Source organism: Neurospora crassa, linkage group I (genome assembly GCF_000182925.2).
Source record: "Neurospora crassa OR74A linkage group I, whole genome shotgun sequence".
Lineage (NCBI taxonomy): Eukaryota > Fungi > Ascomycota > Sordariomycetes > Sordariales > Sordariaceae > Neurospora > Neurospora crassa.
This window is the reverse complement of record NC_026501.1, coordinates 4,076,262-4,178,626: the sequence shown is the minus strand read 5'-3', so window position 1 is coordinate 4,178,626 and position 102,365 is coordinate 4,076,262. Positions and strand designations below refer to the sequence as shown.

General features: G+C 43.5%; 22 protein-coding genes across 24 annotated transcripts; 13 read left to right on the top strand and 9 right to left on the bottom strand.

Annotated features, from left to right (window-relative positions):
* Positions 1-16,181: 16,181 nt before the first annotated feature.
* Positions 16,182-18,410, top strand: NCU09821 (oxidoreductase). The gene is made up of 2 exons (XM_958668.3): positions 16,182-16,564; positions 16,645-18,410. The coding sequence occupies exons 1-2, from the start codon at positions 16,537-16,539 to the stop codon at positions 17,517-17,519; spliced, it is 903 nt and encodes a 300-aa protein (XP_963761.1). The 5' UTR covers positions 16,182-16,536; the 3' UTR covers positions 17,520-18,410.
* A 327-nt stretch (positions 18,411-18,737) lies between these two features.
* NCU09820 (hypothetical protein) lies at positions 18,738-23,701 on the top strand (the record flags this gene model as incomplete). Its single annotated transcript, XM_958667.2, has 5 exons — positions 18,738-19,297; positions 19,373-21,141; positions 21,203-21,482; positions 21,562-22,365; positions 22,429-23,701. The coding sequence occupies 5 exons, from the start codon at positions 18,738-18,740 to the stop codon at positions 23,564-23,566; spliced, it is 4,551 nt and encodes a 1,516-aa protein (XP_963760.2). The 3' UTR covers positions 23,567-23,701.
* Positions 23,684-26,162, bottom strand: NCU09819 (cyclophilin-type peptidyl-prolyl cis-trans isomerase). Its single transcript, XM_958666.2, has 3 exons — positions 25,767-26,162; positions 24,010-25,676; positions 23,684-23,947 (listed from the first exon to the last, which is right to left on the bottom strand). Exons 1-3 carry the CDS (start codon positions 25,858-25,860, stop codon positions 23,810-23,812), a joined length of 1,899 nt encoding a protein of 632 aa, XP_963759.1. The 5' UTR covers positions 25,861-26,162; the 3' UTR covers positions 23,684-23,809.
* A 20-nt stretch (positions 26,163-26,182) lies between these two features.
* Positions 26,183-27,635, top strand: NCU09818 (integral membrane protein). The gene is made up of 3 exons (XM_958665.3): positions 26,183-26,819; positions 26,899-27,054; positions 27,151-27,635. Exons 1-3 carry the CDS (start codon positions 26,446-26,448, stop codon positions 27,320-27,322), a joined length of 702 nt encoding a protein of 233 aa, XP_963758.3. The 5' UTR covers positions 26,183-26,445; the 3' UTR covers positions 27,323-27,635.
* An 831-nt stretch (positions 27,636-28,466) lies between these two features.
* Positions 28,467-30,556, top strand: aro-7 (aromatic-7). The gene is made up of 4 exons (XM_958664.2): positions 28,467-28,867; positions 28,953-29,013; positions 29,102-30,004; positions 30,089-30,556. Exons 1-4 carry the CDS (start codon positions 28,862-28,864, stop codon positions 30,247-30,249), a joined length of 1,131 nt encoding a protein of 376 aa, XP_963757.2. The 5' UTR covers positions 28,467-28,861; the 3' UTR covers positions 30,250-30,556.
* A 508-nt stretch (positions 30,557-31,064) lies between these two features.
* Positions 31,065-33,359, top strand: cyt-26 (cytochrome-26). The gene is made up of 4 exons (XM_958663.3): positions 31,065-31,373; positions 31,617-31,771; positions 31,920-31,982; positions 32,075-33,359. Exons 1-4 carry the CDS (start codon positions 31,299-31,301, stop codon positions 32,745-32,747), a joined length of 966 nt encoding a protein of 321 aa, XP_963756.1. The 5' UTR covers positions 31,065-31,298; the 3' UTR covers positions 32,748-33,359.
* A 49-nt stretch (positions 33,360-33,408) lies between these two features.
* mbp3 (methylated-DNA-binding protein3) lies at positions 33,409-35,701 on the top strand. The gene is made up of 2 exons (XM_958662.2): positions 33,409-35,280; positions 35,365-35,701. The coding sequence occupies exons 1-2, from the start codon at positions 33,515-33,517 to the stop codon at positions 35,492-35,494; spliced, it is 1,896 nt and encodes a 631-aa protein (XP_963755.2). The 5' UTR covers positions 33,409-33,514; the 3' UTR covers positions 35,495-35,701.
* A 174-nt stretch (positions 35,702-35,875) lies between these two features.
* NCU16379 (hypothetical protein) lies at positions 35,876-36,484 on the top strand (the record flags this gene model as incomplete). Its single annotated transcript, XM_011395070.1, has 3 exons — positions 35,876-36,093; positions 36,178-36,234; positions 36,316-36,484. The coding sequence occupies 3 exons, from the start codon at positions 35,876-35,878 to the stop codon at positions 36,482-36,484; spliced, it is 444 nt and encodes a 147-aa protein (XP_011393372.1).
* Positions 36,485-36,617: 133 nt separating this feature from the next.
* Positions 36,618-40,476, bottom strand: NCU09814 (hypothetical protein). The gene is made up of 6 exons (XM_958981.2): positions 40,106-40,476; positions 39,967-40,030; positions 37,878-39,899; positions 37,532-37,817; positions 37,367-37,476; positions 36,618-37,303 (listed from the first exon to the last, which is right to left on the bottom strand). The coding sequence occupies exons 1-6, from the start codon at positions 40,118-40,120 to the stop codon at positions 36,975-36,977; spliced, it is 2,826 nt and encodes a 941-aa protein (XP_964074.2). The 5' UTR covers positions 40,121-40,476; the 3' UTR covers positions 36,618-36,974.
* Positions 40,477-40,632: 156 nt separating this feature from the next.
* Positions 40,633-41,513, bottom strand: NCU16378 (DUF1903 domain-containing protein). The gene is made up of 4 exons (XM_011395069.1): positions 41,421-41,513; positions 41,278-41,325; positions 41,185-41,197; positions 40,633-41,114 (listed from the first exon to the last, which is right to left on the bottom strand). The coding sequence occupies exons 1-4, from the start codon at positions 41,421-41,423 to the stop codon at positions 40,942-40,944; spliced, it is 237 nt and encodes a 78-aa protein (XP_011393371.1). The 5' UTR covers positions 41,424-41,513; the 3' UTR covers positions 40,633-40,941.
* Positions 41,514-42,191: 678 nt separating this feature from the next.
* On the top strand, positions 42,192-43,608 carry NCU09813 (SMT3). 3 transcript variants are annotated; one of them, XM_011394983.1, is made up of 3 exons: positions 42,192-42,378; positions 42,597-42,873; positions 43,006-43,608. In XM_011394983.1, the coding sequence occupies exons 2-3, from the start codon at positions 42,634-42,636 to the stop codon at positions 43,063-43,065; spliced, it is 300 nt and encodes a 99-aa protein (XP_011393285.1). In that variant the 5' UTR covers positions 42,192-42,378; positions 42,597-42,633; the 3' UTR covers positions 43,066-43,608. The 3 variants fall into 3 exon arrangements, with proteins under 3 accessions (XP_011393285.1, XP_011393283.1, XP_011393284.1); XM_011394981.1 differs by having other exon boundaries at positions 42,515-42,873; XM_011394982.1 differs by having other exon boundaries at positions 42,250-42,873; positions 43,006-43,570.
* Positions 43,609-43,939: 331 nt separating this feature from the next.
* Positions 43,940-47,834, bottom strand: NCU09812 (LIM domain-containing protein). The gene is made up of 2 exons (XM_958979.2): positions 47,040-47,834; positions 43,940-46,947 (listed from the first exon to the last, which is right to left on the bottom strand). Exons 1-2 carry the CDS (start codon positions 47,125-47,127, stop codon positions 44,201-44,203), a joined length of 2,835 nt encoding a protein of 944 aa, XP_964072.1. The 5' UTR covers positions 47,128-47,834; the 3' UTR covers positions 43,940-44,200.
* Positions 47,835-50,151: 2,317 nt separating this feature from the next.
* Positions 50,152-52,530, top strand: NCU09811 (MFS transporter). Its single transcript, XM_958978.2, has 9 exons — positions 50,152-50,393; positions 50,463-50,517; positions 50,589-50,688; positions 50,778-50,862; positions 50,950-51,449; positions 51,540-51,779; positions 51,855-51,897; positions 51,968-52,074; positions 52,151-52,530. The coding sequence occupies exons 1-9, from the start codon at positions 50,200-50,202 to the stop codon at positions 52,345-52,347; spliced, it is 1,521 nt and encodes a 506-aa protein (XP_964071.2). The 5' UTR covers positions 50,152-50,199; the 3' UTR covers positions 52,348-52,530.
* Positions 52,334-55,557, bottom strand: NCU09810 (succinyl-CoA synthetase subunit alpha). Its single transcript, XM_958977.2, has 7 exons — positions 55,012-55,557; positions 54,825-54,938; positions 54,589-54,732; positions 54,430-54,520; positions 54,255-54,329; positions 53,948-54,164; positions 52,334-53,870 (listed from the first exon to the last, which is right to left on the bottom strand). The coding sequence occupies exons 1-7, from the start codon at positions 55,213-55,215 to the stop codon at positions 52,583-52,585; spliced, it is 2,133 nt and encodes a 710-aa protein (XP_964070.2). The 5' UTR covers positions 55,216-55,557; the 3' UTR covers positions 52,334-52,582.
* A 194-nt stretch (positions 55,558-55,751) lies between these two features.
* Positions 55,752-56,813, bottom strand: NCU09809 (mitochondrial copper ion transporter). The gene is made up of 4 exons (XM_958976.3): positions 56,439-56,813; positions 56,334-56,368; positions 56,155-56,269; positions 55,752-56,089 (listed from the first exon to the last, which is right to left on the bottom strand). The coding sequence occupies exons 1-4, from the start codon at positions 56,486-56,488 to the stop codon at positions 55,972-55,974; spliced, it is 318 nt and encodes a 105-aa protein (XP_964069.3). The 5' UTR covers positions 56,489-56,813; the 3' UTR covers positions 55,752-55,971.
* A 462-nt stretch (positions 56,814-57,275) lies between these two features.
* On the top strand, positions 57,276-61,281 carry NCU09808 (dynamin-1). The gene is made up of 4 exons (XM_958975.2): positions 57,276-58,407; positions 58,536-58,922; positions 58,987-60,594; positions 60,705-61,281. Exons 1-4 carry the CDS (start codon positions 58,309-58,311, stop codon positions 61,014-61,016), a joined length of 2,406 nt encoding a protein of 801 aa, XP_964068.1. The 5' UTR covers positions 57,276-58,308; the 3' UTR covers positions 61,017-61,281.
* A 687-nt stretch (positions 61,282-61,968) lies between these two features.
* Positions 61,969-67,478, top strand: NCU09807 (hypothetical protein). Its single transcript, XM_958974.3, has 3 exons — positions 61,969-63,328; positions 63,384-63,612; positions 63,700-67,478. The coding sequence occupies exons 1-3, from the start codon at positions 62,546-62,548 to the stop codon at positions 67,044-67,046; spliced, it is 4,359 nt and encodes a 1,452-aa protein (XP_964067.2). The 5' UTR covers positions 61,969-62,545; the 3' UTR covers positions 67,047-67,478.
* A 791-nt stretch (positions 67,479-68,269) lies between these two features.
* On the top strand, positions 68,270-69,850 carry NCU09806 (hypothetical protein). The gene is made up of 3 exons (XM_958973.3): positions 68,270-68,365; positions 68,420-69,186; positions 69,281-69,850. Exons 2-3 carry the CDS (start codon positions 68,854-68,856, stop codon positions 69,554-69,556), a joined length of 609 nt encoding a protein of 202 aa, XP_964066.1. The 5' UTR covers positions 68,270-68,365; positions 68,420-68,853; the 3' UTR covers positions 69,557-69,850.
* Positions 69,851-70,017: 167 nt separating this feature from the next.
* Positions 70,018-73,754, bottom strand: gh13-2 (glycosylhydrolase family 13-2). The gene is made up of 16 exons (XM_958972.2): positions 73,206-73,754; positions 72,875-73,084; positions 72,685-72,793; positions 72,509-72,598; positions 72,394-72,452; positions 72,281-72,307; positions 72,143-72,166; positions 72,022-72,081; positions 71,775-71,936; positions 71,620-71,705; positions 71,489-71,565; positions 71,402-71,416; positions 71,269-71,296; positions 70,661-71,191; positions 70,482-70,563; positions 70,018-70,379 (listed from the first exon to the last, which is right to left on the bottom strand). The coding sequence occupies exons 1-16, from the start codon at positions 73,289-73,291 to the stop codon at positions 70,136-70,138; spliced, it is 1,890 nt and encodes a 629-aa protein (XP_964065.2). The 5' UTR covers positions 73,292-73,754; the 3' UTR covers positions 70,018-70,135.
* A 697-nt stretch (positions 73,755-74,451) lies between these two features.
* Positions 74,452-77,856, bottom strand: NCU09804 (C6 transcription factor). The gene is made up of 5 exons (XM_958971.3): positions 77,272-77,856; positions 77,197-77,199; positions 76,022-77,108; positions 74,688-75,908; positions 74,452-74,623 (listed from the first exon to the last, which is right to left on the bottom strand). The coding sequence occupies exons 1-5, from the start codon at positions 77,388-77,390 to the stop codon at positions 74,522-74,524; spliced, it is 2,532 nt and encodes an 843-aa protein (XP_964064.3). The 5' UTR covers positions 77,391-77,856; the 3' UTR covers positions 74,452-74,521.
* A 219-nt stretch (positions 77,857-78,075) lies between these two features.
* NCU09803 (thioredoxin) lies at positions 78,076-79,819 on the bottom strand. Its single transcript, XM_958970.3, has 2 exons — positions 78,828-79,819; positions 78,076-78,771 (listed from the first exon to the last, which is right to left on the bottom strand). The coding sequence occupies exons 1-2, from the start codon at positions 79,539-79,541 to the stop codon at positions 78,685-78,687; spliced, it is 801 nt and encodes a 266-aa protein (XP_964063.1). The 5' UTR covers positions 79,542-79,819; the 3' UTR covers positions 78,076-78,684.
* Positions 79,820-81,686: 1,867 nt separating this feature from the next.
* On the top strand, positions 81,687-82,932 carry NCU09802 (hypothetical protein). Its single transcript, XM_958969.3, has 2 exons — positions 81,687-82,119; positions 82,213-82,932. Exons 1-2 carry the CDS (start codon positions 82,073-82,075, stop codon positions 82,460-82,462), a joined length of 297 nt encoding a protein of 98 aa, XP_964062.2. The 5' UTR covers positions 81,687-82,072; the 3' UTR covers positions 82,463-82,932.
* Positions 82,933-102,365: the final 19,433 nt, after the last annotated feature.

Sequence of the window (102,365 nt, the reverse complement as noted above, 5' to 3'; positions counted from 1 at the left end):
GACCCTTACTACTTTTAAAGGGAAGATTAGATACTATAGATATACTAAGGAATAAAGGAAGATCCCGATCTAAATACGATATAGTAAAATATCCGCCCCCCCCTCTATTTTTTCTATTTAAGAACCTTTCCCCCTTATACTATAAGAATTTAATTAATTGATAGAAGGGATATTAAAAATAACCTTACTATTTAATTCTATTAAATCCCCTCTTAGGACTATTAGATTATTAATACTAATAAAGGTAGTAACGGTATTTCCTTTAACGTTAAAGAATTTCTTAATATTAAGAAAATCGCTAAAATTACTATTACTTTCCTTAAATAAAAAGATTACTATAGGATTACCCTTTCCTCCTAAATTATAAATATTAATAATAGAAATAAAGCGACGAAATAGAATCTTTAATTCACTACTAATAATAATAGGCTATAGATCCGTACTACCCTTTTTATCAATCTCCTAATTATAAACCTTAGTAATAGTAGCTATAAGAGGAAAAGTTTCTTCATTTATATAAATAAGAAAATCTACACCCATAAGCGTAATAGGAGAAAGATATTTTAGAATATTAGGAAGCGGTATTTTAAAACCTATACTACTACTTTTAATTATAATATTAATCTCTATTTTATTACTATTTCCTTTATTTAATTACTTACTATAATAAATTAGCTTAGGGGTTTTAGGAATCGTTGGAAGAGGAATAACGCCTTCTTTAACTTTAAACGAATTAATAACGAACGAATTTATATTATTAACCTTTATTTTATTATTGTAGTAGTCCGGTTTAGAACCCTTAGGAATTAACGAAAAAGGAATTACCTAATCCCTAATTTTAAATTTATTAATATCTTACAAATCTATACCCTAACCCTTATTATTAATTTCTATATCGTTACTAAATAAATCTTCATTATTAGAAACTTTATTAACCTTAAAAGAATTAAAATTAACTTCTAGATTTTTAGCCCTCTTCTAAAAATTATTACTATTATTAAGAGAATATTATTAAGTTAGATAATTCCCTCTAATAGTATTACCCTAACTTCTAATTTAGAATTAAAAATATTTAAATTTTGCATACTCTTCCTAAAATTTCTTATTAAAAGTAATTTATTTATTAGTACGGATTTAAATACTTTAAATAATTCTATTAATTACCAAAAAATCCCCGCCTATACCTCTATTTTTATTTAAATATTTAGTAAGATCCTTATAAGAAGGGGATAATTTATATTTAATAATAATTTAAAGACCCTTGAAATTAGTAGTTGAGTAAGTATACTTATTAGTTCGTTTAATATTCTAAGTACAATTACTATAAATCCCTCCTTTAATGTTACTAAGTATAGAAATATATTTAATAAAAAGTAACTAAATATTAATTATCTCCTATTAATTTCTTATGGAAAAAATAGAAATAAAAATCTTTTAGGCTTTAATTAAGTAATAAGAATAAAGGAAGCAATTCTTACGGAAAAAAGGTTAGTAAAGAAAAATAAGAAGGTGAAATAAGGAAGGGATTTGTACGGAATATTAAATATTTAAATAAAAAGGCCTAAAATCCTCTCTTTTTTAACTTATAAATAGGTACTATAGTAGCCTTAAGGCTAAGCTCCCTTTTTTTTAATAAATAAGCGCTAAGGAGATTAATTATTAAAGTTTCGGGTTATAAAATAAATTACTAGGACTATATAATATTAATCAATAGGATAAAAAATATTAAAGAATTTAGTAAGGTTAGTAAAGGATTGAAGTAAAACTTATTCTATATATAACTTCTTAGCGAAAATAAGTTCGGAGATAGTATAAACCCGAATTAAATTAATAAAAGCCTTATTAAACTTATTTAAAGTCGTACCCTAGAAGGAATTTATAGCGATAGGGCTAGAAAATAAATGGATATATACTTTAAATAGTAATTACTATTTACTATTAGAACGCTTATTTATATACTAAGGGTTATTCTTTATTATTAGAAGATAAGAAGAGAATAAACCTTTATTAAAGTTCGTATTATACCTTCTTTTAATAATAGTAGTTAATAAAGGAATATTAGAAGCCGGTTAGAAATTTGTACTCCAATACTTAAATAGAAGGTTAGATTACTATATAGATTTTTAAATAGGATTATTAGAAGAAATATCCGGATTCGATATAATAAAGGTAGTGAAGTTAAATATTAATATTTAAAGATAAGAGGGCGCTAGGAGAAGAGAAAAAGAAATAAACGGATTTACTACGAAGGGAAGAAGGTAGTATACCTACTAGTAAAAGGTAAAGGTAAATAGTAAAATATATATTACTTAGGTAATAATAGTAGGAAAATTCTAAATAGGGGTAGGAAGTAGATAAATATACTACAATACACCCCTCTAACGAATTAATACTAAAGTAGTCCTTAGAAGATTAAAGAAGGTTATAGAATTATACCGAACTACTATTATAATACTAATAGAATAAATACGTTTGGAGATTTCTAATTCCCTACTATTTTTAAAGGTAAATTAGTAAAGAAAAGCCTCTTACCTTCTAAGGATAGTAGTACAATAAGTAAATTATCTCCCTTTTATTCCTAAACAATATCCTTCTACCCTTTAAATAAAGAATATACTTTCTTAATAATACTAAACACTCTAAAGATCGCCCCGTAGGTACTCTCCTTCAAGAGACCCTTTAAGAAGTTTAAAAAGAAAGAGATTACAATAATTTTAATTTTAAAGAGTATAATTATATAGAGAGTAAAAATAAATTACTTTAAAAGGTATAAGGCGAAATTAACTACAAGGACCCTAGAGAGTAGTAATAAAGAATAAATTACTATTTAGTAATCGTTTATCTCTTTTAAACTAAAGAAGAAAAAATAGTTAGAGGTAAGTATTATTATTAAATTTATTATAATTTCTAATAGTTTAAATACATTTAGAGAAGTAATAAGGTTTTAGAAGAGTGAAAATAAAGGTATAAAAATTGAATTTCACTAAATCCTTATAATTTGGCTTACTATTAAGAATAATAAGGATAAGAAAAATTCTAAAGGTTTTAAGAAGAATAAGAAAACCCTAAAGAAGGATAAAAAGTCGTTAAAGAATGTATTACTACTTATAGTAGATCTATTTAAAATTCTATAGAAAGAGAATATACCCTTAATAAATTAAACTCCTAATAAAGTAAGTAAAGAAGAAATTAATAAGCTTATAATAATTATACCAATTAAAGTAATCCCTTTAAATTAGGAGTTATTAAATAATAATAAAAAAATATTAAGAAATATATTTCTAATTATAATATACTTAATTAGTACCTCGTAAATATCTTTAATAAATCCGACCCCTATTAAGAAGGGAAAAGAGAAAGCTAATAAATTTATATTAAATACGCCTATTAGAGAAGAGATTTTACTAAGTAAGAAAGTTAACAATAAACTTTTAATACTATAAATCCTAATTAACAATTTACTATTAAAAAGGGAATTCCTAATTATAACAGATCTTCTCCCTTATACACTAAAGGAACTAATACCTCTACTAGCCTAAACTCCTACTAAAAGTATTCGTAAAGCCGATCTTATTAAAAGTCCTATTATAAACGAATAGTATTTTACCCTAAAAGGAGAAAGTAATAATAAAGAACCTATATTACTAATTTTTACCTTACCCTCTATTATTTTTAAATCGTCCTACTCTACAGTAATAATATTAGAAGAAGAGTAAGGGGAAATTACGGAAGATTATAGAGTTTAGTAGATATAAGAGGCTATTAATTAGCAAAATATTATTTTAGGACCTAGGGAGGTCTACCCCCCTTAAAGAGAGGCGCCGAGGAACTTTAATTTAGAATTTAATTAGAAACTACTTAAATATCTAAATAATAGATTAATAAATAAAAATCGGATAGCACTATTTAAATTAATATTCAATACTCTAAATATCGATTTATATAATATAGTACTTAGAATAGATCTCCTTCCCCCGAAGGATTAGTTAATAATAGTTTAATTAGACTAAATAACTTAGTATAAGTACACACTAAAAATAGCAAACCTATAGTATACTACTTATATTAAAGGTTGGATAAATAGAGTAATTATAAGCGTAGGCCTAATTTAGCTATTTAGAATATACGGAAATTGGATCTATATCCCTTCCTCTACTCAAACTATAACCGAAGACGAATTAGGGAATCCGTACTTAATAAGTACTAGACTAGCAGAAGAAGCCTTCTTATTATTAATAAGGTAGTAGTATATTTTGATTTATAAGGATAAGTATTTTTCTTTAACTATCTTTGACTAATTAGAATATATATAGTATTATTTTTATACGATAAAGTATAAATTTAGGATACGGGAAATATTAAAAGCCTATAGCGTATTCGCATTAATAAATTATAGATATTTTACCGATAGAAGAAGACGAATTTGTATTGAAATGTACTTTGGCGGCTGTAAATTCCTTTAATAGGCAACTATATAGTTATACGGCTTCTAAGTATTAGAAGTAGTTAGGACTTTCTTTCTAGATACGAAGAGAGTAGATTGGTACCTAGATAGATAGATAGTTCCTTATATTAAACTATATATTTAAGAGTAGTTTAACTATTGGAAACCTTGGACGTAGCTATTAGATTTCGAATAGTTAGAAGAAGCTATAATTTACTAATAGATAAGAATAGCCTACGATTATTTAAGGATACTATAAATTAAATTATTAATAATTTTTATAAATTAAGAATAAAGAGTAAATTTATAGTATAAGGTAAAATATAGGACAATATAGTACCGAAGGATTAAAGTAAAAAAAGATCTTTAGGAATTTAAATTTATAGAAAACAATAACGTTATATAGGAATACCTAAGAGACCCGCTCGCCCTTTACAATTTACTAATTTATATTTAAAACATCTAGTAGTTAAAGAAGTTCTTTGTATTCGAAGGGCTAGGAATAGAGAATATTAGGGATATATTAATTAATAATTATAAGGATAATAAAAACGAGAGTAAGGAGGATAAATATATAAATAGGCTTACTATACTATAGTATTAAATCTCTTCCCCTTCAAAGGATAAAGTACTTTTAAAGCCCCTACGGAAATTAAAGGCGACTAAATAAGCGAAAGGCTACAAAATTAATAAGTAAGTAGAATTATTTAACCTATATAATAAATTTATTATTAACTACTTCGTTTTACTTAAAAAGAGGAAGGCAGATTTATATTTATTAAGAAGAAAAGTTAAAGGAAAAGAGAAGGGGAGGTTAATTATAGAATACTAATATATATTAATATTAAGTAAATAGGTAATATAGAATATTCCCGCTATTAATAATATTAGTATAGAAGAAGCGTAAAAAGTATTAAGGATTTATAAAATATTAATCCGGAATATTAAAAAGGAAGTAGAGGAAAAGAAGAAGACTAAAGTAAAGGAGGAAAGAACAAAAATTCGGAAGGCTATATAGGACAAAAAGAAGCGGCGTTAACGGATTTACTTCCAACCCTTTACTTATATTATTTATTATATATACCTTTATTAATAGTAATTAATATTCTTACTTATATATATATCTATATTCAAAGTTTTATTTAATAGTAGGGATTATTAATATACGAGTATTCTTATAAAGGATTATAAAAGAATACTCGAAGGGAAATTTAATATAGGGTAGTTGGTTCTTTTTTCTGTTTTTTCCTTTCTTACTTTAAAACTCTTACTTTTATATAATAAGTAGAAATATTAAGGCTTTAGTTTATTATATATTAGGGAGTAGATTTACTATACTAGTTAGTTAGGACTTTAGGAATATACTAAGTAAGGAAGAGAATATAAAGAGGAGATCCTGAGTTGAGAATAGGCGAAAGGATAGGTACTCCTAATTAGACAATACTTTTTCCTCGTAAATAGATTAAGAGGTTCCGCTCCCAAACTATAGAATTACTATTGAACGCTCTTATAATAGTAAGCCTAACAACCCTCTTATAAAAGAAATTAACTTCTAGAATCGCCCGTTAATCTAAGGCTAATAAGAAGGGTCTTATCCTTCTCATTAGTCTTTAACGGTAGTTAATAAATTGTAACTTTGTTACTCTATCTCAATTCCTAAGGACGAAGGCTATATTCAACTCCAGATCTGCTCCCCGCTATATTTAGGTGTGGTAGGGTGCTTTTCGTGTTGGTATGGTTTTTGCTCCATTTCACTATAATAAATAATAGTATCTTTTAAATTATTAATAGGGAAGGTATTGTTATACTATTTATTTATAGTTTTTAAGGATAGGGAGAAAGTTGAAAAAAGTTATTTTTACGGGGGGGAAGAATAATATTTTTAAGCGGTTTAAGACTTTTTACTATATCTACTATAATTCTAGCTAAATAGCCTTATATTGTAAGTGTAAAACTATTTAATTGTATATTCTGAGTTTAGGAGGCTGGGCTTATCGAAGAAGAAAATAAATATCGAAGGGAATAGTAATTTAGTAGTTAGGTTAGTAGTAGAATTAGTATATAATACGCTATTATTTTATTTATTTTTTCTATTACCGAATTAAGTGTAGTATTTATACCCTACTCTATAGTGTCGATTCTTGCTCCTATAGTTTAATACTTTTAATTACTAATTTTATTAAAGTTTTCGAGGGTATTCTCGATATTCTTTATACAGCCGGTAATTTCATTTATTTTAGCCTACAGCCTATTAGTATTACGATTAATTCTTCGAAATTAAATATTTTAATCGAAGGTATTATAATTAATCTTATTTAGTACGTACGTTATTGTCTTTACGTTATTTCCGATTCTCTTTAGTACAACTAGTATAAATAGCTAAATAAGATCGAACTTCTCTTTACCCTAAGTTTAAGGGTATTAATTAGGAGGTAAGCTTATAGTTTTAGATTCGCGGCCGACCTATTTGCTAGTTAATTTTAGAGTATATATTTTTTACTAAAGTTTAAAGATTGCAGGATATTATAAATTACTTAGAGGGTAGTATTGTACTAACGTTGGATTTAGTTCAGTTGGGCGGAGTACCCTCGTTGGGTAATTTATTTAACTATTGTAATACTATATTGGTTAATAATTTATTAATATTTCGACTTTTAGTTATTAGCGTTTAAATAAAAGTAAGAAATAAAATTAAGTAGATATAAAAGATTAGGATAATTACTTTCTACCTAAATTCGAAAGTAAGGGAAACTTATTGCGTTGAGGGTATTTCGCGTACGCTTATTATAATTCGGCGATTTAAGAGCCTCGGATCTAAGTAGTAAATTGTGTAAGAGTTTTAGAAGTTCGTTAGGTAGGGTAATTTATTGTTCGGCCTACTATAATTCGGCCGTTTAATAAGGTGAAGGGTATTATATAGTTTATTATAATTCGATTGTTTGATAGGGAAGCGTGTATCGCTATAGTTTACTATAATTCAATTAAGTAAGGGAAGGATTGTTTATAGGGGAGTGATACAACCTATTTAAATTGGTTATTGCGATACTATTTAGCCTACTACAATTCGATTGGATTGTGGGTTTCTGCGCGATCTACTATAATTCAATCGGCAAAGAATAATTAAAAAGGTAATTGGATTAAAGTTGTTATAATTATTATATAATATAGTTTATTTGTGCCTTAAAGAATAATCCTACTTTAATACAAAAGTATTAATATTATTCCTATATAAAGCGTAATATAGGAGGAAGAATTAGGAAGAGTAGGAGCCGGTCGTAGATGGATTAATATAATCTATCTAGGCGGACCCACCTCCTTATTTTATTATTCAAATCCACCTTGCAACCCGGCAGGTGGGCTAGTTAAGGCGGGCTCTAGCGACCTGTATGTACTGTAATCTACAGAGCTAATCTACATACATGAAATGATCCGTATTATAAAGTGACCTATTATTTCTATATCAGATTATTAGTTACTTAAATTTTATTAGAAATAAGAATACCTTCCTAATTTCGTAGCAACGGCCGCCGTTGCTTTATTTTTTGATACTAATTAATTCTTTCTTTTTTATTAGTATTAATCCTTCTTATTTTTCTTCTTCTTACTTTTCTCTTAAAATTAAATAAATAAAGTACCTTTCTCAACGCTTTATTTCCGGTAGAAAGTAAAGGGGGGAAAATAAGAGGGAGGTTACTCTAGGAGATAAAATAGCAATTCTAATTTAATTTCAATTATTCTCTTAGGGCGTTTTTTTGAGGGGTTTGGAGAAGGCCTTTTCTTGGTTTTCTCTTCTGAGGGGTAAGGGGTCTAATGTAGGTTTTTTAGATTTAATAGAAAGTAAAGCCGGTTTCTATAGAAATTTCGAAGTAGGATAAATTGGTGTAAGTTCGGAGGGAGTAAATAGAAACCCGGTTATCCTTTGTTAATTGGGCGTTTCTCTTCTTAGGGGTAGAAGGAGGTTCCAACTCCATTGTTATTGTGGTTTCTGTTATTGCAAAGAAAGAAGGAAATGAAGGATGTGGTTGCTCATACTTAAAGCCGGCCACTAGAAGTCCTTCATTTTAATAAGGAAGTATTTTGCTATAGAAATTGGTAGAAAAAGTACTTCTACTCTACCATTGGTTACCCGGATAAGCCGGTCGCCACCATTGGTCGCCACCCCTGCAAATTCATTGCGCTAACCTTTTAAATGCCTGCAGAGGTGTATGCTAGATGCCTTGGGGGATTTCCCGCTATGGTACGTATATTGTCAAATGCACGTGCCGCAAAGACTTGAGCCCTACGTTTCCAGCTGACAGAACTTAGTCGCATCATCAGTACATTCGAGGCACCTCTAAGCATTGCAGACTGCTCCAATTTCTTCCCAAACACAAACCCTGACGCACCTAATACGTAGAGGTAGATTCTGTCAGTTAGGCCCTGTTAGCCGATACCATAGGGCTTGAGTCTTTTCGGTACGTTCACCACCAACAAGCCGCTTGCAGAGTTCTGAGGGCGTGCATATTTAGAGGCATTGACGATAAAGAGTCTAAGGAACTGGAAACTTCCAGATACACATTCTGGTTACCTAAATTCAGCCCCATAGTTCCTTATCAATCCGGTAAGGCTTGGATCTCGTCAACTGGAGATCGTGGTCTAGCACTTTTGTGTTTGAATATCCGTGTCCTTGATTGAGACTGTTGGGCATTACATGAGAAATAGACGTCTTACACACGGTGGCAACGGTAGGGGACAGCACGGGGTTCGTTATCGGTTGACGTTACAGGACATCGACTACATGTATATGAACCTATTGTGGTTATCCCAACGAACCACTTACTTGTTCTTGGCTTTAGACTACGACGAAGTGAATCAAACGACGCATCAAACGACTGATCCAACTCTCAGGCAGCTATATTCTTCGACGGGCAGGTGGATTTGTTCATCACCTGACTCTGGAAGCGAAGAAAGGCACTGATCAAATGGGGGTGGAGAACGTACCTACATTGTGAACCGTGGACATTGGCGAAACTGGGTGTACCAATGCTTCCGTCTAGGTCTGCTCTTTATTTTGCTTCGTCTCCGCCTAGAATGACAAGAGAAAGCTTCCAGATCTCGAGTTGTAATCCAGTCGGCATTGCACCGGATGTCAGCATTTGGGGGCCATCCCGCCTGAACCCTTGAATATGGAGCTTATACGGCCCTTTACATGCCTGTTGAACTCCTCAACCGGCAGCATTTGTAGTGCTTCACCGTACAGCCCGTAGGAGCCTGAGCACTTGACGCTCCTGCGCCTAATTTGTTGTTTGCTTTCGGGCTTTGTTTGGTCTTTACTACCTACGCTGCTTCTGCTCTAGGACAGTCCAGCCGTAACTCTTGGTTGTCAATATAGCCTTTCTCCGGGCCACATTCTCTAACATGCAGCCGCGCATCTGGCAGACCATGTATCGACCGTGTCTGACGCTGTGAAGGATATCATACGGCTTCTTCCAGTGGGAGGAGATTAAAAACCAGGCGCCATTTTGGCTCACCAGGTTCACGCCTTCGGCGGCTTTTTTATATTTAGGTGCTTTGTGTTGAGACCAGGGGAAAAACCAAGTCCAACCTGCTAGTGATTTCTGGACAGGTTTGTCTTTTACGGCCTTGGTGAGTTTCATTCTCGCCCAAACGTTCGTAGGCAAAGTAGAAGGAGACGAGCTTAAGGTGATGTGGGATGACTGAATGAATGGGCGCTATGGAAGGACCTAGATCATGGATTACATCAAGAATAGCAACTTTGCTGACGAAGAGAGTTGTTTGTTTCACAACTGCCCTTGAACATCTGTCAACAGCTACCGATCAATAGAAATATGTCCAGGTCAAAGACCCGTGCCGCTCTAAGACGACGGACATTTTTATAAGTGAACAACTTTTTGTCGTCATTACGATTTCTTGTAAAACAAAATTGCGATTCTATACTCCGAATCTACGTTTTTTTCCATTGTTCGATTTGCTTTTCCGTAGATTAGACATCTGATGTTTAAAAGAGGTTCCAAGTCAGCCTCTACCTAGGTTCTTATGACACTTCACCACCATTGTTCTCCCTCAAACGTACGCCCCCCTAACAGGTACGAGGACATTTTGACGCTACTAATAGGACAGAGGATATGCGCAAGATAAATGTACCTAATCCTGATCGACCAAGATAAGTACCTTCGCATAAAAACACATCCGCCAGACATTGGCATACAATATTTCTTAGCCCTCAACCACTTGAACTCGAATGCTCGTGAATCCATAAAAGAATGATTCGGCACGTCATAGAGTGAATGCGGAAATACTAGTTGCAGGTTAACAGCCATTCAAAGATATGGTATGAGGGGCACGGCGTTACCCAAGTTCCGCCACGTTGGGTATGTTACTGGGAAGAGACGCCCATAGTAACCTGAAGCAAGTGGAAAGAAATACACAAGCAAGCCAGCGAATTATCTTATCACCGCTTCCCACCACATCTGACGTTTTTCGTGATTGCAATATTAGGTTTCCTCCACTCGGATCGCATCCTTTCGCTCGGTCGAGCGTACTACTCGAAGAACCGAAGGACTTCACACAGAGTTTCGACATTTTTGAAACCGAACAAGCAACGTACGAGGCATACTCGGCCGCCTTTTACACCAGTTCCGATGTCGAAAGGCAGACAAGGAAAGCAGATCACGCAAACGACTCATCAGATTTCCAGAGCTTCTAGCCCTCTTCATCTTCCTCCCCATCCTCTGCTCACTTGCCATCCTCCTCATCTTTCTCCTCCTCCATCATTTCCTCCCCACCCTCCACAGTTCACCCTCACTACGTCTCCCCAACCGGCCTCTCCACCCTAAACCGTATTCGCACCCATCTCTGTCTCCCGCATGATTTGGCACCGTCGCATTTGATCGTCCATCTTCTCAGGCGATGGGAAGGAACTCGAACCACTGTAGCCGAGAAACATGCGAAACTGGCCGCACAAGTTAACGCACTGGACTGGAGTGGAGTAGCATAGGAAGAACCGGTAGAGTTTCTCCCCTGTGAGGAAGAGGATGTGCTGAAGCCGTGGGCGCAAGCTCAGAGGGATATGGAAAACAAGAGAATGGGTCCCCTATTGGGGGGTTAAGGATCTCGGAGAATATGGGGTAGGTAGGAGTTGCCCAAGTCAAGGACTTGCATGGGGTGAAGGTGACGTGGGATCAAAGAAAGACGGAGGAGGAAGAAGGTCGTAGGTACATAGGTACCTACCTCGTACACATACGAACAATCGTCTGGGTCATCCAGAGTGGGGCCGGAGTACCCCACTATCTCCCGTATCCCGTCATTCCCACACTCAATCGCCTGTGCAGTCTTGGCAAGAGGTGTGTGCACACACACACACACACCGCACTTCTATATTATACAACTTCGTCAAAATTCATCATTTCACAATAATTTCTATATTAATTTAAAGCCATTTTAACGTACAAAGTAATTATAATACTAGTAATTAATCAAATCCATCGCGACAATACCTCCTAAGACAATCCTTAATTTAAAACCCGCCGGCGTAAAGCGATCCTATATTCGAAACGGCGCGCTAATAATCTACTTCGATAAGGATTAAAATTAGGAAAATCCCAGCCCAATAATTCTATAACGCGCCTCATCCTGCCCTAGAAAGAAGAGCCGTAAAGCCGAGCAATTTATTAAAGTTATTCCTAAAACTATTCTACTTAAGAAGAAGGCTATTCTTATTAAAACCGCCGTTAAAAAAACCGCCATTAAGAAGGGGAAGGTTACTACGCTAAAGCTAATCCTAATTCTAATTTTAGAATTATTATTATCCCCCCTTAAGTCCGTAATACCTATTAAAATTTCTAATAGCGAAGAAGATTCTAATAACGATAACGAAATCGAATAATAGTTCTTCGTCCGCCTTATTCCTAAGAAGTAGGCTCTCGATACTTTGTTTTATTTATTGGGTAATAATGATAGTGAGGTAATTTCCTTAATTAAATTAATTACCTTAGCGCTATTAGTTTAGCCTTACGCTATCCGTAAGCCGGTTGCTATAGTACTATTACTATTGTATTTTAAATATTCTAATTCGATATAGGTTTAATTTAATATAATTAGTTTATATATTACTATTAGCCGTATTAAATTATCCGCTATTGAAAAATATAATTTATTTAGAGAGGTTAAAGTTGAATAAAACGATAGCGAATTCTATAAGTAGCGGTTTAGGACGATATTATTTAGTAAAATTCTATATATATAGTAAAGTTATATAGAAGATATTATTAGTAATAATATAATTGTAAGAATAAAGTAATTAGTCTCTTTATACAACGTTATATATATTATTGCTATTTATAATAACCGTTGCGCCCGGATTATTATATATAATAAGACTATTCCCGGGAAGGATTTTTATAATAGGTATAATAATATTAAGTATAAGATTGTTATAAAGTTGTACTTCTACTATATTAATTAGTACTATTATTTTATTATATTATTTAAATTTCGGTTAACCGACTTGCCCGCTAGTGAAATCCCTATTACTTTATCCTCCTATAGTAATATACCCTTTACTCCTACCCCCTCTTATAATTTAGTTAATCCTTTCGTTATTTTAATTCTATAAACAGTCGATATACTATTGTTACAAGGGTTATAGATTCTAATTGGTACTAAAAAATTTAAGTATATTATAATAAATACTATATTAGTAGAAGTTGAGAAGAATTTAGAGGAGGACCGGTAGCGAGAGGAGTATATAGGGGTAAAGTTATATAGTATTATATATTAGGAGTTAGTATAGGTATAGGCGTATAATTTTAGTTATAAGTATAAGAATTATAATAAGGCTATTAAGTACTAGATATACTACGTTATAAATAGAAGTATAACTTATTATAACCTTAATATTAAAAATATAAGTAAGTAGGTACGCATTATATTGTTAGGGAAGGTTATAGTAATTAATTTGCTATTTAAATTAGTACGAGATATATTAGGTAATAAGGTAGTAACCGCCTTTAGTATTAATAATAATAATAGTAAATATAAGGGAGGAGGTAATAATTTACTAATTAATATTAATATTGTTAATAATATTAATAGTAGTAATAGTAATATTAATATAGAGACTATAAATAGTCTATTGTAAGTTATATTAAGGAGGGATAATTTTAGAAGTCTATATTAATTATACCCTCCTCCCTTATACTTGCTATACCTATTATTATACTAATACTTCCCTCCTTACTTTCAATATCCCTAAATTTAATTACTTTATACTGCTGGCGGTTCTATTGCTAATTCGGTAATTGCTAGTAGTTATAATTATAATATAACGGGCGCTTTCCCCCTATTGGGTAAAGTAGTAATTATTAATTTGTATACGCTATTAAAGTATTTTACTATTATATTCTATAAGTACCCGACCGATTGCGAAATTCTTACTACTAGGTATACTAATATTAACCCTCTTTTTATTTCTATAGCGATTATAATATTTATTTAGCTACCGGTACCGTTATTAATTATATTACTATTAGTAGCGAACAAGGAGGACGAAGGCGAAGAGATTAGAGATTCCCTAATAGAAATTAGAGAGTTATTTATACTATATCCGCCTATACCCTCGACTTTCGGTCTTCGTTCGTTATTGCTACCCTCCGCTCCGTTTAGTTGGCCGGCTAAAGAAATTATTACCGAGTTCTTTAAAGCGTTTTATAAGTATTACTATATTAGGTCGTTAATTAAAGTAGTATTAGTATATAGAGCTTTAATTGCTTTGAGGAATGAATTCTAGAATAAGGAGGCGCCGCCCGATATATTTATACTTAGAGAGTAGTTAGTAGAGTAATTTATAAGGCTAGGGTTTAATTATAATTTCTATACGGTATTTAGGGATAGTATTAAAGATTTTTTTAAGATTGAGTATATAGTATTGGCAATATAATTAAACTATAATAAATATACTTTCTAACCCCTATTACTATAATTTAACTAATTAATATATATTCTAAACCCATAATTTAATATTATATTCGAGTATAGTATTACTAGAATTCTTATTTCTATAGCGGGTAATATTACTACTAATAGTCCTAGCGAATAATAACGATATTATAAATCGATTTATAGCAAAAGAGGGAGGTTTCTAATATTTTAGTATTATTATATAAATAAATACAATTTCTAGCACTTCTAATACTTCTAGTATTTTTAGTATTTTTAATATTTTTAATATACAATTTAATTTAATATATATAAATCTATCTCTCCCTTCTATACTCTCTACCGCCGCCCAAATACAATACCTGTCTCTTTATACTTAACTAATTCGTTAATATATAATTCGCTATACTCTTTATTAATATTATTAAATTAATTTATTACTAATTTTATATTCTTAAAATAATTACGGATCTATTATATTCTATACCCTACATCCTATATTAGTCACTTAAGAAACGTAGTAAAGTCGTTGTCCAATATCTTATTACCGCCCTCGTTATAATATACCCTTTTAAACTACCGTTTAAAGTCGCTAAAATATACTTCGATAGGGTTAAATTCGGGAGAATATAATAGTAAATACTATAATAAAACCCCCTTCTAATTGTACGCGTACTAAAATTCGGTATAAGGGTGCTAATTAACGTTATTTATTATTAAAATACTATTATAATTAAGAAATAGATTTATTTTAGGGAGTAAGTATTTTACTATTTAATTTTAAACCCCGGCTAAATCCGTTGTACCTCTAAATATTAATATATTAAGTAGCCTATTTACTATAATAATTGGGAGGAGGTAATACTACGTACTACGTACGAATTTATTTAATACTATTATAATAGCGCTACGGGGTGCCTAACTAGTATAACGAGTATTATCCCTTCGGTTTATACTAAACTCATTATAGAATACGAATATTTTTATAATAAATAAAAAAATCTAATATATCTACTTAACTACTAATATAAGGGATTATTATAATACCTTTATATAGAGTCGCTTCTTCTTCTACTTCTCCTATCGAAAGTACCGCTATATAGTTTCGGTCGAAACGTATACGTTATACTCGTTAGCTAGAAAAGTACAAATCTTATTAAAGTATAAATTGGGTTTTAATATAAGGAAGTTTATAATTTCCTTTATAATATTAATTATAATTAATAAAGTATAAGGAGTAATATAGTATATACTATACCTTAAGCGCCTATATAGGAAGCTTTTTAGTATTCTAGGAAGTTCGCGACGGTAAAAATACCTTACCAATATCCGATAGAGTACGCTTATATTTCTATATACTCCTTATACTTACACCAATAATCTCAATAACGTTATTAGGATGCTCGTTATTTACTAGTATTATTGTTATTAATACCTTCTGGCGGGTATTGGGGTAGTGTACTATATCGATAATAGTTTAAAAGATAATATAAATATTAAAATAGATAATTGTACGACGTAGAGCATTAAAATATTGACTTTTTGTACTAGTTTTGGCTAGATTTCGATATTAAACGATTGAGTTGAGTTGTATAAAACGATGTCAAATGGCCAGATTTGTCAAATGCGGTGTGTGTGTGTGCACGCACACACACCTCTTGCCAAGACTGCACAGGCGATTGAGTGTGGGAACATAATACATTATTCACCTGTGGGTCTGTTCAACTCGCACCTGCTTCTTGAATTCAAGTCTTGCGCTCTCTTGGCTCTCTTTCTCATCGAGATGCCACACGAACTGGAAGTTACGCCTTACCGTACACCTACATATTTGAGGACTGCCGAAGACGGTAAAACGGCAGGCGCGGTGCAGCACTTTGAACTCACCAATGTGGCGGCGGCCTATTGGCCACAATGACCGGACCGTTGTCGTCATCGATACTGACTTCTGCCTCTTCCAGCAACAGGCCCATACGTCATAGGCACAGGTACAGTAAACAAAAGAAGCTGAAGCTCCCGAAATGATTCATGAACACACATTTTCAATTATCTGAATCACTTCAACTCTCTGCAATCACCTAATCACAGGCAAATAATCAAAGAACCCAAGCCGGAAGTCTTAGCTGAATCACCAATATCTGGAAAAGAAAAATTCCAAAATGACAGACAAGGGACAATTCGAGAAGGGTGAGTTTCTTCCATGAGCATTGACTTGATGCGTCGCTGCAACGAACATGCTCTGACACACTCGGGTTTTTCGACAACAGGCCACAACATCCCGGTCACTCATCAGAGCTTCCCCGGCATGGAGACCGAGATGCCGAACCCGCAGCCCCTGTGGGATGAGATTCCTACCGCTGACGGGAAGAGCCAGAAGTACCGCGCTGCCGGAAAACTCAAGGGCAAGAAGGCCATCATCACCGGAGGGGACTCTGGCATTGGGCGCGCGAGCGCCATCCTCTTTGCCATGGAGGGAGCCGACTCAGTCATCGCATATCTTCCCGAGGAGGAGGAGGATGCGCAGGAAACCAAGAGAAGGGTTGAGGCATACGGTCAGAAGTGCCACTTGGTGTCTACAGATCTCCGCGACAGGGAAAACTGCAAGAAACTGGTTGATGAGGCTGTCAAGATCTTCAATGGCCAAATCGACATCCTTTTCAACAACGCTGCCTACCAGATGGTAGTCGATGACATTAAGGATCTGTCAGAAGACCAGTGGATCAACACCTTCAACACCAACATTCACCCCTACTTCTACCTGGCCAAGTATTCTTTGCCATACATGAAGCGCGGAAGCACTATTATCAACAACGCCAGCATCAACGCCTACATCGGTCGTCCCGACCTTCTCGATTACACATCCACCAAGGGCGCAATCGTGGCCTTCACTCGCGGCCTGAGCAATCAGCAGGCTGGAAAAGGCATCCGCGTCAATGCTGTTGCCCCCGGACCCGTTTGGACACCTCTCATCCCATCAACCATGAAGAGAGAGAACCAGGAGCAGTTCGGATCCACACCCTTGGGTCGTCCTGCTCAGCCTAGTGAGGTTGCTACTGCAGTTGTCTTCTTGGCCAGCGAGGATAGCAGCGCTTTCAGTGGGCAAACGTTGCACCCCAACATGGGAACTGTCGTCAGCGGTTAAGTCAATAACGGCGGTTAGTCACGAAGAGAGGCTTCGGATGAGTCGACGTTGCATTATCACAGGCTGTGGTTCATGATGAAGGGTGGATAAGACAACTGAACCACACGGAAGTCAACTGTTTGAGGGAGAGCAGACGGAATGAGAAAGGTATCAGCATTCACAGCGATACCTCTTGATGGTTTCGGTCTAGCTCAACTCCCATCGGAGATCCATATCGATGCATACTCAAAACATCCACTTGGTATTGCCCTCGGATAGTGAAGAGTACCAACAATTTTCATTCACTACGATCTTAGAAGACCATGGGCTGGCCCAATCGATAGAAGGTTTATTTAATACCACTGCTGTTTTGACTCTGTTTTTACTAGGATATGACAGCCAATATGACCACTGAGCAATCCCACCAACACATGTCATATGTTTTCAGCATGCTGATTTACACACCTTTCCCAGCCGTGATCAATATAGGAATACCCGTATTGGTTGCACTTCTTACAGTTCCGACATTTAAATACCTGCTTGCCAGGAAGATGAGTCTTACGAGAGGATATGCGCCTTTGAGTGGAGGTGTGGCCGATACAGCACACTATCGAGACCGGAATGGTGACGCAACAGAGGCATCGACAAGGGCCTTTGTGGATTTCCGCTCTATGCTCACACTTTGGTTAGGAGTGCTGACAAATTTGGGAGCATCCATGACGGTCAAACTGATACCTACCTTGAACTCTCAAGACTCCAGGGCGATCTTTATTGACATATCCAAGCTCTCGTCATGGGAAGAGATTCTGTTAGCTGTATGTACCATCATATCAAAACCAGCACTTCCAAGTTCGGGCAAGGATCAATGAGCTTAACTCAGTTGTCCAGGGACTCTTATGTTTACAGTGCGCCTTTCTCCCTCCCAAGAATGACTACCAAACAAGGTTTCGTATGACTATTCTCGGCTTGGTCTCTTCATTGCTGCTGATAAGCTTGCTGTCCTTCAACCATGGCTTCCAAGTGATTGGGTTGCTCATCGGAAGGGAAATCAGCAGCAAGATCTCGGCATTTCTACATGGGATCCAACTTTTGTCAGTCTTCGTGGTGGCGGTGGCCTTCGCTTCGTTTCCTCGACGCCCAGATATCTACCATAAGCAACAGGTTGTTGACCAGCAAAAGGCGGTGTCACTCCTATCTCTACTGTCATTCTCCTGGAACCTTAACATTTTCAATGTCGCCATGGAAAGGCAACTGGAACCCGCCGATCTGCCCAGGTTGGAGTTCATCACGCGTTCGCAAAACATACAGAAGAATTTTACCGAGAACATGAAGCCGGGTCATTTCTGGCAACAATTGTTCAGATTTTATGTGCACGACCTGGCACGTCAATGGGCCTTGGCCTTGTTGATTGCCATCTTGTCGATATTTCCCCAGCTTGTACTCTACGGCTTCCTTTCCAAGATCGAAAAGGGAACCCAACATTCGCCCAAAGATCCCATGTTGTTGGTCTGGGCACTTGCTTTGTTTCTCACACAAACACTGCAAGTTGGTGCCACGAATTGGCTGAAATGGATTACCGAAAGCCGAATGGATATTCCCCTTGAGTCGTTGGTGCAGACTCTGGTGTTCGCCAAAGCTCTCAGGCAATACGCAGGACAAGACAGTGATAGATCCTCGAAGTTATCCGGGCAGAATGGGAGCGCAAATGGTAACGGTCAGCCGGGCACTATGCTTAAAACAAAAGAGAGGAGGGATGGGGAGATGGGACAATCGGCCTACAATCTATTGAAGGTTGACAGGTGAGTGACATGCGCCTTCCAGTTATCCATCGATCTACCCCGAGTTCTTCAGTTCTGACGCTTCAGTCAATGTAGTTCCCGCGTCACCAATTTTTGTCAGTGCAACAGCGACTTGCCCATGGCCGCTTTCAAGCTAGCTCTGGCAAGCGCCTTCCTTATCCGTTTGATGGGATGGCTCCCTGTCCTTTCCGGGCTTACTGCCGCGAGTCTGACCATCCCTCTCAATCTACACCTGTCACGAAAGCAACGAGACCAGAACTTTGGTTTGATGCGAGTCCGAGATTACAAAGCGCATTTGCTGGCCGAGGCGCTATTGGGAATGCGCCAGATCCGGTACTCGGCCCTTGAGGACTTCTGGGAGGACAAGATCCTGGCAAGCAGAGACGACGAGCTCAAGCAGTATTGGAGAGTGGCACTCGGGAAATGCCTAATCTTCTTGACTGTTAATTTTGCCCCATTGTTATTAGCCAGCGTTGCCTTCACGGTGTATGTATGGCAGCAAGGATTCCATATCAAAGCTTCAGTCATCTTCACCGCCCTCGGCTTGTTTGACCAGCTGGACGACGCAGTGTCACTTCTACGAAAGGTACAGGTCAACCTACTTGAAGCGTGGGCAAGTGTCTCGAGACTGGACAAGTACTTTGGCCGTCTGGACAAGCAAGTGGTCACTAAGCCAGGGAGTCTGATTGCTTTCGAGGACGCTACTGTAGCTTGGCCCCGACCTGAAGATACTGACAAAGTCGGCGATGCTCAAGCACCACCTCGAGGAGCACATACCATGCTCAAAGATATCAACGTGAAGTTCCCGCCCGGTGAGCTCAGTGTCATTGCGGGCAAAACTGGTTCGGGCAAAAGTCTATTGCTCGCTGCAATTTTAGGCGAAGTTAAGCTCATAGCGGGTGACATCTACGTTCCTTCTGCCCCGGAGCCTAGCGAAGACGAGAATATTTCGGACCAAGACTGGATTATACCCTCCCTGACGTGCTTTGTATCCCAGACTCCATGGATTGAAAGCGGCACAGTCAGGGACAACGTTCTCTTTGGCCTCAAGTTCGACCGCCTCCGCTACCGCAAGGTTCTCTGCGCTTGCGCCCTTGAGAAGGATCTGCAGCTTTTGGCTGACGGTGACCAAACAGAAGTTGGACCCAGAGGCGTTTCACTGTCCGGCGGACAAAGATGGAGAACAGCCCTCGCCCGCGCCCTATATTCGCGAGCCGGCATCATCGTGATGGATGATATCCTGAGCGCTGTGGATACGCATGTGAGCAGGCTCATCGTGGGTGAGGCATTGGCGGGAGAGTTAGCCGTCGGAAGGACAAGAATTCTTGCGACTCATCATGTCGATCTTGTTCGCCCGTACGCGAGGTGTTTGGTGCGTCTGAGTAGCGGACGCCTCAAGTCTGTCGTGTACAAGGCTCCCGAAAGCCAGAACATAAGACCTGCCACATCAATGCTCGAACCTGGGAGCCTAACGTGGACTCGGCCTGATGGTAACGGAGCAGCCTCGTCCTCCAGTTCGACCGCGAGGGCTACAGAAAGCAGACAAACCGGCGAAGAGAAGAGAGCTGTTGGATGGGTCAAATGGGACGTGTACAAGGCATATTATGAGGCCAGTGGTGGTACCCTGAACTGGGCTCTAGGCATGGCCGTGCTCTTTCTCGGTCACGTTCTGGGCATCATTCGTACATGGAGTCTCAAGGAACTTGCTCAAAGGGCGTCTTCCGTTGAAGCAAGTTCACAGACATCGTCTACAACCCAGTATCATCAAACATACTGGCAAATGACTTTTGGATACGTTGCTGACCAGCATATGCCTTGGAGTTCTAAGCTCTATATTCGCTTTTGTAAGTTCAGGGACAAGGATACAAACCATACTAAAGAAGTGTAACTAACTCGATGTCATAGGGATCTCGACATATGTTCTAGTTTGTTTCCTCGTCGGTGCGTCCCAACTCATCCGCGATATTGCCTTCACTCTCATCGGAATGCGAGCTTCCAAGAAGCTATTTGAACAGCTCACACATACGATCCTCCGTGCGCCTATCCGATGGATTGAAACTGTACCAGCGGGCCGTGTATTAAACCGCTTCAGTTCGGACATGTCAGTCGTCGACAAACCGCTGGCCACCCCGACGTTTACGTTCCTACAAGCAGCCCTACTACTGATGATCATCGTCGTGACATGGTATGTAGTACCCGTCGCCTTTTGTTGCATGATGTAATGTTACACACAAGAATGGATTCAGCTAACCTGCCCTACACAGTTCCTCCGTCTCGCTATACGTCCTCTTCTTTGTCATACTCCTTTTTGCCCTCTACGTTTATATTGCAAACTACTTCATATATGTCGCCAGAGAGGTCAAGCGCCTTAAGTCCGTCTCCAACTCCCCAATCTACGACCAGTTCAGCTCCGTGCTGTCCGGATTAACGACCATTCGCGCCTTTCAATGCACTCAATCGTACACCAACAACTTGTACCGATTGATTGACGCCAACAGCTCCGCAAACTGGGCACAGCAACTCTTGAAGAGATGGATGGGTTTTCGCATGGGCATGCTCGGCGCCGTCTTCGTCACCATCGTGGCCAGTGTCGTAGCACTGGGTGGTGTAGGCGCTGCGCTCGCGGGATTCAGCTTGTCTTTTGCCTTCCGTTACACGTCCGCACTAACATCTTTACTAGAGTCCGTGGCAGCGCTGGAATTGGGGTTTAGCTCCTGCGAGAGGGTGTTGGAGTACATCGAGGTTGAGCGTGAAAGCGAACAGGGTCTGGACGCCCCTGCAGCCTGGCCAGCGGATGGGAACATCGAAGTCGAAAACCTCACGGCCTCGTATGCCTGCGATCTTCCTCCTGTCTTGTCCGATCTCAGCTTGACCGTTGGAGCCGGCGAGAGGGTTGGGATTGTTGGCCGGTCGGGCGCTGGCAAGTCGACGCTTGCCTCTGTTCTTTTCCGTCTTCTTGAACCCAGCAGAGGCTCGGTCCGCATTGACGGCCTCGATATTTCGACATTGAAGCTAACGCAGCTGCGAAAAAGTCTCGTCATTATCCCCCAAGATCCATTCCTCTTCTCGTACGCATATGAAATTGACTTGTTACACCTTTTGATGTGGATACTGATGCATTCCGTCAATAGAGGCACCCTACGTTCCAATCTAGACATCGAAGGCCGTCTAGATGATACAGAGATATACGACGCCCTTCGAAGTGTCAACCTAATCGGTTCAACCTACAACAACCAGAGTTACCCACCATCTTTTTACACTCCGGTCATGGGACCCAGCACGGCCGTCTCTACCCACCCGAACACGGCTTCCACCACACCGCTCCTGGCACCGATTGTTTTCCCCCAAACCGTCGACTTCGCCGTCGAGCCCGCGGCCGAAGAAGTCGACATGTTCGACGACATCCACACATTGGGTGACAACCGCGTCCAAATCACCCCTTTCGTTCTCGACACCAGCGACATTGACCCCCTCAACCTCCTCACTTTTGATTCACATCCCGAAAATCCAACACTCCTCACCTCCATCCTCGAAGTCGAACAAACTCCCACATCCGAGCCCGCACACATACTCGAACCCTCACCAACAGAAGAAGAGCCCATATCCCCACCTCCCGTAACCCTTCCAGCCCCTCTGCTCCCTCTTCCCCCCTCCCCAGCCATCTCCGCCACAACCACAGCTACCAACTACACCGCCCCCGATCGCCACCGCATCAACCCTTTCACCGACCTCTCCCACCCCATCATCACAGGCGGGTCCAACCTCTCGCAGGGCCAGCGACAGCTCGTCTGCCTCGCGCGCGCTTTGCTTACCCGCCCCAAGATCATGATTCTGGATGAGGCCACGTCGGCCATTGATAAAGCGACCGACGCAGCCATCCAGCGTTCGCTGCGCAAGTGCGTTGAGAGTACCGGCACCACGGTGCTGGTGATTGCCCATCGGCTGTCGACGGTGGCCGACTTTGATAAAATCCTAGTGTTGGACAAGGGGCAGGTGGTGGAGTTTGGGGCGCCGCGAGAGCTGGTGAGGAGGGGGGTCGAGAGGGAGAGGGAGAGGCATAGACAGGATGATGGTGGTCATGATGGTGGCGCTAGTGATCACGGTGAGAGGCTAGCGGAAAGAAGTGTTGGTAGTAATGACTATTTTGGTGATGACGAATGTTCGGAGGAGGACATGGAAGATGCAGATACGAGTACGTTTTGGGGGCTGGTGAAGAAGAGTACGGAACGGGATAGGTTGGTGGAGATGATTCTGGGGGAAGGTCACTAAAGCCAGCAAGAAGCCTCATACAAAGGCACCCGCGCAGTTGGGCAAAGTAGAGGTTGGGAAGGAACAAAACACGAAAAGGAAACTAAGCGAAAGTCAGATTAAATGATATCCGATGAGGCTGGGCGGAAAGTACCATGGAATTAGCGATGCTATTAAAGCCTTGCAAGGTTGAATGCAATAGAATTTTCGCAACTAATGAATGATTGAATGTCATAATGGCAATGTAGGGTATTACGCTAGACATTACATGATGTCTATGTTAAGAATCTTGATATCCTCCACTGGCTTGTCCTTGTGTGTCTTGACGTTCTCGATGCGATGAATGACATCCAAACCTTGGACACCGCGACCAAAGATTGTGTGCTTGTTGTCAAGCCATGGCTGTTCTCCAAGTTAGTATTGAGTCCTACCGGTATGGGAGCATCTGAGCTTGGTTGGCTTACCGTTTTTTCTGTCGTAATGAAGAACTGACTCCCGTTAGTATTGGGACCAGCATTCGCCATGCTGACTGTATAAGGTTTGTCGTGCTTCAAGCTGCTAAATTCGTCCTCAAACTCCTTGCCCCATATACTCTCGCCGCCTGTTCCGTCGCCGAGAGGGTCGCCACCTTGAATCATGAACTTCCGTATCACACGGTGAAAGATGGTGTTGTTGTAATAACCACGTTTGGCATGCGTAACAAAGTTTTCCACAGCCTTGGGAGCGGCATCCGGGAAAAGCCTGATGTGAATGTCGCCGTAGGTGGTATGAATAACGGCTGACGTCCCTGTCTCGGCCGCCTTCTTCTGTTCTACCTTCTTTGGCCCTCCCAACACGGTTGGTTTCTCGTTCTGGACGTCTCTGGTCGACTTGGAGATTTCTTCATCATTCGTAAACATGTAGAAGCGTACCTTGCCCACGCCGGTCGCTATCAGCATTGGGTCTCTTGTTTCCGATTCCTGTAGAAGTGGATTGGCAGATGCGGCCATGGCGACTGTTGTCACGCCCTTTTTCTGAGGCTGACCTTGGTAAATGGCCAGAGAAAGGGGCCTGAATCCTTCCTCCTTGCCATATACCTTAGCGACCTGATTGGTGTAGGTATTGAGAACTTTGATACCCAGGTAGGAGCCGTAAAGGATGAAGTGTCCTGATTCGTCAAAGACTACATTGAACTTATTCCGTAGTGCCGGCGACTCAATTTCCCTTTCTTGCGCGATGCGGCGGCCGAATTCTACGGCGTCGAGCTTCTGTAGTGCAGTACCAGCCTGCTGCATTTCCTCCACGACCTTGAGAGATTCGTCGTATGTGCGTTGTAGTTTCCCGGAAGCAAAGTCGAAGATGCGGATCTTCCGATCTGGGAAAGAGACAGTGACAAATCGGCTGCCGTCAGGAGACAGTGCGAGGGAGGTTGGTACAGCCTTTGCCTTCTTGAACTCGAACAGATTTGTGGCGCTCTTGAACCTGAAAACCGATTCGGGTTTTCCGTAGGAGCCACTCGGCTGCCAATATTCCACCATGCCGCCGTCATCCGCCGATACCACGCAGTCAAATCTGTCGTTGAAAGCCATGATTCCTACTGGACTCCGGTGTAATCCACTGATGGTATGGAAAGGCTCTTCTTGCTGACCACGTCCGTCATAAAGATGAATGACGGGCTTTTCCTCCTCGGAAACTGCTAGGATGGGCAAAGGGGCACCCTTTCGGTGCACCCAGCAGACACATGCTGGTACGTAGTCGAGTTGAAGAACGGCGAGAAGATCGAAGGCATTGACGTCGAACAGCTTGATGGTCTTGTCGGCACCGGCTGTAGCAAAGCTGCGGCCATCTTGACTCACAGAAACAGACTTGACTTCGCCGAGATGAGCCTTGTATTCCTTGACGAACTCGAGTTCTCCGGTGACCTTCTTCCAAAACTTGACAACGCCGTCTATCGAAGTGGTGATCAAGAAGTCGGTGATGGGTGTCATGGTGAGGAACGTCAATTGTTCCTTGTGCATCAAGGACTTGGAATATCGGGCGGACTTGGGCATGGCCTTTAAGTACAGCTTCTCGTAGGGAAGAACGCGGCGCTTCTTCTTGGGCGCCTCGGCCGAGGGCAGCTGGGGGCCCATATCATCGTCGGAGGAGCTATCTGCATGGCAATGTGCCGTTGTCAGCTCCTGGGATCCAGGATGGTTGCGAGGGGCAATTCGGGTGACGGAAAAAGGTGAACATCACTTACCATCTCCAGAAACGTCCTGTGCAACGCCCTCTGTGAATTCTTCATGCGTGCGCTTGCTCGACTTGACGTCATTTTCCAGTTTATTCGATTCCATCTTGACTCTTGGGCGACAGAGTTCTTGTGGGAAGACTTCGATCGAATACCGGAGCGGTTTGAGTTTGGGTGCGGAATATCATGAAGAGACTCGGTAGATTATTGCGCCTGAATATGATGGTGGATGTGGTCGTTGTGCGAAGAGGCGTGAAGATTAGATGGGACGGGATGCTGTCGCGACATGGACCACACCATACTGCGGTACACTATCTGGGCGCAGATCGGCGGTTCCTGCGTGTCCTGCGACGGCTCCCGGTGGGAGGTCCAAAGTGGAGAGACTGATTGAAATCTCCAGGGTAGGTGAGCCAAATACAATTGAAAACGTCGAAAGCTAGTAGTGAGTGCATGAGACCGGCACGATCGGTCATCGATCGCCTTACCTAGCACGTGAAAGCAGGTTTTCTGCGTTTTCGTTCCCATTCGTTTTTCCGAATCTGAGGCCTGTCTTCTATCTCTTTTCTTGAACAGTTACACTTTGTTTTTCGCTCAAGACGTCCTTCAAACATCGATCGCAAATTACACTCGCTCTTTACTAATTCTTCGTTTTACCACCACCCATATTCTGTTCGCCATTGCGCCCGCAACCATGACAATGCATCCCTTGCAGCGTGTCGCTTCTCCATCGCGGGGCCTTTCCGCCCTGATACATATGCTGGGCATGGTGTCTTTCATGGCGAGCTTCAGCTACCTGCACTTGTTTCCGCGGGAACTTCATCTGGGATTCGGAGGAGCTTTCAAGTTCCTAACCATTATTGGCCTGGGTTTAGCACTTGCCACGTTTGCAGTTGCCTTGCTTGCGGATCTGATCTTGAGCCCGAGCCTGTTCAGAATCAAGAATGTCCTCTCGGTCTGTTCTGCGCCCTTGGCCGTGCTCATAAGCACCCTTTACTGGGGCATTTGTGCAATTAATAAGAACCTGGTTGTGCCGCCCGATATGGCCATTCCCGTTCTCCCAGATGTGTACGAAAAACTTACTGTAGCCTATCTGCTGTATGTCTGACTGGTGCAAGTGGTGCTGTGGCTAACAAAACCCCAACAGAGGATTCCATGCCATGCCGGCTATCATGCTGACGCTGGACTTGATGTTCCTGAGCCCCCCTTGGACGGTCAAGGGATATGGTGCTATGACTATCAGTACGACCATAGCATTTATTTACTGGGGCTGGGTGGAACTCTGCTTTTCTAAGAACGGATGGTAAGAACGACGGACACAAAGCAAAGACCAGGCGGTAAAACCGCACACAATTCCGACACCCTCGAGATTTACCAAAATGTCTAACTGTTTTGTCAGGTATCCGTACCCGATTTTCGATATCCTCAACACCTGGCAACGAGTCTTGCTGTTCACCTTTTCGGCGCTGTTGATGACAGGTAGCACAATGGCTTTGAAGTGGGTTTATGGCAAGATCAACGGCATCGAGAAGTTCAAGAAAGATGCTCTGCGCCCTCTCAAAGACGAGTGATGATCCGGGTATTCAACAGTCTTACCAATGCAAATCTAGAGTTGGCTATTGACCGTTTGCCATCCATCCATCGTCATGTTCCTGACTGTTGTTACAAGTATTGGGTTCTAATTGAACTCCGGTTGCGTTTCGTTTGTCAAGGAAGTCGACATTTTGAGACCTGGGAATTCAATAAGCCAGTCAAGATATAAATGTTGATACCCTGCATTCGTTGTGCACAGTCAGTTATGGGGTTGAGGCACAAACATGTACTTACCTTGCAAGAGCGCGCACCCCGGTGCCCAAGCTCCGAAACCCGGGCCGAGTGGGTCCCCCGCCAAGTGTCGAAGGCCACCTGCATTTGGCTTCGTCACCCGAGCTTGCCCGGGGCATACACTACTATGTAGGTACCTCTATGGTCCATCCTACGGTTGACGATATCACAGGCATAGCTGTGTTCCCTTTACTTCGGAGGCTGAGAACGATCAAGGCCAACCACATGCATGCGAACCGCCGGTTGCTCTTGCATGGAACTTTTTTTGCCGCCCAGAATCCTTCCATATTCCTTCCACAACTGTTCCATGATGACGGACCATCCACTGCATGGGCCCGGCCAATTGTCTCTCTGCAAGAGGATGGAGGATCACCATTTCGTGAGCATAAGCCATTGTAAGGAATATTGTGAACATGGTCTCTCTATGTCACTCGCCCTTGAACGAGAGCTCACCGTTCGGGGGTTTGCCGCTGGTTCACAGAAGAGGAAGCGGTTGGATATGGATTGCTCCGTGTCTGACTCTTGCATCGTCTTTGCCCTGTTGGAGCTACTACACTACTTCCAGTAGTGTACCAATGCCCATGTCTGTGCTTTGATTTATTGCATACGGATACTCGGGTGTCTCTCTTTACCACGTACTCACACCTTGATGCCCTCATCCTCCATTTCTCTCGTCGTTTCTCTTTTCCTTTTTTTTAAAAAAAAATTTAAAAAGGAGACTCTGTTGACGTAGCACACGACTTCCATGACGGAATTACCTCCAGACTTTTTGTGTCGATAGCTTGAACTTTTTTTGGTTCCTCAATCGGCCTTTCTCTTGCTTTGACCCCATCACGGAGCTGGCCCACAATGGATAGGGCGTTCCAAGGTACGGCGACCCTTAGCGCTGCCAACAGTCTTGGGTACCGCTACTTGCGCCCCGCCTCACCAGCACCGCATTTGCATTAGGATCCTCTCCAACCACGAGTATCAGATACCTCTTGAGAGGAGTGTGGTGTCATTGCAGGCTCCTGGTTGCCCCTCCTACAAATTTTAAGGTTCCGTACCCAACATGCACTGGACTGGACGGGAGCTGTCAAGTCCCTTTGCCGCCACCACGGCAGCGCCGAGAAAGGAAAATAAGTTCTTCCCCCACAAACCTGGCTTGTTCCGTCCTTTGACTCATAACGAATATTTGTTTCAAAATCATTTAGTTAAAAGTCGAAGGGTCCTCTTTAGTTCCCGCTCTCATCTACTGTTTTGCACATAGCTTGTTCCACGGCACATAGAAGTCACAAGTCCTCAACATGTCGGTACGTCATGTCCACTTAGACAGAGCCCCACGCCTACCAATGTTGTGTTTAGAGGTTGGATTGACTCACATGTCGAATCTTTAAGCAACATTTCTACATTGAGAACCGCAACGTCGGCAATCAGGCCGAAAGCGAGGATTGGCGCAGTAAGTTTCAATCTCTTTGATTCAGATGTGGAATATCTGCAATTCATTACGCTCGGAGCTCCCTGCTTACTGTTAATCCTTAATCCAGTTCGCGGCTACAACCCGCTGACCCCTCCCGACCTGCTCCAACATGAGATCCCCCAGACCGCTGAATCGAAACAAACCGTCATCAATGGCCGCAAGGAGGTGGTCGCCGTTGTCAATGGCACCGACGAGAAGGAAAGGTTACTAGTAGTCATCGGTCCCTGCTCCATCCACGATCCCAATGCCGCCCTCGAATACTGCGATCTACTACTCAAGGAGAAGGAGAAGCACAAGGATGAGCTGTTGATTGTCATGCGATCCTACCTCGAAAAGCCCCGGACGACCGTTGGCTGGAAGGGCCTGATCAACGACCCCGATATCGACAACAGCTTCCAGATCAACAAGGGCTTGCGCCTGAGCAGACAGTTGTTCGTTGACCTCACCTCCAAGGGCATGCCCCTCGCCAGCGAGATGTTGGATACCATCAGCCCGCAATTCCTTGCCGATCTGTTGAGTGTCGGCGCTGTCGGTGCTCGCACCACCGAAAGCCAGCTCCACCGCGAGTTGGCCAGTGGCCTCAGTTTCCCCGTAGGCTTCAAGAACGGCACTGACGGTACCCTGGGTGTTGCCATTGATGCTATTGGCGCTGTCAGACATCCCCATCACTTTTTGTCCGTCACCAAGCCCGGTGTCGTTGCCATCGTCGGAACTGTTGGCAACGAGGACTGCTTCGTCATCCTCCGTGGCGGTACCAAGGGCACCAACTACGATGCGAAGAGCATCGCTGAGGCCAAGGCTGCGCTGGAGAAGAGCGGCTTGCGCCAGCGCCTGATGATTGACTGCAGCCACGGCAACTCGAATAAGAACCACAAGAACCAGCCCAAGGTCGCTGCCGAAATTGCGCAACAACTTGAGAACGGCGAAACTGGTATCATGGGCGTCATGATTGAGAGCAACATCAACGAGGGCAAGTCTTTTTATTTTGTTTATTTTTTTTATTGGGGGCATATGACCGTCTAAATTTGAAGCTGTTCGCTAACACAACGTACAGGTAACCAGAAGGTGCCCGAGGAAGGCAAGTGCGGCCTCAAGTACGGTGTCAGTATCACTGATGCTTGTATTGGCTGGGAGGACACTGTCGCCACTCTCGACACGCTTGCGCAGGCCGTCAAAAAGAGGAGAGAAGTCCTGAGCAAGAACGCCGCTGCCTAAGTCATGCCAATTCCTGGTCTTGTTTGCTTTATGGTTTATGGGTCATTTGATAGGGGTTCACGAACCCTAAGTGAGGGATGCCGAATATATGCTGGCGCGGGGATGGGAACACAAAAGCTGACATTTCTGCATGTGGTGTGTTTTGATAAAGAGCGTGTATTAATGCATCTTGGGAAATGGCCGTCGAGACAATAGAAGATGGTAAAAGATGGAGCGGGTCTGGATCTCAAAACGAAACAATTACCTTGGATTTCTTTCGATGATAATCTCTAGGATCGTCCATGTTCGACTACAGTTTTGCGTTGCCTTTTTTTTTGGGGATGCAATTGTGGTGATGTGTTGGTGTGAAGCGTGATAGCCGTGGTGACCAAATCTGAGCTTCACCTGCGATTACGGGGCCACGGCATAGGTATGTATGTGTGGTGTATAGCTTCAAACCTGGCTTTCCTTGGCAGCTTTTCCTCGGCTAGGTCCGGTCACGCTGGGTCGCCGTGTGAGCTGAAAAGACAGAAGGGGCGGACCGCGGGCAGCGAGAGCTTGGACATTTATGATTTCCATGGGGCGATGCTGGCTGATGCTGATGCTGATACTGATGCTGATCCTGATCCTGATGCCCAGCTCCCAGCTGTGCCCAGTTGGATTAGTCGCTTGTGAAACTTCCACTTGCAGGTCGGGATTGGGCTCGCTGAGGTGTCTACCTTACTGAGCAAGGTAGTCTCAAAAAGCGCTGAGGCCCGCGGGCAGAATGAGGTAAATTAGTGCGGAAAATCCATCGGCCGGGGCCGAGGGGAAGTGTAAAAGCTCGAAAGGCTGCACGGTGATTGGCCCAGCCAATCAGATGGCGAGTGTTCCTAAGATTCCCGAAATTCAAGAAACCTACGGTCCTACCTACGACGCTACGTGAAGGGAATCGACCGACCTTGCACCTGGACGGACCTGCTCGACCTCCCGCCCGCCAGACCTGATACTGTCACCGACATTGCCAACCCAATTGGCCTTGTCCCCCGAACCCGCGATACTTTCCTAAAGCTTCGCTCAGCTTGCCCACCATGCTGGCGAGGACCTGCCTGCGCTCGACGCGCACCTTTGCCAGCGCGAAAAATGGCGCCTTCAAATTTGCCAAGGTTCGTCTCGATTGCTTCGACAACTCTTTCGTCCTCGTCTCTCTGCCCCTCCAAACAACAGATCTCGGCCGCATCGCCACTCGAATGGCTGGGTCTGGGCCGGCTTGAGCTACCGTCAACCTACTGCGAGCTCCCGGTCCGGGGCCCAGTTGCCCGACCATCCCCGCCCCGGCCGAGCCATCCTGTCTTGTCTCCTTCACACTCTCGCGCTCCTCGAGGAAAGCTAACGGACGTGCCCGGCAGCGTTCGGCTTCCACCCAGAGCTCCGGCGCCGCTGCCGAGTCTCCCCTCCGCCTGAACATTGCTGCCGCCGCTGCCACCGCCGTCGCCGCCGGCTCGATCGCCTGGTACTACCATCTCTATGGATTCGCTTCCGCCATGACTCCGGCTGAGGAAGGGTGAGTCCCCTACGATCGATCCGACCATCCGCCCCGCTCTAGCCGCTGGACCGAGGTCTGCCTCATGGGTTCTGAGGCATATACGACCGAGCTCGACTATAGGCATGAATCTGGGCATGGAGTGACTCGAAGCTTACCGTTGACGCAGTCTCCATGCTACCAAGTACCCCTGGGTCCACGAACAGTGGCTCAAGACCTTTGATCACCAAGCGTAAGCAACCACTCCTATCCAGCCCATTCGAGGCCGCGCCTCCAATCCAAAATGACTATCTGGCTCACGACTTTGTTTTTGCCCGACTGCAGTCTTCGCAGAGGTTTCCAGGTGTACCGTGAGGTCTGCGCCTCGTGCCACTCTCTCAGCAGAGTCCCCTACCGCGCTCTTGTCGGCACCATCTTGACCGTCGATGAGGCCAAGGCTCTTGCCGAAGAGAACGAGTACGACACCGAGCCCAACGACCAGGGCGAGATCGAGAAGCGCCCCGGCAAGCTTTCCGACTACCTCCCCGATCCCTACAAGAACGATGAGGCCGCCCGTTTCGCCAACAACGGTGCCCTTCCTCCCGATCTCAGCTTGATCGTCAAGGCCCGCCACGGTGGCTGCGACTACATCTTCTCCCTCCTTACCGGCTATCCCGATGAGCCTCCCGCTGGCGCTTCCGTTGGCGCCGGCCTTAACTTCAACCCCTACTTCCCCGGTACCGGTATCGCCATGGCCCGTGTCCTCTACGACGGCCTCGTCGACTACGAGGATGGCACCCCCGCCTCCACCTCCCAGATGGCCAAGGATGTTGTTGAGTTCCTCAACTGGGCTGCTGAGCCCGAGATGGACGACCGCAAGCGCATGGGTATGAAGGTTCTGGTTGTCACCTCTGTGCTCTTCGCCTTGAGCGTCTATGTTAAGCGTTACAAGTGGGCTTGGCTCAAGTCGAGGAAGATCGTCTACGATCCCCCCAAGGAGTCCACCACCCGCCACTAATTTAGCATTGCCACAACAAAGGGCAAAGTCATGACATTCACACAATAACCGTTGTGAGACGTGCGTGATTTTCCTTGTCTTTTTCTGTGTATGTATCATATACTATTGCTGCCCAAATTTTGCTCCCCCATGTTCCTCTTGCGCATCGGTCAGAAAGAGCAAAACGAAAAGGAATGGGCAGGGGCGGGATCGGTAACTCTGGGCAATGCGGAGATGTGCGGGCGTGTGGGTTGAACATGAAGATGGTCGTAGAGTGTATAAATCAAATTTTCTGGTCTCAAATACAACATAGACGTTATTGCCTGTGTCTGACAGGGTATGATGGTATGGGTATGACGGTCAAGCTGAACTTGCATGTGAGTGGATCAGGATACGGATATTACGACATGGGCATTTGAACGGATGCCAAAGAGTAAAGGCCATTTCCCTGTCAGCTACATCATCATGTACGCCTTTAACTTCGAGAGTAGTTGAGATATAGTATGAGCTTCGAAAGCCTTGACATTTCTCGATTGGCAATCTCTCTTTCACCGAATCACGGTAAATGTCAGCACGAAGTGCCACAGAGGATGCCCCTGGCTTGGCATTTGATTTGCCTTCCAAACAAAGTCTTGGCCCCCTCCCCTCCCTTTTCGATTCACTCACTGACAAGCAACAACATCTTGACCCCAAACTCATCGTGAAGTTTTCAATCACATTTTGATTCTACGATTGCTGGACACCACATATGTAAATCCAAAACTCTCCATCCACTGACAACCAGCAAAATGTCATCATCAAAACTATCACCACCCCAATCACAGGCCTCTCGCCTCCCATATAACGATGTCATGTCACCAGACCTCGCCAATGACATCCTCAATGACTTCAACGTCGACTTCTCCTCTTCCTCTCAAGACCGAGACTACCTCGCCTCGCTGCTTACCTCGGGTTTCGCCCCACCAGTTGAAGTCCGCAAACTTTGGGAACCGAGTCTCATGCGTGGAATGGAAGAATGGGAAATGATGATGGATTGTGCCCATTCCTTGAGGGATCAAGCTTATCGGGTTCTGCGGCTGGAGCGAGAACAAGATCATGGTCAAAATCGCGTGATGGGTGATCCTGAGCTGTGTTTGTTGCCGTTTCTGGGGATGATCATGGCGGGGAGGAAGGAAGGGTGTTTGTTTGACGGGGATACTTGTGCTGGGAGTCTCTTGGGGAAGAGCACGGAAGGTGGGGGAGGAGAAAACTCATCGGCGCAAGTGGGAAGAGGTGGAGGCAAGAGGGTGAAGAAGACGACGGGTGTGATGGGGAGAGGTGTCTCGCGTTTTTGGGCGCAAGACGACCCGGCGAAAACGAGCAGACAAGTGACGAGGGGTCGGGGGGAGACCGGTGTTTCTGGCGCTGTCAGAAAAGCGATGAACGGCCACGAACCGATTAGTGAGCAAGGAAAGATGGCATTGCCGACTCGGGTGATGTCGGTTGTCCACCGCTCAGCTGGGCCTAGTCAGGGCGAAGGAGAATCGAAAGCGAAGAAATCCAGGTTGACCGATAAAACGAAGCTCAAACACTCGAAGTTTCCAGATGAACCAAGCTACGCCGACACCTGGAGTCCCCAACGTAGCCTTGCTTCACACTCGTCCCCTAACGAAAACCTCGATGTCGCCCTTGGCGATGTATCGGTAGCAGGCACATCGAGTTTTGACGAATGTGTTTTAGCAGCTAACGTGAGGATCACCGGAGAGCGCACTTACAAATCGCCCTTTTTCAGTGAACCACCGCCCTGGCCGATATCAACAAGCAAAGCCTCTCCTCCCAAGAGCAAGACCTCCACATCCAAGAGCAGATCCCCAACCAAGAAGTCCCGAAATCCACACCCACCCGGTATCTCTTGCCTCCCCATTGCTCCCATCTCAGCCTCGAGATTCGGATTAATTCAAGAAGAAGTAGCAGCCGACCCCTTCCGTCTGCTCATAGCCGTGACATTCCTGATTAAAGTCCGAGGTACAATGGCCATCCCTCTATTCCGCCAACTAATGGATCTTTTCCCTACTCCCGAGGCGCTCGCCAGTGCCGATCCCTCTGAGATCATCAATCTCATTCGCCCACTGGGGCTATCCGTCAACCGTTGCTCTGTCATACAGAAATATGCGCGGATGTTCATCGAGTGTCCACCGTGTAAAGAAAAGAGGTACGGAGTGAAGAATTATCCGAGACCTGGGGATGCGAGGGGTGTCAAGGTGGGACAGGAATTTACGGGCGAGCCGGATGACTTCCATATCGGAAAAGCGTCACAGGCAGAATTTGACGATGATGATGACAGGATCAACGCCATCAAATTCGCCAAAGAACATGCCATTGGATGCGCCTGGGAAATCGGCCATCTCACGCAGGGTCCATACGCTCTGGACTCGTGGCGGATATTTTGTCGGGATAAGCTACTCGGTCGGGCGGACGACTGGAAGGGGAAGGGTCGTCATCCGGAGTTTCAGCCGGAATGGATGCGGGTTCTGCCGCAAGATAAGGAGTTGAGAGCGTACTTGCGGTGGATGTGGTACGTGTTTTTGAATGCGTTCTCTTTTGCTCTGATCTTCTTTCCCAGGAAATCATTCATTGCTGACGAAATTTGGACAAACAGGATGCGTGAAGGATGGGAATGGGATCCTATAACCGGGGAGAGAGAGCCCCTCCGTGAGGAGATGCGGAAGGCAGTGGATGAGGGACGGGTTGTCTATGATGAGTGTGGTAGTTGGGTGATCTTTGGATGAAAAGAGCTGAGGGGATAGAAAGATGATGTTCCCTGAAACACTCTGTTTGTTCTGAGTTGCAGTGGTTGGCAAGCATTGGTGGACACAAAGTCCAAGCACGCCGCGAAATAGGTTCCATTCACTGTTGAGCCGGTTGTACCTTCCTCAGAATCACCTCTTGTCTGACGTGGGCCAGATGATGCGCACTTTTTCCAACATCCGGAAAGCACCTGCCCTGTCAGGGTCTGACTGACGATAGTGAAGCGACCCTCTTCCTCGCCTTTGGTTGAGTATAGTAGGTAGGTATCTACTACTCCCGCATCAAAGTTCCACATTTCAAGAGACATGATACGATTTTCGCAGACCACTACCGTTCCCAGAAACATCCAACGGTAACCCCTCATGGCTCGCATCACACACCTCGCCTCCTCGGCCGTTCGCGGCATTACCACCCTCACGTTGCTTACAAGAGGCTTCTTTTATGTCTTTGCGCAAAAGCAACCGAATGGAGGTTATGCCAAAGATTGCATCTTTACGGGCGCAAGTTTACGAGAGGGTCACTGGCTAGGGTGCAACTGTCTGAACGACGACGTTGCCATTTTCGGCTACAACTATACTTGGTGAGTCTTGTGACGTGTCAAAGTCATCAAGGTGCATGTGTGGTGTGTGGTTTTCGAAGATGCTCATAGCTTATTTTACCATAGGCTGGATCTGAACTTTTGCTTGGGAAACAGAAATGGCACCTTGGAGAGTTATGATACGTAAGACACCATCCAGTGATCTGATTAGGTACGCAGCTTTCCATCCAGACGATGATAACTGACTCGCTCTTGCCCTTTCAGCGGAAACTACACTACAACCTGCCGTGACTGCAGAATTCTCAACAACTACCGTACAATCTTCCTGAACTGTCTATGCCCGGACATGGCGCATGTGCTACACAACACCACGCTTGATCTGAGTAAGTTCAGGCCCCGCGGTAACGTATATCTGCTTGAAGTGTTTGTCTAGCTTCTAACCATATCACATTAGACACTACCCTGTACAATGTGGATGGATGTGCGGGTTGCTATAACCACATGGGAAACAAGTCATGGGATGGTCCCCCCCCCCCCCCCCCCCCCCCTTCATCTTCAAACCACACTCTGTCGTCAATCTCATCCTTTTGACTGCATGAAAACCTGGAAAAGTCCGTCCCATTGAAAGCGCGGCTCGTATGTCCCAAGGCTGTCGCTTAACTAATGCATCTTAAAAATTGATCCGTCGTCATGCCCAGTGTGTTCTTCGCAGGCGTATTCCTCACCACGACACATACATGCTATGTTTGAATCCACTGCTTCCTCTGTCCTATTATTCCATCTGCAGTCCAGACTTGACCTTTCTAATCCATCATGATTCGTACATCGAATTATTCAAGTGTCTCTCAGGCATGTCCAACTCGCTAGCTCCACCAGCAAAGGGCACTGGATCATCTCGAAACTCTTCGTAACACAAAGGCACCCTATTGTGGCTTGACAGACCAAAGCTCCCGAGACCAACCATGCTCCCTTATCTTCTTCGTCTCCTTAGAGATGGCCTTCTTTTCGCTCGCGAAGATAGCGAGCGCTTTACTACAAGAGGCATATGCTTCCACAAGCTCCTTTATCCTGCCAGATTTGACGAATTCCTGAGATACGGCTGAGGCTTTCTCAGCGACAACTGCAGCTAGCTCCATGCACTCGAGGAAGTAGTCGCGCGACAGGGTAGCGCCGGCAAAATGTAAAGAGCTAACGAGGGCCAGAACGGTTTCTGGGATGTAGGCCTCACGAAGAGCTTGGAAGTCGGGGTCGGCTAATACGAACACATGTTAGACGAAATTCCACCCAAGGATGGGAAATACGCTAGTGAGCTTACGCTGAATGGTTTCCAGCAACCACCCCTTAAGGACTGGTTGCATGTATGCTTTGGCCGCGCGGACTTCCTTGTTCGTATGCTGCCACAGTTCGCGGGAATTGGTGCTGTCCCTAATGCGATTCAGTTAGTCGTGAACGTCGACTCGTTGTGTCTGGAATTACTCACTCCCTGGCGAGACCTGCCAAAGAGGACAAAGTCTCCATCGAGTCCAAAGCCTTAACAAGGCACTCGAGCTCCCACATGTTTCGTACTTGTGTGATCACTGCCTCCTTGTCACCGGCGTACAACGCAAGCAACTCCTCTGGAAGCTCACTCGCGGCGAAATCGGCAAACCATTCAACACCACCATCGTCCCCCTCTCCCCCGACCAGGATCCCGGTCTTCCGCCGGATGATCTCCCGGCCTGGCACCCTCTGAGAAAGAGCACGGGCGGCGCGCAAGCGTGTGCGTTCTTGAGAAAGTTAGCAGGCTGCTGCAAGACAGAGAATAGTAATATTGTAAGAATGCTCACTTAAGAAATACTTGTAGGCCCTGATGACATATGTGCATGTTTCCACGAACAAATCATCGATCAGCATGAGCCATTCCAGAGAGCAGAGGATATGTCCCTCTTCTTGATCGAATTCTTCTGCCTCGTCGTCACCAAAGAAATCTGGCTTCACTATGCGGCCGTATTTCAGTGTCGCCGGGCCGTCCTCCAGGACCTTAAACTTCCTCTTTGCCTCACAGGGCTGTAGAAGGTCGTGAACATCGCTGAGGAAAATCTCGGGTTGCCTCTTGACAAACTCCGAGACACTGATGCCTAGTCTATTCATAATGGAAATCTGCACCCTCCGTGTACCGTTGTCGAGAATGTGGATAAGATTTCGGCTGAGCGCCTCGTATACGCGCTGCCCATGTAGCTTGGAGCAATAAAGTGGTATCATCTCCTCCAGATTGGCGAGGCGGAGGAAGCTGATATAGGCTGCGATAATGTTCTCCATGGCCTCTTGATGGGCATCGGAAATGGTACGGGTCTCGCTGAGCCTATTGAGAGTAGTGAAGATGATGAGAACGTGACTGAGCACACGAAGGCTGCTGTGGTCCGACAGATTGAAGTATTTAGGGTGAGTAAGGTCATCTGGGACTTGCAGATCAACTGGAGGTATCAAGTTGGACTTCGATCGTTGATTTGCGTGCTTCGCCAGGACGAGTCCCTGATTAGTCAAATAACGGCCAAGTTCATGCGCAATAATGGCACCCTGTAGTGCCTTGGACGGCCTTGTAGCTTCGTTGCTCGTCCTCAAATCTGTCTCGAGTAAGGTGACGAGCCTCTTGCCGACTGAATGCGGATCCCCGTGATGCAAAACAGCGTTGAAAGCAGGGAACTGTTGGGCGATCCTAGCGGCCTCATCTCCACCGTGCTTGACCAGATACGAGTCGAACCGTGTTCGAAGTAGAGCGTTGTAGTGAGCAAATAGCAGGTCATCCCACGTCTCGCACACCTTCTCTACACTCGCGATATCACCGGCCAGCAGGCCATAGACCGCCCGGTCGTAGTCACTGGTTCCGCCATCCCGAGCGGTAGAGAAGCACATCCGCCTCCATAGAACGAGCGAACGCGGGTCAAAGTCCGGCTGGTCCTCATCTTCTGGGTTCGCAAGCGGTAGGGGCGTAAGAGACGCAGCTCTCCATAGCTCCGTCCTCATGGAGCACCAATCTCGAATCTCAGCCATTGAAAAGCCACGACGTAGCATCTCAAAGCAGCCCAACCAAATGGCGCGCTCGAAAAAGTCGTCCTGGGTTTCCAATTTACGAGCCTGCCGTGTGATAGCATCGGGATCGAGCTGGGTGACAAGCGTGTTGGAGCTGAGATGTGATTCGGCAAAGCCAGATGCCCTTGGGTCAAGGGATCCTTGGTACCCGTTCACGCTCTTCTGCAGCTTGATCTTGGTGCGAGTATGAAGCCAGCCATGGGCAAGAATGTCACCCCTCTCTGCGCTTTCCTGAAGGTGGCTCACAACGTCGTCTACTGGCGGTCCCTGGCTTGCACTGCTCTGAAGCCACTCTAGCACGACCTTTTGTTCCCTTGCCAAAGAGTCAGACAGCATGAAATCGTTCCACCATTGGTTGCGTGACTGTAAGGATGGTTTTGTGTGTTGTTTCAACTGAGATGTTTCGTCCTGGCCATATTCCAGGGGCAGCATGCGCCGAAGAAGATCCCAAGTTTGCGCCTCCTCTTCTGCCTTCCGATATTCTTCGTCAAAGTTTACGGCGAGGTCATCAATTTCATTATCGTCGATGTCCATCTCATTTTCGCGAAGGGTGAGTTTGCGTGGCTGACGCTCGCGGAGTCGATCCGCCCTTTTCCTCGAGTATGCATGGTAAGAGTCGATAAGCTGGAAGACCTGGGCGCGCTTCTCTTCTGTGGTTCCATTGAGGTCGGTGAGGTGGCGGTCTAGCTCTCCCGAAAAAAACTCGACTTCATCGCCGGCTCGGATGACGGTTTGCCGGTATGATGACGGCTGTTGGGCCATGGGGGGAGGTATAAGTCCTGGATGCGCATGTAGTGTTAGCAGCTAGCTGTTGTTAGGGCATTCGAAGCTCCACGATAATCGAACCTAGATCTGGGCTTTCGCTTTTCGAGGCAAATGAAAAGCTCGCGTCTGAGGTAACAGAAGGGTCCTGCCGCAACTGCGTATTAGAAGAAATGAACACTGCCGTGCGGCGTCGGCGTATCGGAGGATTGATGTTGCTCACAACTGTGGGTGCCATGTTCGCCCTTGGTCGTTACCGTATACGCGAGGTTCAAATGGGGGTAGATCGATTGGCGTGATGTTGTGATGACTGTTTGGTAGGCGCGTCGCGGGTTCTTGGTAGGGCACGGCAGACGCTTCTGTCTTTCAATCGCATTCCATGCTGTGCTTTGTCCACTTGTTCGTTGAAAGCTCCTTCCAGAAAGACAGACCGGTTGCTGGGCAAGATGACGTCCCACTCTCGGGGACTGAGATCGAGATCAATGTTGGAGTTGTGTCTACAAGGCGTAGTGGGAGCACAAGGTAGCTTTCGTGTTGTGTAGCGAAAAGGTCCAAGTGTAGTTCTACACACGCCCAAGTATGGAAAGGTAATCCATGTTGTAATAATTCACATTGACGAATTTCCAATCACACGTCGAAGCTCCAGCTGCCGCTAGCAACTCGCTTGCCGTCCGCACGACGCGTTCCATGCGGCTCAAAAAGCCGGACTGGGATCTGCGGCCGGCAGAATATGGGTCCCTGGGCGAAGACCTATGAACCCCACCCGAATTTCAAGCCCCTCCACCTGTGTGAGAAATTGATACAAAAAGCGACGGACCCCAAAAACTTCTTTGGTATTTTCTTCTTCTTCTTTTTTTTTTCCTTACAATGTCCACGGCATTCCTATTAGAGTCTCGGAACAAGACCATCATTTCTTGTTCAGGCCCATGAGGTCTCTCGCGTGCTCAAGGATCGCCCAGAGGAATACCGCACTTTCCGTTTAAGTTACCTAACACCTTCACGGGCGTTTAGGTGGACATATCTGGACAAGTGATACATTTCGACTCCTCTTGTTTTCCTTCATGTAGCCTTCTTTCTCTGTTCCATCTTGAGCCGTAGCAGGCTCGCTTTGGGGCAGCTAACTGTTGACGCGCTTTCGCTGTTCTTTTCGTAAAACGCGTTGCAACACTCGTAGAGTGCGTCTATCTGTTTCTGGCATTTGCTCTCATCAAATCCGTTTCTGGTCAGGCAATCTGCGGCGTGAAGTGAGGTCAGCAAACTGCGAGTTCTGAACGACACAGGAGTCAAGCTGGTCATCCTCACTTTGTATCGCGCACTGCAGGCACGAAAGAACCGCATGTCAGCACACCACGCGTGCAAGCCGTAACAAAAGAACAAGGGAAACATGGAACAAACCGCGCGTGGATGGCATGGCGGACTGGCTGCGAGGTCGTCTTGCAATGTCTAACAAAGCAACATGAACGGTCAGCAGTGCCTCAGGGGAGAGCCGAGACATTCTGTAAGGGGAGACCTGAAGCTGGTACTGCGCCTAAACCCACCATGGTATCGAAATTTGAACGGTCGAGAACTCCGTCTGGTTGGAAGCTGGATCGCGAAGAAGTCAAGAACTGGCAGTTAGACGTACCCTTTGCTCAGGTGTTCATTAAATGGAAGGTAAAAGCCAGAGCTTCGAGTGGGACTCTACGCTCGAGGATCTCCCTCCTGCAAGTTTGGAATCCCCACAACCTAAACAATCCCGGTGCTTCGGTACCCCATTCTCCAGTCCAGTTGCCGCGCCTATCAGTAAAGGAAAACGGGTGGATGATGTCAGGAACTCTCCGGATCGAAAACACTTATCGGTGACCACCACTGCGTCAACCTATCTGTACCATTCTTCTACCAGCCTCACTACAACCTAACGCTGGAACAGGCAGTTAACCGCGGACTAGGACTACAAGGAACTGTTCATTACTATAGGGCTTGTGCGACGCAAGGTCGGGTGGTCTGCAAAGATGAGCGAAAGATTGGTATTCGAATGGTTGACCTAGAAGTAGTGCCAAGTGGCGGACAGTGAAATACTTGGGCACCTAGTTCTGTGGGCTTGCAATTCGGTGTATGAACACCTTCACGAATTGGCCTTCCTCGGCCCTTTCGTCTCATGTTCACCTTTTGGACCAGGTACGGGTATTATACGCATGTGTCGCATTTCAGTAGAGCCTTAAGGAGCGCAACTTACCACAAAAGTTGGCCAGGTTGAGAGGAGGCATCAAGGTTTCGTACAAATATTGGTGTTTCAAGGCTGGCCCCACCTGAACTTTGCGTCTGCTGCAGTCTTACAAACCGCCCTCCAGCCGTCGTTTACTGCATTCGCCGCAACCACGCTTCCACCTCAAAAGCACGACTTGACCCGGTGCACCTCGCCTTCCACTTCTCTAAATTCTCACGGACCTACTTGACTCGACGCTTCCCAAGACCAGAAGTCTGCCACAGCGTCTTTCAATACGCCTATCTACTGCAGTAAGACAATCCGCTTCTCCTCTCGAATTTTGCTGTTCCTCCACCAATTTCTGCTCCATCTCGTTGTGCGACAACACAGGCAGGACGAGACTCTCCGGCGCGTTGACACGCGCGCAATTTCTGACTTCCATCGCAGCCTGGAACTCTAGCATTTCCGAACATCGACACTTCAAACTCGGCCCTTCCAGTTTTCATTGACGAAATTTCTTTGCGACTAGACTTCTGCCTAGCATCTCCAACTCCCAAGTCATCAACATGGCGGACAACGCTGAGAACGGAAGTGGAAACGCTGGCTCCGATGCCGCCGCCCCCGCCGTCGAGCACCTTAATATCAAGGTGACGGATAACAACAACGAGGTCTTTTTCAAGATCAAGCGCAGCACCAAGCTCGAGAAGCTCATGACGGCGTTCTGCGAGCGTCAGGGCAAGACGCTGGCTTCGGTTAGGTTCCTCTTCGAGGGTCAGCGCGTACAGCCCACGGACACCCCGGACACTGTAAGTGAAGTCTGGCATGCACCTAACATCTGTGTTGATGTTGCTGCTAGCCCGGGAACACCATGGTAGACGAAGCACCCGAGCACGCCAGAAATATGTTTGCTAACCAGGTCCATTGCTACCATAATATAGCTCGAGATGCAGGACGGTGATTGCCTGGAAGTTCACCAAGAGCAGGTCGGCGGCTGGTAGATAAAAGGCGATCCTATACTACAACTACAAGGAGATGGGAGAAAGAAAAAGGCAACAAAAAAAAATACAAAAAAGACAAAATTACAACCGGCCATATGCATAGTAGCAAGCGGAACGACAACCGGCGACTTGATCACCAGAAGATAGCTCGCGAGTGGTATCCGATTCTATAACAGGACAGGGACTGGGTGGGAGTTTCGGAATGTGACAGCAGGATTGGACACGGGGTTACGGAGAACATCACAGCTTTTGCCATTGTCACTGGACGCACGCACTTTTTCTACTTTTGTTCCTATTCGCCGCATAGGTGATGCCTAGGAGAACCGGAGTTCGGAGGGTGCTATCATTGGGGTCATAGGGCGGAGGGGTATCGAGGAACATTGATTTGATTCTATTTATACCATACTTTGACGGGACGCCAACTGGCTTTGCCGGCATCTTATCTTCTGTTTGAAGCGTAAACACGGCATCTTTCCAAATGGCCTTCTGCCCCCTTTCTTCCCCCCTTTTTTCCAGTCCCAGATGTTGTAACAATACTGCGAGTGCTCGTTTATGATGCCATGCACATTCTCGAGCGCTGTCGAGTGTTTATTATCCTAGGAATTCAAGGACTCACATTGTTGTATCTGTCCCCGCTCAGCCAGTGAACCCGTTGCAGTGACATATTCGTAGACAGAGCCTTTACTCTCCTCTACCATCATCTCCAATTTGCCCAGCTTCGATCGTCGTTCCCGAGCGCTGTGGGATATCGTCAACTCCTTGCTTATCTTCCAAGGCTGATTTAACCATGACGTCCATAATGCCTATCAGGTAGGCTACGCTGACAAGTCCAAGGCAACCCCGAATAACCACACCATGACATCCTAGTTTCGTGTGTTGATGTGTTATTATTATAATATTGTTTGTATCTCGATACTCGTACATATGAACCCCTAAACACTATTGAGTAAAAGAAAATGTAGAGCAACTTGAACATCCTGATTCCAATGCTATGCAGAAGAAAAAAAAAAGGAAGAAAAAAAAAAACACCCTTACAATGCTTTGACCTTTGCCCCTATATCCCTATACTCTGTCCTGGACTCTTCTTTGTGTCCGTCATTGGGAAAAGTGGAAGAACCCATCCACTTCCGTATGCCTATGCTTTTAACTCCCTCTCCATGCATCCAGTACAAAGAACAACCATCTCACCCGGCACCGTGCCGGCCCTCCCTTCCCTAGGGAATATCTGTCCATCATCGAACCCGCCGCCGCAGTCGGCACAGCGGAAACACTCATCGTGCCACTCGCCGCCAAGCGCCCGAATGTACTGCCCGATGACGGCCTTCCGGCACTTGCGACATTTGGGCGCCCTGCGCTCGGTGCGCTTTGTCTGGCACGACACGCACCACGCATAACCGTCCTTTTCGATATGCGTCATGCCGCGCTCAAATGGGTCCCCGCACTCGGCGCAGAAGAAGTGGCCAAAGTGCCAGTGGTGGCCCAGCGCCACCACGTGCTCGCCCATAATGGGCGTCGTGCAGTGCTTGCACCGCGGCGCGAACAGTTCGTGCCAGTCCAAGTGGCAGTAGAACCGGAGACGCGCATCACCGTCCTCGGCCATGGTCTGGCCCGGCGTTTCGGGGAGATGTTCGCCTGCGGTCCGCCGGGCGATGCGCTCGAGCCGCGCCGCCCGGTGCTCATCCGGTTCTGGAGATATCTCGAGCGCCTCGAGCGACGTGCCGCATGAGTAGCATGTGAAGCACTGCGGATGGAAGCGCTCCGTCATCCCGGCCAGTGAGACGAAGCGGCCTTCAATGAAGTCGCCGCACTCGTGGCAGCGAGCCGTGGCGCGGCTGCCTGCTGGTTTGGGCGCCGGTGACCAGTGGCTGCGTGGCCGAGCTGGCATATGTCGACCTACGGCTCCCGGGGTGGGGAGCGGGCGTCGGGAGCTGCTGCTATTGGAGGTGCTGGATTTATCGTCTGGCGTCACGATTACTGGAATGCTAGGTCCATCATCGTGAGATCCGCCTGGGAGGACAATCTGAGGGATGTTAGATCGTGATGATGAAGCTGACTCCGAGACAGCGATGGAGGGAACAGATATTGAGGGGATAGAAGATGAAGGCGGCGGTGCATTTATTTGAACACTGGGTGGGGTTGGGACTGGGAGTGGGCGTCTTGTTGGCGACGAAGACGACGGTGGGGTTGAAAAACCATTCGAAACAGGGATAACAGGGACGTTCGGCGTCGAGCCCGGCTGCTGTCGTGGTCGCTGGGGTTGCTGTGGGAGTGCTCGCTGCTGCTGTTGTTGTTGGTGGTGTTGCGATTGCCGCGGCTCTTCTTGGGGTTGCTGCGACTGCTGGCTGCGGAAACGTCCAGGGACGAGCGGCGTCGAGCGGTCGTCACTCTTGCCGAATCTCGACGGTCCTTCTGGCGTGTCATCAGCAGCCTCATCAGGAGCTTTCCATTGTCTGTCAAAGCTTACGATGGGTCGACCGGGATTGTCACTGACGGCAGACGGCGTAGGTAGCTTGACGCTGCGGTCTTTCAGCTTCATGCTTGTGGCTTGCCGTATCTCATCGCTGCGGATTTCCATGCCGTGCTTTCGAGGAACCTCTTCCTGCACCGGTTTCTTTCTTTCCCAAGGCAAAGCGGGGCGTACGTTGGTGGTGTACTGAGGGTTGCGGGATTGGGTGACAGGATTACGGTGAATCTCATACTTTTCGTACCTAGATCCGTCTTTGGGAGGGGACGAGGCAACGCCATCCGCTGCCGGGGACGTTTCAGGGGCAAACTGTACGCGATTCAGGGGGTTCTTGGGTTTCGCTCCCAGTTGCTCAGGAGTTCTGATTTGTGCAAAGTTATCCAGGCTAGAAGAAGATGACCGCGCTTCTGATTCCTCCGAAATCTTGTCACCTGGGAACGGCTTCTGGGGCTCACCAAATATGTCCTTCTTCGAACCACTCCGTAGGTAACCGCTACTACCTGGTAAGGTGCTGTACGACTTGGAGTTACCCGATTCTGGGGAGCCATCTCGCACACGCTCATGGCTCGCCCTAGGTGTCTCCGGCAGCCTGAAAGACAGCGGGCGAGCTGAAGCTGGCGATACTGGGCTTCGACTTGACCCTTGTCCTTCTTCGCCATCCGTCGAACTTCCCGACATTGAGTACGTGCTAGTATCTCTGGCTAGACCAGTGGGGGCCACATCGCTGCCGTATTTGACGCTGGCTGTGCGGGCATGGGCGTAGCTGTCTTTGCGCAAGTGAGGCTTATACCGATATGGGGTGCCTGGCTCGGGCGGTCTCTCTTTCCCGGGGTTTTCGTGTTGCCATACTAACTCAGCTGCCTCGGCCAGCGCGGCTTCGTAGAGACGCCTTTCCTCCTCGGTTTGCTCCGGAGCCTCATCGTTCCCAGAGCCGGGGCCGACATCCGGCCTAATCAGCGGGCCACCACTGGCGTTCTTGCTGTGTCCCTTTAGATCCATCTCCTCCATAGCCTTGCGCAAAGAAACAGCCTCCTCCTTTTCCATCCATCTCTGACCGCGTTCGATATAGGTAGCAGAAGGTACCACCTCTGATGGCTTCAAGAGCCGGGCTGGACGGTCTGGGTAGTAATCTCTACCTCGGGTCACGTTTGAGTACTTGGAGCCAACGCTGGCGGTCACGGAGCTGCGGCCAGGGGACAGCTCGGTTGGGCTGGATGCATTGTTCGCTTCTGAAGTGCCATTTTGGATGGGAGAGGAGGCGGTCTCGGAGAGGCGAGGGGCTTGTGTGAAAGATGACCGGCTGCTAGGCGAGGGACTGGCAGCAGTAGTACAAGAAGTATCGCGTTTCGAAGCGGGCAGTGGACGTGCACCACCAGGCCTGTTAAGTCGACTGGCGCGTAGATCTTTAAGATATGCGGCTGGATGGTGTTTGTGTTAGTGCGAGACAGGCCATCAAACACGTCCACACCCCCACCTAGCACCTAGGAGATAGTCGGGAAGAACGGCGTACCAAATTGCTCGCTGCTCATATAAGAAGGCGACGGCGGAGTGGCCTTTTTGGGCGAAGCACGCTCGCTCGAGTTACTCCGGGCAAACATGGCGGGCGAGAGGTGACCCCCTTCACGAAGGTGTTTTGCAGCCCTATCTCTTCTTATTTATTGGAATGGCGGGATGTTGATCGTCAATGATGGTTAAGAGTGGAGAAATAGAGACGGTGAAGGAAAGGGTTGGTGGTCGACGGCTGTCAGAAGCGGAGTGAGCCTTGGGAAGTCCCTGGCTGGGAAGGTGGAGCGCCGGACAAGTCGGTTAAAAAGGAGTCAAGGACTCTACACAGTAGGCGGAATTGGTCTCTGCTGCTTATAGGTTGTATGTAGAAGTACCGAAATCACGGTTATCAAAGACGACGCCTGCTGTGTCTGTTGTGATGTATGATGCTGTTCCTGTTTGTAGTAGTAGTAGTAGTAGTAGTTGTTGTTGTTGTTCCTGTTTGTAGTTGTTGGTGTTGTTGTTGTCTCTCGTTGATTGTGCCTACCCACCTCGTCCCAGCCCCGTCTCAATGCAAAGAAACAAGTGGAAGGCAAGGAAGGGAACAATGACTTTTCGATTCGTAGACCTCAAGCCTGTTTCGTGACGAGACGATGTTGACAACGAAGGAGACACCCAAAGAATTGACTGCCTGGGCGATGCTGGAAATAAGAACAACAAAAGAAATAATCTAGGTCAATCTAATGTGATGTGTCCAGACATCTAGTGTAGGAGGTGGACGACCGTGAATAGGTAGTGTACAGGTAAGGAGCTGACGGAGTTGGTCACAGTTAAACGGTATCCGTTCCAAGCGATTCGCTGCCGTGCAATTGGATATCCAGGATGGCTTGATCGTCAAAACAAGATGGAAAGACGAAGGGGGCACTCCCTAGCGACGGGCCCGGACCGCGTAGCTGGATACATGGAAAGTGCCTGCCTCTATTTCAGCTGTTGCCCGGTTGGGAGCGAAGGACATTTGAGGCTCCAAGCTCGAGCACCGGGCTAACTAACACTGCACGCTCGACACCGACGCTGGCGTGGTTTCTGGCCGCCTCCATGGAGGTAATATTACTACTGTATTGTGTACCCTTCAAGAGCTGAGGCTGGCACGTACAGTGCTCATGCTGTATGCAGTACGTACCCCGCTACAATACCCCGGGGCCGTGCCCAAAGAGGTACCTCGAGAAAAGTGAGTGTGCTTGGGCGCGGCGTGAATCTCGTGTGAATCCGTAGCTTCCAATGAGCTGAAATGTCAGAAGGACTTGGCATTCCGCCTTCACGCACAGCTTCACGATTTCACAGGTTTACGGGATACCTAATTTGCGTACGTTTGCGGGAAGATCGCAAAACTTCACTTGTTAAGTAACGACTGGTTTTTCATTCATGTGAAGACCCAGCGGTGTTCCAATAGACTATACAGTTATCAAACACACGAGGAACGCGATGATACGCCGAATCGTAATCTCTTGTAGTGTATGTACACATGCATTAGTGTGTAAGACGGTAAACGACGATCTTGATGGTCAATGCAAAAAGTTTCTAAGCTCGCTGCGATGGCTCCCGAGATACCAAGTACAAGCCATCCATCCCTCTCGATTCATTTTCGTTTCATCGCATGCCCTTCTCCCCCGCATGAGCTCGAGGTACACACTTCTCAGTTACAAGACGCAAATGTCATATTCTGTCTCACTTCCATAGTCCTCCTCTACATCTGTCAGCACCACATCCCACTCGCAACTCCAGTGCCCCCTCGACGCGATGCACTATCATACCCAATCCCGCCCTCAAACTGTCCATCCGATGCAAGTTCTGGTAGGAGCACAAGCAGCATTCTGCTGTATACTCTTTATTCCAACGAGTGCCGCATCCTGCAAGCCTCGCCTTCTGGAAGGAGAAAATGACCATCCTCTTGTCCCCCCCCCCCCCCTCCCCGCGTGCCGCCCTGCGAATGTTGGGTGTCAAACCCTATGAGGGGGTGGGTAGTGAGCCGGAACAACCCTCCTGGCTCCTTGACCGTGAAGAGAAGGGCAATGGAAGGATGGCATACACACTACGCAGTATACGTATTGCATGCCTGTCATGTTGTGCGTTCTCTTTCACTTGGCTTTCCATTTGGGGAGGGGGGGGGGGGGGGGGGGGGGGTGCTGCTTGCAGCAGGATCGTTAGTTTGGCCATGGCGGACAAGGGGGCTAGGGCTCAAGCTAGGGGGGCAGTGGACGAACTCATTCATCCTGGCTCACCTTCAGGGTCATGGTCAACATCTTCGACCTGTCTTGTGACAACAAGGCACTTTCACCCATTTCCGAGATCCGCACGAGATCCGAAAAGTTGGAGAGAGAGGTTTCGGAATGTCCTTGCCGGTTCGGCTAACTTTCGGTGTTTGAAAATCTCGAACGGTCGGGACAGGCATCATAATCGAAAAAGGGTGTGTTTTCCGGACCATTGGGCACTGGTAATGGAGTATATCATGTCGCTAGCACCTGCTCAATGAGTTTCTCCGTCGGCGGTGGCCACCGATTTCGCTCTTTTCGAGGCTCCCCCGAACTGAAAGCAGGGGATTCGGCTGCTTTAGTATGCAGAATACCTATCTTCCACTTACTTAAAAGCTTTCTCTCCCGGAAACCGATTCCCCGAGCGAGCGCGAGCAGGATGGACAGTAGACCTAACCACCAGTTCCATCGTTCTCTCATTTTCACCGTACCGTTGACATCTGGTAGTATGCTTGTTGGGTCGCTGTCTCTTAGATAGGTCCTTGGCGGTTGTTGTCCTCCTGCGTGGACGCCAGACTTTGTCTTGTCGCTGTTGTTGTTGTTGTTGTTGTTGTTGTTGTTGTTGTTGTTGTTAGACTAACAGATAAGAAATAACATATTAAAACTTTTTTTTCGTCTACCAGGGGTATCATGCCCATTCTCTTGATGCCGTGATATCAAGCCTTTTGTTTCTGCCCTCTTGTATTATTAAATTCTCTTCCATTCTAGGCTCCACCTCCCTGCTAGTCTGCCTTCTTCTTTTCTTCGTTCTTTTTTTTCTTTTTTTTCTTTTTTTTTTTTGTGTTTTTTTTTAATTCTTTTCTAGATTTCGTCGATAATCTGATGTCTCTCCTCTGCCGACTACACACACTTGCGAGCACAGTCAAGGAGGCCGGAATGACTTTGAGCCCTGACCCTTCAACGGCTCCGGCGCCGTCCCGTCAAAATGCTTCCTTCCCGCCATCCAATCAAGCTCCCATGGCCAATGCCAGGGCCGCAGCTGAACCCGAGTCCAAGTCTCTATTCGATGAAAGCCCGGAAGATAGTGATGCTGTCAAAGAGGATGAGTTCAAAGAAGGAGGATATGGCTGGTTCGTCTCGTCTCGCTATACCCATAACATTTTCATACCCTTCTTATTACTGATGTTCATTGTATATAGGGTGGTTGTCTTCGGCGTATGGCTTGTGAATATGCATACGTGGGGGCTCATCTCGGTAGGCCTTTCTCCCTGCGCTTTCCCACCACAAGTGAAGGAAAATTGCTGACTCAGTCATACACCATATAGTCCTATGCCATCTTCTTAGCCTACTACTTGCGATCCGGCTCAATCATAGGGGCTTCCCCTCTTTTCTTCGCCTTTATTGGAGGTCTTTCTACGTCGATGGGTGCGCTACTCTATGTCACCAAAATCCTTCCTTCAAGCAAGGTGATGTGTCTAGTCTCCGCTAACACTCGCTTATGTTCTCTTCTGTAGCTCTTCTCGTGTCGCCCCTTGCCACTTACAGTATCAAGACTCTGGGGACTAGGATCACGCTCTTCATAGGTGCTGTCTTCGAAGCGTAAGTCAACCTTAACTAACTCGTGTTTCCCTTTGTTCCACAACGTACCCTAGTAGTTGAGCTTTGCACTAATCGTGTCTTGTACAGCGGCTCATTCATCGGCGCCTCCTTTTCTACCCATGCGTGGCAGCTTCTTCTGAGCCAGGGCGTCTGCTTTGGCCTTGGTATGGGTTTCTGCTTCACAGCTACCGTCGGTATTGTCCCGCAATGGTTCACCAAGCGGCGATCTTTCGCCAATGCCCTGGCAACAGGCGGTTCCGGATTCGGTGGTCTCACCTACGCTCTGGGAGCGAACGCCATGATCGCAAATCTCGGGTTGGAATGGGCATTCCGCATCCTGGCCATCACCTGCTTCACCGTGAACGGCTGCGTCAGTCTGATCATCAAAGATCGTAACAAGGCCGTCGGGGCCAAGCATATAGCTTTCCACAAGGATCTCTTCTTCCAGCCAGAGTATTGGCTCTTCGTCGGCTGGGGATTCTTTGGTATCATTGGCTACATCATCGTCGTCTTCTCCATTGCAGACTTTGCCCTACAGGCTGGCTTCACTAGCAATCAAGCATCGTTGGCATCGGCCATGTTCAATTGTAAGCGTCGCCCATTCTCCTCGCGCTGAAAGTATGGCAAGCAGCGTCTTGGTCTTGTTCATCCACGCTAACCATTTCCTCTCAATTCAGTATCCCAAGCGCTTGGCAGACCTGCAATTGGCCTCCTCAGCGATAGGCTAGGAAAGATGAACGTCGCTGGAATAGGGACTCTTATTGCCAGTGTAGTCGCCTTCTTTTTGTGGATCTTCGCCGGCAAATACTTCGCCGGGCTCATCATCTACGCGCTCTTTGGCGCGGTAGCCGGCATCATTTGGCCATGCGTGGGGCCTGTAGGAGCGGAGGTTGTTGGTATACAGCTATTGCCCGCAGGTAAGTGACCCCATTCATCCTTGCCCGTACGAGCAATACCCATCTCCTTTGAAAGACTAACGTTGTGGACTACAGCTCTTTCTCTGTACTGGATTGGCCTTGTTTTTCCTGCGACTTTGTATGTATTACCCTTGATCGTTGTGTTGTCCAAAAGAGGTTTGTCGGCTAACGGACCTTGTACACTGCAGTGCCGAGGTGATCGGACTGAGTCTCAAGCGGGAGATGATTGGAGCAGGCGTATATTTGAATGTGCAGGTGTTCACTGGTTTCATGTTCTTTGCATCCTTCTTGTCCAGTAAGTATACGTATCAACTCTTCCGTCTACCTCACCGAATACCCATGGATTTACTAATCATGCCTTCCCAATGCAGTGTGGCTCCTAAGAAGCTGGAAACTCCGTCAAATGGAATATCTCGGCTTGTACGAAAAGGGGCAGGAGGCGGCCATTCATAATGTCGCTGTCATCCACCCCAGCGAAGAAAGCAAGCATGAGGTGAGTTCTACCAGGAGACAACAAAACATTGTTGTCTCATACATAACGAACATGTTTGTCATGAAGCGTCTATAACTTCATATGCGGTTCGTCCGACAAAGAATCGTGTATAGATGCCCCCCTTTAATACAACAACCTTCCATGTCATTACGATCATGATAATGAAATATATAGCCCACCATGTCGCAACTTGAATTTAGGTTGGAAAAGAAAAAGGGTTTTTTTTTTTTGGTTTTTTTTTTTTTTTCGCCTCATTATGCTTGACAACATCGGGCAACGTTTTGAACAATCACCCGCAAAAACTGTCAATCTACTTGCGAGACAACTCGATCGCCTTGGCCGCCGCCACCTCAAAATCATCGAACGCATAAAGCGGCAGCTGACTATCCGCAATGATCTTCTGTCCCTCCGTCTCGTTCGTACCCCTGATTCTCACCACAACCGGAACCGTAAGCGACAGCTCCTTAAAGGCCACAATGATGCCGTGGGCAATCACATCACCCCGTGTCAGTCCTCCAAAGATATTCACAAATATTACACGCACGCGCGGGTCCTGCAATATGATCATAAAGCTTTCTTTCACCGTCTGGCTCGTAGCTTTGCCACCTGTGTCCAAGAAGTTGGCCGCCTTCCCGCCCGCGTCCGCAAGAGCGTCGACCGTGTTCATGGCCAGCCCGGCCCCGTTCACCAGCGTCCCGATGGTCGCGTCCTCCCCGGGCAGCTTGATGTACACGATGCCGCTCCGTTCCGCCTTGGCCTCGGCCGGCTCATCGGTAGCGCAGACATACATAGCCTTGATCTTGTCCGGAGGCGTGCCGTTGCGGAAGGTGGCTTGATCGAAGGCAAAGCGGGCGTGAACGACTTTTATTCCTCTGAGTCGCTCGACGATGTGCGTCGTCAGGAGGAGTCCCTCCTTTTCATAGAACAGAGTGGCCAAGGTCTCGATGAGCCGCCGGAGTGAGTCGACCGCGCTGTCTCCCTTGTTGCTCAGCTGGAGGTAGCTCGCGAGCCGTTCGATGGCCAATTCGTCGGGTCCCCGGCGGTAGTCGAACGGAAAGCTCTTGACCGGCGCGGAGGTGCGCTGGGCCCCTTCCATCCAGTCTTCGATAGAAGGGGCGACCAGGATGGCAGGAGATCGTGCTGAGCGATCGATGCCGACGGCTAGAAGGCGGCGGGTGCCATGGCCGGAATAGAGGCCGCAGTTGATTCCGCCGCGGGCGCGGAGCTCATCAAAGCATTGGTTTACATCGAGATATATACTCCGTCGTTGTTGATACTGCTGCTTGTTATGGACAGATAGACTGGCCGCGGGAGAACGCCGTCCGGGCCCTCTCATAAAGTGAAGCTGACGCCTTTGCATGCCAGTCGCGAAAGGTTGGAATCTGCTTGTCGTGCCGGACCCAGTTGTGCCTTCTCGCAACTTTGTCTTTAGAGTATCGCCTATTTTGGCTGGGTGATTAACCAGAATCACACCAGCTTCCTCGAGTGCTGCGATCTTTGCCTTTGCAGTAGGTTCTCCAAGGAACGTAAAGGCACCGGCATGCCCCAATATGCGGCCCGGTGCCTCATTTACGCCGGCTATAAGACCAATAATCGGCCTGTCAAGTACCATATTAGCCATTTCACAACAGACCCAGTACATGGCGGCGAAGATTTAGTAGGCTGTATGACATACTTGGGAGATTTACTACGAGAGTAGTATTCTTTGATCCAAGCTGCAGCCTCGAGCTCTCCCATACCGCCGATCTCACCAATCAAAGCGATGGCTTCAGTGTCTGGATCTTTCTCAAGGACACTCAACGCTTCTACCATGTCCGTTCCAGGTACCATGTCGCCGCCCACGCCTATGCACAGACTCTGTCCAAGCCCGGCCCTGGTGGTTGATGCAACAGCTGCAAAGTAAGCAGTGATTAGTATGAGATGAGCACCCATATTGGGGGATGACTTCAGAGACACCTTGGGAAGGGGAGAGTACTGCCTACTTTCGTAACTCAAAGTGCCTGATTTGGCTACAATACCCACCCGCCCTGGCGAAAAGCACGGCAATGGTTGGAACCCTATCAAGGAAGATATTGAAATGTTAGTCTTTACCTTTACCAGGGACACAAATTCCACCCACGATATGCTGTATGTGGGCGGTCGAGACAACTTGCTTACCTACTCGACACTTCCCTACAGCTGAAATGATGCCGGGAGAGTTAGGACCGACAAGTCTAGACTTGGACTGAGTCTTGAGCATGGAGTGGATCTAGACATACAAGTGTCAGTATATGAGGGCCGAGCGTAATTGGGCCTCCTCTTGTGCGAGGAGCTTACTCTGAGCATGTCGTGAACTGGAATATGCTCGGCGACAGCGACTATAAGTGGTACTTCGGCTTCGATGGCCTCTTCGATAGCCCCGGGGGCCTGATGGGCGGCAACATAGATGCCTGTTGCGTCCGGCTTGAGATACTCCATGGCCTATAAGCCCAATGTCAGCTCTTTCGGGGTTCTAGAATTGGATGAAAGGCTTGACCAGGACGTAGAGAGCTAGCTGTCGGTTCATTTCTAACCTGGCGTACGGAAGGTAGCACGGGAAGGCCGAGATGCTCTCCGGTGCGGCCCGGGATCACACCACCGACTATCTTGGTCCCCCATGCTAAAGAGTCCTTAGCATTTGCTGTGGCCTGAAAGTCCCGCTCCACGTTAGCTTGGGTGTACATAGGAGATATTCATGAAGGAATGACAGGGTGATCGAACCTGTTTTCCTGTAAAGCCCTGAAAAATCACGCGCGTGCTGCTGTTGATCCGAAGAAACGGCAGAGTGTCTGCATATGAGCCATGTAGTGGTTGGCAGGTGGTGAAGAAACGTCGGCTGCTTGTAGGCATTTGTAGCCTACAAGCCCATTGGCTTCGAAGGCTGTGTACGGGCGAGTAATGCCTAGCATGTTGATACATAGCCATGTTGATTTGGTTGATCACCTCTGGCGGCCGTGATGCAGGGGATTCTGGGAATATATGTGCAAGTTGCAGAAACCCACCAGGCACAATGGGTTAGTACTGTAGTACTTTCGACTCAGTAGGCGACTACCTCTAGGTATGTTGGACGGTTGCCGTGATGTAAGGGTGTGGTCTGATAAAGATGTCACAAGTGGGATGATAGAGTAGCCAAGGTTCGCACTTGATGACATTAAGTAGTAGGTAGGCATCATGATTGAACTCCAAAGAACGGCAAGACCGTTTCGAAGATTTTGCTATCCAAACGCCATGTTAGGAAGATGGAGAAGTAGGAAAGACCATCTTTACTTGCACGCGCAGTGCCTCTAAATCATGTGAATCCAGCTTTCCAGGGGACATCTATGGAGTTTCAACCTGCACCTTGTCTTGCTATTCCTCTCTTTCAGTAGGGTGAATGAATACGGCCAACTCGGTAGCGGATTTGTGAAACGGTAAACTCCCGTCGGCGCCGTAACGGTGATGGTCCCCGCGCCTAGGGATGGGATCGACAAGAAGGTATGCCTCCGCACAAAGGGTTGGCGCTAGCTGGTGGCAGGGGTAACAGGTGTTTGTGGCGCAACTTGCAAGCTTTTGACAAGACAGACGATTCGCGAAATGGAAGGAGACGTCGGCAAAGGCCAAAAATGTTTTTTTTTTTTTTTTTTTTTTTTTCCTTTTCCCCCATACATGTCATCAAGCAACGCTGGTTACAACTCAAGCCTCTCACCACCGTAACTCTCCCTTCACGCCCTTTTCAGCCTCAGCGGCCGGCTTGGGCGTACTTGATGGTTCGTCTTCCTTGAAGCCTAGGTTTTTGAAATCATCTTTGGCCATCAAGTTGCTGAATATCGCATGGTTAGCGCGGGACCAGACAGAGACATTCAGGGAGTTGTAGCTGCCACCCACCGTTCCATGCGGCATGCGAGATAGGCCTTTGCCAGCGATCGACACTCATCTTCGTTGACTCCCTTGACCCTCTTGATGCAGGCAAGGTAGGTTGTCATGACGTGTTTGCATTCTCCTGGAGGGCAAAGTATGCGTGAGAGCTGAGACCAGTGTATACATGCATTGGTGCTGAGCCTTACCGTCATGATCCAGGGGAAAGCTGCCTCTCTGGGGCCTTGAGGTGTTGTTGGTCAGTTGGACAAGCCTTCAGGGTAGAACATTGCATTCTGGGCTCGTGGACTTACGGCGTGGGTTTTGTTGTTGGCAAGGCACCGGGACTTCCAAAGGTACTCATATTGCAAAGCCGGTGACGGTGATGAACTGCCGCAAAGTTGGTAGAGGTAGTCAAACGAAACCAGGGCAGGGCAGGGTATTTTGGTTTTTGTTTAGCTTAGGTAGAGGTACCTCTAGCTTTTACCAAGTTTTGGGTTCCCCCCTCTGTGGTTTTCCTCCTCTTGCAGGGCGTTCGCAGCTGGGGATTCGAGGTGTGCAACTGCCCGCTGGAGTCTTGAATGCGGATGAAGTGCTCCTGGAAATCGGCATTCCAGCACGGTCTCAGCTACCTGGACCCTAACGTAGCAGGCTCATGAAATGCCTGCCCACGGGGTAAGCTTTGTTAGTGCAGTTGAGCAAGCGCTGAATGGGAAGGCCAAGGGCATTATGAGGTCCCCGGGTTCGGTTTTACCGGAAGGTGGCAGCACGGGAGGTTACAGATTACTAGGTACTGCGTAGGTAGGTACCTAGGGTGGATAGTGGATCGTGGACAGAGATACGCTCGGGACCATGGAGCTACGGTACGAACGAAGTCGGCTTGATGTCCATGGGGAACTACCGGTATAAACCTCAAGGACTTTCTGCATGCATCCCGGAAACAGACTCCGATGTTCAGATCGGCAGGCCAGCGACATGTGCTGAGTGGACGACCTCCGAAGGTCCCGTCTCTCCCTCCGCCCTCCGTCCACCGTTGTCTGAGCCCGCGGTCCGCAGCCCGGCCGGGAGCCAAGAACTTCGGATCAACGGACAAGCCAGATGACGCACCGTGTAATGCCTGCTCATCCCCGCCATCCCGCCTTCCGCCGTCCCCGCTGTCGAATTTCAACCTCTATACCTATAGTGTAGTGGTGTAGTGGACAATGTACATAAGAGGTGCTTGTCTGTGGAGCCGTGGCAGTTGAGCTTCAAATTCTGAACTCTTCTTTGAGCCGCCGAGAGCCAGTCACAGACCCCGGTGTGTTGTCGGGTACACAGGTCAACGTGCCGGTTGCATGAAGGCCTGGAAACCTGTTCATCAGGCCGGGTCGGGTTCGATTTGCCCGGGTGCAGGCGCGACGACAACGCATCAAGGGAACTGCCCCCTTTGAGCGAGGTTTTAAACTTTTGACGACCAAGTGAAAGTGGGGACGTGGAATTTGACCCGAGGGGACCATGGACCGACCCCTCCCTCTCCCTCACTGTGTCGAGTGAATGGGTGTTTGCAACGCTTTGGATTCTGGAAGCGCGCCCCCCCTCCCCGGGTTATAGATTTTTGGCATCCACATCGACGTCCGCATCCACATCCACACTCACCATCGAGGCGCCGCGACAACTACTGAGGGCATCCCTCATCGCTTCAGGTTTCGAGCTGTCTGTGTGCTGCCTTGAACTCGTTGTACGTATTGGCTGCACTTGGATAGATCATTGATCGCCTCGTGCCTTGTCCCGCCAGTCAGCCAGCAACAGGCAACACAAGTTTCGGTTGTAAACTCTTTTCCTGTCCTGAAGCCGATCCGATTGATCCAAACCACCTGCCCGACTCGGTTTCTGTCGCCAGCCTCTTCTCCTGCCACCCGCCCGCACAGCCGCCAACCACCACCTAGCACTCGTCTTGTATTTACCCATTTTGTGAATCGACGAGACCATCGACCCTCAGATAAACCCGGGAGCCCACTTGCCCCCATACACCCACCCGGTCCCGTGCGACCGCCCGAATCGTGACCTCGTCCTGCCCGACCTCGGGCCCGTTTTCACACTTCCGTCTTGCGCTCAACTCCCGCTTCCGCCCACCTTACCGCTTGCGTTTGCGCTTTCTAAACGCGACTGATTTTCTCGGCTTTTTCCCCCCGCTCAACCGTCATCATGGCTGCCCTCGGTGACGATCTGCTGGGCGTTGTCAACAAGTTGCAAGACTTGGTCTTCAACACCATCGGCAACGATTCCCTGGATCTGCCCCAAATCGTACGCAATACCCGCCCACCACCTTCACCTGTCCGCTCCATGCCCGCAACCGCTCCTTGCCCCATCGTCCTTCTTTCCCCTTCCTTTTCCGCCACCAGACTGCTGACGACCCCTGCTCTCCATCACAGGTTGTCGTTGGATCCCAGTCCGCTGGAAAGTCGTCCGTCCTCGAGAACATTGTCGGTCGCGACTTTCTTCCCCGCGGCAGTGGAATCGTTACTCGGAGACCCCTCATTCTTCAGCTAATAAACGTCCCCGCCGACGACGACGCCGAAGATGCAACCCATCCCAGCTACAGGAACCCCAATGCTGCTGGCCGCAACGAGTGGGCAGAGTTTCACCACATTCCCAATCGGAGGTTCACCGATTTTGGCGACGTCAAGCGCGAAATCGAGAATGAGACCGCGCGAGTTGCGGGTACCAACAAGGGAATTAACCGCCAGCCCATCAACCTAAAGATTTTCTCTCCCCACGTTTTGAACCTAACGCTCGTTGATTTGCCTGGTCTCACAAAGGTACGCCGCTTTGAAGCTCTGGTGAACATGCCGTCATAACTTGGTCTAACGTATATCCGTGCAGGTTCCCATTGGAGACCAGCCTACAGACATAGAGAAGCAGACGCGCAACCTCATCTCCGAGTACATTGCAAAGCCCAACAGTATTGTCTTGGCTGTCTCGCCTGCTAACGTCGACATTGTGAACTCGGAGGCCTTGAAGCTTGCCAGGCATGTCGATCCCATGGGTAGGAGGACCATTGGTGTTCTCACAAAAGTCGATCTCATGGATCACGGAACAAATGCCCTGGACATACTGTCTGGTCGGGTCTACCCGCTCAAGCTTGGTTGGATTGGCGTGGTAAACAGATCGCAGCAGGATATTCAGGGCAACAAGCCCATGGAAGAGGCCTTGAAGTCCGAGTCCGAGTTCTTCAGGCATCATCCCGCGTATCGAAACATCTCCACCCGTTGCGGAACTCAGTTCCTCGCCAGGACCCTCAACACCACCTTGATGGCTCACATTCGCGAACGCTTGCCAGACATCAAGGCTCGTCTTAATACCTTGATGGGTCAAACCCAGCAGGAACTGGCAAGCTACGGGGACATGCACTTCAGTGGCAAGGAGCACCGAGGTTCTCTTATTCTGCAGCTCATGACCAGGTTTGCGTCATCTTTCATCGCGTCCATTGACGGTACCTCAACGGAAATCTCGACAAAAGAGCTCTGCGGCGGTGCTCGCATCTACTACATTTTCAACTCGGTCTTTGGAAGCTCTCTGGAATCGATCGACCCCACTTCCAATTTAACCGCGCTCGATATCCGGACCGCGATTCGCAACTCGACTGGTCCCCGGCCTAGTTTGTTTGTGCCTGAGATGGCCTTCGATCTCCTTGTCAAGCCCCAGATCAAGCTTCTTGAGCCACCCAGTCAGCGCTGCGTAGAGTTGGTATATGAGGAGCTCATCAAGATCTGCCACACTTGTGGCTCGACTGAGCTATCGAGGTTTCCCAGGCTGCAAGCCAAGCTCATCGAAGTTGTTTCTGACTTGCTTAGGGAACGGTTGGGTCCCGCGTCCAACTATGTCGAGTCGCTAATTTCCATCCAGAGGGCTTACATCAACACTAACCACCCCAACTTCCTCGGTGCGGCTGCAGCAATGAGCCACGTTGTGAGCAATAAGCAGGAGAGAGAGAGGAAACGTCTGATTCAAGAGGAGCGCGAAAGACGTGAACGGAGACGGCTGAAGGAGCTTGGCACGAATGCCACCGAGACCCCTATTGAAGGGGAAGAAGAAAGTACTACCCTGGAGAAGACGGACAACGTCCACGTGCGCAAAACCGCTGGAAAGGGTGCCCGCAGCATGTCTCCGGCTGTCCGGGAGAACGGCCCCGGCAGCATTGCAAGCGCTTTGAACGGAGCCAGATCGAATTCTCCTTCTCGCTTCAACGGAGGGCAAGGCGTGGGTAATGCCAAGGAGTCCTTTCTGAACTATTTTTTTGGCAAAGACGGAGCCATTGTTCCCGGTCCTTCAAACAGCGGCAACATTGGACGCCATGTCAACCAGGCCATGGAGCCTACATTTAGCCAAAGCATGAGACGCCCAGACGACAGACAGGTGCGAGCGCCTGCTCAGTCGATGAAAGTGGATGATGACATGGACTATGTCGGCAATGCGAAGGGCACTGAGCTTGTGAGTTGGCCATATTCGCTTTAAGTCTCTTGCAAATGTTTTTTTTTTTTTTTTTTTTTTTTTTTTTTTTCTCTTTTTGCGCGGCCTATGCTAACAACTTTCTGATGCAGAGCAATGACGGCGAGCCGGCCATGACAGATCGCGAGGCGATGGAAGCCGAGCTGATCCGGGCTTTGATTAGCTCCTACTTCAACATTGTGCGCGAAAGCATCGCAGATCAGGTGCCCAAGGCGATCATGCATTTACTAGTCAACCACTGCAAGGATGTTGTTCAAAACCGCCTTGTTAGCGAACTCTACAAGGAGACGCTGTTTGAGGAGCTGCTTTATGAGGATGATGCAGTGAAAAAGGAGCGGGAGAAGTGCGAAAAGTTGCTCCAGACATATCGGGAGGCGGCTAAGATCATTGGTGAGGTTGTATAAGGCTGGGCTCTACCTTTCCTCAGGCTACACCTACAGATCTTGCGAGGCCGACTCTGGTAGCAGCAGTACGACTGATGTATGTATTATGAACCGATCAGACTTAGAAAGGGGTTATGGCAGTTTCTCAATGGAGGCACTTGTGGCTTGTGTGTTTTTTTGTTTCACGACTTTTGATAAGAGTAGCCACCTGCTGGCTAGCTGCAGGAATAGAAAATACGTGTCTCTGGAAGAAATGTGCACTACTTAGATAATGGTGCTCACCGCTTAAATGTCAATTTCTCGTCTGGAAAAAAGAGTGATACTATGCCATAATTTAAAGCTTGACCGAGTTGTCACTCGGACAGATATTATTCGCGTGTACACTGTACATATAAGCGTCAGGTACAAGTACTTAGCTAAGGTAAGTATTTAGACTAGTGCCAGTATAGTACACTCGTTACTAACACGCGCCACACAAGCTAACGAAACATCCCAAACTCGCCAAAGCACAGAAGTCAGGCAGGCTGCAAGCGCGAGGAGCCTCGGGGCACGGACCATCGCCGCAACTTTTTGCTGGGAGGAAGGTAGAGGTATCACTGCATTACAAGTCGAATATGGAAGACGGGATTCGGTAACGGTTGCAAAGTTCGTTCCTCTGTGCAGACGAATAGGCAGGAGCGAGGCCCTACCCCGGATTCCTTGACCACGATTTTTCCACACTCCAGGTCATTTTCTGGTCGTCAAGACATCTCTCTTCTCCCACAAGGTGTACGTAAATAGGCCGCGGCCACGAGCACCACCACAACGAACACGGTCATCAGTTTCAACAGTCGCGGCTGCGCTTGGCTGTCTGGTGCGGCTGTCTGGTGCGGCTGTCTGGTGCGGCTGTCTGGTGCGGCTGTCTGGTGCGATTGCCGCCCACGCGCCCTCTGCCATTCACCATTCATTCATCTTCTACCTTTCACGTCAGCAGCTCACCCTTCACGTTCAGCTAATCCTATGCACTATACCAACCTTCAACCACGCTCACCACCACCTTAGCAGTCATATCGCACAACAAAGTTGACGCAGACGGCAAGGAAGCTACTATACCTTTACCGATCTCGGCCGACTTCGCCCATATACCAACAAGACTTCCAAGGTGTATGTGGGTAGTCGAAGATATCACAGAACCCGCGGACCTTCATCTGATTTAGCGCTGAACTGGACTTGGCTCATTTCTGTGCTGTGGATTGGCAGCCTCCGACCGGGAAAGGGAGCTCTCTGCTCGGCTGGGTTTTCACCACTTTCTTCGGCCTTTCAAGGAAAGAAGTTTTCTTTGGTGTGCAAGGTCCAGGTCTAGCCGATCGTTGTCAACCTTACAGAGCTGTCGAGGTTGTCCTCCTTGCCATTGACAAGTGTTACCCCTAGAACGGCTACCTTACCTCCGTCCTTCTCCTCTTTCTTCTTGATATCACCTCTACATACTTTCATTTCCACTGTCCCTGCCGCCATCATCATTTTCCATCCATCCCACTGCGTCAGCCAAGGTTCTCTTCTGCGTTGTCACGATGACTGGGGATGGAGAAGACGTTCATCCGGGTCCGGTGCCGAAACGAAGTGGCTCAGTTCCAACGTTAAGGGATGATCAAGATCGCAATAGCTCCATGGAGGTGTTCGACTCATCATCAGCGGCGAGCACTGTGCTTGCCGTACCGACCCAGACAGAGCCGGACGTCGGCATGCCAGAAGCTCCCAAAATGTCGTTGCTAGGGAAGCGCCAGAGTCGCGAGCATGCTGTCGATTCCGAGCACTCTTCCGAGTCTGGTGCAAACGTCAAAAAGGTGAAGCTGGCGCAGGACCGGGCCAGACAAGCTGTCGCATCAAACAAGCTGCCGAAGGATAAGTCTCGGTTGTCTGCTGAGGTTTGGCATCATATCTTCAGTTTCTGCCCCCCACGATCACTGGGCAATTTGCTACGCGTTAACAAATTGTTCAACCATTATCTTGATCCTTCTTCGTCACTGGTCAACAGAGAAGTTCCTCTTCCAACCGCCAAGGGAGTATTGGGTTTCCTCAAGCCAAATGTCATCTGGCAGCTATCCAGGCGGCTTTTTTGGCCACAGATGCCTGCCCCTCTTCGGTCAATGGCCGAGATCGATATGTGGCGGCTCGCTTGCTCACTAAAGTGCCAAAAATGCAACAAGCAACCGGCACAAAGCCATGCTGCTTTGTCTGAAACATGCTCTACAGCAGCTGCTCCTTGTCTAGGCCCGGGCCTGAATGGTGTTGCTGTCATCTGGCCGTTCGCTAGTCGCCTCTGCGGCCGCTGCTTGGTAATGACCTCGACCAAGGTATGTCTGCGTCAAAAGCTGGAGAGAGAATCTCACAGCTGGCTAATACGTCCAGGAAATCGACTTCATGGTCACTCAATCTACCCCCTCCGCAGTTCTTCAAGGAATTGCGTTCGCCTACGTAACGCCAGACCTCCGCATTCAGCCATCCAATACGTCTAACACAGATAAACTAAAATTGTTTTCCGCCACCGACGTCGCCGAAGTGAACAAGGAGTTCCATGACGTCCAAGCCCTCGGTCCTGGAGCCATGGACGAATGGATGAAGGGCCTCAATAACCGTGGTAAGAATATGCAGAATCAGGCATTAAGGTGGGAGAAATGGTATATGTCAGGTGGCGTTACAAGGATGCGTACCGAACTTTATCCAGGCTATGTTAACACCAAAGTCTCGTCGATCCCGAATTCAAACTCCGCAACGCCTGCCGCATCGCCAACCTCTTATCCAATTGCTCTACCCGCAACCCGAGCACAAGTGCCCTCATCGCAGGCTTTGTCTCAACCACGACAAGAAAGGACCGCCGAGGAGGTTGCTAAACTCAAGGCCATCAGAAAGGCTGAAATTGAGCGACGGGCTCTACTCTTGGATCCTCCCCTTACACCCGATGTCCTTCGGCATCTTCCTGCGTTCGAAGCGGCCATGCAGATTGTCCTCCCGTTCCAGGACAAGGATTGGGATTTTCTTAAGCCTAGACTCCTTACCCAACGAGGTGAGGCAGAACACCGACACCCTGGACTGCTTGTGGTCAAAGAAGAGGCTCAGCAGAATCGCACCGAGCGTCGTCAACTCGAGGCGACACTGGCAACAACGAAGGAGGCGCGGGAACTCATAGATAAGCAATGGGAGGAGACGCAAGCGCCATTGCGTGTGAGAATAGCCGGTCTTGCTGACGAGGCAATTCGTGAGACTTGGGGAAAGGGCAAGAAAGTGACAAGGGATAACTGCGCCAAGTTTGCCGTTGATGTTCTTTGCTACATACGAAAACGTTTCTATGCTGAGGTCGCCGAGAAGGCCGCTGCTGCTCACTCCGTCGGCCGAGAAGTCCCGGTCGATCCTCCAGAGGGCCCCTTCACCCAAAAGCTTACCTTGGAGAACATGAAGTGGATTTTTGATACCAAGATCAAGCCTCATACGGAGTCATACCGCAAAGAGCTTTTCTATTGCAATGGGTGTGACTCAAATGCGAAAACATTTGGCTTTGAGGGAGTAATCCAACACTACGCAGCCAAACACACGACTGCTCTCAGCTTAGGCACCATCGTTGTTCATTGGAGGGCAGAGTGGCCGCAATACCCTCCTTTTCGTTATGAGCATCGACTCTCCAAACAACCACCTCACAACCACGGCTTCCGACCATCTTTTGTTGGTAGCTTGGGAGTGCCTGTGTTGCCACAGGGACACGACTACCCGTCCACGAATGGACACGCCGGGCTTCCTTCCTTTCAAACCTATCCAGCACCTGGATATCATACTGCGCTATATCCAGAACAGTATCAGGCAATCCTTCCGCCAGTTTACCCTCAAGGCCACTATAATCCCGCTCCACAGCAGCCCCTTTACGGACAGCCGCCGCTCCCACCACCACCACAGCAGCAGCAGCAGCAGCAGCAGCAGCAGCAGCAGCAGCCTTATGTAGCTCAGCCGCCCTTGTATCCGCCTTACCAACATCCGGCTACAACGTACCCCCCCCTCGCTACCAGCGAGCCGCCACAAGGATATGGGCCACCGCCACCTGCGGTACAAGCCTACAACTACAACTCTTTTCAGGCAAATGCTCACAGTTCGTACCCTGAAATACAACCTCCTGGATACCCCGACGGCTACCAGATCAGGCTCGAGATAGTTGCTCGGTCATCGCGCGAAACCTGGAACAGTCTTGGGGTTATCAGAGACCTGCCAGGCAGCATTAGGGTCTTCGTCACGATCCATCATCTCGTCAAACGGTTTCATGCAATGTTTGGCGAGGTTCCTCCATTTTCCATGTTCATCGATGGTCTTTCCAACAATAAGGACATGCGGCCTGTGCGGAACGTGAACGGACTGGTCTGCAAAGCCTGCCATCTCAAACTTGGAAATGCTCCGCACGTGGTGGAAGAACGAAAAGCGTTTTCCATGCCGCAGCTGGTTAATCACTTCCAATCCAAACATATCGAGCCTATGCAGGCTCAGGGAATTTACCCACTGCTTGACTGGATCATGGATATGGTTTTGCTCCCTAATCTCGAAGCACTTTCAAAATTGAGAACCTGTGGCGAGCCCCAGAGGGGTATGCTTGCAGATGCTCTGCCATATCTCTTCCAACCCCATTTGACGTCTGCTCAACAATACCCTTCACCGTACCCGGTGCTGTCTAAGGGTAGGCACTTCGAGTTCTCGGGACTGGAGCTGAACGGTCTCGCCGGTCGTGAACAACCATACAATGGGTCCCCCGCCCCAAGGCAATATTTATCGGCCGGTCATCCATCTGGTAGAGACTCCGGCAACATGGTCCTACCTACCCTCACCAACTATGTTTCAGAGCAACAACCAAGCTTGAATCTATCCGTCCCGGATATCTCTGACTTTGGAAGAGACGTGCAAGAGGAAAGCACAATGGCTGAAGCACGAAACCTTCTTGATGACATCAGTGACATGGATAATCAGGACAGGCATGTGAATCTTCACCCAGCCATGGAGAGTGCCCGCTTGTCCTTTGAGGAAGCCAAAAAGGTTGAGGCCGGAACTGAGGAGCAGAACAAGGGATGGAATACAAGCAGGACTGAGTCCGGCAAGTCATATTCCTCGTACCATAACTCTGGCGCTGGCGAACATGCCAATCGGCCGCGTGAAGCTTCATTAGTTTTTCATCCAGCAACCCACACGCCTCCACGACCCTCGATGGCGGTTAGTCGGGCAATGCAACCCCTGTCGATTACTGGACACGAAGAAATGTCAAGTTTACAGCACCAAGGACACCCTTCGGCGGTTGACCATCGACATAGAAATTTGAATGATCGCTCTTACACCATCGAGCACGGAATGGCCGCAGTCTCGGGCGCCGCACCCCCGTCGAGAATCTATGATCGCTACGACGAGGATTCCAGACGTTCGAGGTCCCCGGTGTACGGTACCAGTTACCAGTCGGTCCCGGCGGGAAGAGATCGAAGTCTGTTGATGCAGCAGGTAGCACCAGCCTATCTCTCTGGGGCTAGGGTACCTCCTCTGAACGACGAGGTGGAGTACAGCCGCTATCGTTTACAAACAGTTGTGTCGGGATATGTCCCAAGGCGAGCTGACACTGAGGTATATGGCCGACCTCCTCCCCGGCCGGAGTATCATGATCAAGACCAAATCCCTAGACCGGAGTACTACCGCAATTTGGTAGACGCCCGGTCTCAGTCACGGCCACTGGCACCAGCACTGCCTGCCGACACATATGAGATCGTGCAAGTTAGGGACGAGCGAGGAGAGTATCTCATCCGGCGCCCCGTACGACGGGACTCGGCAGCCCAATCTTTCCAAGATGCGGGACGTAGGGCCCATCGGGACGCGAATCCTGACGGTGCGGCTTCATATGCTGACAGCGAGCAGCCTGTCTGTACCGCGGATTCGCGCGAGGCTCCATCCGCAGCATGTACTAGACATGGTACTTTGGTGAGAGAGGACACAGAGCGAGTAGCCCGTGGAAGGGATCCTTACTATGACGAATATGACCCTCGATTCCCGGGTGCCTCGTGAGCCTGGTTTGGCGCAAAATGTGTGCGTTTTGGCTTCGTTTGCCCTGAGCTTATAATACGAGGGGTAAAAGGGGGTTATCTTCGGTCCATCTTACGAGCATTTTTTAAATGGGTTTCTCAAATTATCTTGTTTTAAAAGATTGCGTTGCGCGGCTATGTCGGTCTGGAGGAATTTGACTGGGAAAGGGAAGATATCAAGATCGACAAGCAACGAAAGATAGAATGGGCGTTGTCAGTGTGACACGTATCCAGAAGCGGTCTAATAGAGAAGCTCCAACGGAGTGATATTCAGGTACCAGAAAAATGCAAGGTACCAATTACCGAGACGATCATTCCTACGGTACCCGTCCGTGTAGAGGCGTGTTTGTCGCTCTAAACGATTGGGCATCATGCAGACCAGAGTCACACATAGTCGATTCGGTTTCATTGTTCCATATTCCTATACGTTCAAGAACTGAACGGGACAATAAGCTGCATCGTACCGCGAATTTGTTTCATCAGGTTTGGTGATTCCTTTTTAGTAGGACAAGTGGCCTTCAACGGTCGAAGTGTTTAAGCAGTACCTCATCGCAGTCGGTTCGTAGCCAATGCCAGATCTTCTTCCAAGGTGGTATCCACATTCGCCTGAGCCATTCTGCGGTCACCCTCTGTGTTCCCTCTCAAACACAAGCAAAGACAAAAAAAAAGTGTGACGGTTTGCAATGGCTCATGGGCCCTTTTAGTCGGACTGGTCAAAGCTGGGTTCGTTTGTTGGCTCGGGGATCATCCTTTCGATTCTATCCTTTCGTCCCAACCAGTACGGCGTCTTCTGATGCTACCGTGACAAAGTGCGATGTTTCTGGGGTCCGCGGTTTCCAAGCCTCCCAGGAAGAGGTGAGACACGATGCTGATTGGCAGGCATGTCATCACGACCCATGCAGGGGCAAACCGCCCCTAACGTCTTTGGCCTTTGCCATAGGTGCATGGTTGGCAACAATGGGTGCACATTGTAGGACATTGTAGTGTACGCCGCTGTGGGATTGTGGACGTAAACGGAAAATCAGCCGTCAGACTCAACAAGTCAGGCGTCATGTGTCGTGGTACGCCACATTACCTACTCTTCTGGGCGGACGTGTTGGTGATGCGAGATCCAGTTGTGTGCGCATTGACGACAACGGCCGGGAATCAAAGAGGAAACAAGCGCCAGCTGTTCGGGTGCCAAGTCTGAAGTTCGAGTGATAGAGAGCCTTCGTGGGCCTACCAAAATCCATTGTATGAAGGGTTTGTCCGTCATGGCGGCTTGGACAGGTTGAAGTCTACATAGTAGACGTAGCGCTGTAGGTACGTACTGGTCTCGATTCATGGATGAGGCTATACAATTAACTAGTACACTAGTAGTGTAAGTGATCCCAGCCCCCACTGGCACCAGTCCCCATCTTACAAGGCCTTCACATTCGTCCAAACTTCTGCGACAACTTGATAGGCCCATGGCCCCGAATCCTTCGTCTACTCCCTGTTTGCTCCTTTTCGACTGATCCTTCACTCAATTGGGCGTCAACACATTGAAGAAAGGCCGCCATATTTGGTTGTGTCTTTTTTTAATCCATTTTTTATGCTTATAACACGTCGACCGCCACTTTTGCCGGACAAAGGCCCTCGTCCTTCGCAACTTCCTCCCCCTCCCCTTCAGCATTCCTTCTCGATACCCCCGTGCAGTTCTCACTCACTGCTTTCAACTCATCAAAATCACCTCTTACGAACGGTTCGGTCAGAGCGCCCACTATTACAAACAACCATCAACAACTTCTCGCCTATCTATATCACGTAAAATGCATACCCAGCTCGTTTACTTTGCCCTGTTTGCTGGGCTTGCCGGTGCTGCCGGCTTGGAAAGCAAGTCCATCTATGCTGTGGAGGCTATCAAATCCATCATGCCTGGGGCCTTGACCGATTGCTCGCAGTTCGAATTCTCTAAGGAGTGCAGGACACCGGAGGAGGCTGCTCCCCATCTGATCAACTCCCTCAAGGGCCGCACCACAGGCGAGATTGCTATGATCCTGTCGCTCATCGGCGTCGAGAGCGGTGATTTGAAGTTCAGGATCAACCATTTCCCAAGCCCAGGCCACCCCGACCAAGGCACTGCGAATATGATGTCGCCCATGGTTAGTTTTGCTCTACCGAAACTTTGACTACGTTTGATCAAGCTTACTTTGTATACGTGTATCTGGGACTGACCTTAACAAAACAACTGTCTAGTATGTCAGCGAGTATGCAAAAGACCTCAACTTGCCCATCGAAGGCAAGTCAGGGCCGGAGATTTTGCAGCTTGTCATAGCGGACGACTTTCGCAATTTTGACTCTGCCCGTTGGTTCGTCGACAAGCATTGCTCGGACGAGGTGAAGGCTAAAATGAAGATGGGCACCGACGAGGGGTACAGCGATTATATCACAAAGTGCGTTGGCACCACCATGGCGGATGATCGGCAACGGTATTGGGACCGGGCCAAGAAGGCATTTGACCTCAGTGGTTAGGTCGAGGCTAGAGACAGCGATATGGGGCTCATAAATGAGCATGAACGGTAGTCTGGGGCAAGCGGTGTCTTATTCTGTTCCTTATATGTTACATCTGGTGTTCGGGAAGCAGCAAAGCTGCCTTCGCTTCCCCGGGCAATGAAAGGCTGGTTCTGGCTTCGGGTTGTGGCCTGTGTAGATGCTAGATAATGCGTTGTACCGTAACTGAAAGATGGAACGAATTCTTTGCTGAAGAATCAAGGTGTAAAAATGTGAATAAAGGTATGACTAGAATCGAACGACGTTAAAGGCGTAAGAAACTTATGAATGTACAGATGAATGTGCAATTGGAAGTGTAGATGAAAGTGCAGATGGCAGGAAGAGCTATGAGTTTACCAGTAAAAGAACAGGTCAATATAGAAATAGGTACTGTAATCGAACGGCTTCTTCTTTTGCAATCATGGCCCTGGCAAAGTATTTTTATACTGAGACTTCCTCAGCTGCCCATGCCCCCCTTTCCCATTTTTACTAAACTGTTTGATACCTACCGCGAATGACAGTTATCAATCTCACTCCGCCGGCCTCACCAAAATTATTATGTCATTTCCTCCAAGTTGAAGATACCGTGGCGGCTGCGCAAGGCACCGTATATTTGTGATTGGGATCACTCTCCCAAGAAACAGTCCCTGAACTGTTTACCTTGATAAATTTGTATAGTATGACATTTCCCGGCGCAAGGTCGAAGGATACGTACCACAGCGGGTTGCTGCTGGTGTACTTTGACGCGCTTAGCGTCACAGCGTTGGCGGTGTTCCAGCTACCGAGGGTAGTCGTGTTGCCCAATCTATACGTTGTTGTATTCTCGAATTAGCTGTTATACGGCCGATCAAGCATCGGTTAAGTGACTTTGTACGTTGCGGGCGGCGAGGATGTTGTTAGGACCTACAGCTTAACTGTCTCACCATAGGACGTGCTAACCAGCGCTTCGAAGGTGATGGGTACTGCAGTGGCAGTGCAAGATGTCGATGCTATATCAGAGGTGATGATGGTCGGTTCTCGTCAGTCCTCCTGCGCATGGTTGTGGTTATATTCGGTTGCAAAACATCCTACGGATATGAAACTTACCCGCCGACGAAATCGATGTAGGAACTCCGGAATTTGTGCTGGTGGTCGAAGTGGGAGCTGACCGTGAGGAACAAATATCGCTGCCGTTGAGAAGCGTTGTGGAGTATAAGATCCTTGGGAGCCCCCCAAAAAGTGTGATGGTTATGCTGCCTCCAGAGTCGGTGATGAAGCTATCGCAACTCACGACGTCGGTGACAGGTTCATCTGCACTGAATCCTGACGCCAACGAAGACAGAGTGACGGCGGTGGAGGACGACGCTCCGACATTGGTGAAGACGCCCACAACTTGTTTGTTGGATGAACCTTTGCGCATGGCAATAGTGTGGCTATCGGAGTAGATGGGCCATGCACGGTATGTCAGGTAGCCGTCGTCTTTTTTGATAGCATGGGTACGAAGCTGATTCAGCCGTTTAATCCACGTGTACAACTCTGAGTTAGTTGAAAAGCCGGAAAGCCAGAGGGCCTCTCGGTTGTAGGGAGTATCACTGCCCGCATAATGCTGTTCCTGTCCCTGATAAATGATCGGGATGCCTATAGGAGATGAAGGTGATCAGCCCAAATTCGAGCAGATACCACAGGTTATACATTTAGCAATGGCATGTACAGACCGTCCTTGAGCATCGTAAAGGCAATTGCCTATTGCAGATGTCAGTTGCTGTACGTTGAGTACGGAAGTGTTCCCGAGATGAAGCAACAGGTGCTACGAAGGACAAACATCCCTGGAGGGAAGGGGCAACACACGTTCTTTGCTAAGACCTGCAGTGGAGGAAGTCCTTGGATCAGCGAGGAACCACATCGACTAACATGTATAAGAGAGCAGAAACTTACCATATCACTAGTTTTGTGCGCAAAGCGAGCCTGGTCATGGTTTTCGAGGAACGACCCGTAGAGACTGAGGTCAATCGCTTCATCATATTGTCAGTATCATTGGTTGAAACCGGCCAGGACATTGGACATACCAGCAGCTTTAAGTATGTTCATACCGTTAGCCAGCGCAGTGATGTTGCCGCTTGTTGACTGGAACGCATTTACTATCCAATAATAGCTGCATAGAAAGTTGACCTGGTAAGCGAGAGCCGACATGCAAAAGGCTCAGGTTTAGTTCACCCATTACCTTGCATAATCCAAGACGCCGCTGATGTAGCTCTGGTACGGTGCCAGATACGCCGGGTCTCCTTGGAACACCTCTCCAATGGCGAACACGCCGGCAGCGGACTCGAATCCTGGCCAGAAGGACTTTTCAACGTGCTTAACACTATCGATACGAAGGCCATCGCTGTAACAGTTTAGGTTAGTTCTCTACAGGAAGACAGTGCCCTGTTCATCACTGATATGATAGTAATGGGGAGCAGTGTACATACATACTGTACGTTGACACGATCTTGGACACCCAGTCGTGCCATATCTTACGGACGTCGTCGCTGTTGCGTTCGCCGTATCAGTCATCTTTCAGAATAGGAGCCTGGGACAGTCTTGACCTACGTTTCGGTTTTGAGGTCCGGTAAACTGTGTGCACATGTGAGGTGTCAGTCAGGCTAAGGGACATTGCTCGTGGAGTCAAGAGTCCGAATGTATGACTTCATAGCACTTGACGTTGCTGTTTGACGACGACAGACGTACCTGACAACATCACTTCCTTGCCAGCATCTGAGTTCCATTTGTCAGTGTCTGCCTTGTACCAACTCCTGTTGACGGTCTAATTACATGCCAGGGGATGGGACCGATTCACTCACGTTTCGATGGAGGTTTGGTTATCGTAGTTGATGGTGCACGGAGAGTGATAGTAAGATTGCTAAATAGTCTTCAGAAACTCCTCTACCTTGTCTTTATACATTTGGTATCACTTACGGAAGAGAAGGGATTGAGACCTTGGTAGTTGATGCACGAACGGCAGCCCAAATACGCCATGTGGTTGGTGACAACATCCACCATGAGGTACTAATCAACATGTCAGTGCTTTGGTCAGTCACATGTCAACCATTTGACTGTGTTTCTTGGCCAGGCGAGGGAGAGTGGAATCTTACCATGCCGCGGTCATGAAGCGCTTTGGAGAGCCCCTTGAGGTTGTCTGCGGTGCCAAATGAAGGATTCAAGGACCAAATATCTGACGCCCAGTACCCATGATAAGAAGACCTAAGTTTGATAATTGTCCAGTTAATGTCCATAACGAGCGTTTGGTAGGTAGTCTCTGCATTCCATGGCGGCCAAACATACCCATCTTTGGTAACTCCGTCAATCTGCTTCACGATTGGGGATATCCAGACAGCAGTGAATCCCATTCCCTGAATATAGTCCAGCTTCGAGATCAGTCCCTGCCATGACCCGCCGCAGTATACCTGCTGGGATGTGTCACATGGCGCACTGGTTGACAGATCGCTTCGAGCAAAACGATCCGTCACGACCTGATATATGGACTGCTTGCGCCTACAGGAATATCTAGTCAGTTCAGGGTACTTTCTCATGTATTTCGTGTGGTCCGTACCGTTCCCGAAACCCCTGGAGGTCTAGTACGGGCGAGGGGTGAAGAGACGGAAGACAATCTTACCATTCTGAAGACGTAAGAGCTCCCACTTGGACCGCCGCTGAGAGTAGCAGTCCGAGGACAACGCTTAGTTGTCTTTCGGGCCTCATTTTGGTGAACGGTAAAAGTTAAAGCGTCGAGAATCAGGAACCGATGGCCAATATTATCCGATTGCCAGTGGGCAGGACATACCGTCATTGTCTCGGAGCGGCGCTCCGAACCTTTATAGGCCATCTTGAACTTGAAAATGATACTTTACCAGCCATTACTGGCCAGCAAGATGACGGGCTTGGGTTCTGTAAACCTCGGATGATGAGGAAGCACGGGTTTCAGGACATTTCATGCCCGCTGCTTCACGACCAGGTTCAATTCGGGCCGTCAAATTGCGTGAGGGTGTATCAGAAAGGTCTCTCAAGGTCTTCATCTTGAAGCTTGGAACTGTCCACGGAATTTGAGGCACTTTCTGTGAGGTCCCCAATCTATCTTGCTACACAAGACGGAGGTAGTATTCGGTGCTGATGGAGATGCCACTGGATCTACGGATCTCTGGCTCAGCGCGGTAACCCCAGACGCTACACCCCGGATTCTTTATGAGCCAGACTATAGCGACGGGATTGTACGTGTGGGGGGGCCAATGAGGCAGAAGGCCCGAATACCACAGTGTTAGTGACCATCCGGCCGACAACAGGCCGGCTGTAGCGATGTTTAGTAATTCGCGGAAAGGAATTCAATGCCAATTATGTACCAAATCTTATGCTTGTAGCCATTTCTCATCCTCCCATCTGATATGTATCGAGTATAACTTCCAGTCGATACGATATTCGGCCCTCCTCATGGCTATAGTTGGCTACGAGTGAGAACGAGATGAGGCATTCTGCATTTTGTTATGTTCATGTGGTCATACGGCCAGTCTATCTCATGGCAATCCCTCACTCATACCGGGTCCCACAGTCATTTTCCCCCGCTCTCTCAAGCAAAATCAACGCGGCACAGCTCAGTGTCGGTTTGTCAGTGAAATAGTTTGACCTTTTCATGCCTCCCTCCCGGCATTTCCCGTCGAAAGAACGCGTAAGCTCGATACAAATAACCAGAACAACTTGACATTCGGTCACATGTTGAGTGGGAATCTAGGGCTCATTGTATAACAAGTCTTGTTGCTGGGCAAACGCAGAACGACACGAAACAAAACACCAAAAGAAGGGGAAAAAGAGAGAGAAAAGAAAGAAAAAAAAAAAAAAAAAAAAAAAAAAAAAAAAAAAAAAGAAAAAAGAAGAAAAGAAAGAAAGAAAAAAGGGCACCGAATTACGAACTAACCATCACCATGCCCTTGCCTCTCCCCACTATTGTGAAAAATAGGACTGTTCCGGCCCAGTCCCGGAAAAAAACTGAAAAGGTTGATCAGTTCCCCAATGCGCAGTCTGAGTGTAGTTCTCGAAGGAATTCTATTTGTAATCCATCGTCAGCAAAAAGTGAAATCCTCGATGTCCCTAATGTAGATGGTCTTACCCAGTCAAAGTTCGTGGTAAAGTCCAGTGTACTGTTCCCTACGCCGTCACCAAACAGTGAGGCGAACGGAGATGTGTCGCCGATTCCAGCCATCGTGTTGCCCAGGTAATCTGGCGTCGGGCCCATACTCAAAGGACCTGTGCCAGAAGTCGCTGGGTCGGCACTGACGTTCATGTTCAGTGAAGGATGATTGGGCCCATCAAGACCTTGTGCCGCATGTGTTGGTGAGGTTGTGCTTGCATCTATACTTCCTGAGAGCATACCCAGCGTTATGGCAGCCGAGTGCTCTGACCGCATCTCTTGTACTGGGTCTGAGAACTCGGTCGCTGTTGCCGTTGTAGGAATTTCGATCGCGCTGCCAGAGTGTTGAGAGGACTGTGTGCCATTGATCTTGTCCAGCATAATCTCTAGGACATTGAACGCCTTGAGGGCGTCCATAGACTCATCTGCCAATCCCTTCCAAATGTCTCGGGTGACTTCAAGGCTCTTGATCATCTCGGCACGTTGCTCCGAAGTCCAAGGAGGACTGGCTGGTGCCGTCTTTGTTCGGCGTAACGTGTTGTCATAGTGCAGATCCAACACAATCAGCATAGCGGGAAGGAGGAAGTCCTTGGTTGCGATAGAAGTCACGTACCACTTGATGGAGCGAAATCGACCTCTGGGTTGTGATTCACGGTGGAGCGTTGCCAGATGACCCAAAGACTCAAGGGAAGATGAGATTGCCCTAAGCCGAGAGCTGTTATATTTGATGTTTTGTGTCGCCTTCGACATGTACCTTCTGTGAAGAAGACAAATGATTTTCTGGAAGAGAATATCGATATTGAACCGCGCAATGATCAGCGTTAACGGATCATGACAGCCCGAGAGGGGTTGGAACCGTAGGTGCGGAGGTAGATTCGCCTTGATCTCACGCAGTTTTGCGTCAAAGCGAAGAACTTCATCATAATGGACCGGATTTCGGATACGACCTGTTGCTTGTAGTATGTTGCCCAGCTCCAGTGCGAGCTTGACCTTGGCAATCATATAGCTGATGTTGGTAGGCTCTGTATCTGGTTTCGGTGGGGGTAGCACCTTGGTGTCTGGATGGAAATCCTCATCGGCCAGGTTGTGCGGAAGGTCGGTGTCGCAGTCGTGTTCGTAGATCATAGTAGGTAGATAGAGCTGGTGTGAAAAAAATACGTCGCACATCCTGATTAAAGCCCACGTTCTTCTTCTCATTTCCTAGATAATCAAGCCAAAAGTGTCAGCTGAGCGACTCATGTGATAATTCTCTATCAAGCGGCCTTTACCCGTCCTTTTGTAAGTGAATGAAACATTGAAAGAAAGGGCCTTACAGCTTGGAAAGGAGTGAGAGAAGGAAACCACTTCGCATCTCTGTGATAGCCCATACGGAAGGCAACCCTCGTGACCTGAGACATTATCAACCACAGGCCGACATCGGCATCCCACCGGGATGAATGTTCGGCAAAGAGGTAGAGAATCATAGTCTCCACGGTATACTCGGTCGGCTTCGTATAATCGCCTACCCGGAGACACTGAACTGTTCGGAGTCGGTACTCGGCTGCCTTTTCCAGTGTGCGGCCCTTCCATTCGGGCGGCTCGTCACCAACCTTGTGGTAACTCAACATGGCCAGGCACATGACTGAATAAAGTAGGCCTAACCACATGATTGGTGTCCGAGACGGGTCCAGCCAGTGATTGCGAAGCTGCTGGTGGAAGGTGGGTGGATGAATGATATTAACAGCATTATCCATTGAGTTGAAGTACCTTCCACAAAGGGTCAGGACTGTTGACTTGGAAGGCAACTCGGCCCTCAGCTCGATTTCGGCAGCAGGTGTTGACTCGAAAAGAAACGTGAGGCCTTCACAAGCTGTAGGCGGCTTGCTGAGCATCACTTTTTCATAGCTCTTCTCCAGGTCCTTCTTGTGAAGTGCAAAGTAGTTCTTGACCTCGGCGATGTCCGCCAAAACGGTGTGCCAGTGGCCTTGTCCGACATACATGGACTTTCCCCTATCGGGATCCACCTTCAGAACGCCGAGTGAGGTTGCCAGTCCATCGTCGATGTCACTTTCTCCCTCGCCATCTTGCATAGGGCCATCATCGTCGTCGAGGTGTAGGAAGGCCGAAGAGCTGCTAGTCGTCGTCGTCGAGCTAGCACCTTGTCCTTTAGCATGTCCACCAGCAGAAGCCGCAGCATTTGTAGCAGTAGCGGCCGGAGGAAGATCAATATTAGCACCGCCATGCACAAGTGACAAGACCAAGCCTTCCAGCCTGTCAATACGGTTCTGCATGTCGTCGGGAGAGGCACCTGGTTGGCATTGACTTTTTTTCCGGGCCGGCGGCGTGGCATAGAAACACGAAGAGGCATCTGTCCCTCCTCGTTTAGTGCAGTTTCCGCACGGGTGATTTCTGTCACACTTTCTATAATTTCTGGTTTTAGCAACTAGGCATCATTAACGACGATCTTGCGCCGAAGGCCGTTCAGGATGTTATTGGTCATAATGCTTACAGCCTATATTAGGTTATGTTAGTCGAGGGATAACCCGAGCGAGGCGGCTGTCCACGGGTGGATGGAGTGGCTCACTTTCTTGACCGGCAAGGATAACAACTGAGCGGTACTCTGTTTCGCTTTCGGACAACACGAAACTGCTCCTGGGGGGAACGGCCGCCGGAAGAGGTGGTCGACGGTGGTGTGGGCGTCATGCTCTGCCGCGCTGGATTAGATGAGTAAAAAGATTCTGGCGCTGAAAGGTCGTGGTACAAGGGCAAGTATGTAAGGGGCTGCGTTGAGCTGGCAATCACATAGAAGTCCCCAGTGGAAAGCAGGCTGAGTGGTGTTGATTGTGTTCAAGTTGGCTTTTCGAAAGAGAACAAGCTGAGCGAACGTTATGGGCAGCTGCCTGAATTTGGTCACAGCTTCATCATCATATTTGCAGGAGCTTACCGTGCTAAAACAGGGTCTCATAGGCACATACCAGTCCTGAAAATGCTGCCCGGAAGGTGCAGGCATGCCTTCACAGCCTCGAATGCAAACAAGTGAGCACTTATCTTTGAATGGAGGACGGGGAGAGGAGGAGGCAGGGTCATAAGCCAAATGAAAGCTAGGTTGGTTGGTAAGGTAGTAGTGGTTGTCGAGTAAGCAAAATGACGGGCCTCACGTCGAGAACACTCTCCGTCGACCTGTAAGCAATCATGCCGCAACAGAAGACTGAACGTGTTGGGTACGACACACCCCTACGGCAGTATCAATGTGAAACTGTGCTTTTCTCTTACCCCCCGTATACTCGTTAGCGCTTCATCCTGTCTTCATCCATTGTGTAGGTGCTGCTCTGTACGTGGTACGCTTAAATCTCAACAGCATGTTCGGGCCACCATGCCTTGAGAAAAGCTTGGCATTTCGGTCTTCACCACACACAGTCAAAAATTGCATCACCAAAAAGGTTACTGGTATCTAGTACTTAAATACCATTTTCCCAGCGAATCAACGCCCACACAAAAAAAGAGTACCCATGGCCAGTGGGCAGTTTTTCCTGCAATTGCGACCACCCAGGAGTACAGCCAGGAGAAAATGTGTTGCATTACTCGACCCGTCGATAAGCGCAATACCTTGCGCGTTAAACGTGCGCCGTCATTGTACGCCTAGCACTCAGTTGGCCGTTGACAAGCCATGACTGTCGCTTAGCGGCTTAGTGTCATGAGTACTGTCTCTTATCTTAGCAGTGCGCCTGATACGTCTTCAGCCTGTGAGTCTTGTAGTTTTAGGCTGTCTCATGCAATTAGTGTTGCGACCATCTATTTATCGCCATGATTCCACTGCATCATCTTGAGCCGCAGGTACCAAGGAGACTGATCAAAGCCAAGTCAGATGTGATATAGGGGACACTCGACAAGAACGTGATCTGCCTATTTGCCTCCATTTTCAAGACTGACAGTCGCTCAAGAGCATATATACAGCGGTTCCCGTTCCGACCAAGGAAGGTTCGGTGCGTGCTGAAACCTATGATTGCCCGGCGGACGCATCGCCGTTCGCCTTGACACTATATGGTTTGAAGAAGTCGGCGTCGTTCGCCAACTCCTCCTTGACCTGCATTCTTAGTCAGTCCGCTGTCAGTAGGATGACATAGAATAGGCTTCACGTACGATATCGAGTCCCCCCACTAGCTCACCGTCGACCCAAAGTTGTGGATAAGTAGGCCAATCAGCAAACTCCTTAAGGCCCTGTCGTACTTCGTCGTCCGCTAGAATGTTAAAGAAACCGTATTTAACGGCATTTTCTCGGAGAATAGCAACCAGCTGTCGCGAGAAGCCGCACTTGGGCTCACTGGGAGTACCCTTCATGAACAGCATGACCGGGGCGGCCTTGACCAGGTCACCCAGACGTCTGAACAACTCCTCCTTTTGCTTCTTGGGGTCCTGAGGTACAACGTCGCCGGCCTGGCCCTCAGCAGTTGCGGCGCCATTTGCGATCGCCGGTGTCTTCTCACTAGCTTCAGTGCCGAACTGGGCCGATTTTTTGGCGTGGGTCTCAATCGCGTTTCGAACCTTGACGGCACTGCTTCCGCTAACCGTCTCCAAAACCTGGTTATTCCGGGCGAGCACGAGAAAGGGAACGGCCGTCACGTTGTACGTTTCGCTGATTTCCGACAGTTCTTCGGCGTCGATCGAGACCCAGGACGTGGAAAGCGGTTCAGTAACGGGATATTCGCTCGCCAATGTCTTGAGCACTGTCGCCATCTGGGCGCAGGGCGCAGCCCAGGGCGCGTGGAAGGAGACGATCAGGAGGGTGGACGCCGGCAATGACGACACATGATTGTTCCAAGCCTCGATACTGGTAATGTCCTTGATGGTCGACATAATGCTGGTCGCGCGGTTCGGGTTGATGATGGCTTGGCCGAGCGAGTTTTGAACGGGTATCGATGTCGCGCCCGTGATCCAAGTGTGTAGAGGACGATGAACAAAAGAAATGGATTTCGTTACGAGGTCAAAACGAAACTGAAGGTTCCCCGAGGCCTAATGTGGATCGCTTGTTGGATATGGTACCGAGTTGGCGGCGAGTTTAGTTGTCCTGGCACCGCCGATACTGGTTTTCCCCGATATCATCCATCATCCATGGTCTGAAAAACGTCAGCGAGTTCGGCCTTGCCCCTCGTGGTTCTTCAGGCGTGCCCCGCGGCGCCAATGCGCTTCACTAGTCTCAAATTCAGACCCACTTGACCTCCAAGACCCACCCCGCGCCCCGGAGTAACACTCAGTATTAATATATATAAGGAAAAATATATAACAGGCAGCACGGTTAATATGGATACTGGTAGTATTGCTTGATTGAAGTTTTATAAAAAAGGAAAAGTTTACTTAAAATATAGATCTACTAGGTAGTGTTAGAAGGTTTCTTTTAAGACTATATCCTGTATACTACTATAACTTATAATGAACTTAGTTTTAAGAATTAAAACTTATAATCTGGACACTAGCTTAATAATATTGCTCTTCTTCTTTTACCCTCTTTTATCTAATTATATAAAGGTATACTATTTAAGTAGGTAATAATAATAGAAAATAATAAAGTGAGCGAAAATGTCTAGCACCTTCCTTATTTTGACTGTATAATATGTTAAGTATATTATTAGAACAATTTTTTTTACTTGTAGAAACTTAGCTAATAGTGTTATATGTAAGAAGAACTCAGTTGAAAAACCTTTTACTAATATTATACTATTCAGATAAACATAACATAGTATTAATTATCTACTATAAATAATAGATGTTGCTAGAGCTAGGTGTCTGTAATCTCTAATAACAAACGTTCAACCTTAGTTAGCCTCCATCCACTTCCCCACCACGCCGTAGCGCGGTCGTTTTGGACCCACAGGCCTAAATAGTGTAACATTAGGATCACGTTTGTACCCAGCTTGAACGAAAGTACCCAATATACATAGAATTTCCCAAAATTCTCAAATTCACTCAATTTTTATACATCCAATAATAAAGATATAGAAAAATTAAAATAACGATGAGGATAGCCTTGAAGAGATAATTCTAATGGTATTTTTCTTTTTTTTATCCGATAATTCTTTTTTAGAGAAATAACCTCAAAGGGGTGAATTGGAAGTGTGCATTAGCTTTTTTCCTATACCTTTCCTTTAATATCAACCCTTATATATAGCAGTACAAACCAAAAAAAACATATCATTAGCATGGCCTTGATGAGACGATCCTCATAGTACTCTTTGTTTTTCTATACGATGAAAGATGGCTGAGATGCAACCAAAAAGGTGATAATTTCTATAGAAAATGAAAAAAAGTAGGACGTTTTTAGTTGCATCTTGACTAGTTTTTATCGTATAAGAAAACTAAGAATACTATAAGGATCGTCTCATTGAGACGATTCTCATGGTATCTATAAGTAATACAAATCATTAGTTTGGAAGGTTTTTATTAAAGAAAAGGTAAGAGGATAAAAGGAAAAAGTACCTAGTTACGGTGGTTGCGCACAATCCCCACTTTTCTCCAAGTTAGGCTCAGACTGCCTTCGGCAGAAGTAAGCAGGCTGAGTGAATGAGACTAGGTGTCTGATTAGATCAGCACGTTATTTCCGCACCGCCCCATTCTTGTTGTAAAGGACATCAGGGCGCTTCGCTACGGTAGAGGTACCCACTAGCCCACTAACTCTGGCTTGGATGCTCTTGGCGGGCTTGGATCGCTGTCACGCCGACTGACTCAGCCCAAGCAAGCTCAGGGCTCCCATTCCCAGTCGCTGCAGTTCAGTGTCAGGTTGACCTACACCTCCTCCGGCATGTAAAACGTTAGCGCGGTGAATTGAGGTGGTGGCAATAACTTTATTCTCCTTACAAAAGATGTCCGCTTTGCTCACCTCCAATGCCCTGAATATTGTAGAGTGGCGGTACCACGCTAACCATTTACATGCCGACAGAGGTGTAGGTGTCAGAGTTGTCAGGGGGGTGGGAGTTGTCCGCGGATTGGAACGTAAAGCGGCTACCTACGCTAGGTACCTTGACGGATCCATACTCCATGCAGTGCAGTGAGTGGTTGAGTACCGTGCACTTGCGTCTCTCCTTGCTGCCAGCCATGATCATCCCATCCGCCCCAGTTCCCGAGTATTTATTCCTCTTGTCGCTTTCGTAGTCAAACGCCGTCTTACCGCCTCATATTCATTCTCCGTTCGCCTACCCGTCGTTTTTGACAAGTGCCGTCTCTGTGTCCGTCCCTGGCCACCCGACACATAGAGACTATATACCCCATATACCTACCAGGCAAACCGTAATACCTACCTACTTCTACGTGCCTGAAGTGTCTACCATCAGCCCACGCATCAACAAACATGTCGGCTCAGCAATACTACCAACAAGGCCCCCCTCCTCAAGGATATGGACCGCCGCCTCATCAGGAAGGATATCCCCAATACCCTCAGCAGGTGAGTTTGGAGTTCCCGGCGGCGTTCCTTACCGACCACACAAGCCCGCTCGCTACCTCAAACCGCAAAAACTAACTCGGTGATCGGTTGCAGTCTTATGGTCAGCCTCCCCCACAAGGGTACTACCCTCCGCAAGGTCAAATGCAATATCAACAACAGCCTCCTCCTCAGCAGAGCGGTGGTGGGGACGGATGCTTCAAAGGGTGCATGGCGGCTCTCTGTTGCTGCTTCGTGGGCGCCGAATGCTGCGAATGCTGCGCTGACTGCTGCGAATGCTGCGCCGAGTGCTGTTGATATAGTGAGGATAAGCATTACGATCTCGATGGTTGAAGGTGGATGTTGATGGATCTGAACACAAGCCTCTGAAAATTATTCTTGGAGCAACACGGGCGCAATGCATGCGGAACCCCATACACATGCGCACAATATAGGCACGCTAGTACACGAGATAGATGGCCGCAAGCTTGGTCAGCTGGAATGGCAAAGGCAAATGCAATGAGCTGTCTGTTAATAGACGGCAGCAACCTCGTTTGATAGTCAATCTCATCTCTAGTTAGGAAAAGGGTTAAGGGGCGTTGTGGATATGTGCACACATGGTAATGATTAGCGATCACCTAGTCTCTAAACAGACCCCCTCTGCCTCCGTACCTCCGCCCCACATAAAATGCGGGTCTCCTCGAACTCTGTGAGAGGAGGTCTGTGTTAATTTTGAGCATTTCGGCAGTTAAGCGCAGTAAATCCTATATAAATGAAGGATTTTACTTTCCATATATTTCCTTTTAATCAAATAAGAAAAAATATTATAATTTAAAAAAACTCAAGAGGATAGTCTTTTTAAGCTCCTTCTAAATATATAATTTTTAAAAAGCTCGGACCACCTATTATAGTAATGCAACCTCAAAGGTGAACTTTTGTTAGTAGCAATTACTTTATAGTTTTTAGACACTCCTTTATTTAAGAGATCATCTATTTGTACGGATTTAAAAGTCTATTTGTACGGACTTGAAAATTGAAATATAAATAAAAATTTACAAAATGAAGTTGTATAGTGTTAAAAGTAGCATCGTTTTACTTGTCGATTTTTAATAGATTTAATGCCTACTGCCTTGGAGCTTAAGGCCTACTAAAATAGGATGTTTACTCTAATATTAGAATTATCAGTATTTCTTAAAATTTAATAAATACTATTTCGATTCTTGGGGTTCTAGAGTGTACATTAGTTTGATTTGAATATCAAAAAATGTATAAAAAAGGCCCGAAAATTGAAAACCTATTTTGAGATATATACTACTACGTAATCTTACAAAGATCTTTAAAGTTTTAATTTTGGGTCCATACAAATAGATTTTGAAGTCCGTACAAGTAGATATTCTCTTATTTAAAGGTCAAAAATAGTCAAATAATATAAAAAAAGATATATTAAGAATAGCCTTAATAACACGGTTCTTATAGTATTATTTATTCAACGCTCGGACCACCCGTTGAGGTAATGCAACCTCGAGGGAGTAGTATTCTATTTTTTTACTTTGAAAAATCCTTTTTTTATCTCAATATATGTATAATGAATAAGATAATTATATAAGGAGTATGGTCTTAATAAGGTAGTTCTAATAGTACTATTTTCATAAGGCACAAATTACTCTTTAAAGTAATACAGCCTTGAGGAGGTAAAAGTCTTAAAGTTTAAAGCTTTATATCTCGACAATTTCTAATTATATAAGAAAAATGGAACTACTAGTAGAATTAAAATAAAACATTCTATATAGAAGTCTTTTTTATTTTCTTTAATTAATTTTCCTAAATTTATAATATATAATAGTACTTGGTTGTTCTTTTACAGCCTACGGCTAAAATCTCAAAATTGGCTCAGACTTACTACTGTAGAAACGGGTGGGGTGGGGTGGTTTTGGAGGTTGTAGGTCTAATTGAGACTGTGTGGTACACGCTTTGGTCGTTGAGAAAAATATAAAAGAATTCTAAATTAAGGATTTTAGTTATAATTATAAAGTCCTAGAAATAACTAAGTCCTAAAAATAACTATAAGGGATCTACGGGGTATATACGTAGGTAGGCCTTATAAAGAGCTTAAATAATTGATAAAGAGGAAAAGGGAAGTCTGTACTAGTAAGGTACAGAGCTTCCAGCTAAATATACGAAAGAGATGCGTGGGTATTAAAGGTGCCAGAAATGCTAAGGCCAAAAATGTAGCCCGTACGTAGCACCTAGAGGGATACGCTTAATAGTATACGGTGTATTTAGTGCCAAGACGGCTACCGATAGCCGACCGGCCGATATACCCAATTAGAAAGCGCGCCTAGCTTATACTTAAAGTTAAGTATTACCTTTAGGCGCTAGCCCTGTAATATTATTTCCTACCTCTCCCTTCGAAAAATAGCTAGAAATACTATATATAAGAAATCTAGATGCTCTAATACCCCTAACGCTTTCGAACACTCCCAATGCCTTACTACCCGGGTTTTTATAAGAGAAAATAATTAAATAAATAATTAACAGCCGAATTATTCGAGTATATCTCCCTAAGAAAGTTCTATTTATTACTTTAATACCTATTATTTATATATATATTAGTACTAGCTCCGTTCACCCCCGGGCTATATAGTAGCTACTATACTGGGCATTTTCTAAATACCCTGTAATGCCTATTTCTATTTATCCGTAAAAACTACTATCCTACTATTCCCTATCCCTAATAATAATAGTACGTAGTATATATACTTTTAGTAAAACTCGCTACTACTTAACGTACTAGTAGGGTATATACAACCTTCCTAAGTAACTCTAAAAACTACCAATTCTACTCTAAAATCTACCCTTCAGGTTTTACTAGGCTAATATTTATACCTTAATACTCGTCGTTATTATTAATCTTATTATCTTCCTCCGGGCCCCTATTTAACTTTAGAATAATATAGATATACTAAATTTTAACCGTCTTATAGTCTTTAGCCTAATAGGAAGGCGATCTATAAACTATATAGGTACCCTTCTTTTTCTACCTCTTCCGCTATACCTCTATTAAATTATTATTATAGTTATTGGAACTACTAATTTAGGTAGTAGTAATATTTATTAGTTCCCCTCTATTAATATAGGTAGTACTATAATTAGAATTAGAATTCCTATAACTATAGCCCGACGCCGTACTCCCCCTAAGAAAGTTATTACTATTAAAGTATTTTAAAAAGGCGTATAATTCTAAATAGGAATTTAGAACTTCCGGCCGTTTATAAAAGTACCCGAATTATTCGTTATTTAAAGAAGATATTAATAAATTAATAATAACCTAATCTAGCTATGTATTAATTTTAATTCAGTAAAGGATTTCTTTAAAGCGGATAAGGAAATGAAATATAAATTTTTAAAACTTCTATTATAAGGTAAAGAATTCAAAACCAGCTTTCTTATTTTAATTAATTTCATTATAATTAATACAGAGCTTTTCGAGAAGCCCGGCTAGGGTTCGGTTTATTAGAGATTATATAAAGGAGAAGAGAATCCAGCGGACGGCAAGCGAAAGGCTAGAATAAAAGTAATAGAATTAGACTTCTAAATTATTAATAGTACGGCTATTAACATATAGCTTTGCTTTTACTATATAAATCTACGTATTAAATTTCTTCTTATTGCTGGTAAATTTATTAAAATAAGGAAGAACTAGTTTAAATTAGGTATTAAAATTTTCCTTGGAAGTATTGAAGGCCTTAAGGGGAATTAGTTCGTTAATTAGCATTTAAATAGGTATAGCGAATTATTATTAGCGTTCGGAAGTATTTTAAACCTAAGGAATCGAGGCTATAGCGTAGTAAAGTAAAGAAAAAAAAAGGTTGATAATTAGAGTACTCTTAGGGCAATTGGAGAAATTGGTATAAATATATAAAACTAATGTGGCGAGTATATTAGGAACTATTGGAGGGAGTTGGAGAAGGATTTGAGAAGAGGGTTGATTATAATATAAGTGATTTACAAAGTATATACGTAGGTAGGCCTTATAAAGAGCTTAAATAATTAATAAAGAGGAAAAGGGAGGTTTGTATTAATAAGGTATAGAGCTTCTAGCTAAATATACGAAAGAGATACGTAGATATCGAAGGTGCTAGAAATGCTAAGGCTAGAAATGTGGCCCGTGCGTAGTACCTAGAGGGATGCGCTTAATAGTACGTGGTATATTTAGTACTAAGACGGCTGCCGATAGCCGACTGGCCGATGTACCTAATTAGAAGGCACGCCTAGCTTATACCCAAAGCCAAGTATTACTTCTAGGTGCCAGCCCTGTGATAATAACTAAGTTCTATTCTAGAATCTTTAACCCTAAGGGTTTTGAAGGGGGGGTATATTAAAGGAAGGTATACCAGCTAAACTTCTATTATAAGGATTATTCTTATTAGGGTTATTTATAAAAGGAGGGAGGGCTGGACTAATAAAAATATTATTTAGCTCAATATTTATTATATAAGAGTTACAGTTAAATTAAAGCTCAACTTGTTTGATTAGGTTCCCGGATATTTCGCAATAGTATTATTTATTAAGAAAGTTAGGGGGGAATGGAGTAGGCTCAATATCACTTAATAATTCCTCGCTATCAAAAGAATTAGGTATAAGGTTATCGCGGGGTAGAGTTTTTGATATTGTAATTACGAAGCTATATAGCTATAGAATAGGGGCGAATTGCTCAATAGAAATTACTAAAGTAAAGTTACTAAAGCGAGGGATATTAATCATATTAAGGGATTATATATATACTAAAGTCTATTTATATAATAGTTTGGATTAGGGTAGTATAACTACTTTTTTTAGTATTAGATAGTAATAATAGTAGTATTGAAAGTATATAAGAATTTTGTTAAAGAGTCGAAGTATGATTAAATAAGAGTATAATAAAAGGAAAGTAAATAATTCAAATAACTAAAACAGCATTAGTTGGTAAAAAGAAGGTTACTTGCGGGGTTAATAGTCGCTAGAGAGAATTATAGGATTTAATAATTGGAAGCGCAATACACATTAAAGAGCGATTAAGTGACTTTCTAATTAAGGAGTCAATTAACTAAGAATAATTTAATCAATTAAATTTCTTTAATTATAACTATTAAATATTATAATTCACTTGGATGTTTACAAATTCTAAATATTTATTAATATAATTAATAATATTAAAGTAAATATTATAGAACTGGCGCTCGACCAGGCATCTAGCTCTAACTAGCTAGACTTGAGTGCTAAGACGGTAGCCAGCATTAAGACTACTCCAGCTAACTCGGATTATAGTACTGAGCCTCCGGCACCCGGTCTTCTAGAGCATTCTCTAGCTGCCTCAGGCTATAAGGCAGCTACTAGAGTATATAGCTATTTAAGCTCTAGTACTTGAGCGACCCGGAGGGTAGCATTTTATCCTTTCTTTCTTCGTAGAACTTTAATATATATATATAAGGCCAATACCTACGTATCATTCTACTATCCCCTTATATTAAGTTCTACCTTCTTATTAATTAACTACTAAAAGGAAGGATAGCCTACAATTAATAATATAGTATATACTAGTATTAGAATAGTCTCTTTTTCTGTACCGAACGATAACGATAATACTAATACTAATATAGAAGCTTCCTACAATTCTTTAGCAATTGGAAGTATTAGAATACCTCCCAATATTACCAGCCTATTTAATAATCTATTCTAAATTTTGCAAGCGAGTCCCAAATTAAAGGGAAAGGTTAAATTTATAATCCTTTTTTTATTTATTCCTAACTTACTTTAAAGTTTGAATTTACGTACTTTACTAAGTAGGATTCTTCTAATAGTAGTAGTAAGGATAAAGAGAAGTTTAGCGCCGACGATAATTCTAATAACAATTCCAATAAATTATATTAACGGAAGCTACTCGAATTCCCCTAATAGAATAGTAAAACTACTACCTTCCTCTTCTATTATAATAAATTAATTAAAATATATAATATAAATTTTAAAGCTAGTTTATATACTAATCCCAATATTATATAAATCCGAAATTCTTAATACCCTACTAATTAATAAATAGTAATAGCTAGAGGGTTACTAGACTATCCGTACCCTCTCTAATAATAAAAACCCAACCGAGCTATTTAAATAATGATGTGGGGTGGTTCGTTTATTCTTTTTTCATTTTCCTTGTGTATTCTTCTTTTCTTTGCTTTAGACTTTTACTTTTAAATAATAAGTAGAGGTATCTAGGCTTTAACTTATTACTTATTAAAGAACAAATCTATTATACTAGTTGGACGGGACCCTGGGAATATAATAAGTAGAAAAGGGATATAAGGAGAAAATTCCGATTGAGAGGAGAGAAGAGAGGTAAGTACTCCAAACTAGATTAGACAATACCTATCCTCAAAAATAGACTAAAAAGTTCCGCTCCTATACTATAAAATCACCGTCAAACGCCCTTGTAATAGTAAATTTAATAACCCCTCTATAAAAGAACTAATTCCTAGACCTATTTAGCTAACCTAGGACTAATAAGGAGAATTTTATCCTTCTTGTTAATTTTTAATAGTAATTAATAAATTATAATTTTATTACTCTATTTTAATTCCTAAGGATAAAAGCTATATTCAACTCTAAATCTACTCTTCGTTATATTTAGGTATAGTAAGGTACTTTTCGTATTAGTATAATTTTTACTCTATTTTAAATAGTAATAAAAATAAAATTAAATTTCAAACTTTTAACTAAACTAGCTAATACGAATTTAAGAAGCTCCTAGAAAAGGATTTCTAATAATGTAGAGGTTATCCTCGAGAACCTTGGAATACTAATTTAAACGCTAGGAGTTAAATAGTAAAGAACTAATTAATTCTTCCGGTAGAGGAGCTTCTTACTCAATTTAATAGAGACTTTAATTCCGGACGTATCTAAATCTCCGTTTTATTAATTAATCTATAATTTACTAGTAGTAGATTATAGATACTTTAAATTACTATATTTATAAAGCTAGGATAGAAATTCCTTACTTTGTAATTTTAAGATTAATTACAATAAAAAAAAAAGATAAGATTAAACTAGAAAGACCCTAAGTAGTACTTAGGAAAAAAGATTAAATAAAGAACGATAATCGAGAAGAGGGGTAGTATAAATTTACCCCTTACTAAATAATATTCGGTATTTAGATACTTATATACTATATATAGAATTAGCGCTTTAAATTACTAAAGTTACTATAGGACTAATAATTATATTATTCCATTCCCTATTTAACGTCCTTAGAATAATATATATAATATTTTATAAAGTTAATAAAGTAGGTGAAGAGGTAATATTAGTAATTTTAATTCGCTAATTATATTATTCGTTTAACCCTTAGATATTAGTACCTATATAAGACTTTAAAAATTAATTATTATAATTACTAAGATACTTATATAGAGAAGAAAAAATTAAAAAAGAGTATTAAATTAGTTCCTTATTAAAGAAGAAAGAAAAGAGCATCGCTTCTTAATACTAATTTTATAAGCTATAGAATTATTATTAAAATCCTTATAAATTTTAACTATTTATTATATTTAATACTAGTAATACCCCTACTAATAAGATTCCTTTAATTAATATTCCTATTTATCTGAGTAAAATATCTTTTAACGCTATTGCCGCCCTCTTTATAAATAACGCTACCTCTACTTAAAAAATTCTTTTAAAGAAAAAATTCGATAGAAGAAGAGTTTTTAAATATATTAAATTATTTAAAGAAGAGGTTAGTATTTATAAGTTTAGAAATAACGAATTTAAAATTAGTACTTAGTTCTAATAATATAAAAAGGAGCTTAGGGACGTTAATAAGGGTTTCTTTTATAACTTCTAAATTAAGAATACTGCTACTTAGGAGGAGTTTATTAAAAGATTTAAAGTTATTTATAGAGTAAAGGATCCTAAATAGACGGATAGCGTATTTATTACCCTAAAGAAGTTCTATATTAAGTGCGTCCTTTATTAACTAAATAAAATTATTAATACTATTCTTATTTATTTAATACTATTTATTCGCTGAAAGACGTAGAATTGGAATAGTACTAACTGTAATGCTATTAAGAACTTTTATAAGAAGTTGTATATTAATATAAAATATATAATTATTACCTTTTTATAAAAATTAAAGAAGGATTTTTATATTATAGAGTAGGTTAAATTCTCTTAATTTCTAAATAAGTTCGTAGTAGAATAGTTTAATAATATTGATTCTCATATTTCGTTGAATATTAGTAATAGTAGTAAGGAAGAAATATTTATTAAGAAGCGTAAATATAAAGCTAAGTATATAATTAACCTAGATAGTTCTTTGGAATCCTTTAAAGAAAAAGCTATAACTAAGGTCCCTATTAAGAGAATTACTATAAAGGTACAAATTCCTACTAAAGCTACCCTAATTTCTAATAAGAAAACTATAGATAATTTAATTAATTATATAGAATAATTAATAATTACCCGAAATGCTATTTTTATTCCCTAAATTTAATAATAAATCCCCCTCCTTCAATAACCCACCCCTTGCTAACCTACTTAATTTATAAACCTTTAAATTAATATTATTTAAATTAATGCCCTTTATAGAAGGAGTAAGGGTAGATAAAGTGCGAGAGGAGACGATAAGAGAGGGTATTAGTAGTAGTACTATTAATATAATTAATTTGGTTATTATATTTAAGAGTATAAATAGAAGGAGGTCGATTATAATTATAGTATTACTAATTAAAAGTTTACTAACCGAGAGAGGAGTACGAATATTATAGTATTTATAAGTTCTAGGATAGACTATAATAATAAAGTCCCTAGAGACGTATATTCTCAAATATCCAGCTTGGGCCAATTGGAGGATATAATCTACTCCCTTATAGCTTTAGCTATTAATTACCCTAACTATTAGAAATTTAAGAAGTAGGAATTCGAAGTTTAATAATAGCGCAATTTATAGAATATACTATTTATCCTAATTTTTAATTTACTTTAAAATTTTAAATAGGCTAGATAATATTAGGATTAAATCCAAGCCAAAAATAGTTCCCCTACTATTACTATTAATTATATCTCAATAAAGGTATTTAAAGAATTATATAAAATATCTTCTCTTGCTTAGGAATAGGTAATTTAAATTTATATAATTGTTGTTAATCTTAATAAGGCTATTAAATTAAGAGGGTTCTTCGAAATAGATATAGACTAAAAAAAGATTTATACTACTTCTTAGAATACTATAGTAGTAATTAGCGAATTGAAGAGACTTAGGACTAACAATATAATACTAAACTCTATAACCACCCCTACTTTTACTCCAATCCTTCGTTTATTTATTATAGAAATATTTAAATTAACCCCTAAGTAGCTTAGGACTATTTTAAATAACGAAATTCGAGTGCGCTTATTTGCCCTTATTAATAAAGCGTTAGAATTATAATTTAAGAATGTTTTATTTATATAAAAGGAAGAAGGGTTAGATTAGGTATATATAAAGGATGTCCGAATTCGAAATAATATCTCAAATATAAAGGAAATATACCCTATAGCTACTAAATTTATGAATATTAAAATTATTCTTACTATTAAAAATATTATCCGAAATAACCTTATTAATATCCTAATTATTTACAATCAAATTAAATAATTCTCTAAGGTACTTTAAAGTAAAAATAAGATCCCTACTATACAATTTAAATACTATAATAATATAACCCTTAATAATAGTTCGGAAATTAATAAGTTTGTTCCTATTAGGCTTAATAAAGTGTAAATTTACCTTATATTTGTAGAAAAGTAGGAGCCTAGGACGGATATATTTATAAATTTAATTAAAATCGCTTTAAGGAATAATAGCCTTATATTTACCCGGTTGTTTTTAGAAGATAATATTTTCTTTCTATTCGAATAGTATAATATTAGGGATTAGAGAAAGAATAAATCTATACTAGTATATATCGTCTCCCCTTCGGATATACTAATTCTTATTATAAATTAAATGAAATTTATTAATAAATTACTCTTCGCGGAAGGAGATATTATACGCCTTACTCCTTTGCCTACATTCTATATATTAATGAAATTTTAAGGAGGAAAGAAAATTATAGCCCTATTAGATATAGATATTGAGTGTAATACTATTTATAAGGTACTAGCAGATTTATTAGGATTCTAGAATATTACTACGGATATTTCTAATATTGATAGTAATAAAGGAAGGAAGGGATTTCTTAGTAAAGCCTACGAAAAAATTTAGTTATTTAATAAGGGAAGAGAAGTCTACTTCTTTATTATAGAGTAGGCCCTATTAAATTATAATATTATTCTAGGGTTACTATTCTTTTAAAATACTAAAGTTTATATAAAGTATAAGGAAGGCAGAAGAAACTATATAATTATAATATTTAACAGGGTAGTAATCCGTACTACTTTAATTATTAATTTAGAGATTTTTAAGGGAAGAAAGGGCGATAGGTAAAGAATTTGATTCCTTTATTATTATAGTAGCCTTATATATTTAAAAGTTAGGAAGTAAGTTTAGTAAGAATTATATAGAGGAGATTACCCATTAGTAATTAGAGGATAATTATTAAAGGGCGTTTTAAAGGAGGATAATAAGTGGATTGCCCCCCTTAATAATAAATTAGTAGAAGATTTAGTAATCTTCCTTAGGAAAGAATAGGGTTTCCTAATTAGCCTATAAGGTCCGAATATTTCTTAATAAACTTATTACTGTTAGAAGAAATTCTTTTTAAAACTTTTAAAGAATATTAATTTAGAGGACCTACTAATAAAGTATCTATCCCCACCGGATAATTATAGGGAGGTAAGGAAGGAATTGAAAGGCGCTAAAAAAAGACTAAAATATATAATTATATAAACTAATATAATATATAAGCAAGTAATATAGAAAATAAATCTAATTAATAATATTATATTAAATAAGTTAAAGCTTGAAGGAGACCCTAATTGGAAGGAAAAGAAGTTAATAATAATAAAGGATCGGATTGCTTCTATATTTAAAAATTATAATTTATAATAGAACCACTACGTAGTATTAAGGTTTATAGAATTAACCCGAAGATTATATTTAATAGAAGAATAATTTTAAGCTTTATTAAAAATAGTTTAAAAAATTTTAAACGAAAGAGAAATTAAATTATTTACTTATATTTTCTTTAATAGAAAATAAACTCTAATTTAGGATTTTACTAAATATAGAAAATTAAATCCTAATATTATTTTATTTTAGAAAATCCGTACTATCCTTTATTCTACTTAGTAGATAAAAGCTATTCTAATCCCGAAAACCCTCTATAATAAGGTATATAACCTATTAAAAAATTGAATTAAGAAGGGGATTTTAGAAGAAAATTATACAGTATATAGGAATAATTAGTTCCTAATTATAAAGAAGAATAGTAGTTTATATTTTATTAATAATGTTTAATGGATTAATAGGGTAATCCTCCGAAATGCTAACTTACCCCTAAGTTATAAAAAGTTTAGTAAAGTATTTAGAGGCTACGAAATAATATCCCTATTAAATTTTTTTTGGGGGTATAATTAGATCCTCCTCGATAAAGTTAGTTGTAACCTTACTACCTTCTTAACCCCTATTAATTATTTCTAAATAATTATTCTACTATAAGGAGGTACGAATTCCATTATATAGTTTATAAAAGTAATAATAAAAATACTATATAATTTAATTCCTAACGTCTATTAACTTTACTTTAATAATATTTATATTAAAGGACTCTAAAGTAATTATAGTTAGGAGTAGATTAGTACTAAGGGGATTAGGAAATACGTATTAGAATACTTTATAAATATTAATAAAGTACTTATTAATATAGAGTTAGTAGGAGGGATAATTGTAATTATAAAATCCTAATAGTATTAAAGGGAAGTAATATTAATAGGGTACTTATATATATTAAATAGAAGAACGCTAATTATAGATGAGGTTATAAAAATTAATAAATAGATTTACTACAAATATTAAGCCGATAAGAAAAGAAAGGAACTAGAATAAATCCGCGCTTTCTTAGGTATTATAGGGTACTATAGAATTTAGATTAGAGGATTTAGTATTATTGTAATCCCCTTCTATAATTTAATAAAGAAGGATGTTAAATTCTAGTAGATAGAGAATAAGTAGTTTGTAATAGAATATTTATAATATATAATTACTACTATACTAATCTTCGCTACCCTAATATATAATAACGATTATTATAAAATAATTTTCTTTATAATTAACGTATTACTAGAAAGTTAAGGAACTATTCTAGAGTAAATTAGTCCGGATGGAAAGTAATACTTATATTAATTGGAGAGTAGGATTTAGTCCGGTGCCGAAAAGAGGTACGATACTATAAAGAGGGAACTTTGGAGCCTCCTTTATACTTTAAAGCGTTTAAAGAGGTATTTATTCGGTATTTACTTTATAATTAAAATTAATATAATAGTCCTAATTTATTAATTAAATAGAATTATAAATAATATATTTAACGTATTATTAATATAGTAGATCGTTTAGATAAAAATCTTTAACTTTAATATTAAGTATATTCTAAAGAATAAAAATATAGTAATTAATAATTTATTTTATAAACCCCTTAAACTTTTTGATTTCTACGGATAAATATATAAGGAGGATATTAACGATTTTATAAATATATAAATCTATTCTATTTTTATTATATATATAAATAACCCTTAGTTAATATTTTAAAGGGAATAGTTTAAGAAGTTAAAAGAAATTGTTAGGTATTTATTAACCTACGAAGTCCCCTTGAAATTGAAAGGAGTTATTATAAAATGCTAATTCCGGATTAATGCTGTTAAATTTATAATATACGATAGAATTTTTTAGTTATACCCTACAACTTCGATTTAGAGTTTAAAACGATTAGTTAATAATTTAAAAGAATATTAGTAGATTATATCTTATTACTATAATGAGGTAGAATATAGAGGTTAAGAAGGAACGTATTATTATATTATAGAGTACTACTATTAGAAAGGAATATATATTTAAGTAGAGGAATTAATTCGTTTATACTTTAACTACTAAATGTTTAACCCTAAACGGTTTGAAGATGGCTATTAATAGATTTACTTGAGCTTTTACCCCTTTAGAAAATAGATATTAAATATTTAGTACCTCCTAAGTACGAATAGTAAAAAAGTCCTTCCATTAAAGATTAAGGATAATTTAATAGGTTATATAAAAGCTACCCTACTCCCTATAATTTTATTAAGTAAAATAAAGGATTTTTTTAAATTCTTATTCTTAAAGTAGGGATACCCTCTAATAATTCTAATTAATAGTAGTATAGAGTTCTAGAAGGTTATTACTAAGTACTTACTTCAATTAGGGATCCTTAAAAAATTTATTATACCTTATAATTTGTAAATTAATAATATAAATAAATAAAGATATACTACAATTACTTCTTTATTTATAAAAATAATTAGAGGGAGTAATATTAATTAAAAAAAATATTTACTTTATATCCTCTTTATAAATTAGACTATTATTAAAGGAAACTATAAGTATACTCCCTTTTAGTTAGTATATAGTTATAATCCGGTATTACTAATTAAATTTAATTTACCCTCCTAGCGAATTACTAATTAGAAGAATAATAATAGGGTAATAATTAGGGAGGAACTAATTAGTATAATTATTTAGATATATAAAGACTTTAAATATAGATTTGTATAGGCTATAGAAAAAGTTGTAGTAATAAGGGAAGTAGTAGTTAATTATTGTAATAGATAAGATTAGTGGAAAATGCGATTTGAAAACGTTTAGATTGAGGTCGGCGATTTGGTTTTGAAATATAATAGTGTTAGAAGGATTAATTTAAGTTTAATAAGGAAATTTTCGTATTAATAGTAAAGCCTTTATAGAGTATACCGGATTTTTAATTTAAGGAGCGTATACTATATTAATACTCTAGATAGAATATAGTTTAATAAGTGTTTATAAATACTAGGAGGATTAAGAAGTTTATAGTTAGGGATAGAGTAATATTGGACGTTAAGAACCTAAGTACGATATTTAGGGGGGAGTAAATTTTATCCAAGGACGGAGGAGGTTAAAGAGACCCTAAATTAATTAATAATAGATTATTTGTAGAAGAAACTTTAGGCCGAGTATTACAACGCGAATTTAGAGAAGGTATAGTTATAGAGAAAAAAAAAACGAAGTAAAATACTTTTAAAGATAGAATACGGAAAGATTTGGTTCGGATAAGGATTGAGGTTATAATCCCTAGGGGGCAACCCTTAAGGATATAAATAAATCCTAAGGATTAATTTAATGCCCCGCTTGTATAACCCAGGGATAGGTAAATCCGTACTTAATAATTGATAATTGATATACTATAACGAAACCGAGGCGACAATGCAATTCCCTTTCTTAATTTTTTTTTTTATCTATCTTTCTTTATACTATTTTTCCTTGTGGATTTATACTTTATATATTTATAGTAATATTTCTTTTACTTTTAAAATATTTTAATATTTCTACTTTTCTATTTTATAACGAAGGGAAGTCCCTACTAATCTTGTAATATAAAGGATATAAGATTAAGCTAACCCTAATATAATGGCACTACGTAGTAATAATATAGAGACGGGTATAGAGTGGATTTATACTATATAATTAAAGGATTAGTAACTTAGAAGATATATAATTATTATATTTTATTATTATTCTATTTAATTTTTAGCGAAAGTAGTAAATTAGATTCTTACTACTTTTAAAGGGAAGATTAGATACTATAATTATACTGAAGAATAAGGGAAGATTTCGACTTAAAAAATAGTAAGAAATCCGCTCTTCTACCCCTTCTCCCTACTTTACAAGTTACTATCCTTAAATAAAGAAATAATTAGAGGGTCCCCTTTACCCCTAGAATTATATATATAAACGGAAGGAGAAGTATAATTGAGAGAAGGAATTTTAAATGTACTATAAATAATAATAGGCTACAAATTAATATTATATTTCTTATTATTATCCTTACTACATTTTCTACTACTAAGTAGAAAGAATTTATTAAAATCCTTAGGAAAATAAATATTATTGTTTATATTTAAGAGGCTATACGGATCTGAAATTTAATCCTTAAGAAGAAACTTTATAAATTTAAGAAATAGAATTTTAGGAAATAGAGCTTTAAAATCCGTATGACTACCTAAAGTACCCCCTTTACTTTAATTCCTTTTATATTTAATTACTTTATGTTTCTTAGAAGTTAGAATTATTTTTACTTCGATCGGAGATATATTAGTACTATACAAATCTGTATTACCGTTCGAATTAGTATTATTAACCTCCATTTTGTTACCGCCCTCTATATTTTATTTATTACTATAATAATCCGATTTAATATCTTTAGAAATTAATAAAGGGAAATTTATTTAAGCTCTAATTATAAGTTTATTTATATTATAGGAATTTATACTGTTACCTTTACTTACGACGTTAATTTCCATCCCCTTACTACCCTTCTCGCCCTGTTTTTAACTATAATAGCCTAATTTACGCTTCTTTAGAGCTACTAAAGAAGGAGTAACGTTATCCTTAACTACGGGTATACCAGCTTTATACGAATTTATACCCTTATTTCTAATATTACTTTCGATACTATTAGAGGACGAATTTCTAATAATTAAAGAATTATTATTTAAATCCTAACTATTATCTTTAAACTTATTATTGAGACCCTACTAAAATAAGGAATTATTTTAAGTAGATAATTTTAATGCTTTATAATTATTGTATATAATAGCCCTTTTTCTTTTTAAATCTAGCTATTTATATTCGTAGGTAGTGTATTCGGACTATATCTTTCTATTAGAGGGAATTTAATTTTTAAAAGACACTTAGTCCGACTAATTAATATTATTAATGACTAAAAAGTCCTTACCTTAGCCTTAGTTATTTAATAATATCTAATAAAGATTAGTATATTATAATTAGTATTGGGTAAGGAGCTTTAAGTATTCTAGATTAGTTGTAGAAAATATGTATTAAGTAGTAAATTTACCGAACTATATACAATTATTGTAGATCCCTCCTTTAATATTTATTAATATAGAGATATAATTAAAAAAGGGCGATTAAATATTGGGAATTTTCTATTTACTAGTAGAGGTGAAGATAAAAATAAATATCTTCTAGAATTGTTTGAGATAATAGGAGTAAGTATATTATTTCCTAAGGAAAGGATAATAATTAATATAAAAGAAAATATAAGTTAGGGAGGAGTAGATCCGTATAGGATATTAAATTTCTAAATAAATAAAATTAAAATATATTCCTTTTTAATATAGAGGGAATTAATATAATACCCCTAGGGCTAACCGCCTTTCTTCTTAATAAAAATTCTTTAAGGAAGGTACTTCTTAATCTTAGAATTTTAAATATAGGAGAGGATCGCTTCGCGGTATTTATCGGCTATTTTAAAAGCTAATATAAGATAGTGGAGATTGTTAATATTTTTTGGGAATTTTTATTTAAAATATATTAAATTAATTATAATAGAATATTTTAAAGAGAAGACCCCTACCTCCTTAGTAAAAATTTTATAGTAAGGATTATATATTATTCCTTAAAAGCTATTTTTAGAGAATAAACCCGGAAATAGATTAATAAAAATTTTTAATAGAAGTTAGCACTTACTATTAAGGCGTTTATTAAAATATTTTAGGTTATTCTTAATCTTTAAAGGGAAGGTAAAGATAGGGTTAATTAAAAAAGGAACTAATAGCTTTTTTTTAATAATAAAAATAAATTCTAGAATATTAGTATTCGGCTAAAGATTCTCGCCTTAGAACTTAAAAAGAATTTCCCCTATTTAGATCGTTGTTTAAAGAGGGTTGGAAGTACTAGGAAGAGAATTTTTAAATATAGTATAGATTTATACTATTAAAGAGAAAGAGTTGGAGGATATTTTACAATTAATTACTAAAGAAAAGTTAGTAGAAATATAAATAAAGAAAAGAGGAAAGTAGGAGAAATAAAAAGAAATTAGGTATTTATTAATAGAAGTAAAAAGAAGTAAATAAAATACGTTTAATTAAATACATATTACTTAAATAATAAAGGTAGGAAGGTTTTAAATAGAGATGGGAAGTATAAAAATATTGTTAGAAGGTAAATAAATGGAATATTAAATACCTTTCCGGCGGATCTACGCCTAAAAAGTATTTAAAATTCTAATTGTAACTACACAATAATACCTAAACAATCTTTTTAACTTTCGTAGTATAATTAAATTATTAATTATATTAAAAGTAAAATCCTTTAATAAAGGTATACATTAGCAACTACTATTACCCTACTATATTATTAAGAACGGATTTATATTAACTATTATTTAATAATTTATATAAATATAAAAGATAGAGAAACTATAAACCTAGCTTAGGGTACTATAGACTATTACTTAATAACCTACATAAATACGAGAGATAGAAGTATTACCAATTTAGCCCGAAGAATTATAATTCGAGAGACCCTTTAATAGGGAATTTACGAAGATGCTATACCTATATAACCTAACTATATAACTTATAGTTTTTAGGCTTATATCTAAATATAAATAATTATAGTAATTTAGAATATTATTAAAAAAGGATATAATTAACCCCCTAAAATATTATAAAATTAATATTATTTAATTTATAATAGAAGAAGATCCGTTTGGTAATATAAAGTTAAAATAGATTATTTACATTTATTATTAGAGATTTGAAAGTAATAATAGTAATAATAAGGAAATCTCCGCCTTCTAGGAAAAGGAAGGTAAAGAAGAATTTATATATTAATAAAGAGTAAAGATTCGTTAATTATTAGAACTATCCGCTAAAGAGATTCAACCTATTATATTACTACTTACTATTATTAAAGAATCTACCCTATTTATAAATATATTAAAAAATAAAGAAAAAGCTAACACTATAAATATATCGGTCCCTATTATAAATTTACCTTCGAATATCGCTAGGTCGAATTCTACGTAGGAATTAATATAAGAGATCCTTTCCTCTAATAAACCTCCTTCTAAATTATAAAAAAAAAAGGGAGAATTTATTAAAGAAGAAATCTTTGGTAACCTACTTATTAAAATTATAAATATAAAATAGGAAAAGTAAATATTAGAAGAAATTCCCTCTCGTGAAGATAAATTTATACTTTAAGAAAATAATTCTAAAAACCCAATTATCCTCTTAGAGGATTCCAAATTTAAATTATAATTAAAAGTTCCTCCCTATATACCTTAGGGCTACAACGCTTAAGTAAATAAGTATATAAAGAATATAAGATAGGTATAGACGGAGGATATTAAAAATTAGAGAAAAATCAATATATAGCCGGGAGAGGTCTACCCCCTACGATTAGAACCGTCTAAGAAATTACTATTAGATTTAAATTAGCACTTCCCTAAGTACAAAGAGAAAAGGAATTAAGATAGTATAGTAGAACTATTATTTATTTTTATATTTGGTAATATAAATAAAAATACTTACAAGAAGGTTATAGGAATAGATCTCCTCCCCTTAAAAAATTAGTTAGAATTTACCCAACCCAATAGGATTTTATAGTATTCGTACGCCTTAAGGATAATAAACCTATAGTATTATATTAACTAAGAATAATAATTAGATAGTACTAAAATATATATAATTTTAATATAAATATTAAGGAATTTCGGTAATTAAATTTATATTCTATTAATAGTACTACTATTAAATACTATAAATCTATACTTTAAAGTAATAAAGGAGAACTTTAAAAAATTCTTAATAGATACAATAATAATATTTACTAATTTAAGTAAAAAACTACTTTTCGCTAATAATTATTAATTAAATAAATAGTATATAGCACCTATACAATTCGGACTTTACTATAGAAAGGGTAAAGTGGATTAAAATTACGCTTAGAGTCTTATATAAGGAGAATTATATATATAAAAATAAAGAAAGAAAGTAAAAGAAGGTTCGGAATAATATTTTAATATACGTATTCCCTTATTAATAGTTCGGTTAGGATTGCAGATTCTAAATACTTAAAGCGGTTAAATTATTTTTTATTAAAATAAAATATAAAAATCGGTATATTACTAATAAATTGTACCCCTACATCGACCTTATCTTTTAGGAGGAAGGTAATTATTAGAAACTTTAAATATAAATTTATAATATAGAATAGTTAAAGGAGATTATAATTAAGTAGTAAATGTAGGCTGTATATAATTGTATTAGAATATAGTAAATTAATAGTATAAAAGATCTATTAAATATAAAGCAATATAAAGATTTAGTACGAGCTTTAAATAATAGGCTAAGTAATAAGTATAATTATAATGAAAAATTATACCTATTTACTACTAGAAATCCGCCGGAAGAGGTAGTAATAGGAGATCCTAAAGCCTTTTACAATTTAATCTAATAGGGATTTAAACTACCTATTTTAATTTCTATTAATAAATAGGAAAATATTACTACAAATATATCCGAACGAGGGAGTATTGAGGATAAAAATAGAAACCCTACCTTTATACCTAATAAAATATTAAAATTTAAACCTAAATTAGAAAAAAAGAGATCTACTCTTAAACCTAAAATACTATAGACTCTACGAAAGAAAAGACTAATATTAAATTCCCCTACCCCTTTGAGACCTTTAAAAAAAAAAATAATAAAGTATAATAAAATATAGGTAGTAAAAACTATATTTAGAAATTACAACCGCTTCCTAATTAATTACTTTATACTTCTAATAAAGAGATTAATTATAAGGGATTTACTAAAGATTAGACGCGTTAGGGGTATTTTAATAATAAATATAGAGTAGAAATATACTTTAACCCTTTTAAGGGGAATGAAATAGGAGCTATCCTAATCTAAGGTAGTTAATATAAGTAAAGTCTAAGATCTATTAGATATAAATCTGGAGGATATAAAGGATCTATTTAGAGAAGAGGTAGAGGAGAGAAAGAAAAGAGAGAAGGAAGTAAAGAGGAGAGAGCGGGCTATTACTAGAGGTACTAAAAGACGTAGGAGAGGAGGATAGGAATAAGGGAAGGAACTTCTACCCTAATTATTTATTTAAAGTTATTATTAGTGTAATTTATATTTCGTTTTTTCTTATTATTATTTCCTTAGTACGGATTTCTTACTTAATTATAAGTATTAGTATATTCCTTCTTCTCTCTTTA

Bases quoted from the DNA above. Each gene is read 5' to 3' on its own strand.
- NCU09819 (XM_958666.2), bottom strand. From the start codon at position 25,860: ATGGAATCGAATAAACTGGAAAATGACGTCAAGTCGAGCAAGCGCACG. The intron at 25,677-25,766 runs GTAAGTGATGTT...ATTGCCATGCAG, and splicing joins ACAGGACGTTTCTGGAGATG to ATAGCTCCTCCGACGATGAT. The intron at 23,948-24,009 runs GTAAGCCAACCA...CTTGGAGAACAG, and splicing joins TCATTACGACAGAAAAAACG to CCATGGCTTGACAACAAGCA.
- NCU09803 (XM_958970.3), bottom strand. From the start codon at position 79,541: ATGTCGACCATCAAGGACATTACCAGTATCGAGGCTTGGAACAATCAT. The intron at 78,772-78,827 runs GTACGTGAAGCC...CTAAGAATGCAG, and splicing joins TAGTGGGGGGACTCGATATC to GTCAAGGAGGAGTTGGCGAA.
- NCU09818 (XM_958665.3), top strand. From the start codon at position 26,446: ATGACAATGCATCCCTTGCAGCGTGTCGCTTCTCCATCGCGGGGCCTT. The intron at 26,820-26,898 runs GTACGAAAAACT...AAACCCCAACAG, and splicing joins ATTCCCGTTCTCCCAGATGT to AGGATTCCATGCCATGCCGG. The intron at 27,055-27,150 runs GTAAGAACGACG...CTGTTTTGTCAG, and splicing joins TGCTTTTCTAAGAACGGATG to GTATCCGTACCCGATTTTCG.
- NCU09806 (XM_958973.3), top strand. From the start codon at position 68,854: ATGCATACCCAGCTCGTTTACTTTGCCCTGTTTGCTGGGCTTGCCGGT. The intron at 69,187-69,280 runs GTTAGTTTTGCT...ACAACTGTCTAG, and splicing joins CGAATATGATGTCGCCCATG to TATGTCAGCGAGTATGCAAA.
- NCU09804 (XM_958971.3), bottom strand. From the start codon at position 77,390: ATGACGCCCACACCACCGTCGACCACCTCTTCCGGCGGCCGTTCCCCC. The intron at 75,909-76,021 runs GTAAGGCCCTTT...TTGATTATCTAG, and splicing joins CTCTCACTCCTTTCCAAGCT to GAAATGAGAAGAAGAACGTG. The intron at 74,624-74,687 runs GTAAGACCATCT...GATTACAAATAG, and splicing joins TTACCACGAACTTTGACTGG to AATTCCTTCGAGAACTACAC.
- NCU09802 (XM_958969.3), top strand. From the start codon at position 82,073: ATGGACCGCCGCCTCATCAGGAAGGATATCCCCAATACCCTCAGCAG. The intron at 82,120-82,212 runs GTGAGTTTGGAG...GATCGGTTGCAG, and splicing joins ATCCCCAATACCCTCAGCAG to TCTTATGGTCAGCCTCCCCC.
- NCU09811 (XM_958978.2), top strand. From the start codon at position 50,200: ATGACTTTGAGCCCTGACCCTTCAACGGCTCCGGCGCCGTCCCGTCAA. The intron at 51,450-51,539 runs GTAAGCGTCGCC...CTCTCAATTCAG, and splicing joins GGCATCGGCCATGTTCAATT to TATCCCAAGCGCTTGGCAGA. The intron at 51,780-51,854 runs GTAAGTGACCCC...TGTGGACTACAG, and splicing joins TATACAGCTATTGCCCGCAG to CTCTTTCTCTGTACTGGATT.
- NCU09810 (XM_958977.2), bottom strand. From the start codon at position 55,215: ATGGCTATGTATCAACATGCTAGGCATTACTCGCCCGTACACAGCCTT. The intron at 54,733-54,824 runs GTTAGAAATGAA...TTGGGCTTATAG, and splicing joins TGCTACCTTCCGTACGCCAG to GCCATGGAGTATCTCAAGCC. The intron at 54,330-54,429 runs GTAAGCAAGTTG...CTTCCTTGATAG, and splicing joins TGTAGGGAAGTGTCGAGTAG to GGTTCCAACCATTGCCGTGC.
- cyt-26 (XM_958663.3), top strand. From the start codon at position 31,299: ATGCTGGCGAGGACCTGCCTGCGCTCGACGCGCACCTTTGCCAGCGCG. The intron at 31,772-31,919 runs GTGAGTCCCCTA...CCGTTGACGCAG, and splicing joins ATGACTCCGGCTGAGGAAGG to TCTCCATGCTACCAAGTACC. The intron at 31,983-32,074 runs GTAAGCAACCAC...GCCCGACTGCAG, and splicing joins AAGACCTTTGATCACCAAGC to TCTTCGCAGAGGTTTCCAGG.
- NCU09809 (XM_958976.3), bottom strand. From the start codon at position 56,488: ATGAGTACCTTTGGAAGTCCCGGTGCCTTGCCAACAACAAAACCCACG. The intron at 56,270-56,333 runs GTAAGGCTCAGC...TTTGCCCTCCAG, and splicing joins CTTTCCCCTGGATCATGACG to GAGAATGCAAACACGTCATG. The intron at 56,090-56,154 runs GTGGGTGGCAGC...TGCGATATTCAG, and splicing joins CTCGCATGCCGCATGGAACG to CAACTTGATGGCCAAAGATG.
- NCU09821 (XM_958668.3), top strand. From the start codon at position 16,537: ATGACAGACAAGGGACAATTCGAGAAGG. The intron at 16,565-16,644 runs GTGAGTTTCTTC...TTTCGACAACAG, and splicing joins CAAGGGACAATTCGAGAAGG to GCCACAACATCCCGGTCACT.
- gh13-2 (XM_958972.2), bottom strand. From the start codon at position 73,291: ATGAGGCCCGAAAGACAACTAAGCGTTGTCCTCGGACTGCTACTCTCA. The intron at 72,453-72,508 runs GTAAGTGATACC...AAGACTATTTAG, and splicing joins GTCTCAATCCCTTCTCTTCC to CAATCTTACTATCACTCTCC. The intron at 72,082-72,142 runs GTAGGTCAAGAC...CGAACGCAACAG, and splicing joins CCGGACCTCAAAACCGAAAC to CGACGACGTCCGTAAGATAT.
- aro-7 (XM_958664.2), top strand. The intron at 29,014-29,101 runs GTAAGTTTCAAT...TCCTTAATCCAG, and splicing joins CGAAAGCGAGGATTGGCGCA to TTCGCGGCTACAACCCGCTG. The intron at 30,005-30,088 runs GCAAGTCTTTTT...CACAACGTACAG, and splicing joins TGAGAGCAACATCAACGAGG to GTAACCAGAAGGTGCCCGAG.
- NCU09807 (XM_958974.3), top strand. From the start codon at position 62,546: ATGACTGGGGATGGAGAAGACGTTCATCCGGGTCCGGTGCCGAAACGA. The intron at 63,329-63,383 runs GTATGTCTGCGT...TAATACGTCCAG, and splicing joins TGGTAATGACCTCGACCAAG to GAAATCGACTTCATGGTCAC. The intron at 63,613-63,699 runs GTAAGAATATGC...AACTTTATCCAG, and splicing joins GAAGGGCCTCAATAACCGTG to GCTATGTTAACACCAAAGTC.
- NCU09812 (XM_958979.2), bottom strand. From the start codon at position 47,127: ATGTTTGCCCGGAGTAACTCGAGCGAGCGTGCTTCGCCCAAAAAGGCC. The intron at 46,948-47,039 runs GTACGCCGTTCT...AACACCATCCAG, and splicing joins TATGAGCAGCGAGCAATTTG to CCGCATATCTTAAAGATCTA.
- NCU09814 (XM_958981.2), bottom strand. The intron at 39,900-39,966 runs GTTCGATTATCG...ATGCGCATCCAG, and splicing joins AAGCGAAAGCCCAGATCTAG to GACTTATACCTCCCCCCATG. The intron at 37,304-37,366 runs GTAAGCTCACTA...TGTTCGTATTAG, and splicing joins GTTGCTGGAAACCATTCAGC to CCGACCCCGACTTCCAAGCT.
- NCU09808 (XM_958975.2), top strand. From the start codon at position 58,309: ATGGCTGCCCTCGGTGACGATCTGCTGGGCGTTGTCAACAAGTTGCAA. The intron at 58,408-58,535 runs GTACGCAATACC...TCTCCATCACAG, and splicing joins CCCTGGATCTGCCCCAAATC to GTTGTCGTTGGATCCCAGTC. The intron at 58,923-58,986 runs GTACGCCGCTTT...ATATCCGTGCAG, and splicing joins ATTTGCCTGGTCTCACAAAG to GTTCCCATTGGAGACCAGCC.
- mbp3 (XM_958662.2), top strand. From the start codon at position 33,515: ATGTCATCATCAAAACTATCACCACCCCAATCACAGGCCTCTCGCCTC. The intron at 35,281-35,364 runs GTACGTGTTTTT...TTGGACAAACAG, and splicing joins GCGTACTTGCGGTGGATGTG to GATGCGTGAAGGATGGGAAT.
- NCU09813 (XM_011394983.1), top strand. From the start codon at position 42,634: ATGGCGGACAACGCTGAGAACGGAAGTGGAAACGCTGGCTCCGATGCC. The intron at 42,874-43,005 runs GTAAGTGAAGTC...ACCATAATATAG, and splicing joins CCACGGACACCCCGGACACT to CTCGAGATGCAGGACGGTGA.